General features: G+C 40.2%; 4 protein-coding genes and 2 pseudogenes across 4 annotated transcripts; all 6 read right to left on the bottom strand.

Moving 5' to 3' along the window:
• Positions 1–3,307: 3,307 nt before the first annotated feature.
• Positions 3,308–4,830, bottom strand: lratd2a (LRAT domain containing 2a). The gene has a single exon (XM_034161312.1). It carries the CDS (start codon positions 4,452–4,454, stop codon positions 3,642–3,644), a length of 813 nt encoding a protein of 270 aa, XP_034017203.1. The 5' UTR covers positions 4,455–4,830; the 3' UTR covers positions 3,308–3,641.
• Positions 4,831–17,031: 12,201 nt separating this feature from the next.
• On the bottom strand, positions 17,032–48,503 carry LOC117501866 (protein FAM91A1-like). The gene is given in 22 exon segments (XM_034160830.1): positions 17,032–17,848; positions 19,061–19,130; positions 19,236–19,359; positions 20,192–20,293; positions 21,642–21,788; positions 27,127–27,199; positions 27,387–27,500; positions 31,307–31,441; positions 32,041–32,189; positions 32,470–32,599; positions 32,838–32,924; positions 33,106–33,218; positions 33,558–33,667; positions 34,138–34,250; positions 37,725–37,748; positions 37,751–37,765; positions 37,869–37,974; positions 38,774–38,849; positions 42,164–42,254; positions 42,859–42,972; positions 44,449–44,516; positions 48,356–48,503. Coding segments are annotated over 22 exon segments (2,280 nt in total). The 5' UTR covers positions 48,489–48,503; the 3' UTR covers positions 17,032–17,662.
• Positions 48,504–52,344: 3,841 nt separating this feature from the next.
• LOC117501777 (protein FAM91A1-like) lies at positions 52,345–104,778 on the bottom strand. The gene is given in 27 exon segments (XM_034160734.1): positions 52,345–53,104; positions 53,107–53,155; positions 54,364–54,433; positions 54,539–54,662; positions 55,490–55,591; positions 56,935–57,081; positions 62,413–62,485; positions 62,670–62,705; positions 62,707–62,763; positions 62,765–62,785; positions 66,589–66,723; positions 67,323–67,471; positions 67,746–67,875; positions 68,115–68,201; positions 68,384–68,496; positions 68,837–68,946; positions 69,416–69,528; positions 73,007–73,045; positions 73,149–73,255; positions 74,089–74,151; positions 77,479–77,569; positions 78,180–78,293; positions 79,777–79,844; positions 83,692–83,749; positions 92,371–92,522; positions 95,320–95,404; positions 104,475–104,778. Coding segments are annotated over 27 exon segments (2,496 nt in total). The 5' UTR covers positions 104,547–104,778; the 3' UTR covers positions 52,345–52,973.
• Positions 104,779–108,641: 3,863 nt separating this feature from the next.
• LOC117502081 (arylamine N-acetyltransferase, pineal gland isozyme NAT-10-like) lies at positions 108,642–109,534 on the bottom strand. Its single transcript, XM_034161093.1, has one exon. The coding sequence runs from the start codon at positions 109,512–109,514 to the stop codon at positions 108,642–108,644; it is 873 nt and encodes a 290-aa protein (XP_034016984.1). The 5' UTR covers positions 109,515–109,534.
• Positions 109,535–110,451: 917 nt separating this feature from the next.
• On the bottom strand, positions 110,452–111,480 carry LOC117502026 (annotated as a pseudogene).
• A 9,294-nt stretch (positions 111,481–120,774) lies between these two features.
• On the bottom strand, positions 120,775–121,986 carry LOC117501508 (annotated as a pseudogene).
• Between the last annotated feature and the right edge of the window lie 13,429 nt (positions 121,987–135,415).

Genomic DNA, 135,415 nt, shown 5'->3' with positions numbered 1-135,415 from the left:
TTCAAGCTAAACTGTGTCGAATAAAGAGCTGTGTAAAAGTTTTAAGCAACCAAATATTTTTGGAATAATGTAGATGTACATCAATAGATTACATAGCACATTAATATTTTACTTAATTAATAGATAACAGAATACTTACTTTGCAATATTCCAGCAAATCAATATTCCAAAATCAATAAAAGTCAGATTTTGTTCTATGTGATTAAAGAAACTAATTAAGTTTCAAATATCTATTAAAATAAAATTTTTAATAAATTATTTAAAAGTCGTGCTACTTTACAACACAAAGATGCTATCAATCACTCAGTAATATGCTTGTAAAAACCTGCATAAACACAATTTGACGTTCTTGTGAATTGCATAAGACTTACTAAAAGGAAATTTTGTAGTTTTAGTATCTTAAATAGAAAAACTGCATTGTTTCAATGGTAGCACTGATTTATGAATTTAACAGTTTGAGCTTCACTATACAACAGGATCACAACAATTACTTCAACTGTCCTGTAATATGTCCACTTCTTATTGTTATTATCGTTAGTTGATCGATCATTTCTAATCTTTTACGAGTAAAAGGTTAAATAAGGGAAAAAAGTAGAAAACATTGATATAAATTTCCCACAATCCACACCAGCATCTTCAGATTACTTGACTGTTTAAACATAATTTATGAGAAATATTAAAAACTAAATCCTCAAATTTCAGAAGGTGCATCCATTCAAAGTTTTGTTTTTCCTTCATAAATGACTTAAGACATTTCATTATTAGGACAGGTGATCATTTTCCTGGTGAGCAAACATTTGAATAATCTATTTGTTTCATCACCAGTAAAGGCACATTAAAAAAAAGACAAATTATGAACTTTAAGCCTACACAACGTGTCTTTGAGAACAATAAAAATTCATTTTCAGTGTTTTTGGCAAGGGAAAAATCCAAATCAGAGATATTAAATACAGATATTACAGTAACTAAGAACCATTTTGGTGTTAAATAATGACAGGACTAACCCTTCAAATACACACTTCATCTTATTACTGGGTCAACATAATCAGACAGATTGGGCATTTTACACTGGACTCCCACAATAATGACAAAAATTACAGCGCATGATTCAGAAGATACAAGGAGTTATGTATTATACTTCAACTGTGGGTGCAGGTAAAACAAATTCTGAGCAGCGAAACACAGACGAGCTCCAATATATATATATATATATATATATATATATATATATATATATATATATATATATATATATATATATATATATATATATATATATATATATATATATTTTTTTTTTTTTTATGTTCTCCAAATGTGCTGGTGTCAGAATTCCCCTTAATAAAAGCAGCAAGCAGCTCAGGCACTTTGCCGTCTGGCTGAGTTGAGGGATGAAGTGAAAATCACACAAGGATCAAGAAACAAGACACACTATGAATTAAAAAACAGCGCCTGTACGTCACAGTCCTGACAGTTTAAGACTCTTAAAGCTTTCAGAAAAACACCGCCTTCTGCTGAGAGGAGGAGGCCTTGACTTGAGCTTGACATCCATTTTTTTCTGATCATTTATACAGAAATACTTAAGGCAATCAGCACTGGAGCCTGATGAGTGGCTTTAAGGCATGGGTCTCAAACTGGCAGCCTGAGGGCCAAATAAGGCCCACGAGTGAGTTCATTGAAGCCCGTGACACACGCATAATTATTCCTTATGCACGTGAAACTAGAAAAAGTCTGCGCTGATATACAGAACAGTAAAATATTTTCTTCCGGCACATTTAGCAAACATTATGGTAAAACAATGCATCCTGTGCAGCTAACTGCCCTTTATTTACAGATCTAGTTTTGAACGGTGTTTTTCAGCTGCTCATCAGAATGGTTGACTAAAATTCAAAAGCAAAAATATGGGGAAAACAAAGTTTCTTCATTTTTGTAAACAAAAAGTCTGTGATATCAGCTAAGACTTGTAGCATAACTTGTAGCTTTTTTTTTTTAAATATATAGTGTACTGTACTAAAAGTGTTACACAGTAAATTTTGTAAATCAACTCTTTCATAGTATAAATTAGTTCTAATACAGTTTGTCAACTTAATTTAACACTATGTAACAGAGCCAATTTAACACTGAAGTGGGACCAAATGTACTCCCTGCAGACTCAGTTTTACTCTGCAAACTTTACTGCACAACACTTCAGTATAGCACATTAGATAGCTAAATGTGAATATAATGCAATGCTAAACTATCCTCGGCCGTTTGAGCATTGTGTTCTTTATAATTTGCAGCTGTTTAATTAAGATCCGACTGTCTTACGTACAATTTGTACATGTTCAATAAAGCCCCTCTATAAATCAATCAATCAAAAACAATATTACATTTTAATGGCATCTGCAGGAGGCCTTGCCTGTGCGTGTACATGAGCTTTTGACAAGAGTACAAGTTGTGCAAATCAAGGAATATTTGTAGATCACCCACTGTGCATATGCAGGTATTAATGAGACAAATTTAACGCCATACGAAGTTAGCTTTGATTTGGCAGAAGTTGGCGTGCATGCTGACGTCCGCAAAATGTCTTATAAATCACTCCAGAGGTGCTATTAGGTTCCAAAAACAGAATTTTCAGTTTAAGAAATGCTTATTTCTCACTTTTACATAATATATGAGAAAGGTGAAAGGTGTCATTTCTAGCCAAAAACAAAGCAAAGAGAGAGAGAGTACAAGCTGCTACACATAGATATTAGGTATCACAGGAGAAAGCAAGGAAGCTTGAATCCCTGTTAGTGCAGCAGATAAAGGAACATTCACATGGTGATGTGAGCACCAAATTTGGCACAAATACAACTTAGACATTACTCTTTTGAAAAAGCAGAGCGACCACTTGGATTTTCAATAGACAGCCAGGTAGGGCTCAACTGAAGAATTACACAGGGATAAAAATTTAAAAATGCCCAAATCATATTGAAAAGTATTCCATATTATTTGTCTGATCATAGAGATTTCAAAAAGGTATAGTTTGGGCCATCTATGACTGAATTCTATGGAGTTATGGGGCAAAAAATAGCAAAAATGGTGAGAAAGGTAGATTAAAGTTTGTATGGAGTCAAAGTTAAGGTTACTCCAATTTTGGTAAAAAGTGATGCAAATTGGTTGAGCAATTAGAGTATTAAAAAGGAATAGTTTGCACCATCTGTCACGCTTAGTTATCATAACATATTACAGGGTGACATATGTTACATACCATTAAATGTCGACAATTTGATCTTTACTGTGGACACCAAACATTCAACACGGTCAAAACTATTCCATTATTTTTCCAATTATCTGCTGCACTACATTGCCTTCAAATGAAAATGTGGAAAAAAAATCACGACAGATGACAGTATAATGCAATGTGCAAACTCACCACTAGATAACACTAAAACTGACACACTGCAGCTTTATGAGTAAAAGATACAAAAGTAGGAAGTTTAAATACTTGCAACATGAAACAATAATGAAATTCATGTTTACATTTTGAAATGTAACTGATATTTTTATTCTTTGATCATTGCTGACCCCAAGTTTGAGACCTCTGCTTTTCAAGAGGCAAAAAAGGGGGGAGGGGGCATAAAGGGAGAGGAAAATGATGTCATAAAGGCTTCTCTCCATCACTCCGCGCTCGGATGGCTGTTACTGTGAAAATGCGAAGCCCACTCGCGCACCACGGCTGTCCTGCCCTGTTGGTCGTTCCTCCTCTTCTCCATGATCGCGTCCTCCAAACTCTGGAACTCCAGCACGTACGAGTTCTTGTCACTCAGACAGACTTTGAGCCTGTAGGGCTGTTTGCCTATCCGTATCTCCCCGCCCATTTTCAGCTCCCTCTTACCGAAGCGGCACCAGGCTGCAAAGCACTCGGAGTTCCTCCAGCTCAGCTCCCGGTCCTTCAGGCCCACCTGCTCCATCGCGTTCTGCACCACCGTGTCCGGACCGAGCGCTTTGAACCTGTACAAGTCATTCACCACCCTGCACCTCCTCCCCTGACTGGCGTCGGTCAAGAAGCTGTTTTTCACCTCCGCCCGGTGCAGGTGCACCACCTGGAAGTCTCCCACGTACACGGCCCAGTGAGGCAACTGACCCGTGGACACGAACTCCACAAGATCACCCGCTTTGCATTTCTTCAGCAGGTTCTCCGGACAGCACACGTCCAAGTGCGCGGACCCGACGCGCTTCTCGAACACGCACTCGTCCCGGTGGTAGACGGCGCACTCCACCTCGTCGCGCGGGTCGTATGGTTTCTCTTCCTGGTTCGGGTCTTTGTTCGATCCGTCCGGAGCACAGCCGTCCTCCAGCTCGTCGTCGTCGTTGGAGAAGATGTACGACACGCCGATCCGCGGAGCGTCCTCCGCGTCCACGCCGTTCGGGTCCACCGTGGGAACTTCTGCGTAACTTAAATGCGACAGCTTGTCCATCTGGTTGCCCATGCCGCCGCTCACCTGGCAACACGATCGGATGAGGTTACCTTGGTCCTGGCGGGCGACGCACGATCCGCGTCACAGCGCCCTCGCCCTGTCGTCGGACGGGACTTTTATCCAAATTACGCATAAAGAATATCCCGCCTGCGCGTCAGTGCGCCATCAACAAGTGGGCTTGTGCCGAGAGCGCGCGCACTGCTGTGGCGGCCAGAGATGACAAATGTCCGCAGGTTGCAGAGGTGCACACTCACGCGCTGATCCTCTGCGTAAAGTTCAGCCGTCACGCAAGAGCGCGATGTTTCTCTGCGCCGTAGATGAACTGGACTATTGTGGTGCGCGCACACAGCGCACCGCGCGGCTCTTCTCAGTCTCCAAGGTGCTTTTAAAGCGGAAGCGTGTGTGTTTGCACTCGCCACATCTTCGATGCCGAGAGAGAGAGAGAGAGAGAGAGAGAGAGAGAGAGAGAGGGAAAAGTTAAAAAAAAAAAGTTAAGTTTTGTCAAATAGCTTTTATATGATTGTTTATATTATGAATATAAACTTAAAATCATGATGCACTCAGCACTTCATGCCTTTAACCACCTTCATGGGATGAATTCCTGCTGCACCTCTTTCACACAGGTGTGTATGACATCATTCATTCAATGTTCTTATAAGAAGCACATGCGCGCGCGCACACGCACACACACACACATACACCGCCCCCCGTCTTTTTAATCCCTGTGCAGGGGCGCAGCCAGCAATCTTGGGCCCCATGAAAAGAAATCTTAATGAGCCCCCCATAATATTTTGTCAGTATTATATTGAGACCTCTCTCGGCCCGTCAATCACGGGCCCCTAGAATCCTTCTCCTTATTCTCCCCTTTTTGGCACCCCTGCCCTGTGGGAGCAGTGTAGGATTTATGCAGAAATCATGTAAATGAGTGGGTGAGTAAGTCAGTGAGTCTATCCCAGCCAGCTTGTGCAGACAATAGAATATATATATATATATATATATATATATATATATATATATATATATACACACACACACACACACACACACCAAAATAAAGTCACACTGAACACCGACACCTGTTGGATGATTTACAAGGAGCATCCATATCATTTTCTATAACCACTTACTCTAATTCAGGGTCACTGGAGTCTATCCCAGCAGTCACAGGGCGTGAGGCGGGGTACTATACAGGATGCGAGTCTGTCACAGGGCCGTATCAAATAATAAATTTCATATTTTGCTATCTGCACTTTAGTCTGGGTTGGGTGACTTTAAACTTATTTTAAATTCTAATCCAATTACATTTTTTTACGCAAAGCTGGTTAATCGTGTGAGATTTCAGACCATAAAATATCACGTAAACTGTGGCAAAATGTTAAAACCGTTTCACATTTGTGTTACTCCGTGTCCTGTCTGCACGCATTGCTACGCAGATGTCAATAATGGCGCTGTCAACTGAGAGCGAGAGGTTACCAATCGCCATTAAACACGAAGAAGAAGAAAAAACTGGCAGAGCAACGACGCCGAAATGGATTAATTTAAGATACCATATGAAAGTAGTGATGTGGATTCTGCTCACAGAATTTCCAATTTGGCATGAAGACGCTGGTGCCATGGTAAACTTCGATGAGTCGTCCACACCCTTTGTCTGCGTAACACTTTAACCGAACTATATTATTATGTGGATTGAGATGTAGCCTTCAGTGGTGGACACGGATCCGTGCAAATGTTGGAATTGGATTAGAATGGGAATAACCCCCTTGTGTCTGATGATTTGCGGACGTTCATGCTGGATTATGGTCGTAAATAGCTGTTTTACTAAAACGTAAAACTCAATTTGCGACTGTAAAATCCAGCATTAACATCCGCATCATCAGACACAGGGTTATTCCCTAAATGATAAGAATAGCAGAAATAAAGAACCACATCAAAAGAGAACAGCGATGCCACAGACACATTTCAAAGTATTAACGTTGCAGATAAAATCTTATACAGTAAGTGTTGTAGCCAGCCTTTTGGCTGCCTCCCCCCGTGTGTTGTTTGTCTGTTTTCCCTCCAGGTGGCACACTGCAGAGTGGGAGCGGGTTACTTAAACCCCGGCTTTGAGCTCAGTCATGGCCGGATTCTACACGCTGACTCTCCGTCTAATCTCAGAGTGAAGTCTGAACTTTCCACAGCTCATCTCAAGGTAACCTGGCCGCCTCTAATTTCCATATTGGCTCTCGTTGAACTTTTGGTGGTTCCAGACACCCTCCTGCGTGGCTTCCATGCTGCAGTCTCTGCACGATGCCCCTTTGGAACTCATCTGCTCTCTGCCTCAGAGCGCACAGCTCTGCCACGTTCAGTTAAGTTCCTGCATGTCTCTGAAATCCTGTTCTCACCTTGGTTCTGTTAGTGACTGTGCATGACCAAGAACTGTATGAACGCTGATAATGAACCACTAAGAACTTTCCAAGCAGTTTCTAAAGTCAATTCCAGCTTAACTGGACCTGCGGCACAAGACGCGCAGCACCTGACCTCTGAAGATGTGAACGATTTCTGAACAGTGAACCTCATTTCCTCAACAGTGAACTTTATTTCCAGAACTGTGAACATCCCTGTTTTAAGCCTATACTGAACTGTTTGTTGTTGAAGACTTCAGTGTTACGAGTGCAGTCACTTACCTCTGTTCTCCTCCGTTCTCCTATTGTTCCTCGGCTCTTCGCGTCCCACCTGGCTCCGGCTCCAGTCCCATATACTCACTTTTCTTACAAGACTGGCACGGGAATCTGCAGCTTCCTAATTTCCACCACGACAAGCGGGCTGACTCTCCACTCTGCAGGCACCCCAGCACAGCATTATTATTTATTTATTGTAAATAAATCTCTTTTCATTCACAACCAGTTCTGTTCCTTGCTCCCAGCATTTGAGTTCATCACCTGTAACAGTTCGGTCCCGTCCGGACCGTTAACCATAACAATAAGGGGTTTAAGTGCAGCAACAATATCACATCTCAAGTCATATCCATGAATTTCAGTATTCCTATATATTAACATAAGGCCAGAAATTTAACTTTGACCTCATCTATTGACAGACTGTAATCACCTTTTCCCATCCAAACACACAATGCACCTACTAAGTTTGATCAAAGTCGGATAAGATGTTTTAAACTCATCTTGATGACCTGCATGCAAACTGTCTAAGCAATCACACATATGACATGTTGAAACATTTGGCACGTTCTATCAGCATACCACATCATTTTCACCCCTCTTGTGTTCCAACAAAAAAAAAGTGTGATTTTTACATCAGAAAATACACTACTGTTGGGTATTTTCTCCTCCAAACATTTTTAAAACCTTTAACAAGACAAACAGAGTCAAGAAACACCAGTGAGACAGAAAGTCAAATATTACGCGCGGAGTGCGGCCAGGCTGTACACCAAGGCTACACTAAAGTCTGGCCTGCTTTTCCGCTCTTTTTATTAAGAGATGCACTCATCACATAAACAAAAAACTTGTCCTAAGGGTGGGGGTGATGACGCAAGACAAGTTTCTTCCCATAACATAAACGCATACGTCAATAAGTGCAGCTGTAAGGAAGAACACTTTCAGGTCAGCACATCTCGTTCCTGTTGCAGGTATCAGCTGTTCTGCATCTGCCTGAAGTGTCCTGTCTTTCACACTCCTTCACACTAAACACCACATCACAATAGTCAAAACGTTCTCTTACTCCCAGTCGTTAGAGGCTGCGAAAACAAAGTTATATTATAATAATAAGTACATCCAGCCCTTCATTCCCAGCTCAGATTGACCCCAGAGTGCTAAAACAAAATTGAATTCTCAGGATTGCATTAAGACAGGTGCAAAACAGCACAACACCGTTCTCATGAGAAAGAAGACAAAGCTAAAACAAGGTTGAATAACACGTACATTCTCAGGGTGAAGTGCAAAACAGCACAACACCGTTCTCATGAGAAAGAAGACAAATGTACAAATGTTTAACAGTGATAACATATATACAAAATCCTTAACATTCCCCTCCTGTTTATCGCCTGTTAAACATACAGTAGGCATCACTCAGCTTAGCACTTCTTTTTGAGATTTTCACTAAGAGGTTCATCATGGTATGTTCTCTCTAGGCTTACACCCCAGAGGTGATGTCGTCATTGTCACCATCATCGGTGTCTGGGTCATCATACTTCCATTGGTCTGGGTACAGGTCAGGAGAGCCATCGTCCTCCTCGTTGTCGTCTGTCCCCAGAAGTGGATATGATGCCGGACCCCCTCCTGGTCCTGGACTTATTGCTGTGGTTATCATTCTATTTACAAGGCCTCGGAGACATGGAATACAACAACATCCACACAATGTTAGAATTGCAGCAAATACTGCTATAGACACTAATAGTGAAGAAATCAAAGACCTCCATTTTCCCATCCCTTCCAGCCACCAATCCCAGCCTTCGGTGTTTACTCCACTGTGCTCTTTCATCTTCCTGTTCAACGTCCTCAGCCCGTCAATGGCTTGAGTGAGACTGCCGTCTGCAGCCGTGTTGTTGGGAATGAATGTGCAGCATTGTTCTCCGAACATGGCACAAACACCTCCTTTCTCTGCCAACAACATATCCAGAGCAATACGATTCTGGAAGGCCATAAGGGACGTGGCTTCTAACTGTGAATGGACAGCCTTAAATCCTTCCTCAGTCCAATTTCCTAATTTCTGTACATTGTAGTGGATGTAGTTTATTCTGTCCACGTTTTTATTAATTGAACACCACCAACAGATGGAAGATTTGAATCCAGCTGCTATTTGATTAACCAGTTTATACTCGTCAGGCACTCCCCTGGGGACTCCTATTGCGTCAATATATGTTGGATTTCCCACTCCTTTCCAATCTCTTTTTACTCTATGTCTGGCTATGCCTTTCTGCCAATCTTCAGGAATAAGAGAGGCTGCATATGACGTAACGTCTTCAGGGGTCATGGGTATGGCTTCAACTGGTAACAATAATGATATTAATGCACAATAACCTGACACATTTCGTGGCAGTCTGTCAAAGATTCTGTTATCCCCACACCACCACCATACGTCACTCCTCCCGACAGGTTTGAATGTGGGAGTACTATGGACCACATTCTTACACCAGGCGGTGTGGTTTAAGCTACCCAAAGTCTTACTTGTCCCTGTCAAGTGTACACATGTATGGTTAGCATGCCCAACTTTGCTTGAGAATAAAGGTTTAATCTTAGTCAATTTGGTCACTGGATAGATCTTGTCCCACTTAGAACATTTGTTGTTTGCCGCAATGTATGTCTGTGTCATAGCAGTCAGTAGACAGTCTTTGGGTAATGCTGCCGGTATTACCTGTAATATAGGTCTGGGTCCCATACATACAACACAGTCCTTCTTTGCTGCTAGTCCTGCTTGTTCTGCCATTAAAAGCCAATTGTTATTTTGTCCACTAATTCCAGTAGTTACTAGGAACCAGTCATCTGCCTTCATGTCTTTTGTGCCTTGTACAGACACCCCCTTTGCTTGTATGGACACCCCCTTTGACGTACTTAATTCGGTCAATATTGGTTGCTGTACTCTATCTGTTTCACAGAGGAAGAAATGGAAATACAGATCTTTTTCTTGTTTGTATACCCAAAGGAGGAACAACCAACAGTCTCCCTCTATATCAGGTGGGAATATGGTTCCTTTTTCTGTGGTATTCACCACTATAGACAGCTTATCATCTGTTTGATACATTTTGAGACTTTGACTCTGGTACTTAGCCCACTCGGTTTGTGCCCATCTTGGTGTCCATCTACTCCATTCATCGGCTACCAACGTTTCCCATCTCCTATCTTGTTGATCGTTGGTCATATACCATGAGAAACTATTTCCGTAATTAGTCCCTCTGTCACCATCCGGCATTCCATGGGTAAGAGCACTATATGGTACAGAGATGATCACAGAAGTATTTCTAGGAATGCAGGCTTGTACACCAAATCGGTATGCATTATTCCCATCACAGCTATGTACTGTGGCATTAATTATCGGACTGGGGTCTTTGTTACTTCTTTTTGGTCTCTGCAATCTGCGGATGAGATCCTTATTATCATGTCCCGTGCTCATGGCTTTTAATAATAATCCCAATTCAAAAAAGAAAAGTAGCATAACAAGGACTGTCCGTGGGGTCCAGAAACCCTCGTTCTTTTTATTTTTTTCTTTCGCCATTTCTGCACACTACAGCACACCTATGTTCAGAACAGTGGCTTCTTAATGTCTTCTGCTAGCTTTCGTGTCTAACCTGGATCTTAACACCAAGCTCACACACTATTACTAGTCTTGTCCTACTGTTCTTACTGTTTGTCTGTGTCTGCAGAAATGACTTTCTTACAGTGAGTTAAATGAATCCATGTACTTCTTTCCCCAATTTTCAAAGCTGTGGGTGTTGTGAGTAGTACTTGATAGGGCCCAGCTCAGATTGACCCCAGAGTGCTAAAACAAAATTGAATTCTCAGGATTGCATTAAGACAGGTGCAAAACAGCACAACACCGTTCTCATGAGAAAGAAGACAAATGTACAAATGTTTAACAGTGATAACATATATACAAAATCCTTAACAACTACTATACCGAACTACTGCAGAACTTTGAAGGCTCTAAAATCAGATATTTACCATGTCCTCAAGTGACCTGGGAGCTGTGCTCAGTCTCATGGTGGGACTGTAATGTCTGTATCAGCCGTGGTGGCTTTGTCCTGTCTGTGGGCTATTTTGTCTCACCGCTGTGAACATGCTCAGTGTGGTCCAACAGCAGCTCATGTGCAAAACATCAGTTCTCCACACGAGCAAAGCTGACAGATGTAAGTGCAGCTGACAGGCTATAAAGGGAAATGTGCAGATACAGATGGAGGATGGAGCGGCGCTGACGGAGGAGCCCGACCCCTGTAATGAGGTGGGTACCCAAAGGAGGGACCGATTACAAACCGACTCCAAGTTATCAAATGAGCGCTTCAGGACATGTCTGAACAGATAGAATCCATTCTCTCTTACTTATTTGTCTACTCAGGTTTGTGCAGGAAGTGCAGTTCCAAGTTGCAGCAGTTTAATCAGCAGATTAGGAAGAAGGTCGTCGAAGACTTTGGGCAATGCTCCTTTATAGGACCATCAGGTTAATTAAGAGACTGAATTTTCCTAAAGCTGCAGGGGGACACAGTTCCCAATACAATTTCTTCTGTTAAAAAGTCAAGGTGACTCAGAGTTCACTTTTCTTTTTTTTTTTTTTTTACTCACATTTCCAGGCCAATACCATGTCCATGATAAATAGCTCTTTTGAGCATTTTTTTTTTTTTTTTTTTCACTTTCAGGATCAGGATGTTTGATACATCCAGAAGTAACCAACCAGCCTTTACGAACTGAGCAGTTCGATGGAATCAGAGGTTTTGTGCTGCCACATTTCTGACAAAAAAAACAAAAAGGTGAAATAAGTTTTGTGCCACTACATGTCATAATAGCTACATTTTTCACAGCCAAAACAAAGCTTCCCTCCTCAACAAACTATCTTTTGATCAAGCAGAATGAACTCTTTAACAGATCTAATAACTCTCCATGAGGAAAAAGTCAGATGAATGTCGATTCTTGTTCAACCACATTCTTGGTAGAGGGATTGTTTTAGCTTTTGAATGTTGGTTTAATTCAGTAACTCAGCTAACGCCACCTTGACACTTGTACAAATTTGATTCCAGCACTGGCATGCACTCTTGCTCATTATAAACAGTGCATGAACTGTGCGAGGCTGCGTGCCAGTGCACAAAGAAAATTTTGAAATGTTCAAAATTTCTGGCACGTATAAATTTTGTGCCACTTGCGTGAACCAGTCGTGAACATTGCGCAACCTATTTGCAAACACTGTGTGTCACTGCGCCCAGAGCATCTGAACCTGACATTGGATTATGAAGAAATATTACATCAATAAACATAACTTTACAGATACATTATCTAACTCATAAGAAGAAATGAAAATGCAGCTGTTTTACCAATCCATTACTCATATATATATATATATATATATATATATATATATATATATATATATATATATATATATATATATATATATATATATATATATATATATATATACACACACACACAGTAGTGTTCAGAATAATAGTAGTGCTATGTGACTAAAAGATTAATCCAGGTTTTGAGTATATTTCTTATTGTTACATGGGGAAACAAGGTACCAGTAGATTCTCACAAATCCAACAAGACCAATCATTCATGATATGCACACTCTTAAAGCTATGAAACTGGGCTATTAGTAAAAAAAAGTAGAAAAGGGGGTGTTCACAATAATAGTAGCATCTGCTGTTGATGCTACAAACTCAAAACTATTATGTTCAAACTGCTTTTTTAGCAATCTTGTGAATCACTAAACTAGTATTTAGTTGTATAACCACAGTTTTTCATGATTTCTTCACATCTGCGAGGCATGGAGTCAACCAACTTGTGGCACCTTTCAGCTGTTATTCCACTCCAAGATACTTTAACAACATTCCACAATTCATTCACATTTCTTGGTTTTGCTTCAGAAACATCTTTTTTGATGTCACCCCACAAGTTCTCAATTGGATTTAGGTCCGGGGATTGGGCAGGCCACTCCAAAACATTAATTTTGTTGGTTTGGAACCAAGATTTTGCTCATTTACTAGTGTGCTTGGGGTCATTGTCTTGTTGAAACACCCATTTCAAGGGCATGTCCTCTTCAGCATAAGGCAACATGACCTCTTCAAGTATTTTGACATATCCAAACTGATCCATGATACCTGGTATGTTGTGTGGGCTGCTGAAGAGGAGGTACTGCTGGCCCACCACCAGAGATTTTGCTCGTTTACAAGTGTGCTTGGGGTCACTGTCTCATTGAAACACCCATTTCAAGGGTATGACCTCTTCAAGTATTTTGACATATCCAAACTGATCCATGATACCTGGAATGCGATATATAGGCCCAACACCATAGTAGGAGAAACATGCCCATATCATGATGCTTGCACCACCATGCTTCACTGTCTTCACTGTGAACTGTGGCTTGAATTCAGAGTTTGGGGATCATCTCACAAACTGTCTGTGGCCCTTGGACCCAAAAAGAACAATTTTACTCTCATCAGTCCACAAAATATTCCTCCATTTCTCTTTAGGCCAGTTGATGTGTTCTTTGGCAAATTATAACCTCTACTGCACATCTTTTATTTAACAGCGGGACTTTGCGGGGGATTCTTGCACATAAATTAGCTTCACACGGGCGTCTTCTAACCGTCACAGCACTTACAGGTAACTCCAGACTGTCTTTGATCATCCTGGAGCTGATCAATGGGTGAGCCTTTGCTATTCTGGTTATTCCTCTATCCATTTTGATGGTTATTTTCCATTTTCTTCCACGCGTCGCTGTTTTTTTTGTGTCCATTTTAAAGCATTGGAGATCATTGTAGATGAACAGCCTAGAATTTTTTGCACCTGCGTATAGTTTTCCCCTCTCCAATCAACTTTTTAATCAAACTACGCTGTTCTTCTGAACAATGTCTTGAACGTCCCATTTTCCTCAGGCTTTCAAAGAGAAAAGCATGTTCAACAGGTGCTGGCTTCATCCTTAAATAGGGGACACCTGATTCACACCTGTTTGTTCCACAAAATTGACGAACTCACTGACTGAATGCCACACTACTATTATTGTGAACATCCCTTCTCTACTTTTTTTTACTAATAGCCAATTTCATAGCCTTAAGAGTGTGCATATCATGAATGCTTGGTCTTGTTGGATTTGTGAGAATCTACTGAATCTACTGGTACCTTGTTTCCCATGTAACAATAAGAAATATACTCAAAACCCAGATTAATCTTTTTAGTCACATAGCACTACTATTATTCTGAACACTACTATATATATATATACACGAGTATATATATATATATATATATATATATATATACACAGTAGTGTGCCATTGTGCACCATTTTCGGTCACGCATTGTGCGAGAAGTGCATAATTTGTGCGTTTAACATGACCTCAAGAATGCGCAAACTAGGCTTTATGTTTCAAGCGTACCATCTAATGACATGCATTGGCATGACAAATTGCACGGCCGTGCAGGGATCAAATTCGTGCAAGTGTCACCTGTGTGGTGAGGGGCACCTTCATATACTTGCACAGTGCAGGCCGCGACATTCTTAGACACCTAAAATATGTTTTGTCACTTTGAAAAGCTTCAGATATCAGGTCTTTTTAAATCTATTAAACCAGGTGAGCGTGTGCAGACTTGTGGCAGATGGACAAAGTGCTGCGTCTGACGCACCATCTGTTCCGCCTGCAGCTCACAAAACATCAACAGAGTGCAGCTTAATGTGATGTAACGCGATTGGCTGCCATTTAGAGTCAGCGGGAGCTGAATTCAGTCTCTTTGATCTGTGTCCAAGTCATGTAAAATGGTAAATGAACTGCATTTATATAGCGCTTTTCCATCTGCATCAGATGCTCAAAGCGCTTTTACAAATAATGCCTCACATTCACGCTAATGTCAGGATGCTGCCACACAAGGTGCTCACTACACACCGGGAGCAACTAGGGGATTAAGGACCTTGCCCAAGGGTCCTTAGTGATTTTCCGGTCAGGCTGAGATTTGAACAGACTATATTCTGGTCTCAAGCCCAATGCCTTAACCACTAGACCATCACCACCAAAATAAACATGGGAAAAAAATAAATAACAGTGGAAGACATTTTCATGGGAGAGAAAAATATGTCCTTATTACATATTTATTGATATTTTCATATACTTTTTACATATTTCTCATAACATGTATCTGGAATAGAAGAGGAAATGGAGCCATGACAAAGGAAGGTCCTTTTTTTTTAACCCATATAGGTTTTACTCTGACATTCACAGTCCCATTAAACAAGCTACAACAAATATCTCCTAAAATATAGGCTCACATAGAAAACTAATCTTTGTTTGTCGGGTTTTTTTTTTTTTTTAAACACTGCAGTGTAGTGCAGCAGCTAACAGAATATTTACAGAGGAATCGTGCAAACGGTGACAGAAGCACCAAATTCAGCACAAATACACCTTAGACATTACCCTTTTGAGAAAAAAAACAAAACAAAAAAAAAAAGATTTTCTAGGCAGTCAGGTAGGGGTCAATTGAAGAATTACACAGTGGTCAAAATTAAAAGATGCTCCAATCATTTTATAAATTACACCACATTACTTTTGACCCCTGTACAAACTGAAATTGACCTTTGTTACCATTTTTGCTGTTGTTACCCCATAACATTCAGTCACAGATAGTCGAAACTACACCTTTTTCATTATTCATCATTATGCTTAGACAAATAATGTGGTATAGTTTTCAATATGACTGGCGCATCTTTTAATTTTGACCCCTGTGTAATTCTTCAATTGATTCCTACCTGGCTGTCTATTGAAAATTCAAATGGCCAATCAGTTTTTCAAAAGAGTACTCTCTAAGGAGTATTTGTCTAACATTTGTTGCTTCAATCACCATTTGCAGGATTGTTTCAGTCATCTGCTGCACTAGTAGATGTGTATCTGAGTGAGACCTGCAACGGTCGAGTACTGGAGAGGTACCAAGTAGTAGATTTTGGGATGGGGTTGGGCTCTTATTGTCAAAAGTAGGCGTGCATGAAAACACACCAGCAAGTGAGCACAGACACACACAGAGACAGACAGACAGACAGACACACACACACACAACAGCTTCAACACAGTCGTCATGCTTCAAGAGGACCTCATTTCAGTCTTTTGACATACAGAGATCAGCATCATATTGATATAAACAAGAACCACAAGTGAGTCAAAAAAAAGAAAAGAAAAAAAAAAAAAACAGGAAAATGGGTTGCCTTGTAAACACAATTTTAAAAATAGAAGCACAATGTGTCTGTTCCTGGAGCCACTCTGAAAATTCCAGACGTGTCAGACTCCACTCAGAGGAACATCTTCTCTGTGGACCACAATTTTTCAAAACACTGTGAAGAGAATCTCTGGGAAAGTGAGCAGGACTGTGTAAGAGGGAACGGCGCTGTGCCCTACTCTGGACTGGATCCAGGATCCAGACGGAGACAGGCAGCCGGGTCGGCTCAGAAAACACAGAACTGCATCTAACCGCTCAAAGTATTTCATCCTGTCAAAACTATTTTGTCTCACCAAATATACACACATCGATCATTTAGAATTTAAATGAGGCAAAATAAACTAAAACTCAAAACCTGGTGGTTTGTGATTGGCATATAATAGAGTCAGCAAAACTTAAAAAAAAGTGCAGTCAAAAATTGTAAAGGAAAAAATGGTCTTTGGTGTTTTCTTGTACTTAATAAAAAACACAAAAAGAGAGTTTTGAAGGAAAAGAGTTTCTGATGCCCAAACCTGCCTATGAATCTATGAGTTAACACTTCCTTGTTGTGAATATGACCTGTAAATTTACATGCACACCACTACTTCAATGTTTTTGTTTTTTTTTCAAATGACATTATTCCATCTACAGGTTTACAGAATTGTAAAGTGCAAATAATAAATGCCCTCGTTATCAATTACAAGAGGGATTTTTTTTTCTTTTTCATTTTAACGATATGACTTGTGCGACAGTATCATGCACCAGAGCACTCGACATGAGGCGACACGAGTAGGCATCGGGGTTTATATTTGGACTCTGGGTCGGTCCAAAGTCTTGGTCCTCAAATGCATACGTCACACGACTCTTGAGGAAATGATTCCAACACTTCGTTTAATCTGCTCGCCATTTTTAAAACATCTACGTAATATGAAACACTTTACACGTCCGCTCTGGAGGACCACAAAACATCCACTGGCTGAAGAAAAGGGGAGCCAGTGCTTCTGTTTTAGGTTCTACACTGTTTACCTGCATTTCTACAGTTTACTGAGATTATAGCACCACTCAAACAAACGCTGCCCTGCTACAAAGATGAGGAATCACACGGAGGAGCAGTGTGGTTGTGAGTTTAAGTGTTGGAAAGAGAGTCAGGTTCCTCGCACAGTAGGTAAGTGACAAAATGCTGGGCGGGGCCATTTTTTCCGCCATGAATAGATGTTGATGGAAAAGAGGGCAGGGCTTATGAAGGTGTGCCTTTTAATTTGTGATCAGATGTGGAAATGCAGGGTTGCATTGCAAAACGTATTTCGATCCGCTGAACCAAATATGGAAGTTTTAGGGAGGGGCTTATGTGGGCTGGTCTTTCTGCAGGGATGAGATATCCAGAGGTGGAGGGGCCCGCCCACTCCACTCCTTCAGCTGCCCGTCCTTGAACAGGAGGTTGAGGGCGGGCAGAGGGACACCGGACTCCGCTGGGGGCTGACTGAGAGGGTTTGACACACAGCTGTCCACGTCAGACGGCTGGCTGCTGTCCTGCTGACACATCAAAGAACAACAGCCATTTTTCAAGGCTACACAGTTACTAAAGCTACAACTCTAACCACAAAAGCACATGCAGCCACTTTATTACGTACGCCTGCTCATTCATGCACACGAGTAGTTCTTCCACATACATACGTACGTATAGTCAGGTCCATAAGTAATGAACAGCGGTGATTTTTGTCATTTTACTTCTGTGTACCACCACAGTGCAGCTGAAAGGAAAACAATCAAGATGTGCCTGTAGGCATCACTAAGAAATACAAACAGTGTGTACTGTATGGCAAATCTCTGAAGTAAGTTTTTTTCTCAAAAACTGAGTGACCGTGCAAGCAGACACGTGAGGGAAGCCACCAAAACACCCATTACAACTCTGAAGGAGTTACAGGATTCTGTGGCTGGAGAAACTGTGCGCTGTGCAACTTTTGTCTGTTGCATCACCACTTATGCAGCTTCACGGTGGAATGGCACAGAGAAGCATTATCATGCAAGAAAACAGATCAAATCTCAGGTTCAACTCTCCCACGTGCCTTCCGACAAATTGCAGGTGAAATATCACATTTTCTTTTTAAGGAACTCTTTCATTGTGTTACTTCACCATGAAGCTGTCTAACTAGTAATATAAGGAGGCAAAATTACAAAACGTCCACCTACTTATGGACCTGACCCTGTAACATGGTACTGAAAGGTTTGGTGTTAAATCAGCAAGGTGTGGGACATGAGCCACCTGGACAGACACAGGAGAAGTCAGCCCAATGTGAACCAAGCTTCAGGTGTGAACTGGGCTCAGAGTTGCTGCCCCCAGTGGTGACCAAAAGCGATGAATCATACAGTTCTCCCAAAATATGAAATTCATTTCTCAGGAGTACAGCTTAACTATCTCAGTGTCTTCACAGCACGGCTGTGTGTGGGAGTAAAGTTGTGTGACCAGATCCTTGTACACGTGTGTAATGAGATGAGAGCCACTTGAATTCCCGAATGCTCACTCACATTTCAATCAGTCTACCATTGTGATTTAAAGGTAGTGCCTGATTTTTTTTATTCTTCTTCACCAGCAGGTTTGTCACTTGTGTGTGCTGAAGCTCAGCCTCTTGAGCGGAAATTTGAATGGATAATGACATTAGCAGAGGAGGCCTGTAACTGTGCAGTTTGCAATCTCGACTCATTGTGACAAATTCAATAAAAAAAAAAAATCAATGCGTTTACCTGGAATGACTGAACGAAGCTCAACACTTTCAGAGAAAGCTTTCGGCTCGAGTGAAGCAGTTCCTGGAGACTGAAACGACAAGAAAGCTAAAGTCTGATGCTGTTGTTAAGACGCGTCCTTCTCAGCGTTTGAAACAGCAGTTCGTCAGCACACCCAACGTGTTTTTCTTCTCACCTCTCACTGCTGCACAATTTGTGTGAGGCGATTTTTCGACACACTCTGCGGTTGAGCTCGGAGCTGAAGAGGGGCATGCCGAAGCAAAGCTCGAGTGGGACCCACTCATCCTCGGATGAAAGGGCTGAAAGAGAGATTGTGAGGAAGTGAAAAGTTATGGGGGGGGGGGGGGGGTACAACACCAAGTGGAGCCAAAGTAGGTTCAGTTAAGGCACCTTGACACTTGCATGGATTTAACCCCCACACTGCCACGCAATTCGTCGTGCCAATGTGACCCGCTGTGTCCTGCCGGATGCTGCACAAACTCTCAGAGTTTGTGCTGATGAAACCACCTCTAACTGCATCCAGAATCACAGAGGAATTTTCTTCAGCTGCAGCTGTTTTTGTGCGCTTCATGAGGTGAACGCATTTGGAATCATCTAAAATGTTATTTATTAGAATATATATATAAATATTATATTAATATATTATATATAATGTAATTAATATACATATATATATTATTAAAGGTTATTTATTTATTATTTGTAATATTTATATTGTAACAGATTGGTAAAACAGCTGCATTTTCATTCCTTCTTATGAGTATCTGTAAAATTATGTATATGATAGATTTAACATCTCATCATAATTGTTCAGATGAGCTCCGCTGTGATGCGCTGCGCTGATGCATTGACTTGCACTGACACAATGTTTTTGAATTGTTTGCACAATGTGAAGTTCACATAAATAACATTTCAAAATTTTCTTTGCGCACTCGTAGGAAGTCGTGCACAGTTTGCAAAATGGTTTACAACAAGTTTACTCTCTGGCACGGCAGATTGCATACCAGTGCGCAGATCAAATTCGTGCATATGTCAAGGCACCTTTATGCTCTCTCACTGCCATCTCTTGACCCTTCCACCTCTAAACTATTCAAATTAAATATTCTTAAAACTGAGTGAAAAGAAACGTACTGTCGGGCTTTCCTTTCCCTTCGCCGTTGTTCTCTTCTGTCACCAGCTCAAAAGATTCTGTACTGCCGCTGGTGTCCAGGCCTCCGCCGAGATGAGTGTCTCCTTCAACAGGAACAAAAAAATAAATAAAAAAACTCAAATCTACAATAAAGTACTGACGATGTGCTTTTGGTAATCTCATTACACCTCGATTATAGAGATATACCGGTTTAATATTTGTAAATACTGTCACAGGTTTGATTAGCTGCTTTTCAGTCTCAGCCATTCACAAATAATGCAAAATGTATAAATGTTAGAGCAGTGAAAGCGCTTCTCTGTAGTACTTTACTGAATACTTTTTTTTGTCATTTCCACAAGCTGTGCATTGTGGTCTGAGGGACTGGAAAAATAAAACAAAAAACATCACAGTGGTATGTTTGTATCCCAAGTCAACACATGATTCATTGTTACACGTTTGTTCATTTGGTTTAGATATTTAACACATTGGTTCACTTTAAGTTCTCACCACAAATGAACTACCACAGTCCCCTTGGACCAAGACCAAGTCCCATGTTTTCAAACACACGAAAAGGGGTGACTGAGAAGCTTTGAGCCTGACCCAGAAAAAGCAGGCCATAGTTCTCCATCTTTTCATTCTGAATGTGTGAAAATTTTGACTCACTGGGTGCAATGATGAGAAATGCTGGTTTTTCATTAATTTCTTTCATTCATGTTTCATTCAGATTCAAAACTTCTCAATCGCCCCGTGTGTGTATGTATGTATGCATATAGATTTTTTTTTTAACTTACTAATGGTATACTTTCAGATATTTAAAATATACTTTGCTACAGATTTTTCACCATACCACCTTGACATCAGAGGTCTGATGTCGATGATGATGTCATTTGAGAGATCTATCTAGAAAACTGTTTTTCAATATCTTATCTTTTTTTTTTTTTTTTGATATGGGCATTAATGTACTTTAGGTACTGACCCTGACCATAAACCTATGACTTTGACATGACCTGCGTTGTGAGAAGGCAACTCAGTTTATCCACCAAGTTTGATTAAATCTGCTGTATGATTTTTGAAGATATCATCACGGACAGACAGACAGATATGCCCATTAATTCAATCATTCCTCTTTGCTGATGACATTTCAGGTGTTTTTGTCTCTTAAATCCTGCACAGTTAACGCTCACATCTACAAAATTAAATGAAAATCTGTAATCAGCACAACTAAAAAAAGTCAAAGAAAAGGTTCAGGATGTTTAATCCATAGTCATCAGCAAAAGCTGTAACAATAAAGAACACAATTACACAAACAGCCCAATTAAACCGGATTGCAAGCAATCCGATCCAACTGACACCATCAGTATCAAAGAAGACCAGAAACTTTGTTACTAATTCAGTAATTTGTCTCTCAGGAGCTTAAACACAGCAGCAGTGAGGACTGAGTGTATATCCTACCCCTGCATTCGCCGCTGTCGCTGGCTCTGCGGCGGTGCCTGTTGTTTGAGTTGAGCATGGTGATGTAGCCACACTGATGCTCCAGATCCACGTGATCCTTTAGCTTCCTGAGCGCCTTGTGCACACACATGTTGGAGTAGGAAAACTCTAAACAAGAAAGAAACCATGATGAGGAAGGATGTCATAACCTCATGTATATGAAAGGTAAAAAAAAAAAAATGCACTCCTCTTGAGGACGTAATTTTAAATGTGTTAGAACGAGGGATCGGACTAAGAATCTGGAAAGAGGAGTTCAACTCAGATAAATGTAAGTTCCTTTTCTGTTGTTTGTAAATTAATATAATATAAAATGACAAGGATCTATTTTAGCTGTTATATAAAACAAATAATGAATGTTTTTACATTCTTTCAATGGAACGAATATTTAATTTGGTGAAATCTGTTCCAGCTTTCACCTCATAAAATATTCGTACCATTGAACGCAAACATTCATTATTTGTATTTTATCTATGTGAAATAATAACAAAAATAAGTATTCTGAAAGTAACAAGTGAGTGATGAAGGCACTTCCATTTAATACATGCATCTAAGAGCAGAGTGGTACTACATGAGTCCTGGACTCGGACGAGGTTTTAGATGAGGGCCTTTATTTTTTTAAGAGCCGAAATCTGTAACTTTCAAATGGGTGGTGATATATCATGTTTCAGTAGGCCACTGAAGTTTTTTTTTAGGGGAAGATGTATTGTCCAAATGGACAAAAATTACGTTTTTTATCCAAAAATCCCTTCGGGAGGAAAATTACAGCCCTTTGTAGGGTAGGTGTTAAAGGGACCAAAACAGTGACATAGTCAAAATGTGGATTTTGACCTTTGAATATATTTTTGCCCCCTCGGTAAGCCTCACTGATCTTATAGTATATGAATGTATGGATGGAGTTCTCCAATTTAGCAAGGCTAACTGAGGGCGCCGCCTATAGGTGGTGCTTCAAGTCACAACTTTTGGCATTTTGGGCTACATTTGGGACCCTCATATCTCAGTGCGCCCCCTATGGATTTCAGTGAAACTTGTTTTATTATGTTCCTCTATATCTCTGCTATTCAGGATAAAGATATCAGGAAGGCTTTTTGCCTCGAGGGTTAATGAGGCAAGGTGGTATGGTATACATTCATATACCATAAGATCAATGAGGCTTACTGAGGGCGCACAAAGATATTCAAAGGTCAAAATCCACATTTTGACTATGTCACTGTTTTGGCCCCTTTAACCACCATCCTAAAAAGGGCCGTAATTTTCCGACCAAAGGGATCTTTGGATTAAAAAAAAACAATGTAATTTTTGTCTGTTTGGACAATATATCTCCCCCTAAAAAAAACTTCAGTGGCCTACTGAAATATTATATATCACCCCCTTCTATAAACCATTCCACATTTATAGACTATATGGCTCTTAAACAGTCCCAAATAATTTGGCATAAGATATTAATCGGGCACGTTCGCAATAAGATGCAGCAGGCGGGGGCAACACGGCAGAATGCAGCATAATTATTCACAGTTTGCTTAAGTACAGTCATCTTAAATAAATTTAATAAATCACAGATTTATTTATTTATTTATTTTTACTATTCAGAATGTCAAAGTAATTCATATTGATCCCATCTAAGCAGCATGTGTGCTACTGCACATTTAAAAAGACAACAGCTGTGTCATTTCTGTTAGAAAAAACTGGGGCCTTTCTAGAACTCGACTCATACATTGTTTTGAGGACTGTGATTCAGGTACTGGAGACTCGACTCAGATTCTTCTTTAGTGACTTGGATTCCTAAACTGGAGATTTAAGACTTGACTAAGGTTTGGAGACCTGACTCAGATGCTTTTTTAGTGATTTGGACTCAAGATTCACCTCTTATTCAGGTTTTGGAGACATGACTCTGACTCTTCTGACTTGGACCTAAACAGTGGGGACTTGAGATTTGACTCGTAATGTAACCACTGCTGAATAATCAGAAAGCAACAGTTTACGTCTGATTTAGTATGTTTCTGTGAGGTGATAGTGTCTCTCACTGACAACCACACCTGCTCCTAATCCATCATCACTATCATCCACAAATCATGTAGTAAGTGGCAGACACATCAATGGGATGTTACATAGGCAAATCAAAGCTTCTTTTTGGACTGATCTGGTGTAGGGGTTGACCGATATGAATTTTATGGGTAGATACCGATACCGACTATCGGTAAGGTTTGGAGGGTGATACAGATATTTGAGGTCGATATTTGCTTGCAGTAAAAAGTGCCAAAAAGGTGTTAAAATTTAGTATAACACACTCAACACAAAACTTTCTTTAAATATTTTGCAGTATATGTTTAATTGACAGAACCTTTCAACCTTTCAACATTCAATGTTTTAATTAAACAGTTGGATTCCCCTGGTCGCACCAGTTCTAAGTCAGCTGCTAGGCGCTAGCCGAGGCCAAAGTTCTCCAGATTCTCTGAATCTTCTGATTATATTATAGACTGTAGATCATAGGTGTCAAACTGATTCCAGAAAGGGCCAAGAGGGTGCAGATTTTCTTTGTAGCCACCAACTCCAGCAGGTAATTTCACTGATAATCACTTTGAGCAGATGGGAAGAGTTCATCAGTGAAATCACCTCGTGGAGTTGGTGGCTACAAAGAAAACCTGCACCCTCTTGGCCCTTTCTGTAATCAGTTTGACACCTATGCTGTAGATGATGGAATCCCTAAATTGCAGTTCTTCACAAAGTGGTGATCACCCGCTCTTTGCTTGTGAACGGCTGAGTCATTTGGGGATGCTCCTTTTATACCCAATCATGACACTCACCTGTTTCCAATTAACCTGTTCACCTGTGGAATGTTGCAAACAGGTGTTCTTTGAGCATTCATCAACTTTCCCAGGCTTTTGTTGCCACTGTCCCAGCTTTTTTGAAATGTGCTGCAGGCATGCATTTCTAAATGAGCAAATATTTGCACAAAAACAATAAAGTTTATCAGTTTGAACATTAAATATCTTGTCTTTGTGGTGTATTCAATTGAATATAGGTTGAAGAGGATTTGCAAATCATTGTATTCTGTTTTTATTTACATTTTACACAACGTCCCAACTTTATTGGAATTGGGGTTGTATTTCCTCACTCCAACAGTTCTGTTGCATCACCTCGCTGAGAGCAAGAGACAAAGAGAGAGAAAGAGAGCACGCTGTCTATTTCTTCCAGACAGTGAGCTGCACTTACTGTGTCAGTCGTTTCTCCGCTTGCTGGATTTTTGACCAATCAAAATGCCAGAATAAACAGGTGGACAACAGCAGGAAAAATAAATGACATGCAGAGGACCAAACGGCACAAAAAGGCAGAAGCAGTGACAAAGTTTTCCGCCTGATATCCGCTTAAAGGTTTGAACACGCCAAAACTTTCAGACAGATGTGGTTGACATCAGCTGACAAGGTACACATTATGCAGATGGGAAAACTACTTTCGTTAGACAAAAACAAACACGAACATATAAAATCAGTTTCTCATACATTTCCTTAGTGTGACGGGGGCCGAACAAAGCAAGCACGGTTGTGGGCGGGACTTTGCTACAAACCAGCAGCGACTTATATTTTAAGAGAGTGGTCAGGCTAATGGCCCCTCAGTGCCTGAAGTAAATAATTTGCTCTGTATGATCGGTACTTCTCAGACATCAATTGGTCTATGTGAAGCAAAATAACTTAAAGTAAGATTTCTAATGTTTTGTAATCCACTGTAAGAGCCACAACCTGAGGCAATTTAACTTAAATGATGCAAATGTCCTTATTTCTGTTATTTCATGTCATTTTATGTTATGCGTAGGTCATAAATAAGAGTTAAAAGGTTAAAACCATATTAATATTTGATGGGCATGGCATTTGCTCTCTTCTTCAAAACTATCTCGCGGTGTTAAATTGTCTGATAGCGATCTCTGCCTCACTGAATAAAAGCTACCATGACAGAGTGCAAATGTAAATTCACAAAAGGTACTTTAATCCAGTCAGGCAGAGTTTTTCCTGTCAACTTGACAGCTTTTATTCTTTCAACATTTTTGAGTGTGATTGCATTACTTTAAAAAAAATAAATAATTGTCTGATTTGAACATGGACTAATAATTTCATTATGCTAAACCTGCTTTTTAAAGAATAAAACCTGAATGAAAACTTTCTGAATCACAGATTTTTACTAAGTGAGACTATGAACTGAAGATGATCATTCATGATCGTTAAGTTGCGCCGCTGCTCTAGTGAGTGTGTAGAAGCCGCTATAATCCACTGTTCACACAAATGATCACGTGAATGTCTGTCAACAGTAAGCAGTTTATACAGTTTAAACATGTTCCATGAAAACTATTAGCTTTTGTTTATATGCAAAAAATGAGTCCAACTCCCCCCACCACCCCCACCACCCCCCCCCCACCCCCGCTGTCGCTCACATGCTTCCCCCTCCTCAGTCCCCTCTACTCTCACCCCTCCCCTCCCCTCGATTCAAACACCGTCTCTGTGTTTTCCCCTGTTGAGGAAACGCAGAGCTTTTTGGAAACACGAAGCTTTTAATGTGTAAAATAAACCATTAATTTCTGAATGTAACACCAGCTGTGGACACAGCAGGAGCCGTGGATTATTTAATGAAGGATTTTGATGAAGTTTTGTCCTTTACTCAGATGGCGAGAGACACTGCTTGCAACACACAGCTGCAAGCAGTCTCTCTGTCTCTCTGCAGTGCACAGTGCTTGAAAGAAGAACTTGGCAACCAGTGAGTCGCTATATGCAGTAATGCAAAAAAAAAAAAAAACAACTCATATCAGCCTGTATAAATGGCCGATACCGATATCCGCATAAATGCTGAATATCGGTCAACCCCTAATATGGTGCATCAAATTAACCAAATTTTAATAAGTTTATCCTCATTATTTGCCCATTTAATTTTGCAAGATACGCAATGGTAATTATTTTTTCGTAAAAATCCTGTAAAGGATGGACTCATCTATATGTGTATCAACTCACTGTACTTTACAGGGTATATGAATTAGTGCAAGATGTCAAAAAGTAAGTCCCTTTGGCTGCTTCCCTGTTTGCACTTGGGGTCGCCACAGCAAATCTGAGGTGGATCTGCATCTTGGCACAAATTTTACGCTGGATGCCCTTTCTGACGCAACTCCACATTACATGGAGAATGTGGCATGGGTGGGGTTTGAACCGGGATCCTTGCGGACTGAAACCAGGTGCACCAACCATTTGGTCACCACCCAAGATATCACAAATTGTTAAATCAATTTAATCTGTTATTACGATTAAAAAATGAGTAATTCCCTTGTAACTAATGTGGAAAAAAGATCAAAAGGATGTCGACAGAATTACACAAAATTTTTAAACATATGTTACATGAGTCACACTGAAAACTAAAGACTTACTCGATAATAACAGTGACAACAAATACTGAACATAGATTTTCAGCTCACCTCCCTTGAGATCCTCCTCATCGAAGGGGAATGGGATGTGAACCGTTTCTCCATGCCCGTGCATCCCATGACCCTATGTGTCACACACACGCACACACACAATGAGATTTTCTGTGCTTTTTGAAAATGCAAAGTGAACACAGCTGTGGCTCATGTTCACAGACTTTTACAGTATTGTTCATTATAAAGCTGAGCCAAACAGATGAGAAAGCACACTGTCGCAAACCGAGCACGACAAGCTGGTGTGTGTGAGCGTGTACCTGAATGAGTACAGCAGAGTGTGTGAGGGCATCGTTGAGCATGGCCAGCACATTAGAGGTAGGGACGACTCCAGGGTCATGACCCCAGGAAGTGATCAACAACCTGTCATATACCTGAAACACAATCATTTTTCCATAATCGCCAACTCATGTCAGGACTGTGCCGTGCACCACAGGCGTTCGCCTTAATAATACCTGTGATGTTTACATTACAGAATTATTCAATTTAGGTTACGAATGGAAGAACTGTCACCCTGGTCTTTATTTTTTTTTTACATGCTATGACTTTCGCACAGATCTCCCACTCCGACATTCTGCATAAACTATTATCCACTTCCAGTTTGTTGCATGTTAGGTTCAAGTGTGAAAAGTGATATAGAATAAGTAGTCTTTTTAAAGATATTTAGACCCAGAAAATGTGAATAAAACTTTGAAAACAAGTAGGACAATGCATGCTGTGAATTGACCCATTTACATAATATTGTGATATTTATTACCCGTCTCCCTCTGAGAATTAACTGCATCAAATTCTTTGCATACTTTCTCCAAATCAAATTCCCAGGATATCTTAGAAATCCCAAGACTAACAGGAAGCCTTGGAGGAGGAAAATGTAAAAAGTTTAATGCGCTGATTTTGATATACAGCACATATTCCAGATTATAAATCTCAAATTATTTTTACTAGTTTCACTAGTCCTGCTATTGATATCATGAAACAATTCACGGTGCATCTGGAAAGTATTCACAGCGCTTCATTTTCCCATTTTGTTATGTTACAGTCTTATTCCAAAATGTATGAAATTCTATTTTTTTCCATCAAAATTCTACACACAATATCCCATAATAACAATATGAAAAAAGAAGGGGTTTTTTTTTGCTTTGTTTTAGATTTTTGCAAATGTATTGAGGAAAAAAAAAAAACATAAAATCACACGTACATAAGTATTCACAGCCTTTGCCATGAAGCTCAAAAGTGAGCTCAGGTGCATCCTGTTTCCACTGATCATCCTTGAGATGTTTCTACAGCTTAAATGGAGTCCACCTGGGGTAAATTCAGTTGGTTGGACATGATTTGGAAAGACACACACCTGTCTACATATAAGGTCCAACAGCTGACAGTGCATGTCAGAGCACAAACCAAGCATGAAGTCTAAGGAACTGTCTGTAGACTTCAGAGACAGGATCATCATAGGCCACAAATCTGAGGAAGGATACAGAAACATTCTGCTGTTTTGAAGGTCCAATGAGCACAGTGGCCTCCATCATCTGTAAATGGAAGACATTCGGATCCACTAGGACTCTTCCTAGAGCTGACCGCCTGTTTAAACTGAGCGATCAGGTGAGAAGGGCCTTAGTCAGGGAGGTGACCCCGATGGTCACTCTGTCAGAGCTCCAGCATTTTTCTGTGGAGAGAGAAGAACCTTCCAGAAAGACAACCATCTCTGCAGCAATCCACCAATCAGGTCTGTATGGTAGAGTGGCCAGATGGAAGACAATCCTTAGTAAAAGGTACATGGCAGCCCACCTGGAGTTTGACAAAAGGCACCTGAAGGACTCTCAGACCATGAGAAACAAAATCTGATGGGACAAAGATTGAACTCTTTGGTGTGAATGCCAGGCGTCATGTTTGGAGGAAACCAGGCACCATCCCTACAGGGAAGCATGGTGGTGGCAGCATCATGCTGTGAGGATGTTTAGTCAGGATTGAGGGAAAGATGAATGCACAATGTACAGAGATATCCTGGATGAAAACCTGCTCCAGAGCACCCTTGACCTGAGACTGGGGTGACGGTTCATCTTTCATCAGGACAACGACCCTAAACACACAGAAAGGATATCACAGGAGTGGCTTCAGGACAACTCTGTGAATGTCCTAGAGTGGTCCAGCCAGAGTCCAGTCCTCAATCCGATTAAACATCTCTGGAGAGATCTGAAAATGGCTGCGCACTGATGCTCCCCATCCAACCTGATGGAGCTTGAGAGGTGCTGCAAAGAGGAATGGGCAAAACTGCCCAAAGATAGGTGCACCAAGCTTGTGGCATCATATTCAAGAAGACATGAGTTTGTAATTACTGCTAAAGGTGCATCAACAGTAAGCAAAGGGTGTGAATACTTATGTACATGTGGTTTATTAGTTTTTTATTTTTAATAAATTTGCAAAAAATTTCAAATAAAACTTTTTTAATCTTGTTGTTATGGGGTGTTGTGAGGAAAATTTTGAGGGGGAAAAAAATAATTTACTCCATTTTGAAATAAGGCTGTAACATTACAAAATGTGGAAAAAGTGAAGCGCTGTGAATGTTTTCCAGATGCACTGTACATATGAAAAAATACTGCATTATTTTCTATGACCACAAGATGGCACAGTCTACTCACAAGATGACACTGTTGCTGATCTGGAAGATACTGTCATTCACACTCTGGTGCAGAAGGGGCCAATAATGCACCAATAAGCTAGATGCCAGTCACCATAAAACAAGAAAAATAAGATCTGAATGAAAAGAAAATGCTGTGTTTTGAACAACAAGTGAAATTAATAAATCATGCTCTCAAGCCGAAAGATAAACAGAATATAACCTTCAGTGTACTAGGCACTCCACTTGTTTGGAATGCGTGATGGCCAGAACAGCAGTGAGGAGGCCAGCTAGGCTAAAGTAAGGTCAACTATAATGTTTTAAAAGTGTATAAGAATTTTAAAATGTTTAATTACATTTACAGAGGTTAATGTACATAGGTTTAGCTCTGACCATGTGTTTTTGTCTGTTCAGTCATGAAAAGAACCAGTTTACTCTTGAGTTCTTTGTGCCTCATACTGTAACATTAATTATACTGTTAGCGTCTGTTAAAGGCCCGGTCCCACTCGTGTTTAGGAAGATTTGCATATGAATTGCGCACAAAATTGGTTTATGAAACATACTTGTATGAGTCGGCCGACATCCGCACACGTCAGCAATTATCCGCAGAGACACGTTTTTCCCGTTGCCAGGATTTTTGAGCTGGACAAAATTTTGGTTGTGGATGACATCCGCCTTACATATGCAATACATACTTAATTTATGCGCTGTATATTCGCTGATATCCGCAACTGACGGAGTATTGCGACTTGGCAGCAGACTGGGACAGTGTGTAAAACGGATATATCGCGTGCCTATCATGTCCACATCACGAACTAAAATAAGTTGTAGCGACTGCATACAGACTGGCCACGAATAAAGCGTTTGTATTACGTCTGCTTTGAGGACAAGTTGCGAATTCATAAACACTTCACGTAAACCCAAAGCACTATATAAATGTGGCAGAAATCGACATACTTGCGAGTCATTGCCAGTCCAGCTGTGGAGACGTACAGATGTAGTTATGGATCCCCAAAGACGTAGTGTGATAGTTGATGCCATCCAACAACATACCAATCAACGTGTTCAAGTCCAGCAACTGGTCCAGAGGCTGTGGTGTTGGTGTGAATAGTGATGCCGAAAGGCCCGAGTGCGCTTCTTTTATGACCGCAATGCAGATGCCGCGCATGCGCAATACAACTGCTGTTTCCGCAACAGGTGTGCAATTCATTCTCAATACTTCCGTAATATGTCCATGATAATCGCAATGCGTCCAATCCGTTTCCTCAATACATGCGTCATACATCCATGACTGTTCGTCATACATTATTAATATATCCATAATTCATACTGAGGAATTTGTCATTTTTGGCCAATTTTGTTGCGGACGGGAACGAACGCCTGAAATTTGTATACTCAATTCTTGCGCAATTAATCCTCTCCCCAGTGGGACCGGGCCTTTACACACAAAAGTTTGGTGATAGTCTTCGTGCATTTGACTTTTCTTTCCTGCCATGAAAGAGGTTCATGTTTTTAGATCTTTATCTGCAACCTGCATTATTTTGTTAAGTATTAGACTGGACTAACCTGAAATATGTCCGGCAGTTTGCGGAGCCGGCTGCCTTTGGAGAGCAGTAGAGACGGCGGGCCTTGGCCGGTCACATGGTACATGTACAGTTTGAACCAGATGGAGCTCACTTCAGGGATAGCTGGGCCAATGTGCTGCAGTGAGAAACACAAAAATCACACACAGGAACACATGAACATGTGTACAGGAGTGGATCTAAAGGATATGCAGGTTCACATCCCAATAAAGACATTTTTGCCCATGTCATTTCACAATATGTAAATGTTTCTTCTTTTTTCTCCCCTATCTAAGATTTTGGGGCCTACACGCTGTGTTGTTCTTCTGTCTGACAAACAGAAGAAAACAAAGAAACCAATTCATTAAATTCCACTTCACTCAGCTCCAGTGGTGTGAGAATAAACACCAGCGTGATTGACACAAGAACTCAACTTTTTGCCTTTTTGTATGTGTTCAGCTAAAAAGCTGGAGTGTTGCCACAACAGTGACAACCGACCCCCCCCTTTCTGTAATCCTGTTGATAGGGGCAACTGCAGGCTCAGAAAGCAAACACATGCAGCCACAAATCACTCTGGGCACACAAGCGCACACATCGTGAAAGGTCAAAGCAAACAGAAAACATGCACACCAACAGCCCGCGTTAGGTTGGGGAGGGGGCAGGTCTCAAATTCACAGGACATTCCAGTGTGCCGCCCAGATCACCTGTCCTCCCCCCCTCCAGCCTAACAGCTCATACCTGTGGCGTGCAGCTGCTGATTGGCCTGATTTCGTTACTAAGTGGCGCCATCGACACCAGCAGCTTGTAATTCTTGTTGAGGACACGGCTGCAGGTGGCCTGATCCAAACCCAGAAGGCTCTCACACCGCAGCATGTCCAAGGGGAAACCTACAGAGTGATTAAAAATGTGCAAGCAAGCAAAAAAAAAAAAAAAAAAAAAAAAAAAAAGAAACATTAAACAGCAGGCTAGGAATTAAATATAACTGATGATGAGGCATTTTGCATTTTTCTCTTCAGTTTTCAAAGCAAATCTGAAACATTTTTTAAAGTTTTGTCAACATCGGGGACATAGTGATGACTATCACCAGCTAATGACCAGTAAATACAGAAACCAAACTGGACCAGCCAGCTCCCTAACAGAACGAGTGTAGATATGTTCAGGAGTTACCTATATTAGGAATATCAGGTCCCTGGTCCTGAGTGAGTTCTTTATTGTAGCGCAGAAAGAGGATGGTGTTTTTCAGGGTCAGAGCGTGGTCAAAGTAACGCTGCGCCTCGCCCTCTGCAGTACTCTCCACCTGCGAGGTGCAGAAATGAGGACATAGATTAAAGCACCACGTGTGACTGCAGCGACACAGTGGAGTTAGTAAACGAGCTATAAATCACAAGATGGTCAAATATTTGGGGATAATACAGTATTCAGGTTTGTCCAGCGTAAAACCTGTACTGAATCCTCACTTGGATTACTACCAGATACGCGATGGCAACCTCTACAAAAAATAAAGGTGCAAGCTGAAGGCAAAAAGCTAATCTCACCTTCTCCAACTCAGCCAGGAAGCTGTCCAACGTCTCATCAGACAGCTTTCCCACCTCAAACATGGTCACTGCGTGACTCTTCAGGTTCTGCCATGAAAATTAAAAACACAGAAGTCAATTATGCCTCATTTACGTCGGAAAGCTTCTTTAGTCTTCTTCTCGTCTTCTACCACATAACACAAATTATTCTTAGACCCTGCAATCTGACCAAAAATCCTGAAGGTAAATTTAAATTTAAAGTTTGTTTTTTTATGTTGCTATTACTAACCGGAGACAGGTTGCCCATCATGAGGAAGGCAGTAAGAGTGGAGTCAAAGAGGAAGGCGATCCTCTTTGTGGGTGCAGCCGGGATGCTCAGGCTGCTAACGCTGCCTGTGTCTGCTGCAGAACAACACACAAAACAGCCGCATTAATAATTCTGTGTAGTAACAGGTATTATGATAGTTTGGTTGAAATATCCTTCACCCACTGAAAAAAACCCCTCAAGAATTATGTAAATAATATTCAAGCTGAATATCCAATAAGCCTGTGAATGTCTGAAACACTGGGTCATCTTCTCAAATACTTGAATTTTAAATGTGAATACACTCAACTTTGTCAGACACTTAACAGAATGACAATGACAGCTTTATTTCTACACATACTCGTATAGTCCATACAGAATGTGCATTATTTGCATAATTGCAGCCTGTGTTTGTGTATCAAGCTTGATGAGAACACCTTGGTCTTCCAGACTGGTAGTGTCTGTGTCTGTAGCTGAGGAGCCGCCTTCCATGACAGGACTACCCTGCTCCCAAGACAACAGCATCTTCTGGGGGTCCATAGTGCTCCTAAAAGCACAACACAGACTATAAATTGCCGCAACAACTAATAGAAGGACAATAACATCACCACTCAACTTTGTAAAACAGTGACAGGTTTTAAAGATAATGTACCTCCTTGCAGAGGATTTTATCAGTACTGAAGAAGAAACTGAGATTTCATTTAAAAATGGATGATGGATTCTCAGAGTTGAATTGGATGAAAGATTTTATTTTTTGTCATTGCAAATAAAATGCACGCCAGTTTTACTCAAGTAACTTTAGCACTGAAAAGAACATTTCATAAAACTCTGTATTTCTAGCTCAAGTAATCATAGAAACAGGCATCAAATATTACTAAATGTAGCTTATATTATCAGTTACTGGGCTGCCATGGTTTAACAGATGGCGCTGTGCAGCTACAGCATGCTGTTGTTCCTCCGTGAATACAATGTATGAATAGAAGCTATCAAATAGCTGAAGAGCTACGTGGCACATACTTGAGTCTGTTGACAGATGGAGCATTCTTCCAGGTTGGATGGAGCTGGTCTGAGCTAAACACCTGACCTTTCTTTACAGCGAAGCCAAGGCGACAGTACATGGACACAGCGTTCTGATAAACAGCAGAAACATGGTGAAATGATTTCCCAGAAAAAACAACACATTTGACATCATTACACAGAAGACGATATAATTTCTATATTGGCCATCAGGCCCATTGGTTGCCAGTGCTTATTCCTGGATATCCATCACTGATGGGGAAAGACTCCATCATCACAGTCAAATTCTGAGGAATGTTAGTTACGTATTGGACCATGAACATATTGACATGACCACAATAATCACTGGGAATAATCAGGTAATGGTAATACTCATTTGTTGTTTACTTGCACTTTTGTAATGCAATAACAACAACAAGTTTGCATGATTCTGTCAGCAAGACTTTACTAAATATTCAGTCAAAATGTTAATTAAATAAATTGAGTTTTATTGTCATTTTGGGCTTTAATTTAAAAATTATAAAAAAATAATAATAATTGAAATTAAGAGAAACCACCGCCAGCTTACAAAAAAGCATTTGATGCATGTATATAAAAAAAAGAAAAGAAAGATAATTCTATTACAAACGTTACAGTATTGTAAATCATGTTTCACTGCAACGTTTAAGCCAAATACTTGAATACTGATGCCCTGTAGCCTTTACCAAAAGCTTCAAGTCTGCTGACTGCAGGGTAACCGAAAGGTTTACAAAGGTATTCAAGGTAACCCTTATTTACTTTCTATACCTACATGTCCAGATCACCTGTTGTCTTGCTTGGTTTTGTTTTCCCCCCATTGAATTTATGTATTTATCAACTGTTATATTCAGATTTGTGAGGGAGCTCGGTCCAATACAGTGGCCTTGATTACATTCACACCCTTAATGCCTGTCAGGTGGAACCTGAGGTCAATGCTCAGCCATCCACTTACATCAAAAGAAGCAAAATTTTTACCCCTCAAGTGACTCAGAGAGGTGATAATTACAACAGAAAAAGTTTAATGTGAGAGGATGGGGAGAGGAAAAAAAAAAAAAAAAAAAAGAAGTTCTGCACAGAGAAACCTCTCAGACATCTCAAGTTGTTGATGCTGCTGCCCTCAGCCACTTCTCTTAAGTACTGATTTTCAGCAGCAGTGAAGCCATGAGACTGAAAGACAGGAAAGTTCATGCTGGAGGTCGAAGCACTCAAAGGAAGTTTGGATCTGCATTTGAACATAGAGTTGAATAGAGGAAACTAGGTCAAATTCAAGCATCTATTCAGTGGGAATGATCCTGTTCAGCTCTGTGGTAGTATCACTGAGCATGCTGGATATAATCTGAAACAAAGGGGTTTTTGTGTGTACACAACACCATCGTGCAGGACTGTCCATGTTTCCCAAAGAAACAGACAAATAAATACTGTACAGCAATATTACTTACTAGGCTGCATAATATGCCAAGTTTCTTGCATCGCTTTGGACATAATTTCATTTGAACTGGCTATGATCACAGACTATACATACTAAGACTCCAACAATAAAGACAACCGTGCCAAAACACGACTGTAATTAAAACATGATAATATGAATATCTTACAAAGATATACACATTTAATACTGATATTACTTTGGAAAACAATGTACCTACTACAACCCTGGCAAAAATTATGGAATCACCGGCCTCGGAGGATGTTCGTTCAGTTGTTTAATTTTGTAGAAAAAAAGCAGATCACAGACATGACACAAAACTAAAGTAATTTCAAATGGCAACTTTCTGGCTTTAAGAAACACTATAAGAAATCAGGAAAAAAAAATTGTGGCAGTCAGTAATGGTTACTTTTTTAGACCAAGCAGAGGGGAAAAAAAAAGGAATCACTCAATTCTGAGGAAAAAATTATGGAATCATGAAAAACAAAAGAGCATTTTGTTGCACCACCTCTGGCTTTTATAACAGCTTGCAGTCTCTGAGGCATGGACTTAATGAGTGACAAACAGTACTCTTCCTCAATCTGGCTCCAACTTTCTCTGATTGCTGTTGCCAGATCAGCTTTGCAGGTTGGAGCCTTGTCATGGACCATTTTCCTTCAATTTCCACCAAAGATTTCAATTGGATTAAGATCCGGACTATTTGCAGGCCATGACATTGACCCTATGTGTCTTTTTGCAAGGAATGTTTTCACAGTTTTTGCTCTATGGCAAGATGCATTATCATCTTGAAAAATGATTTCATCATCCCAAACATCCTTTCTAAATGATGGGATAAGAAAAGTGTCCAAAATATCAACGGAAATTTGTGCATTTATTGATGTGTAATGACAGCCATCTCCCCAGTGCCTTTACCTGACATTGCAGCCCCATATTCATCAATGACTGTGGAAATTACATGTTTCTCTTCAGGCAGTCATCTTTATAAATCTCATTGGAACGGCACCAAACAAAAGTTCCGCATCATCACCTTGCCCAATGCAGATTCGAGATTTCATCACTGAATATGACTTTCATCCAGTCATCCACAGTCCACGATTGCTTTTCCTTAGCCCATTGTAACCTTGTTTTTTTTCTGTTTAGGTGTTAATAATGGCTTTTGTTTAGATTTTCTGTATGTAAATCCCATTTCCTTTAGGCGGTTTCTTACAGTTCGGTCACAGACGTTGACTCCATTTTCCTCCCATCGTTCCTCATTTGTTTTGTTGTGCATTTTCGATTTTTGAGACATATTGCTTTAAGTCTTCTGTCTTGACGCTTTGATGTCTTCCTTGGTCTACCAGTATGTTTGCCTTTAACAACCTTGCATGTTGTTGTACTTTGGTCCAGAGTTTAGACACAGCTGACTGTGAACAACCAACATCTTTTGCAACATTGTGTGCTGATTTACCCTCTTTTAAGAGTTGATAATCCTCTCCTTGTTTCAATTGACATCTCTCGTGTGGAGCCATGATCATGTCAGTCCACTTGGTGCAAAGCTCTCCAAGGTGTGATCACTCCTTTTTTAAATGCAGACTAACGAGCAGATCTGATTTGATGCAGGTATTAGTTTTGGGGATGAAAATTTACAGGGTGATTCCATAATTTATTTCCTCAGAATTGAGTGAGTCCATATTATTTTTCCCCTCTGCTTGGTCTAAAAAATTAACCGTTACTGACTGCCACAATTATTTTTCCTGATTTCTTATAGTGTTTCTAAAGCCAGAAAGTTGCCATTTGAAATGACTTTAGTTTTGTGTCATGTCTGTGATCTGCTTTTTTTCTACAAAATTAAACAAGTGAATGAACATCCTCCAAGGCCTGTGATTCCATAATTATTGCCAGGGGTTGTATAATGTAATAACCTGGCTGTGATATCTCTGATTTAATGTGAAATGATCAGCATAAAAAAAACCAAAAATACAACCCGCACATGCTAAATTGTCTGTCTTCAATCATAGAGACACAAAGCACATCACAGTTTCTTTCAACAAACAAGAGGCATGAAGCAAAGTGCCTTTTCATTTTGAAAATCTTTATGACCAAGGTCTTGTTTCACAGATGTGCTATTTTTGTAATCCTCTGGTAAAAGCTCAAGCTTTCTCACCTTCACCAAGTCCAAGTCAATCTCCCCAACACATTTGCCAGCTGAGAGTTACATGAGGAAAAAGAAATAGGACTCAGGATAAACACAGTAATATTACTTTGGAGAAGCATAGCAGACAAATACAGTGAGATTTCAGAAGACTACCTCTGCTACATTTGTCTGTTCGTCAATGGAAACAAAGATTTTGTAGAGAAGTGTCTCAAGTAATCGCCCTGGACCACGGTTCATGACAAAGCCTTCCGCGGGGGCACTGAAAACACAATCAGTGAAGGAAAAAACTGTTTTGCTACTTTAATTTTTTATTCAGCATACATGCTTACAATGGCTCCATAATGCTTCATTCAATGTGGGCTGTATGTGGCAGACTGTAAACTGGATGATACATTGTTTTCAAGGAAAGGATCATCAAACATTCTGCCATCGCTGGTGGTGAGAGCGATAATGGCATAACACGATGACACTTGCCGTCAAAAGTTAAGGATTGTCACCTTTTACCACTTGCCTTAGTAACAAGGACAAAACAGATGTTTCATCTTTAATGATGAAAAAAGATGGGCAGCAAAAGATGGACTATTTAAGTGCAGAGAATCACACGCTTTCATATCAGGTAAAGCTGTATAATTTGTATGAATTATAGACAAAAATAAGATGGAGCATCACAAAAAGTTGACTTTTTAAGCAAAAGCAGAACCAGAGCTTCCTGTTTGAATAAATACTATAACTCTGCCATAGCTTTTATGTACGTGAATTATTGTCCTTTCGTTAATGAAAAACAACTGCATCCCACGTCGTCACCTTCTGTCTGCTGCTCCACACAATAGTAATGATACCGTAAGGACCAGTATGACAGTTTTACTACCGTCAACATGTGAAAGCAGCATAAGGATTTATTATTAATTTATGCACTGCAAGAAATCTGTCTGAACGTAACCTGGTATTATCAGTTAATATTTACATACAGCATTTGATCAAGCTAATTTTTAGAAAAACAACACCATGAACAACCCACACCCACCCACACACACACACCCACCCACACACACACACACACACACGCTGTACCTGATATGCAGCTATCATCAGATATGGGCACGTCCAAGTAGATGAAGCCTCGGTTGTATAAGCCTGAAAAAAGAAAAAAAATTACAAACCATGAATACAGTCCATTTACCGTCTTTGCTGCAACTGTCAGTGTTAGACAAAAAACAAAGGTTGTCTCTTTTTATTTATTTGATGTGGACATGCCATTTGGTCAACAGCCCAACATAAAGATGTCTTATTTGCCTTTTTATTTGGTGCAAACAGTGAACTCCAACTGACCTTTACTGAAGCCTTTTTCACATAGACAATATTCCTGCATTTACTTTGGGTAACGCACATAACCGCAAGTTGTGTGTCGCAGGTAACGGTCTACATCACAACAATGTGGCAACAGAGAAGCAGATACTACATTATTAAAATGCCTATCCACCTCAAGAAGCTTCTTTAAAAATTGTGTTGTCATGATTTTTACCAGCCTCAATTCTTAAAGTAACAGCACCCGTTTTACAGTGTGTGATGCCTGACGATGTTACTCCACTATCTAACACTAGACTGGTTGATCACTATTTTAGTGTTCTTACATTTGTGTGATAACTTTTTATTAACTCCATAGAAAGTACTTAAGATTATTTGCTATATATTTGAACACTGTGTTGTTTAATGAAAGCGCAGCAAGTGCAACTCTCTAGTTTTTCTTTGCTGTGAGGAGACCTTACTACCAGTTTCTGCTTTGTTGCGTGTCCTGAAATGTAGCCAGAACTTTAATTAGTCAGGTGCCTTACAGTGCACGCTGCATGGGATTTTCCTCTTCTGAGCTTTTTCAATCAACAAGGACCCCATCGTCTTAAGACAAATTACTGCCTCAGCCTTTAATTTCCAGCAACATTCAGAAAAACTCATTTGAATCCAAACTATGCAGATATTGAACTTGTTTAAAGTATAAGAGAAAACTGAACAGCAAAGTGTCAAGAAAATTACAAGCCAGTCAATTCTCATTTAAACATCTACTTGTGTTGAAATTGCCCTGCATCTCATATATTTACGGTAATAGCATTTGATCCTCTTCAGTCACCACTTCTCCAGCTGCAGACGTTTATTATCATCAAACTGTTCTCTAATTAGCACTTAAAACTTTACAGAGTCCTCAGTCCCATCACTTGTTTCAACTCCAGCACAGCATGCTGATTAAAGTTTTCATTATTAATTACAGCAGACTCCAGTGTGTTTTATCCATAACACTTAAAAACTCTGCATTTGAACAACTGAAAGGCTGCGTATGACTTCACCATATGAATTTTGTGTGGCTTCATTATGAAGTCATTCATAACAATCAACCACATTTTGCTGATCAATATACTGTTTACATCATCGATCTAGGCTCCTTGGTTGTTGAGATATACAAAAAAAGGTATTTTTCAGACCATGTTTTCCTTGACCTTTGACCAAACTATTTTGAAATCTAAATCTCCTCTTGATATCTATCAAAGCAGTATTTTAGCGAGTTTAAAGGAAATCTGTCAAGCAGTTCTTGAGTATTCACATGCCAGTGAAAGCAATACCCTGCTTTGCCGGTAAGCAGCGGTGAAATATATGTATCTTTATTGCACATAACCGATAACTATTAGTATTGATTTGGATGCAGCCACATCAGATTACACTGTCAAGCTTCTGATAAACCAGTTTCACTTTAAACACCGCAAGGGCTGCTGGGTAAATTCAAGGATCACAAACACAAAGAACAAATGAAAAATGAATACATAAAAACTAAAACCCCAAACACTGCCATCATCTTTCAAAAGCAGTAAAACACAGTATTAGAAGTCACAGTTTATCTCGGTATTAGAGACACCGTCATTTACAAACTAAAAGCTGCCACTTTTTTCGCATGCTTTGAACCCTGCGGCTTAAACAACAGAAATACATCCATTAATGCATTGATTGGCACGGTAAAATACACGTAGTAAATATAAATTCTTATCTGTTAGTTTCAGTGGGATTCATCTGAATAAATAATCCACATAAAGCGTCCTTTTTTAAAATCCAAAACAGTGTCTAAATGTGAAGAAAAGTACCTCCCTCTGTACACACAACTGCACCGTGAGAGCTCCTCTCCCCCTCCAAGTCTTGGCAATTAAATTACAGCCACAAAGAAATAAAATAAAATAATGTTAAAATTAGTCTGTTTTGTTTTTATGTCAAGTGGACAAGTCACTGTAATGTCCAAAGTGAACCTGAACTACACTACCCACAATGCTCCCTGTGTCGACCGGCCAATAACGTTTTGCGCTTAATGATGCTGTCATCAGAAAGTGACAGGCAGCCAGTCTGCTCAGTGGCTACAAACACACACCAAACGGACTAAAATGTTGATTTTAGGAATTACAATCGTTTTTGACCATTAAACTTTACCAGCAAAGAAAGTGCTATCGGATTGAAAGTTATCAGAACTAAATTTATCGGAAGATAATTGGTCTGATGATGGTTTTAAAACTCATCTAAAAAGCTAATCTGATAGCAAAAACATTAGCTTCGCTAATTATCTGCTATCGTATTAGCTGAACTGTGCCCACCACTGGTCAGGTCAGATGTGGGCGCATGAGCATCGCCACATACACCCCAACACAGAACCACCTTGGGTCCTGGATGGAAATCACCTAGGCATGTAACTCATCTACATACACCAAGTCCAGGTTTCACTGACAATCTGGATTACAGTTTTGATGCAGGACAACTGTGATTCCTCACTCAGCTTCCCAAGTACTGCAATCAGGGTGTCCACTGATTCTGCAAAAATCACAGCATCATCCATGAAGGAAGGGTGAGTAAACCTTTTCTCACCAACAAAGACCCTACAACACTGGAATTCACAACCCTACCCAAGACCCACCGTGGGAGCCGGAACACACCATAATTAACTGGGAAAAGTTCCACAATTTGTATTCACTGGAAGTGATAGTCTAGTGATTAAGCATTGGGCTTAAGACCAGAGATCCTCAGTTCAAACTCCAGCCTGACTGAAAAATCACTGGGCAAGGTCCTTAATCCCCTAGTTCAGGGTGCCCAAGTTCGGTCCTAGAGATCTACCTGAAAGACTCTTTCATCGGATTCAGGTGTGTTGGAGCAGGGAGACAACTAAGAGTGTCAGGAAGGTAGATCTCGAGGACTGAACTTGGGCACCCCTGTCCTAGTTGCCCCCGGTGTGTAGTGAGCACCTTGCATGGCAGCACCCTGACATCAGTGTGTGAGTGTGTTTGTGTGAATGTGAGGCATCACTGTAAAGCACTGTCAGCATCTGACACAGATGGAAAAGCACTATAAGAATGCAGTCCATTTACCGTTCATATTTAGATTACACTTTAATGTGGTGTGTAAATGGGGAGAAAATACTTAATACTCACTTAACACCACATTGTACTCCATTGAGCCAGCCAGCTGAGGACCAGAATCAATCATCTTATCAATTGCTTTCTTTTCTGCTGAAGAACAGATCTGCAAGTACACACAAAAACCAGACAACATTAACATGTATGAGTTTACCATTTGGATGTGTGCCACAATAAATAAATAAATACAAAACACCTGAAGTCAACCAGAATAGGAGTGAAGCCTTTGGGAAGATGAATAAATTTACATTTTATAAGTCTGTGGACTCTCAGAGTACTTCTGAAATATTTGTTTGTTTGTTTTTTTTATGGAAAGAAACATTTTCAGAACTTGGTTGTTTTTATTTTTTGTCAGGTGAGATCTAAACGTGCAGCCTCATGGGATCAAACAGTGGAGCCTCAGATATTGTTTATGAATTTCAATGAAAGCTCAGGGTAAAATCATGCCTACACATCTCTCTCTAAATTTGTAAATTATTAATAAATGTATACTAAAAGGGAAGAAAGATTAAAAGAATAAATTAGTTCTTCCACACTCGCTTCAATACAACTTTAACATCAAAATAGCAAATAAGATTTGCTAAAATAACTACTGAAAAATGGCAAACATTTCAATGCAACATTTAAGAAAGAGACTCCTGCAGAGTTTAAAATTTACACACATATATTAAGAGAAATCAGAACAAGAAAAGAATGAACTTCATTTGCACCCTGATGTCGTCCTCAGTGATGTATCCTGTCTGTGCCACCCACCACGGCTCCACAGAGATTTCTACCGGTTTGGCTGGCAGCAGGTCCCGCGCAGATTTCCTACGGAAGAATTTCTGAGACACATCAGGATGCACGTGAGATGAGCTGCAGTCATCAAAATCTATTCAAAAGCACTGTGCAGAGTTAGCATTTTAATCACGGGGAAGGTGCTGCAGACTGGAGGCGTAACCATATATTAAGTAGTGAAAATTTGCTCATATTTACTGTGAAACTGAGAAATGCTTTACAATATTAAGTAACTTCAACTGAGTGAAAACATTTTGACAACAAGCAAACTGCCAGCTGTGTCATACGTGGTGCCCAGACACTAGGCTTTGGAAATTAAAGGATCTGACAAATGAGCCTCAAAACTACACATATATGTTAAGAGAGAAGGAAGAAGTGTCTGCTTCGGCTACTGTCAACAAAATCATTTCCACACCTTTGTGTGGAGTGTTGACAGGATTATACAAAAACTACTGAACAGATTTTCTTGAAACTTGGCGTAAAGGTGAACTATGGGCCACGAAGGAAATCATTACTGTTTGGAGCAGAACTGATTAAGAGGGTGGGTCGTGGAATTTTTTTTTCCACTGTTTGAACATTGTGAGATAAGTCTATTTTGCAGATTTCCTTCAATTTCTCAGAAATTGGTATGAGACATTTTGTGAATGTATTTAATTTGGTGCAGGTCCTTACGAAGATGCAGATTCCATGGATCAAAATATAAATTTTAAGTGAATGCAAGTTAAGAAATTGGGCTAAAAACTTGCAACAATATTTTTTCACATACTCTGTGAGCATATAAACATAGCATTTAGTTCTGATGTTCTGAACACAACAACATGATTCAAAGTTGAAGATACAAAGTTTAACCATTCATGTGCCTTTTAGACTAAAAAGCCCCTTTCCCACTGGCCGGTGTCGAGTTGACAACGCCAAGTTGATGCAGCCTAACACAACAGTGCCGTGCGGGACCAAAGAGTGACGCGGAACAGATGCAAAAAATTAAACGTTTAATTTTTTTGAAAAAATTAAACATGTTTAATTAGTCCCAGTTCCCAAGTTATTTCCCAGGTTATGGGAAATTAAACATGTTTAATTTTTTTTCTGTTGAGCACAGGACGCAGACAGGAAGTTTTCTCGCAAGTTGAGGCAACTTAATGGTGACTGGATGCCACACCCACACAATATAAGTTGCCCAACGCCAATTTATGATTCCTGCTGTGCTCCATTGCTGCCAAGCTATAAATCACGCAAGATTGTTGTGGAACTTTTTATACCGTGTACACAATGCAGTAAAACTATACTGCTCCAACAGCACATGTGAACAATTACAAGAAAAAAAATGCTCATTACAGCCTGGCTGCAGCTCCTCTGCGCTCTCACCTCCTCAAGCCCCCGCTGCACGCAACTGATGCAGACATTCCTGCATTATTAGATATACAGCATACGCAACTCGAAGCAGGCCTGGTGTGAAAGGGGCTTAAATGTCAACATATCCATTCTGCAATAATAAAAAGAAAGACAGTTTTAGAAAAACATCTCACTTTAGAAGACCTGCACTGGTTCATCAGGTCAATGTACTGGTTTCTCCCAATCCCAAGCAGCCTCAGACCTGCAACAAAGCAGGAAAATAGAAACAAATATGACTCTACTTGAGAAATTATCCAAACTTGTTGAAATCTGCACCACAGTGAGACTATTGCAAGAGGATGTGACAGCAGAGTAGCTCGAAAAGAGAGAATTAATAAGCAGCTAAATTTATGCAATGATCTCCAGGATGTTTCCAATTTTATGTCAGAGTTTCGGCAGTGAATAAAGACGCTTCACAATGAGTAAATGTGACTCATCACAACTACGGCAAGGGAGTACATCCACAAAAATACCCGCACCTTTCTCAGAAATACACATTAAAGCACAGCTATTCCTTCTCACATGCAGGGAGGGATCTGCAAGGGCAATGAAAGAGTGTGCGAGTATTTTTATCTGAAAAGAAGTTAACAGATATACTTTGTATGCAGGGTATGTGAGGAATCATGCAAAGCCAAACACTAACGAAGTTATGATCAGTCTAGTTCAGAAATATGTGCATTTTGTCTCGAATTCCTATCTTGTGGCTCAACAGTGCCCCTCCTGCAGCCAGCACAGCACAGGAGGAGGCAGAGCAAAATGTGCTGGGATGGCTGCCAAGGCAAACATGGATGAGTGAGGGATGTTGTCCTCTCAGCCTCCCAACCTGGTAGAATCCCCCCCACCACACACACACACACACACACACACACACACACACACACACACACACACACACACACACACACACACACACACAGCCTGCTCTACAGAGACAAATATGACACAAACATCCTCCCACGTAAAACTTTCGCTCACATTCTCTGCCCCACTCTGGATACACTCCTGCATGATAAGCTTCCAACTCTCCTCCCGGGAGGTTAGAAGAGAGCCGACCCCTCTGAGCACAGCTCTCTGGCAGCCTGCTGGCAGCCGTCTGTCTCCGCAGCATGAAGGTCCTGTGCCGCCAGAACGCAGTCACCACAGGCCAATGCCAAACCCCGTTTCACCTGACAGCAGAAAGTCACTGAGCACTACAACTGTGCAAATGTTTGACATTCTGTTTTCAAAGTAACTTCTCAGGGATAAACAGAATTCTGTGATGCAATAACTCAGTAGACATGTTTCCTACCAATCATAATAAAAACCAGTACTGCTCCCTAAAAACCAGAAGTAACTAGATTAGAGACGATATCTGCCATTTGTACTCGCACGCAAGGTTTGGGTACATAGGAATTCTTGTGCAGAGCTCTCAAGTAAAGAAATATAAAAAAAGTCTAAAATTATAAAAGTATAAAAAGGAAAAAATTCTTACCCAGTGCTCTGAATAAATATATATTACAAAGTGCCAGGTTAATAGAGCTTGTGAACAGCAGTTACTGCACACTTTGTATTCCAAACAGAGTGGATAGTGCACAGATAATAAGGTGCATATTTCACATGTAGATCAAACCGAGGGGGGGATGATGAATCAATGCTCAAAAAAAAAAAACCTGTCTCATCAAACATTATATAATGGTTGAGTGGATCCTTGTCATTTGACTGGTGGTTTGTATGTCATATGATATGGATTATTCGTACCATTTGCCATTGTGTTTCATTGACCGTGCAATATTTCTTTTTAGCATGCATTTTTGGTGCTATGTGAAATGTGCTATGGCACAACCCCGACCACCGCGCATGCTCACACGTTTAGCTAAACATGGCAGAGTTTGTTTTGCTAGCGGACGACGATTTGAAGGAGCTAATTGACGCTGCTAATTCTTCTAACACACACACACACAAAAAAATTCCACCATACCGTAAGCCATCTGGAGGTATGAAGAGCTGTTAGGATGAAAAGCTGGACAAACATCTGACACGATTATTCTCTAGAGTGAGGAAGGCAGATGGCAGTTTGTACACGAAGTCAGTAGACGGCATCACAGACTACTGAGCCAATTTTGGACTCCTATTTAACGTTTGTGTTGGACTGTCAAGCACCAGTGATGAACACCAAAATGTAAGTCCCTTTTCTGTGTTTATAAATTAATAAAAACAAATGAACAAATGACAAGGATCTATTTTCATCGTTATATAAAACAAATAATGAATGTTTTTCCTTTCTTTCAATGAAGAACACACTGAACTCAAACATTCATCATTTTTATACTATACTACAACCCCTGGCAAAAATTATGGAATCACCGGCCTCGGATGATGTTCATTCAGTTGTTTAATTTTGTAGAAAAAAAGCAGATCACAGACATGACACAAAACTAAAGTCATTTCAAATGGCAACTTTCTGGCTTTAAGAAACACTATAAGAAATCAAGTAAAAAAGATTGTGACAGTCAGTAACGGTTACTTTTTTAGACCAAGCAGAGGAAAAAAATATGGAATCACTCAATTCTGAGGAATAAATTATGGAATCACCCTGTAAATTTTCATCCCTCAAACTAACACCTGCATCAAATCAGATCTGCTCGTTGACATTGACCCTATGTCATGACATTGACCCTATGTGTCTTTTTGCAAGGAATGTTTTCACAGTTTTTGCTCTATGGCAAGATGCATTATCATCTTGAAAAATGATTTCATCATCCCAAACATCCTTTCAATTGTCCAAAATATCAACGTAAACTTGTGCATTTATTGATGATGTAATGACAGCCATCTCCCCACTGCCTTTACCTGACATGCAGCCCCATATCATCAATGACTGTGGAAATTTACATGTTCTCTTCAGGCAGTCATCTTTATAAATCTCATTGGAACGGCACCAAACAAAAGTTCCAGCATCATCACCTTGCCCAATGCAGATTCGAGATTCATCACTGAATATGACTTTCATCCAGTCATCCACAGTCCACGATTGCTTTTCCTTAGCCCATTGTAACCTTTTTTTTTTCTGTTTAGGTGTTAATAATGGCTTTTGTTTAGGTTTTCTGTATGTAAATCCCATTTCCTTTAGGCGGTTTCTTACAGTTCGGTCACAGACATTGACTCCAGTTTTCTCCATTCGTTCGTCATTTGTTTTGTTGTGCATTTTTGATTTTTGAGACATATTGCTTTAAGTTTTCTGTCTTGACGCTTTGACGTCTTCTTTGGTCTACCAGTATGTTTGCCTTTAACAACCTTCCCATGTTGTTTGTATTTGGTCCAAAGTTTAGACACAGCTGACTGTGAACAACCAACATCTTTTGCAACATTGCGTGATGATTTACCCTCTTTTAAGAGTTTGATAATCCTCTCCTTTGTTTCAACTGACATCTCTTGTGTTGGAGCCATGATTCATGTCAGTCCACTTGGTGCAACAGCTCTCCAAGGTGTGATCACTCCTTTTTAGATGCAGACTAACAAGCAGATCTGATTTGATGCAGGTGTTAGTTTTGGGGATGAAAATTTACAGGGTGATTCCATAATTTATTCCTCAGAATTGAGTGATTCCATATTTTTTCCCCTCTGCTTGGTCTAAAAAAGTAACCGTTACTGACTGCCACAATATTTTTCCTGATTTCTCATAGTGTTTCTTAAAGCCAGAAAGTTGCCATTTGAAATTACTTTAGTTTTGTGTCATGTCTGTGATGTGCTTTTTTTTCTCCTCCGAGGCCGGTGATTCCATAATTATTGCCAGGGGTTGTATTTTAGCAAGACTGTGTTATAAAATCAAGTCCAATAACAACTTTGAAAAACTCTTTAAAAGGCTTTGTGTTTCCCCCATTGACCTTATGACACTTATTCAAATCACTGAGCCTCCTGAAATTTTAGTATCCCCTGCCACTCATCCCGCAGTGACTGTTATATCACCCAATGCCATGACTGCCTTCAAAAACAAGAACTGGAGACAGATATAGTAGGAGTGACACAGAGAAGGGGAAACAAACATAAGAAACAAAAACTCACAGTCAGCAGCAGTAAAGTTGGGCAAGGAGTCGTAACTCTTCTCACTGTTCATAATATCCTGTTCAAAAAAAGAAGAAAGAAAGAAGGAGACAGGGAAAAGAAAAATTAGTTTAATTTTTCTTCTCCTCCACATCGTCAGCCTCTGATTAATAACAGGATTAGCAGATCTGGGCAGCCGTGCTAATTTCGACTCACTATTTCATTACGCACTTAAGATGGATTATCAGAATATGACACAGCCTTTGGCAATTTTGTGTCTACAATTAAAGTGCAGTTAAATCTTCTTTAGTAAGCCGAAGAAAGCATCTGAAGCTTTTTATAAGGATGACCTGACAATTAAATGTTTTGCTTTTAATTTAGTGCTCCATTAGTAAAGGGAAAGCACGTCCACCATGCACGGACCGGATTGTGATTTAATGGAACACATATCTAATGATTGCCCTCATTACAAGTTTAAGAAGGCAATCAGGATGGATTAGTTTGGGGGGAAGAGTAACACTGTGTGTAATCTAAGAGAGTATCAGATGTCAGGTAGAATCCAGCGGGCCAAAGTCTGTGACAGACTGGCACGCTGTGAGTGCTCCAGTGTATGGATGTGGCAAAAAAATAGCAGTGAAAGCTAGCTGTCATGCAGAAGAAGGCCAAACTGAAAAAGCAAAAGCCCGTCTCTGGATGAGTCTGTGCTGGGTTTAGTCTTCTTCCTCTCCCTAAAATGATATGTGATGTTTTAGCAGATGATGACTGACACCTAGTGCCACATCTATGACCGTGTAAAAACACTTACAATGTATTTCCATCTAAAACAGCAAAATAGCTAACAAAACAACCACATAAAAAAATACAAAAATAGCAAGACTAGTTTGAGATGATGGAACCTTGATACTTATCAGTCTCCATGTTGCCCCAACAGTCCGGTTAGTATGAAAGCTTTGAAAATGCATATTTAAATGTTAAATTTAACCTTTATTTAACCAGGTTAGTCCCGCTGAGATCGAGATCTCTGTTACAGGGGAGACCCGGACAATTAGAAAGTTTCCAATTCACCTAACCTACATGTCTTTAGATGAGGGAGGAAGCCGGAGCACCCAAAGGGAACCCACACAAACCACAAAAAAAGGCAACAGTGCTAACCACAAAGCCACTGCGCATATTTCTGCCCACCAAATACAAATATAGAATAAAATACAAACAGACACTCTTACAGTATATCAGTATTTCTCAAATTTTTGGTCAGAATATCTAAATTACAATTAACCACTGGTGGGCACAGCTAACCAAAAAGTTAGCTTCGATAACTGCCAACTGAAAAGTTAATTTTTATAACACTAAACCAATAGACCGCTAAAGAATTTAGCGGATGTTACAGCTAACCACTAACTTTTAGTAATGACTCAGTACACTGTTAGCTGATAAGCCAGTTTCACGTTTAGGCACCACCATGACTTCTGAGTAAAATCAAAGGTGACTGAAACCCTAAACAAACAACGAGCAAGAGCTTCTGTCTTTATGCACCCTGCCCGCTGTTGTAAGGATGCGTCACTTACTTTCCACATGCAAAACACAGACGTGTGGAAGGAGACATGAAAAGCAAAGCACTTTTCACTCATGGTTTCATTTATAAACAAAACTAATTCCAGACAGTTTATCGACATTAACGGCAACTCTGTCATTTTTACAAAGTGAATATATCGCACATATCTTTTAAAGTAATGCGCTAATTCTGAGGGTTTGAGCGTTAACCGACATGCACACCAAAAGGCATTATGAGAAATGAGTCTCCCCTCAATCACTGGTTGGTTGTTTTATTTATTTGTAAAAACCAACACACAAGATACTGTAACGTGTGCATTGGTTTTTACAAATAAATGTGTATTTGTAAATATGTCATTTTTTCCATTTGTTAAAAAAGGCATTTACAAAACTGAAAATTCTGTTTGTGAAGTGTGATTCAGCACAACAAATTCACACTCCCATCTAATAGAAGGCAGTGTTCAATGCATTTTGATGGGGGATGGGGGGGGTGATCATATCTGATATCTGAGATGAAACAAGCCATTTTTCTTGACTCACCACAACAGCTTTAATCTGGTCTCTTACTTGTAAATAACTTCCTAATACAAGTAAAGTACAGTTGGAAATGAGTTTTCTCTGCCAATTTCAAGACCTTATCAAGAACTCTTGAGTGAATTTTTACTAGCTGCACTGGCAGATCTTGTACTTGTCTCAAGTTAAAAACACACCTTGTTGTCATGTTGGGGGGGGGGGGGGTCTGCCAATAAAACAAGTGAAAATTCACATACAAATTTCTTGAAATAAGGTCTTAAATTAGTTGGGAAAGATCACAATAAGCTTTATTTTACTAGTGAAAACTAATCTTTGTTTGTCGGGTTTTTTTTTTTTTTTAAACACTGCAGTGTAGTGCAGCAGCTAACAATATTTACAGAGGAATCGTGCAAACGGTGACAGAAGCACCAAATTCAGCACAAACACCTTAGACATTACCCTTTTGAGAAAAAAAACAAAACAAAAAAAAAAGATTTTCTAGGCAGTCAGGTAGGGGTCAATTGAAGAATTACACAGTGGTCAAAATTAAAAGATGCTCCAATCATTTTATAAATTACACCACATTACTTTTGACCCCTGTACAAACTGAAATTGACCTTTGTTACCATTTTTGCTGTTGTTACCCATAACATTCAGTCACAGATAGTCGAAACTACACCTTTTTCATATTCATCATTATGCTTAGACAAATAATGTGGTATAGTTTTCAATATGACTGGCGCATCTTTTAATTTTGACCCCTGTGTAATTCTTCAATTGATTCCTACCTGGCTGTCTATTGAAAATTCAAATGGCCAATCAGTTTTTCAAAAGAGTACTCTCTAAGGAGTATTTGTCTAACATTTGTTGCTTCAATCACCATTTGCAGGATTGTTTCAGTCATCTGCTGCACTAGTAGATGTGTATCTGAGTGAGACCTGCAACGGTCGAGTACTGGAGAGGTACCAAGTAGTAGATTTTGGGATGGGGTTGGGCTCTTATTGTCAAAAGTAGGCGTGCATGAAAACACACCAGCAAGTGAGCACAGACACACACAGAGACAGACAGACAGACAGACAGACACACACACACACACAACAGCTTCAACACAGTCGTCATGCTTCAAGAGGACCTCATTTCAGTCTTTTGACATACAGAGATCAGCATCATATTGATATAAACAAGAACCACAAGTGAGTCAAAAAAGAAAAGAAAAAAAAAAAAAAACAGGAAAATGGGTTGCCTTGTAAACACAATTTTAAAAATAGAAGCACAATGTGTCTGTTCCTGGAGCCACTCTGAAATTCCAGACGTGTCAGACTCCACTCAGAGGAACATCTTCTCTGTGGACCACAATTTTTCAAAACACTGTGAAGAGAATCTCTGGGAAAGTGAGCAGGACTGTGTAAGAGGGAACGGCGCTGTGCCCTACTCTGGACTGGATCCAGGATCCAGACGGAGACAGGCAGCCGGGTCGGCTCAGAAAACACAGAACTGCATCTAACTGCTCAAAGTATTTCATCCTGTCAAAACTATTTTGTCTCACCAAATATACACACATCGATCATTTAGAATTTAAATGAGGCAAAATAAACTAAAACTCAAAACCTGGTGGTTTGTGATTGGCATATAATAGAGTCAGCAAAACTTAAAAAAAAGTGCAGTCAAAAATTGTAAAGGAAAAAATGGTCTTTGGTGTTTTCTTGTACTTAATAAAAAACACAAAAAGAGAGTTTTGAAGGAAAAGAGTTTCTGATGCCCAAACCTGCCTATGAATCTATGAGTTAACACTTCCTTGTTGTGAATATGACCTGTAAATTTACATGCACACCACTACTTCAATGTTTTTGTTTTTTTTTCAAATGACATTATTCCATCTACAGGTTTACAGAATTGTAAAGTGCAAATAATAAATGCCCTCGTTATCAATTACAAGAGGGATTTTTTTTTTCTTTTTCATTTTAACGATATGACTTGTGCGACAGTATCATGCACCAGAGCACTCGACATGAGGCGACACGAGTAGGCATCGGGGTTTATATTTGGACTCTGGGTCGGTCCAAAGTCTTGGTCCTCAAATGCATACGTCACACGACTCTTGAGGAAATGATTCCAACACTTCGTTTAATCTGCTCGCCATTTTTAAAACATCTACGTAATATGAAACACTTTACACGTCCGCTCTGGAGGACCACAAAACATCCACTGGCTGAAGAAAAGGGGAGCCAGTGCTTCTGTTTTAGGTTCTACACTGTTTACCTGCATTTCTACAGTTTACTGAGATTATAGCACCACTCAAACAAACGCTGCCCTGCTACAAAGATGAGGAATCACCGGAGGAGCAGTGTGGTTGTGAGTTTAAGTGTTGGAAAGAGAGTCAGGTTCCTCGCACAGTAGGTAAGTGACAAAATGCTGGGCGGGGCCATTTTTTCCCCATGAATAGATGTTGATGGAAAAGAGGGCAGGGCTTATGAAGGTGTGCCTTTTAATTTGTGATCAGATGTGGAAATGCAGGGTTGCATTGCAAAACGTATTTCGATCCGCTGAACCAAATATGGAAGTTTTAGGGAGGGGCTTATGTGGGCTGGTCTTTCTGCAGGGATGAGATATCCAGAGGTGGAGGGGCCCGCCCACTCCACTCCTTCAGCTGCCCGTCCTTGAACAGGAGGTTGAGGGCGGGCAGAGGGACACCGGACTCCGCTGGGGACTGAGAGGGTTTGACACACAGCTGTCCACGTCAGACGGCTGGCTGCTGTCCTGCTGACACATCAAAGAACAACAGCCATTTTTCAAGGCTACACAGTTACTAAAGCTACAACTCTAACCACAAAAGCACATGCAGCCACTTTATTACGTACGCCTGCTCATTCATGCACACGAGTAGTTCTTCCACATACATACGTACGTATAGTCAGGTCCATAAGTAATGAACAGCGGTGATTTTTGTCATTTTACTTCTGTGTACCACCACAGTGCAGCTGAAAGGAAAACAATCAAGATGTGCCTGTAGGCATCACTAAGAAATACAAACAGTGTGTACTGTATGGCAAATCTCTGAAGTAAGTTTTTTTCTCAAAAACTGAGTGACCGTGCAAGCAGACACGTGAGGGAAGCCACCAAAACACCCATTACAACTCTGAAGGAGTTACAGGATTCTGTGGCTGGAGAAACTGTGCGCTGTGCAACTTTTGTCTGTTGCATCACCACTTATGCAGCTTCACGGTGGAATGGCACAGAGAAGCATTATCATGCAAGAAAACAGATCAAATCTCAGGTTCAACTCTCCCACGTGCCTTCCGACAAATTGCAGGTGAAATATCACATTTTCTTTTTAAGGAACTCTTTCATTGTGTTACTTCACCATGAAGCTGTCTAACTAGTAATAAAGGAGGCAAAATTACAAAACGTCCACCTACTTATGGACCTGACCCTGTAACATGGTACTGAAAGGTTTGGTGTTAAATCAGCAAGGTGTGGGACATGAGCCACCTGGACAGACACAGGAGAAGTCAGCCCAATGTGAACCAAGCTTCAGGTGTGAACTGGGCTCAGAGTTGCTGCCCCCAGTGGTGACCAAAAGCGATGAATCATACAGTTCTCCCAAAATATGAAATTCATTTCTCAGGAGTACAGCTTAACTATCTCAGTGTCTTCACAGCACGGCTGTGTGTGGGAGTAAAGTTGTGTGACCAGATCCTTGTACACGTGTGTAATGAGATGAGAGCCACTTGAATTCCCGAATGCTCACTCACATTTCAATCAGTCTACCATTGTGATTTAAAGGTAGTGCCTGATTTTTTTTTTTTCTTCACCAGCAGGTTTGTCACTTGTGTGTGCTGAAGCTCAGCCTCTTGAGCGGAAATTTGAATGGATAATGACATTAGCAGAGGAGGCCTGTAACTGTGCAGTTTGCAATCTCGACTCATTGTGACAAATTCAATAAAAAAAAAAATCAATGCGTTTACCTGGAATGACTGAACGAAGCTCAACACTTTCAGAGAAAGCTTTCGGCTCGAGTGAAGCAGTTCCTGGAGACTGAAACGACAAGAAAGCTAAAGTCTGATGCTGTTGTTAAGACGCGTCCTTCTCAGCGTTTGAAACAGCAGTTCGTCAGCACACCCAACGTGTTTTTCTTCTCACCTCTCACTGCTGCACAATTTGTGTGAGGCGATTTTTCGACACACTCTGCGGTTGAGCTCGGAGCTGAAGAGGGGCATGCCGAAGCAAAGCTCGAGTGGGACCCACTCATCCTCGGATGAAAGGGCTGAAAGAGAGATTGTGAGGAAGTGAAAAGTTATGGGGGGGGGGGGGGGTACAACACCAAGTGGAGCCAAAGTAGGTTCAGTTAAGGCACCTTGACACTTGCATGGATTTAACCCCCACACTGCCACGCAATTCGTCGTGCCAATGTGACCCGCTGTGTCCTGCCGGATGCTGCACAAACTCTCAGAGTTTGTGCTGATGAAACCACCTCTAACTGCATCCAGAATCACAGAGGAATTTTCTTCAGCTGCAGCTGTTTTTGTGCGCTTCATGAGGTGAACGCATTTGGAATCATCTAAAATGTTATTTATTAGAATATATATATAAATATTATATTAATATATTATATATAATGTAATTAATATACATATATATTATTAAAGGTTATTTATTATTATTTGTAATATTTATTTGTAACAGATTGGTAAAACAGCTGCATTTTCATTCCTTCTTATGAGTATCTGTAAAATTATGTATATGATAGATTTAACATCTCATCATAATTGTTCAGATGAGCTCCGCTGTGATGCGCTGCGCTGATGCATTGACTTGCACTGACACAATGTTTTTGAATTGTTTGCACAATGTGAAGTTCACATAAATAACATTTCAAAATTTTCTTTGCGCACTCGTAGGAAGTCGTGCACAGTTTGCAAAATGGTTTACAACAAGTTTACTCTCTGGCACGGCAGATTGCATACCAGTGCGCAGATCAAATTCGTGCATATGTCAAGGCACCTTTATGCTCTCTCACTGCCATCTCTTGACCCTTCCACCTCTAAACTATTCAAATTAAATATTCTTAAAACTGAGTGAAAAGAAACGTACTGTCGGGCTTTCCTTTCCCTTCGCCGTTGTTCTCTTCTGTCACCAGCTCAAAAGATTCTGTACTGCCGCTGGTGTCCAGGCCTCCGCCGAGATGAGTGTCTCCTTCAACAGGAACAAAAAAAAATAAAAAAACTCAAATCTACAATAAAGTACTGACGATGTGCTTTTGGTAATCTCATTACACCTCGATTATAGAGATATACCGGTTTAATATTTGTAAATACTGTCACAGGTTTGATTAGCTGCTTTTCAGTCTCAGCCATTCACAAATAATGCAAAATGTATAAATGTTAGAGCAGTGAAAGCGCTTCTCTGTAGTACTTTACTGAATACTTTTTTTGTCATTTCCACAAGCTGTGCATTGTGGTCTGAGGGACTGGAAAAATAAAACAAAAAACATCACAGTGGTATGTTTGTATCCCAAGTCAACACATGATTCATTGTTACACGTTTGTTCATTTGGTTTAGATATTTAACACATTGGTTCACTTTAAGTTCTCACCACAAATGAACTACCACAGTCCCCTTGGACCAAGACCAAGTCCCATGTTTTCAAACACACGAAAAGGGGTGACTGAGAAGCTTTGAGCCTGACCCAGAAAAAGCAGGCCATAGTTCTCCATCTTTTCATTCTGAATGTGTGAAAATTTTGACTCACTGGGTGCAATGATGAGAAATGCTGGTTTTTCATTAATTTCTTTCATTCATGTTTCATTCAGATTCAAAACTTCTCAATCGCCCCGTGTGTGTATGTATGTATGCATATAGATTTTTTTTTAACTTACTAATGGTATACTTTCAGATATTTAAATATACTTTGCTACAGATTTTTCACCATACCACCTTGACATCAGAGGTCTGATGTCGATGATGATGTCATTTGAGAGATCTATCTAGAAAACTGTTTTTCAATATCTTATCTTTTTTTTTTTTTTTTGATATGGGCATTAATGTACTTTAGGTACTGACCCTGACCATAAACCTATGACTTTGACATGACCTGCGTTGTGAGAAGGCAACTCAGTTTATCCACCAAGTTTGATTAAATCTGCTGTATGATTTTTGAAGATATCATCACGGACAGACAGACAGATATGCCCATTAATTCAATCATTCCTCTTTGCTGATGACATTTCAGGTGTTTTTGTCTCTTAAATCCTGCACAGTTAACGCTCACATCTACAAAATTAAATGAAAATCTGTAATCAGCACAACTAAAAAAAGTCAAAGAAAAGGTTCAGGATGTTTAATCCATAGTCATCAGCAAAAGCTGTAACAATAAAGAACACAATTACACAAACAGCCCAATTAAACCGGATTGCAAGCAATCCGATCCAACTGACACCATCAGTATCAAAGAAGACCAGAAACTTTGTTACTAATTCAGTAATTTGTCTCTCAGGAGCTTAAACACAGCAGCAGTGAGGACTGAGTGTATATCCTACCCCTGCATTCGCCGCTGTCGCTGGCTCTGCGGCGGTGCCTGTTGTTTGAGTTGAGCATGGTGATGTAGCCACACTGATGCTCCAGATCCACGTGATCCTTTAGCTTCCTGAGCGCCTTGTGCACACACATGTTGGAGTAGGAAAACTCTAAACAAGAAAGAAACCATGATGAGGAAGGATGTCATAACCTCATGTATATGAAAGGTAAAAAAAAAAAATGCACTCCTCTTGAGGACGTAATTTTAAATGTGTTAGAACGAGGGATCGGACTAAGAATCTGGAAAGAGGAGTTCAACTCAGATAAATGTAAGTTCCTTTTCTGTTGTTTGTAATTAATATAATATAAATGACAAGGATCTATTTTAGCTGTATATAAAAAATAAAATGAATGTTTTTACATTCTTTCAATGGAACGAATATTTAATTTGGTGAAATCTGTTCCAGCTTTCACCTCATAAAATATTCGTACCATTGAACGCAAACATTCATTATTTGTATTTTATCTATGTGAAATAATAACAAAAATAAGTATTCTGAAAGTAACAAGTGAGTGATGAAGGCACTTCCATTTAATACATGCATCTAAGAGCAGAGTGGTACTACATGAGTCCTGGACTCGGACGAGGTTTTAGATGAGGGCCTTTATTTTTTTAAGAGCCGAAATCTGTAACTTTCAAATGGGTGGTGATATATCATGTTTCAGTAGGCCACTGAAGTTTTTTTTTAGGGGAAGATGTATTGTCCAAATGGACAAAAATTACGTTTTTTATCCAAAAATCCCTTCGGGAGGAAAATTACAGCCCTTTGTAGGGTAGGTGTTAAAGGGACCAAAACAGTGACATAGTCAAAATGTGGATTTTGACCTTTGAATATATTTTTGCCCCCTCGGTAAGCCTCACTGATCTTATAGTATATGAATGTATGGATGGAGTTCTCCAATTTAGCAAGGCTAACTGAGGGCGCCGCCTATAGGTGGTGCTTCAAGTCACAACTTTTGGCATTTTGGGCTACATTTGGGACCCTCATATCTCAGTGCGCCCCCTATGGATTTCAGTGAAACTTGTTTTATTATGTTCCTCTATATCTCTGCTATTCAGGATAAAGATATCAGGAAGGCTTTTTGCCTCGAGGGTTAATGAGGCAAGGTGGTATGGTATACATTCATATACCATAAGATCAATGAGGCTTACTGAGGGCGCACAAAGATATTCAAAGGTCAAAATCCACATTTTGACTATGTCACTGTTTTGGCCCCTTTAACCACCATCCTAAAAAGGGCCATAATTTTCCGACCAAAGGGATCTTTGGATTAAAAAAAAACAATGTAATTTTTGTCTGTTTGGACAATATATCTCCCCCTAAAAAAAACTTCAGTGGCCTACTGAAAATATTATATATCACCCCCTTCTATAAACCATTCCACATTTATAGACTATATGGCTCTTAAACAGTCCAAATAATTTGGCATAAGATATTAATCGGGCACGTTCGCAATAAGATGCAGCAGGCGGGGCAACACGGCAGAATGCAGCATAATTATCACAGTTTGCTAAGTACAGTCATCTTAAATAAATTTAATAAATCACAGATTTATTTATTTATTTATTTTTACTATTCAGAATGTCAAAGTAATTCATATTGATCCCATCTAAGCAGCATGTGTGCTACTGCACATTTAAAAAGACAACAGCTGTGTCATTTCTGTTAGAAAAAACTGGGGCCTTTCTAGAACTCGACTCATACATTGTTTTGAGGACTGTGATTCAGGTACTGGAGACTCGACTCAGATTCTTCTTTAGTGACCTTGGATTCCTAAACTGGAGATTTAAGACTTGACTAAGGTTTGGAGACCTGACTCAGATGCTTTTTTTAGTGATTTGGACTCAAGATTCACCTCTTATTCAGGTTTTGGAGACATGACTCTGACTCTTCTGACTTGGACCTAAACAGTGGGGACTTGAGATTTGACTCGTAATGTAACCACTGCTGAATAATCAGAAAGCAACAGTTTACGTCTGATTTAGTATGTTTCTGTGAGGTGATAGTGTCTCTCACTGACAACCACACCTGCTCCTAATCCATCATCACTATCATCCACAAATCATGTAGTAAGTGGCAGACACATCAATGGGATGTTACATAGGCAAATCAAAGCTTCTTTTTGGACTGATCTGGTGTAGGGGTTGACCGATATGAATTTATGGGTAGATACCGATACCGACTATCGGTAAGGTTTGGAGGGTGATACAGATATTTGAGGTCGATATTTGCTTGCAGTAAAAAGTGCCAAAAAGGTGTTAAAATTTAGTATAACACACTCAACACAAAACTTTCTTTAAATATTTTGCAGTATATGTTTAATTGACAGAACCTTTCAACCTTTCAACATTCAATGTTTTAATTAAACAGTTGGATTCCCCTGGTCGCACCAGTTCTAAGTCAGCTGCTAGGCGCTAGCCGAGGCCAAAGTTCTCCAGATTCTCTGAATCTTCTGATTATATTATAGACTGTAGATCATAGGTGTCAAACTGATTCCAGAAAGGGCCAAGAGGGTGCAGATTTTCTTTGTAGCCACCAACTCCAGCAGGTAATTTCACTGATAATCACTTGAGCAGATGGGAAGAGTTCATCAGTGAAATCACCTCGTGGAGTTGGTGGCTACAAAGAAAACCTGCACCCTCTTGGCCCTTTCTGTAATCAGTTTGACACCTATGCTGTAGATGATGGAATCCCTAAATTGCAGTTCTTCACAAAGTGGTGATCACACGCTCTTTGCTTGTGAACGGCTGAGTCATTTGGGGATGCTCCTTTTATACCCAATCATGACACTCACCTGTTTCCAATTAACCTGTTCACCTGTGGAATGTTGCAAACAGGTGTTCTTTGAGCATTCATCAACTTTCCCAGGCTTTTGTTGCCACTGTCCCAGCTTTTTTGAAATGTGCTGCAGGCATGCATTTCTAAATGAGCAAATATTTGCACAAAAACAATAAAGTTTATCAGTTTGAACATTAAATATCTTGTCTTTGTGGTGTATTCAATTGAATATAGGTTGAAGAGGATTTGCAAATCATTGTATTCTGTTTTATTTACATTTACACAACGTCCCCAACTTTATTGGAATTGGGGTTGTATTTCCTCACTCCAACAGTTCTGTTGCATCACCTCGCTGAGAGCAAGAGACAAAGAGAGAGAAAGAGAGCACGCTGTCTATTCTTCCAGACAGTGAGCTGCACTTACTGTGTCAGTCGTTTATCTTCCTTCTCCGCTTGCTGGATTTTTGACCAATCAAAATGCCAGAATAAACAGGTGGACAACAGCAGGAAAAATAAATGACATGCAGAGGACCAAACGGCACAAAAGGCAGAAGCAGTGACAAGTTTTCCGCCTGATATCCGCTTAAAGGTTTGAACACGCCAAAACTTTCAGACAGATGTGGTTGACATCAGCTGACAAGGTACACATTATGCAGATGGGAAAACTACTTTCGTTAGACAAAAACAAACACGAACATATAAAATCAGTTTCTCATACATTTCCTTAGTGTGACGGGGGCCCGAACAAAGCAAGCACGGTTGTGGGCGGGACTTTGCTACAAACCAGCAGCGACTTATATTTTAAGAGAGTGGTCAGGCTAATGGCCCCTCAGTGCCTGAAGTAAATAATTTGCTCTGTATGATGGGTACTTCTCAGACATCAATTGGTCTATGTGAAGCAAAATAACTTAAAGTAAGATTTCTAATGTTTTGTAATCCACTGTAAGAGCCACAACCTGAGGCAATTTAACTTAAATGATGCAAATGTCCTATTCTGTTATTTCATGTCCATTTTATGTTATGCGTAGGTCATAAATAAGAGTTAAAAGGTTAAAACCATATTAATATTTGATGGGCATGGCATTTGCTCTCTTCTTCAAAACTATCTCGCGGTGTTTAAATTGTCTGATAGCGATCTCTGCCTCACTGAATAAAAGCTACCATGACAGAAGTGCAAATGTAAATTCACAAAAGGTACTTTAATCCAGTCAGGCAGAGTTTTTCCTGTCAACTTGACAGCTTTTATTCTTTCAACATTTTGAGTGTGATTGCATTACTTTAAAAAAATAAATAATTGTCTGATTTGAACATGGACTAATAATTCATTATGCTAAACCTGCTTTTTAAAGAATAAAACCTGAATGAAAAACTTTCTGAATCACAGATTTTTACTAAGTGAGACTATGAACTGAAGATGATCATTCATGATCGTTAAGGTTGCGCCGCTGCTCTAGTGAGTGTGTAGAAGCCCGCTATATCCACTGTTCACAACAAATGATCACGTGAATGTCTGTCACAGTAAGCGTTTATACAGTTTAAACATGTTCCATGAAAAACTATTAGCTTTTGTTTATATGCAAAAAATGAGTCCAACTCCCCCACCACCCCCACCACCCCCCCCCACCCCCGCTGTCCGCTCACATGCTTCCCCCTCCTCAGTCCCCTCTACTCTCACCCCTCCCCTCCCCTCGATTCAAACACCGTCTCTGTGTTTTCCCCTGTGAGGAAACGCAGAGCTTTTTGGAAACACGAAGCTTTAATGTGTAAATAACCATTAATTTCTGAATGTAACACCAGCTGTGGACACAGCAGGAGCCGTGGATTATTTAATGAAGGATTTTGATGAAGTTTGGTCCTTTACTCAGATGGCGAGAGACACTGCTTGCAACACACAGCTGCAGCAGTCTCTCTGTCTCTCGCAGTGCACAGTACATGAAAGAAGAACTTGGCAACCAGTGAGGTCGCTATAGCAGTAATGCAAAAAAAAAAAAAACAACTCATATCAGCCTGTATAAATGGCCGATACCGATATCCGCATAAATGCTGAATATCGGTCAACCCCTAATATGGTGCATCAAATTAACCAAATTTTAATAAGTTATCCTCATTATTTGCCCATTTAATTTTGCAAGATACGCAATGGTAATTATTTTTTTCGTAAAAATCCTGTAAAGGATGGACTCATCTATATGTGTATCAACTCAACTGTACTTTACAGGGTATATGAATTAGTGCAAGATGTCAAAAAGTAAGTCCCTTTGGCTGCTTCCCTGTTTGCACTTGGGGTCGCCACAGCAAATCTGAGGTGGATCTGCATCTTGGCACAAATTTTACGCTGGATGCCCTTTCTGACGCAACTCCACATTACATGGAGAATGTGGCATGGGTGGGGTTTTGAACCGGGATCCTTGCGGACTGAAACCAGGTGCACCAACCATTTGGGTCACCACCCAAGATATCACAAATTGTTAAATCAATTTAATCTGTTATTACGATTAAAAAATGAGTAATTCCCTTGTAACTAATGTGGAAAAAAGATCAAAAGGATGTCGACAGAATTACACAAAATTTTTAAACATAGGTACATGAGTCACACTGAAAACTAAAGACTTACTCGATAATAACAGTGACAACAAATACTGAACATAGATTTTCAGCTCACCTCCCTTGAGATCCTCCTCATCGAAGGGGAATGGGATGTGAACCGTTTCTCCATGCCCGTGCATCCCATGACCCTATGTGTCACACACACGCACACACACAATGAGATTTTCTGTGCTTTTGAAAATGCAAAGTGAACACAGCTGTGCTCATGTTCACAGACTTTACAGTATTGTTCATTATAAAGCTGAGCCAAACAGATGAGAAAGCACACTGTCGCAAACCGAGCACGACAAGCTGGTGTGTGTGAGCGTGTACCTGAATGAGTACAGCAGAGTGTGTGAGGGCATCGTTTGAGCATGGCCAGCACATTAGAGGTAGGGACGACTCCAGGGTCATGACCCCAGGAAGTGGATCAACAACCTGTCATATACCTGAAACACAATCATTTTTCCATAATCGCCACTCATGTCAGGACTGTGCCGTGCACCACAGGCGTTCGCCTTAATAATACCTGTGATGTTTACATTACAGAATTATTCAATTTAGGTTACGAATGGAAGAACTGTCACCCTGGTCTTTATTTTTTTTTACATGCTATGACTTTCGCACAGATCTCCCACTCCGACATTCTGCATAAACTATTATCCACTTCCAGTTTGTTGCATGTTAGGTTCAAGTGTGAAAAGTGATATAGAATAAGTAGTCTTTTTAAAGATATTTAGACCCAGAAAATGTGAATAAAACTTTGAAAACAAGTAGGACAATGCATGCTGTGAATTGACCCATTTACATAATATTGTGATATTTATTACCCGTCTCCCTCTGAGAATTAACTGCATCAAATTCTTTGCATACTTTCTCCAATCAAATTCCCAGGATATCTTAGAAATCCCAAGACTAACAGGAAGCCTTGGAGGAGGAAATGTAAAAAGTTTAATGCGCTGATTTTGATATACAGCACATATTCCAGATTATAAATCTCAAATTATTTTTACTAGTTTCACTAGTCCTGCTATTGATATCATGAAACAATTCACGGTGCATCTGGAAAGTATTCACAGCGCTTCATTTTCCCCATTTTTGTTATGTTACAGTCTTATTCCAAAATGTATGAAATTCTATTTTTTTCCATCAAAATCTACACACATATCCCATAATAACAATATGAAAAAAGAAGGGGTTTTTTTTTGCTTTGTTTTAGATTTTTGCCAATGTATTGAGGAAAAAAAAAAAAACATAAAATCACACGTACATAAGTATTCCACAGCCTTTGCCATGAAGCTCAAAAGTGAGCTCAGGTGCATCCTGTTTCCACTGATCATCCTTGAGATGTTTCTACAGCCTTAAATGGAGTCCACCTGGGTAAATTCAGTTGGTTGGACATGATTTGAAAGACACACACCTGTCTACATATAAGTCCAACAGCTGACAGTGCATGTCAGAGCACAAACCAAGCATGAAGGTCTAAGGAACTGTCTGTAGACTTCAGAGACAGGATCATCATAGGCCACAAATCTGAGGAAGGATACAGAAACATTCTGCTGTTTTGAAGGTCCAATGAGCACAGTGGCCTCCATCATCTGTAAATGGAAGACATTCGGATCCACTAGGACTCTTCCTAGAGCTGACCGCCTGTTTAAACTGAGCGATCAGGTGAGAAGGGCCTTAGTCAGGGAGGTGACCCCGATGGTCACTCTGTCAGAGCTCCAGCATTTTTCTGTGGAGAGAGAAGAACCTTCCAGAAAGACAACCATCTCTGCAGCAATCCACCAATCAGGTCTGTATGGTAGAGTGGCCAGATGGAAGACAATCCTTAGTAAAAGGTACATGGCAGCCCACCTGGAGTTTGACAAAAGGCACCTGAAGGACTCTCAGACCATGAGAAACAAAATCTGATGGGACAAAGATTGAACTCTTTGGTGTGAATGCCAGGCGTCATGTTTGGAGGAAACCAGGCACCATCCCTACAGGGAAGCATGGTGGTGGCAGCATCATGCTGTGAGGATGTTTAGTCAGGATTGAGGGAAAGATGAATGCACAATGTACAGAGATATCCTGGATGAAAACCTGCTCCAGAGCACCCTTGACCTGAGACTGGGGTGACGGTTCATCTTTCATCAGGACAACGACCCTAAACACACAGAAAGGATATCACAGGAGTGGCTTCAGGACAACTCTGTGAATGTCCTAGAGTGGTCCAGCCAGAGTCCAGTCCTCAATCCGATTAAACATCTCTGGAGAGATCTGAAAATGGCTGCGCACTGATGCTCCCCATCCAACCTGATGGAGCTTGAGAGGTGCTGCAAAGAGGAATGGGCAAAACTGCCCAAAGATAGGTGCACCAAGCTTGTGGCATCATATTCAAGAAGACATGAGTTTGTAATTACTGCTAAAGGTGCATCAACAGTAAGCAAAGGGTGTGAATACTTATGTACATGTGGTTTATTAGTTTTTTATTTTTAATAAATTTGCAAAAAAATTTCAAATAAAACTTTTTTAATCTTGTTGTTATGGGTGTTGTGAGGAAAATTTTGAGGGGGAAAAAAATAATTTACTCCATTTTGAAATAAGGCTGTAACATTACAAAATGTGGAAAAAGTGAAGCGCTGTGAATGTTTTCCAGATGCACTGTACATATGAAAAAATACTGCATTATTTTCTATGACCACAAGATGGCACAGTCTACTCACAAGATGACACTGTTGCTGATCTGGAAGATACTGTCATTCACACTCTGGTGCAGAAGGGGCCAATAATGCACCAATAAGCTAGATGCCAGTCACCATAAAACAAGAAAAATAAGATCTGAATGAAAAGAAAATGCTGTGTTTTGAACAACAAGTGAAATTAATAAATCATGCTCTCAAGCCGAAAGATAAACAGAATATAACCTTCAGTGTACTAGGCACTCCACTTGTTTGGAATGCGTGATGGCCAGAACAGCAGTGAGGAGGCCAGCTAGGCTAAAGTAAGGTCAACTATAATGTTTTAAAAGTGTATAAGAATTTTAAAATGTTTAATTACATTTACAGAGGTTAATGTACATAGGTTTAGCTCTGACCATGTGTTTTTGTCTGTTCAGTCATGAAAAGAACCAGTTTACTCTTGAGTTCTTTGTGCCTCATACTGTAACATTAATTATACTGTTAGCGTCTGTTAAAGGCCCGGTCCCCACTCGTGTTTAGGAAGATTTGCATATGAATTGCGCACAAAATTGGTTTATGAAACATACTTGTATGAGTCGGCCGACATCCGCACACGTCAGCAATTATCCGCAGAGACCGTTTTTCCCGTTGCCAGGATTTTTGAGCTGGACAAAATTTTGGTTGTGGATGACATCCGCCTTACATATGCAATACATACTTAATTTATGCGCTGTATATTCGCTGATATCCGCAACTGACGGAGTATTGCGACTTGGCAGCAGACTGGGACAGTGTGTAAAACGGATATATCGCGTGCCTATCATGTCCACATCACGAACTAAAATAAGTTGTAGCGACTGCATACAGACTGGCCACGAATAAAGCGTTTGTATTACGTCTGCTTTGAGGACAAGTTGCGAATTCATAAACACTTCACGTAAACCCAAAGCACTATATAAATGTGGCAGAAATCGACATACTTGCGAGTCATTGCCAGTCCAGCTGTGGAGACGTACAGATGTAGTTATGGATCCCCAAAGACGTAGTGTGATAGTTGATGCCATCCAACAACATACCAATCAACGTGTTCAAGTCCAGCAACTGGTCCAGAGGCTGTGGTGTTGGTGTGAATAGTGATGCCGAAAGGCCCGAGTGCGCTTCTTTTATGACCGCAATGCAGATGCCGCGCTATGCGCAATACAACTGCTGTTTCCGCAACAGGTGTGCAATTCATTCTCAATACTTCCGTAATATGTCCATGATAATCGCAATGCGTCCAATCCGTTTCCTCAATACATGCGTCATACATCCATGACTGTTCGTCATACATTATTAATATATCCATAATTCATACTGAGGAATTTGTCATTTTTGGCCAATTTGTTGCGGACGGGAACGAACGCCTGAAATTTGTATACTCAATTCTTGCGCAATTAATCTCTCCCCAGTGGGGACCGGGCCTTTACACACAAAAGTTTGGTGATAGTCTTCGTGCATTTGACTTTTCTTTCCTGCCATGAAAGAGGTTCATGTTTTTAGATCTTTATCTGCAACCTGCATTATTTTGTTAAGTATTAGACTGGACTAACCTGAAATATGTCCGGCAGTTTGCGGAGCCGGCTGCCTTTGGAGAGCAGTAGAGACGGCGGGCCTTGGCCGGTCACATGGTACATGTACAGTTTGAACCAGATGGAGCTCACTTCAGGGATAGCTGGGCCAATGTGCTGCAGTGAGAAACACAAAAATCACACACAGGAACACATGAACATGTGTACAGGAGTGGATCTAAAGGATATGCAGGTTCACATCCCAATAAAGACATTTTTGCCCATGTCATTTCACAATATGTAAATGTTTCTTCTTTTTTCTCCCCTATCTAAGATTTTGGGGCCTACACGCTGTGTTGTTCTTCTGTCTGACAAACAGAAGAAAACAAAGAAACCAATTCATTAAATTCCACTTCACTCAGCTCCAGTGGTGTGAGAATAAACACCAGCGTGATTGACACAAGAACTCAACTTTTTGCCTTTTTGTATGTGTTCAGCTAAAAAGCTGGAGTGTTGCCACAACAGTGACAACCGACCCCCCCCTTTCTGTAATCCTGTTGATAGGGGCAACTGCAGGCTCAGAAAGCAAACACATGCAGCCACAAATCACTCTGGGCACACAAGCGCACACATCGTGAAAGGTCAAAGCAAACAGAAAACATGCACACCAACAGCCCGCGTTAGGTTGGGGAGGGGGCAGGTCTCAAATTCACAGGACATTCCAGTGTGCCGCCCAGATCACCTGTCCTCCCCCCCTCCAGCCTAACAGCTCATACCTGTGGCGTGCAGCTGCTGATTGGCCTGATTTCGTTACTAAGTGGCGCCATCGACACCAGCAGCTTGTAATTCTTGTTGAGGACACGGCTGCAGGTGGCCTGATCCAAACCCAGAAGGCTCTCACACCGCAGCATGTCCAAGGGGAAACCTACAGAGTGATTAAAAATGTGCAAGCAAGCAAAAAAAAAAAAAAAAAAAAAAAAAGAAACATTAAACAGCAGGCTAGGAATTAAATATAACTGATGATGAGGCATTTTGCATTTTTCTCTTCAGTTTTCAAAGCAAATCTGAACATTTTTAAAGTTTTGTCAACATCGGGGACATAGTGATGACTATCACCAGCTAATGACCAGTAAATACAGAAACCAAACTGGACCAGCCAGCTCCCTAACAGAACGAGTGTAGATATGTTCAGGAGTTACCTATATTAGGAATATCAGGTCCCTGGTCCTGAGTGAGTTCTTTATTGTAGCGCAGAAAGAGGATGGTGTTTTTCAGGGTCAGAGCGTGGTCAAAGTAACGCTGCGCCTCGCCCTCTGCAGTACTCTCCACCTGCGAGGTGCAGAAATGAGGACATAGATTAAAGCACCACGTGTGACTGCAGCGACACAGTGGAGTTAGTAAACGAGCTATAAATCACAAGATGGTCAAATATTTGGGGATAATACAGTATTCAGGTTTGTCCAGCGTAAAACCTGTACTGAATCCTCACTTGGATTACTACCAGATACGCGATGGCAACCTCTACAAAAAATAAAGGTGCAAGCTGAAGGCAAAAAAGCTAATCTCACCTTCTCCAACTCAGCCAGGAAGCTGTCCAACGTCTCATCAGACAGCTTTCCCACCTCAAACATGGTCACTGCGTGACTCTTCAGGTTCTGCCATGAAAATTAAAAACACAGAAGTCAAATTATGCCTCATTTACGTCGGAAAGCTTCTTTAGTCTTCTTCTCGTCTTCTACCACATAACACAAATTATTCTTAGACCCTGCAATCTGACCAAAAATCCTGAAGGTAAATTTAAATTTAAAGTTTGTTTTTTTATGTTGCTATTACTAACCGGAGACAGGTTGCCCATCATGAGGAAGGCAGTAAGAGTGGAGTCAAAGAGGAAGGCGATCCTCTTTGTGGGTGCAGCCGGGATGCTCAGGCTGCTAACGCTGCCTGTGTCTGCTGCAGAACAACACACAAAACAGCCCGCATTAATAATTCTGTGTAGTAACAGGTATTATGATAGTTTGGTTGAAATATCCTTCACCCACTGAAAAAAACCCCTCAAGAATTATGTAAATAATATTCAAGCTGAATATCCAATAAGCCTGTGAATGTCTGAAACACTGGGTCATCTTCTCAAATACTTGAATTTTAAATGTGAATACACTCAACTTTGTCAGACACTTAACAGAATGACAATGACAGCTTTATTTCTACACATACTCGTATAGTCCATACAGAATGTGCATTATTTGCATAATTGCAGCCTGTGTTTGTGTATCAAGCTTGATGAGAACACCTTGGTCTTCCAGACTGGTAGTGTCTGTGTCTGTAGCTGAGGAGCCGCCTTCCATGACAGGACTACCCTGCTCCCAAGACAACAGCATCTTCTGGGGGTCCATAGTGCTCCTAAAAGCACAACACAGACTATAATTGCCGCAACAACTAATAGAAGGACAATAACATCACCACTCAACTTTGTAAAACAGTGACAGGTTTTAAAGATAATGTACCTCCTTGCAGAGGATTTTATCAGTACTGAAGAAGAAACTGAGATTTCATTTAAAAATGGATGATGGATTCTCAGAGTTGAATTGGATGAAAGATTTTATTTTTTGTCATTGCAAATAAAATGCACGCCAGTTTTACTCAAGTAACTTTAGCACTGAAAAGAACATTTCATAAAACTCTGTATTTCTAGCTCAAGTAATCATAGAAACAGGCATCAAATATTACTAAATGTAGCTTATATTATCAGTTACTGGGCTGCCATGGTTTAACAGATGGCGCTGTGCAGCTACAGCATGCTGTTGTTCCTCCGTGAATACAATGTATGAATAGAAGCTATCAAATAGCTGAAGAGCTACGTGGCACATACTTGAGTCTGTTGACAGATGGAGCATTCTTCCAGGTTGGATGGAGCTGGTCTGAGCTAAACACCTGACCTTTCTTTACAGCGAAGCCAAGGCGACAGTACATGGACACAGCGTTCTGATAAACAGCAGAAACATGGTGAAATGATTTCCCAGAAAAAACAACACATTTGACATCATTACACAGAAGACGATATAATTTCTATATTGGCCATCAGGCCCATTGGTGCCAGTGCTTATTCCTGGATATCCATCACTGATGGGGAAAGACTCCATCATCACAGTCAAATTCTGAGGAATGTTAGTTACGTATTGGACCATGAACATATTGACATGACCACAATAATCACTGGGAATAATCAGGTAATGGTAATACTCATTTGTTGTTTACTTGCACTTTTGAAATGCAATAACAACAACAAGTTTGCATGATTCTGTCAGCAAGACTTTACTAAATATTCAGTCAAAATGTTAATTAAATAAATTGAGTTTTATTGTCATTTTGGGCTTTAATTTAAAAATTATAAAAAAATAATAATAATTGAAATTAAGAGAAACCACCGCCAGCTTACAAAAAAGCATTTGATGCATGTATATAAAAAAAAGAAAAGAAAGATAATTCTATTACAAACGTTACAGTATTGTAAATCATGTTTCACTGCAACGTTTAAGCCAAATACTTGAATACTGATGCCCTGTAGCCTTTACCAAAAGCTTCAAGTCTGCTGACTGCAGGGTAACCGAAAGGTTTACAAAGGTATTCAAGGTAACCCTTATTTACTTTCTATACCTACATGTCCAGATCACCTGTTGTCTTGCTTGGTTTGTTTTCCCCCCATTGAATTTATGTATTTATCAACTGTTATATTCAGATTTGTGAGGGAGCTCGGTCCAATACAGTGGCCTTGATTACATTCAACACCTTAATGCCTGTCAGGTGGAACCTGAGGTCAATGCTCAGCCATCCACTTACATCAAAAGAAGCAAAATTTTTACCCCTCAAGTGACTCAGAGAGGTGATAATTACAACAGAAAAAGTTTAATGTGAGAGGATGGGGAGAGGAAAAAAAAAAAAAAAAAAAAGAAGTTCTGCACAGAGAAAACCTCTCAGACATCTCAAGTTGTTGATGCTGCTGCCCTCAGCCACTTCTCTTAAGTACTGATTTTCAGCAGCAGTGAAGCCATGAGACTGAAAGACAGGAAAGTTCATGCTGGAGGTCGAAGCACTCAAAGGAAGTTTGGATCTGCATTTGACATAGAGTGAATAGAGGAAACTAGGTCAAATTCAAGCATCTATTCAGTGGGAATGATCCTGTTCAGCTCTGTGGTAGTATCACTGAGCATGCTGGATATAATCTGAAACAAAGGGGTTTTTGTGTGTACCACAACACCATCGTGCAGGACTGTCCATGTTTCCCAAAGAAACAGACAAATAAATACTGTACAGCAATATTTACTTACTAGGCTGCATAATATGCCAAGTTTCTTGCATCGCTTTGGACATAATTTCATTTGAACTGGCTATGATCACAGACTATACATACTAAGACTCCAACAATAAAGACAACCGTGCCAAAACACGACTGTAATTAAAACATGATAATATGAATATCTTACAAAGATATACACATTTAATACTGATATTACTTTGGAAAACAATGTACCTACTACAACCCCTGGCAAAAATTATGGAATCACCGGCCTCGGAGGATGTTCGTTCAGTTGTTTAATTTTGTAGAAAAAAAGCAGATCACAGACATGACACAAAACTAAAGTAATTTCAAATGGCAACTTTCTGGCTTTAAGAAACACTATAAGAAATCAGGAAAAAAAAATTGTGGCAGTCAGTAATGGTTACTTTTTTAGACCAAGCAGAGGGGAAAAAAAAGGAATCACTCAATTCTGAGGAAAAAATTATGGAATCATGAAAAACAAAAGAGCATTTTGTTGCACCACCTCTGGCTTTTATAACAGCTTGCAGTCTCTGAGGCATGGACTTAATGAGTGACAAACAGTACTCTTCCTCAATCTGGCTCCAACTTTCTCTGATTGCTGTTGCCAGATCAGCTTTGCAGGTTGGAGCCTTGTCATGGACCATTTTCTTCAATTTCCACCAAAGATTTTCAATTGGATTAAGATCCGGACTATTTGCAGGCCATGACATTGACCCTATGTGTCTTTTTGCAAGGAATGTTTTCACAGTTTTTGCTCTATGGCAAGATGCATTATCATCTTGAAAAATGATTTCATCATCCCAAAACATCCTTTCAAATGATGGGATAAGAAAAGTGTCCAAAATATCAACGTAAATTTGTGCATTTATTGATGATGTAATGACAGCCATCTCCCCAGTGCCTTTACCTGACATGCAGCCCCATATCATCAATGACTGTGGAAATTTACATGTTCTCTTCAGGCAGTCATCTTTATAAATCTCATTGGAACGGCACCAAACAAAAGTTCCAGCATCATCACCTTGCCCAATGCAGATTCGAGATTCATCACTGAATATGACTTTCATCCAGTCATCCACAGTCCACGATTGCTTTTCCTTAGCCCATTGTAACCTTGTTTTTTTTCTGTTTAGGTGTTAATAATGGCTTTTGTTTAGATTTTCTGTATGTAAATCCCATTTCCTTTAGGCGGTTTCTTACAGTTCGGTCACAGACGTTGACTCCAGTTTCCTCCCATTCGTTCCTCATTTGTTTTGTTGTGCATTTTCGATTTTTGAGACATATTGCTTTAAGTCTTCTGTCTTGACGCTTTGATGTCTTCCTTGGTCTACCAGTATGTTTGCCTTTAACAACCTTGCCATGTTGTTTGTATTTGGTCCAGAGTTTAGACACAGCTGACTGTGAACAACCAACATCTTTTGCAACATTGTGTGATGATTTACCCTCTTTTAAGAGTTTGATAATCCTCTCCTTTGTTTCAATTGACATCTCTCGTGTTGGAGCCATGATTCATGTCAGTCCACTTGGTGCAACAGCTCTCCAAGGTGTGATCACTCCTTTTTAAATGCAGACTAACGAGCAGATCTGATTTGATGCAGGTATTAGTTTTGGGGATGAAAATTTACAGGGTGATTCCATAATTTATTCCTCAGAATTGAGTGAGTCCATATTATTTTTCCCCTCTGCTTGGTCTAAAAAATTAACCGTTACTGACTGCCACAATTATTTTTCCTGATTTCTTATAGTGTTTCTTAAAGCCAGAAAGTTGCCATTTGAAATGACTTTAGTTTTGTGTCATGTCTGTGATCTGCTTTTTTTCTACAAAATTAAACAAGTGAATGAACATCCTCCAAGGCCGGTGATTCCATAATTATTGCCAGGGGTTGTATAATGTAATAACCTGGCTGTGATATCTCTGATTTAATGTGAAATGATCAGCATAAAAAAAACAAACATAACAACCTGCACATTGCTAAATTGTCTGTCTTCAATCATAGAGACACAAAGCACATCACAGTTTCTTTCAACAAACAGAGGCATGAAGCAAAGTGCCTTTTCATTTTGAAAATCTTTATGCCAAGGTCTTGTTTCACAGATGTGCTATTTTTGTAATCCTCTGGTAAAAAGCTCAAGCTTTCTCACCTTCACCAAGTCCAAGTCAATCTCCAACACATTTGCCAGCTGAGAGTTACATGAGGAAAAAGAAATAGGACTCAGGATAAACACAGTAATATTACTTTGGAGAAGAATAGCAGACAAATACAGTGAGATTTCAGAAGACTACCTCTGCTACATTTGTCTGTTCGTCAATGGAAACAAAGATTTTGTAGAGAAGTGTCTCAAAGTAATCGCCCTGGACACGGTTCATGACAAAGCCTTCCAGCGGGGGCACTGAAAAACACAATCAGTGAAGGAAAAACTGTTTGCTACTTTATTTTTTATTCAGCATACAGCTACAATGGCTCCATAATGCTTCATTCACATGTTGGCTGTATGTGGCAGACTGTAAACTGGATGATACATTGTTTTCAAGGAAAGGATCATCAAACATTCTGCCATCGCTGGTGGTGAGAGCGATAATGGCATAACACGATGACACTTGCCGTCAAAAGTTAAGGATTGTCACCTTTTACCACTTGCCTTAGTAACAAGGACAAAACAGATGTTTCATCTTTAATGATGAAAAAAGATGGGCAGCAAAAGATGGACTATTTAAGTGCAGAGAATCACACGCTTTCATATCAGGTAAAGCTGTATAATTTGTATGAATTATAGACAAAAATAAGATGGAGCATCACAAAAAGTTGACTTTTTAAGCAAAAGCAGAACCAGAGCTTCCTGTTTGAATAAATACTATAACTCTGCCATAGCTTTTATGTACGTGAATTATTGTCCTTTTCGTTAATGAAAAACAACTGCATCCCACGTCGTCACCTTCTGTCTGCTGCTCCACACAATAGTAATGATACCGTAAGGACCAGTATGACAGTTTTACTACCGTCAACATGTGAAAGCAGCATAAGGATTTATTATTAATTTATGCACTGCAAGAAATCTGTCTGAACGTAACCTGGTATTATCAGTTAATATTTACATACAGCATTTGATCAAGCTAATTTTTAGAAAAACAACACCATGAACAACCCACCCACCCACCCACCCACACACACACCCACCCACCCACCCACCCACACACACACACACACACACACACACAGCTGTACCTGATATGCAGCTATCATCAGATATGGGCACGTCCAAGTAGATGAAGCCTCGGTTGTATAAGCCTGAAAAAAGAAAAAAAATTACAAACCATGAATACAGTCCATTTACCGTCTTTGCTGCAACTGTCAGTGTTAGACAAAAAACAAAGGTTGTCTCTTTTTATTTATATTTGATGTGGACATGCCATTTGGTCAACAGCCCAACATAAAGATGTCTTATTTGCCTTTTTATTTGGTGCAAACAGTGAACTCCAACTGACCTTTACTGAAGCCTTTTTCACATAGACAATATTCCTGCATTTACTTTGGGTAACGCACATAACCGCAAGTTGTGTGTCGCAGGTAACGGTCTACATCACAACAATGTGGCAACAGAGAAGCAGATACTACATTATTAAAATGCCTATCCACCTCAAGAAGCTTCTTTAAAAATTGTGTTGTCATGATTTTTACCAGCCTCAATTCTTAAAGTAACAGCACCCGTTTTACAGTGTGTGTGATGCCTGACGATGTTACTCCACTATCTAACACTAGACTGGTTGATCACTATTTTAGTGTTCTTACATTTGTGTGATAACTTTTTATTAACTCCATAGAAAGTACTTAAGATTATTTGCTATATATTTGAACACTGTGTTGTTTAATGAAAGCGCAGCAAGTGCAACTCTCTAGTTTTTCTTTGCTGTGAGGAGACCTTACTACCAGTTTCTGCTTTGTTGCGTGTCCTGAAATGTAGCCAGAACTTTAATTAGTCAGGTGCCTTACAGTGCACGCTGCATGGGATTTTCCTCTTCTGAGCTTTTTCAATCAACAAGGACCCCATCGTCTTAAGACAAATTACTGCCTCAGCCTTTAATTTCCAGCAACATTCAGAAAAACTCATTTGAATCCAAACTATGCAGATATTGAACTTGTTTAAAGTATAAGAGAAAACTGAACAGCAAAGTGTCAAGAAAATTACAAGCCAGTCAATTCTCATTTAAACATCTACTTGTGTTGAAATTGCCCTGCATCTCATATATTTACGGTAATAGCATTTGATCCTCTTCAGTCACCACTTCTCCAGCTGCAGACGTTTATTATCATCAAACTGTTCTCTAATTAGCACTTAAAACTTTACAGAGTCCTCAGTCCCATCACTTGTTTCAACTCCAGCACAGCATGCTGATTAAATGTTTTCATTATTAATTACAGCAGACTCCAGTGTGTTTTATCCATAACACTTAAAAACTCTGCATTTGAACAACTGAAAGGCTGCGTATGACTTCACCATATGAATTTTGTGTGGCTTCATTATGAAGTCATTCATAACAATCAACCACATTTTGCTGATCAATATACTGTTTACATCATCGATCTAGGCTCCTTGGTTGTTGAGATATACAAAAAAAGGTATTTTTCAGACCATGTTTTCCTTGACCTTTGACCAAACTATTTTGAAATCTAAATCTCCTCTTGATATCTATCAAAGCAGTATTTTTAGCGAGTTTAAAGGAAATCTGTCAAGCAGTTCTTGAGTATTCACATGCCAGTGAAAGCAATACCCTGCTTTGCCGGTAAGCAGCGCGGTGAAATATATGTATCTTTATTGCACATAACCGATAACTATTAGTATTGATTTGGATGCAGCCACATCAGATTACACTGTCAAGCTTCTGATAAACCAGTTTCACTTTAAACACCGCAAGGGCTGCTGGGTAAATTCAAGGATCACAAACACAAAGAACAAATGAAAAATGAATACATAAAAACTAAAACCCCAAACACTGCCATCATCTTTCAAAAGCAGTAAAACACAGTATTAGAAGTCACAGTTTATCTCGGTATTAGAGACACCGTCATTTACAAACTAAAAGCTGCCACTTTTTTCGCATGCTTTGAACCCTGCGGCTTAAACAACAGAAATACATCCATTAATGCATTGATTGGCACGGTAAAATACACGTAGTAAATATAAATTCTTATCTGTTAGTTTCAGTGGGATTCATCTGAATAAATAATCCACATAAAGCGTCCTTTTTTAAAATCCAAAACAGTGTCTAAATGTGAAGAAAAGTACCTCCCTCTGTACACACAACTGCACCGTGAGAGCTCCTCTCCCCCTCCAAGTCTTGGCAATTAAATTACAGCCACAAAGAAATAAAATAAAATAATGTTAAAATTAGTCTGTTTTGTTTTTATGTCAAGTGGACAAGTCACTGTAATGTCCAAAGTGAACCTGAACTACACTACCCACAATGCTCCCTGTGTCGACCGGCCAATAACGTTTTGCGCTTAATGATGCTGTCATCAGAAAGTGACAGGCAGCCAGTCTGCTCAGTGGCTACAAACACACACCAAACGGACTAAAATGTTGATTTTAGGAATTACAATCGTTTTTGACCATTAAACTTTACCAGCAAAGAAAGTGCTATCGGATTGAAAGTTATCAGAACTAAATTTATCGGAAGATAATTGGTCTGATGATGGTTTTAAAACTCATCTAAAAAGCTAATCTGATAGCAAAAACATTAGCTTCGCTAATTATCTGCTATCGTATTAGCTGAACTGTGCCCACCACTGGTCAGGTCAGATGTGGGCGCATGAGCATCGCCACATACACCCCAACACAGAACCACCTTGGGTCCTGGATGGAAATCACCTAGGCATGTAACTCATCTACATACACCAAGTCCAGGTTTCACTGACAATCTGGATTACAGTTTTGATGCAGGACAACTGTGATTCCTCACTCAGCTTCCCAAGTACTGCAATCAGGGTGTCCACTGATTCTGCAAAAATCACAGCATCATCCATGAAGGAAGGGTGAGTAAACCTTTTCTCACCAACAAAGACACCTACAACACTGGAATTCACAACCCTACCCAAGACCCACCGTGGGAGCCGGAACACACCATAATTAACTGGGAAAAGTTCCACAATTTGTATTCACTGGAAGTGATAGTCTAGTGATTAAGCATTGGGCTTAAGACCAGAGAAGATCCTCAGTTCAAACTCCAGCCTGACTGAAAAATCACTGGGCAAGGTCCTTAATCCCCTAGTTCAGGGGTGCCCAAGTTCGGTCCTAGAGATCTACCTGAAAGACTCTTTCATCGGATTCAGGTGTGTTGGAGCAGGGAGACAACTAAGAGTGTCAGGAAGGTAGATCTCGAGGACTGAACTTGGGCACCCCTGTCCTAGTTGCCCCCGGTGTGTAGTGAGCACCTTGCATGGCAGCACCCTGACATCAGTGTGTGAGTGTGTTTGTGTGAATGTGAGGCATCACTGTAAAGCACTGTCAGCATCTGACACAGATGGAAAAGCACTATAAGAATGCAGTCCATTTACCGTTCATATTTAGATTACACTTTAATGTGGTGTGTAAATGGGGAGAAAATACTTAATACTCACTTAACACCACATTGTACTCCATTGAGCCAGCCAGCTGAGGACCAGAATCAATCATCTTATCAATTGCTTTCTTTTCTGCTGAAGAACAGATCTGCAAGTACACACAAAAACCAGACAACATTAACATGTATGAGTTTACCATTTGGATGTGTGCCACAATAAATAAGTAAATAAATACAAAACACCTGAAGTCAACCAGAATAGGAGTGAAGCCTTTGGGAAGATGAATAAATTTACATTTTATAAGTCTGTGGACTCTCAGAGTACTTCTGAAATATTTGTTTGTTTGTTTTTTTATGGAAAGAAACATTTTCAGAACTTGGTTGTTTTTATTTTTTGTCAGGTGAGATCTAAACGTGCAGCCTCATGGGATCAAACAGTGGAGCCTCAGATATTGTTTATGAATTTCAATGAAAGCTCAGGGTAAAAATCATGCCTACACACATCTCTCTCTAAATTTGTAAATTATTAATAAATGTATACTAAAAGGGAAGAAAGATTAAAAGAATAAATTAGTTCTTCCACACTCGCTTCAATACAACTTTAACATCAAAATAGCAAATAAGATTTGCTAAAATAACTACTGAAAAATGGCAAACATTTCAATGCAACATTTAAGAAAGAGACTCCTGCAGAGTTTAAAATTTACACACATATATTAAGAGAAATCAGAACAAGAAAAGAATGAACTTCATTTGCACCCTGATGTCGTCCTCAGTGATGTATCCTGTCTGTGCCACCCACCACGGCTCCACAGAGATTTCTACCGGTTTGGCTGGCAGCAGGTCCCGCGCAGATTTCCTACGGAAGAATTTCTGAGACACATCAGGATGCACGTGAGATGAGCTGCAGTCATCAAAATCTATTCAAAAGCACTGTGCAGAGTTAGCATTTTAATCACGGGGAAGGTGCTGCAGACTGGAGGCGTAACCATATATTAAGTAGTGAAAATTTGCTCATATTTACTGTGAAACTGAGAAATGCTTTACAATATTAAGTAACTTCAACTGAGTGAAAACATTTTGACAACAAGCAAACTGCCAGCTGTGTCATACGTGGTGCCCAGACACTAGGCTTTGGAAATTAAAGGATCTGACAAATGAGCCTCAAAACTACACATATATGTTAAGAGAGAAGGAAGAAGTGTCTGCTTCGGCTACTGTCAACAAAATCATTTCCACACCTTTGTGTGGAGTGTTGACAGGATTATACAAAAACTACTGAACAGATTTTCTTGAAACTTGGCGTAAAGGTGAACTATGGGCCACGAAGGAAATCATTACTGTTTGGAGCAGAACTGATTAAGAGGGTGGGTCGTGGAATTTTTTTTTCCACTGTTTGAACATTGTGAGATAAGTCTATTTTGCAGATTTCCTTCAATTTCTCAGAAATTGGTATGAGACATTTTGTGAATGTATTTAATTTGGTGCAGGTCCTTACGAAGATGCAGATTCCATGGATCAAAATATAAATTTTAAGTGAATGCAAGTTAAGAAATTGGGCTAAAAACTTGCAACAATATTTTTTCACATACTCTGTGAGCATATAAACATAGCATTTAGTTCTGATGTTCTGAACACAACAACATGATTCAAAGTTGAAGATACAAAGTTTAACCATTCATGTGCCTTTTAGACTAAAAAGCCCCTTTCCCACTGGCCGGTGTCGAGTTGACAACGCCAAGTTGATGCAGCCTAACACAACAGTGCCGTGCGGGACCAAAGAGTGACGCGGAACAGATGCAAAAAATTAAACGTTTAATTTTTTTGAAAAAATTAAACATGTTTAATTAGTCCCAGTTCCCAAGTTATTTCCCAGGTTATGGGAAATTAAACATGTTTAATTTTTTTTCTGTTGAGCACAGGACGCAGACAGGAAGTAGTTTTCTCGCAAGTTGAGGCAACTTAATGGTGACTGGATGCCACACCCACACAATATAATGTTGCCCAACGCCAATTTATGATTCCTGCTGTGCTCCATTGCTGCCAAGCTATAAATCACGCAAGATTGTTGTGGAACTTTTTATACCGTGTACACAATGCAGTAAAACTATACTGCTCCAACAGCACATGTGAACAATTACAAGAAAAAATAAATGCTCATTACAGCCTGGCTGCAGCTCCTCTGCGCTCTCACCTCCTCAAGCCCCCCGCTGCACGCAACTGATGCAGACATTCCTGCATTATTAGATATACAGCATACGCAACTCGAAGCAGGCCTGGTGTGAAAGGGGCTTAAATGTCAACATATCCATTCTGCAATAATAAAAAGAAAGACAGTTTTAGAAAAACATCTCACTTTAGAAGACCTGCACTGGTTCATCAGGTCAATGTACTGGTTTCTCCCAATCCCAAGCAGCCTCAGACCTGCAACAAAGCAGGAAAATAGAAACAAATATGACTCTACTTGAGAAATTATCCAAACTTGTTGAAATCTGCACCACAGTGAGACTATTGCAAGAGGATGTGACAGCAGAGTAGCTCGAAAAGAGAGAATTAATAAGCAGCTAAATTTATGCAATGATCTCCAGGATGTTTCCAATTTTATGTCAGAGTTTCGGCAGTGAATAAAGACGCTTCACAATGAGTAAATGTGACTCATCACAACTACGGCAAGGGAGTACATCCACAAAAATACCCGCACCTTTCTCAGAAATACACATTAAAGCACAGCTATTCCTTCTCACATGCAGGGAGGGATCTGCAAGGGCAATGAAAGAGTGTGCGAGTATTTTTATCTGAAAAGAAGTTAACAGATATACTTTGTATGCAGGGTATGTGAGGAATCATGCAAAGCCAAACACTAACGAAGTTATGATCAGTCTAGTTCAGAAATATGTGCATTTTGTCTCGAATTCCTATCTTGTGGCTCAACAGTGCCCCTCCTGCAGCCAGCACAGCACAGGAGGAGGCAGAGCAAAATGTGCTGGGATGGCTGCCAAGGCAAACATGGATGAGTGAGGGATGTTGTCCTCTCAGCCTCCCAACCTGGTAGAATCCCCCCCCACCACACACACACACACACACACACACACACACACACACACACACACACACACACACACACACACACACACACCCTGCTGCTCTACAGAGACAAATATGACACAAACATCCTCCCACGTAAAACTTTCGCTCACATTCTCTGCCCCACTCTGGATACACTCCTGCATGATAAGCTTCCAACTCTCCTCCCGGGAGGTTAGAAGAGAGCCGACCCCTCTGAGCACAGCTCTCTGGCAGCCTGCTGGCAGCCGTCTGTCTCCGCAGCATGAAGGTCCTGTGCCGCCAGAACGCAGTCACCACAGGCCAATGCCAAACCCCGTTTCACCTGACAGCAGAAAGTCACTGAGCACTACAACTGTGCAAATGTTTGACATTCTGTTTTCAAAGTAACTTCTCAGGGATAAACAGAATTCTGTGATGCAATAACTCAGTAGACATGTTTCCTACCAATCATAATAAAAACCAGTACTGCTCCCTAAAAACCAGAAGTAACTAGATTAGAGACGATATCTGCCATTTGTACTCGCACGCAAGGTTTGGGTACATAGGAATTCTTGTGCAGAGCTCTCAAGTAAAGAAATATAAAAAAAGTCTAAAATTATAAAAGTATAAAAAGGAAAAAATTCTTACCCAGTGCTCTGAATAAATATATATTACAAAGTGCCAGGTTAATAGAGCTTGTGAACAGCAGTTACTGCACACTTTGTATTCCAAACAGAGTGGATAGTGCACAGATAATAAGGTGCATATTTCACATGTAGATCAAACCGAGGGGGGGATGATGAATCAATGCTCAAAAAAAAAAAAACCTGTCTCATCAAACATTATATAATGGTTGAGTGGATCCTTGTCATTTGACTGGTGGTTTGTATGTCATATGATATGGATTATTCGTACCATTTGCCATTGTGTTTCATTGACCGTGCAATATTTCTTTTAGCATGCATTTTTGGTGCTATGTGAAATGTGCTATGGCACAACCCCGACCACCGCGCATGCTCACACGTTTAGCTAAACATGGCAGAGTTTGTTTTGCTAGCGGACGACGATTTGAAGGAGCTAATTGACGCTGCTAATTCTTCTAACACACACACACACAAAAAAATTCCACCATACCGTAAGCCATCTGGAGGTATGAAGAGCTGTTAGGATGAAAAGCTGGACAAACATCTGACACGATTATTCTCTAGAGTGAGGAAGGCAGATGGCAGTTTGTACACGAAGTCAGTAGACGGCATCACAGACTACTGAGCCAATTTTGGACTCCTATTTAACGTTTGTGTTGGACTGTCAAGCACCAGTGATGAACACCAAAATGTAAGTCCCTTTTCTGTTGTTTATAAATTAATAAAATAACAAATGAACAAATGACAAGGATCTATTTTCATCGTTATATAAAACAAATAATGAATGTTTTTCCTTTCTTTCAATGAAGAACACACTGAACTCAAACATTCATCATTTTTATACTATACTACAACCCCTGGCAAAAATTATGGAATCACCGGCCTCGGATGATGTTCATTCAGTTGTTTAATTTTGTAGAAAAAAAGCAGATCACAGACATGACACAAAACTAAAGTCATTTCAAATGGCAACTTTCTGGCTTTAAGAAACACTATAAGAAATCAAGTAAAAAAGATTGTGACAGTCAGTAACGGTTACTTTTTTAGACCAAGCAGAGGAAAAAAATATGGAATCACTCAATTCTGAGGAATAAATTATGGAATCACCCTGTAAATTTTCATCCCTCAAACTAACACCTGCATCAAATCAGATCTGCTCGTTGACATTGACCCTATGTCATGACATTGACCCTATGTGTCTTTTTGCAAGGAATGTTTTCACAGTTTTTGCTCTATGGCAAGATGCATTATCATCTTGAAAAATGATTTCATCATCCCCAAACATCCTTTCAATTGTCCAAAATATCAACGTAAACTTGTGCATTTATTGATGATGTAATGACAGCCATCTCCCCACTGCCTTTACCTGACATGCAGCCCCATATCATCAATGACTGTGGAAATTTACATGTTCTCTTCAGGCAGTCATCTTTATAAATCTCATTGGAACGGCACCAAACAAAAGTTCCAGCATCATCACCTTGCCCAATGCAGATTCGAGATTCATCACTGAATATGACTTTCATCCAGTCATCCACAGTCCACGATTGCTTTTCCTTAGCCCATTGTAACCTTCTTTTTTTTCTGTTTAGGTGTTAATAATGGCTTTTGTTTAGGTTTTCTGTATGTAAATCCCATTTCCTTTAGGCGGTTTCTTACAGTTCAGTCACAGACATTGACTCCAGTTTTCTCCCATTCGTTCGTCATTTGTTTTGTTGTGCATTTTTGATTTTTGAGACATATTGCTTTAAGTTTTCTGTCTTGACGCTTTGACGTCTTCTTTGGTCTACCAGTATGTTTGCCTTTAACAACCTTCCCATGTTGTTTGTATTTGGTCCAAAGTTTAGACACAGCTGACTGTGAACAACCAACATCTTTTGCAACATTGCGTGATGATTTACCCTCTTTTAAGAGTTTGATAATCCTCTCCTTTGTTTCAACTGACATCTCTTGTGTTGGAGCCATGATTCATGTCAGTCCACTTGGTGCAACAGCTCTCCAAGGTGTGATCACTCCTTTTTAGATGCAGACTAACAAGCAGATCTGATTTGATGCAGGTGTTAGTTTTGGGGATGAAAATTTACAGGGTGATTCCATAATTTATTCCTCAGAATTGAGTGATTCCATATTTTTTCCCCTCTGCTTGGTCTAAAAAAGTAACCGTTACTGACTGCCACAATAATTTTTCCTGATTTCTCATAGTGTTTCTTAAAGCCAGAAAGTTGCCATTTGAAATTACTTTAGTTTTGTGTCATGTCTGTGATGTGCTTTTTTTTCTCCTCCGAGGCCGGTGATTCCATAATTATTGCCAGGGGTTGTATTTTAGCAAGACTGTGTTATAAAATCAAGTCCAATAACAACTTTGAAAAACTCTTTAAAAGGCTTTGTGTTTCCCCCATTGACCTTATGACACTTATTCAAATCACTGAGCCTCCTGAAATTTTAGTATCCCCCGCCACTCATCTCGCAGTGACTGTTATATCACCCAATGCCATGACTGCCTTCAAAAACAAGAACTGGAGACAGATATAGTAGGAGTGACACAGAGAAGGGGAAACAAAACATAAGAAACAAAAACTCACAGTCAGCAGCAGTAAAGTTGGGCAAGGAGTCGTAACTCTTCTCACTGTTCATAATATCCTGTTCAAAAAAAGAAGAAAGAAAGAAGGAGACAGGGACAGGGAAAAGAAAAATTAGTTTAATTTTTCTTCTCCTCCACATCGTCAGCCTCTGATTAATAACAGGATTAGCAGATCTGGGCAGCCGTGCTAATTTCGACTCACCATTTTCATTACGCACTTAAGATGGATTATCAGAATATGACACAGCCTTTGGCAATTTTGTGTCTACAATTAAAGTGCAGTTAAATCTTCTTTAGTAAGCCGAAGAAAGCATCTGAAGCTTTTTATAAGGATGACCTGACAATTAAATGTTTTGCTTTTAATTTAGTGCTCCATTAGTAAAGGGAAAGCACGTCCACCATGCACGGACCAGATTGTGATTTAATGGAACACATATCTAATGATTGCCCTCATTACAAGTTTAAGAAGGCAATCAGGATGGATTAGTTTGGGGGGAAGAGTAACACTGTGTGTAATCTAAGAGAGTATCAGATGTCAGGTAGAATCCAGCGGGCCAAAGTCTATGACAGACTGGCACGCTGTGAGTGCTCCAGTGTATGGATGTGGCAAAAAAATAGCAGTGAAAGCTAGCTGTCATGCAGAAGAAGGCCAAACTGAAAAAGCAAAAGCCCGTCTCTGGATGAGTCTGTGCTGGGTTTAGTCTTATTCCTCTCCCTAAAATGATATGTGATGTTTTAGCAGATGATGACTGACACCTAGTGCCACATCTATGACCGTGTAAAAACACTTACAATGTATTTCCATCTAAAACAGCAAAATAGCTAACAAAACAACCACATAAAAAAATACAAAAATAGCAAGACTAGTTTGAGATGATGGAACCTTGATACTTATCAGTCTCCATGTTGCCCCAACAGTCCGGTTAGTATGAAAGCTTTGAAAATGCATATTTAAATGTTAAATTTAACCTTTATTTAACCAGGTTAGTCCCGCTGAGATCGAGATCTCTGTTACAGGGGAGACCCGGACAATTAGAAAGTTTCCAATTCACCTAACCTACATGTCTTTAGATGAGGGAGGAAGCCGGAGCACCCAAAGGGAACCCACACAAACCACAAAAAAAGGCAACAGTGCTAACCACAAAGCCACTGCGCATATTTCTGCCCACCAAATACAAATATAGAATAAAATACAAACAGACACTCTTACAGTATATATCAGTATTTCTCAAATTTTTGGTCAGAATATCTAAATTACAATTAACCACTGGTGGGCACAGCTAACCAAAAAGTTAGCTTCAATAACTGCCAACTGAAAAGTTAATTTTTATAACACTAAACCAATAGACCGCTAAAGAATTTAGCGGATGTTACAGCTAACCACTAACTTTTAGTAATGACTCAGTACACTGTTAGCTGATAAGCCAGTTTCACGTTTAGGCACCACCATGACTTCTGAGTAAAATCAAAGGTGACTGAAACCCTAAACAAACAACGAGCAAGAGCTTCTGTCTTTATGCACCCTGCCCGCTGTTGTAAGGATGCGTCACTTACTTTCCACATGCAAAACACAGACGTGTGGAAGGAGACATGAAAAGCAAAGCACTTTTCACTCATGGTTTCATTTATAAACAAAACTAATTCCAGACAGTTTATCGACATTAACGGCAACTCTGTCATTTTTACAAAGTGAATATATCGCACATATCTTTTAAAGTAATGCGCTAATTCTGAGGGTTTGAGCGTTAACCGACATGCACACCAAAAGGCATTATGAGAAATGAGTCTCCCCTCAATCACTGGTTGGTTGTTTTATTTATTTGTAAAAACCAACACACAAGATACTGTAACGTGTGCATTGGTTTTTACAAATAAATGTGTATTTGTAAATATGTCATTTTTTCCATTTGTTAAAAAAGGCATTTACAAAACTGAAAATTCTGTTTGTGAAGTGTGATTCAGCACAACAAATTCACACTCCCATCTAATAGAAGGCAGTGTTCAATGCATTTTGATGGGGGATGGGGGGGGTGATCATATCTGATATCTGAGATGAAACAAGCCATTTTTCTTGACTCACCACAACAGCTTTAATCTGGTCTCTTACTTGTAAATAACTTCCTAATACAAGTAAAGTACAGTTGGAAATGAGTTTTCTCTGCCAATTTCAAGACCTTATATCAAGAACTCTTGAGTGAATTTTTACTAGCTGCACTGGCAGATCTTGTACTTGTCTCAAGTTAAAAACACACCTTGTTGTCATGTTGGGGGGGGGGGGGGGGGGGTCTGCCAATAAAACAAGTGAAAATTCACATACAAATTTCTTGAAATAAGGTCTTAAATTAGTTGGGAAAGATCACAATAAGCTTTATTTTACTAGTATTGGGAAGTGTGGTAAGAACCTTGGCTCTCTGTCCTCCTTCTCTTCACTCAGCAGTTAGAAGTCTGGCTGTTACACTTGACCAGACTCTCAAATTTGACACACACATTACCAGTCTTGTGCAATCTTGCTTCTTCCATTTACCGAATGTTGCTGCCTTAGAAACACTGTGTCTCAGGCTGAGCTGGAACACATTATTCATGCCTTTATTTCTTCACATCTTGATTCCTGTAATTCGGTGTTCCTTAGCCTCAGTAAGTCTTCACTGGACTGCCTACAAACAGTCCAGAATGCAGCTGCAAGGCTCCTTACAAGGTCATCTAAGAGGTCTCATGTAACCGCCATTCTGTCCCTTCTGCACTGGCTCCCAACTCAGTTCAGACTCCTATTTAAAATTTTGGTGATGACTTTTAGAGCTCTGCACGGACAAATTCCGCTCTATGTCAGTGAACTCTTGCACCCATATGTGACAAGCAGGTCTCTGAGGTCCTCGGACCAGAACCTGTTGGCTGTCCCAAGGTCAAGGCTGAAGACCAAAGGAAACTGTGCATTTGAGGTTGCGGCTCCCAAACTATGGATTTCATTGCCACTGCACCTACGTTCTGTGGACTCTGTTGCAACTTTTAAGAAGCTCAAGACCCACTTGTACAGGCGTGCTTTTGCCTAGTTTTATATAACTGCTGTTTTTAGTTTTAGTGTTTTTTATTTCTGTGTTTCTTAAATTACTGAAAGCACTTTGTGATTTTATCTTGAAAGGTGCTATATAAATAAACTTTACTTAAGTATTAAATCTTTTACAAACAACACAGCAGCTAAATAAAAATCATACAGTGATTCAAAAAAAGCTTGCTCCTTCTCAGACTGAGTCAAAACAAGATGTTTCCAAAAGTCAATTAACTATATATTTAAGGTGTATTATCTAAAAACAAGTCCTTATATCTTAATGCTTTTTTATTCAATGAGAGGGTCTAATAATATATGTAGATTAGATATCTTGAACAGAAATTCCATAAATGTACTTGGTAAGATTTTGTATTTTTTGCAGTGTTGAAACTTTTTAGGCTACTGACTTTCAAACTTCTCTTCTCTGTAACTGTGAAGTGGAACCGCACAAAAGGACAGTACTGCAGAAATTTTTCTGCACCAGGTATACAGCACAACAAGCTGTGCATTTTACTAATGAAGATATGGCCTCAGATGCCACATATTGTGTTGACTGCTAAATGCTAACATCACCTTCTTCCTGTAAGTGCCATCCTTGCTTTACAGAAAATTAAATAACTACTTGAAAAACGACAACCATGTTAAAACAAACTACAAATATACAAGGAAAAAGAAACATGCAAATAGCCTCCAACTTGAACACAGTCACTTCGCCCTATCATAATCACTAGTGCCCGTACACCCGCATATTTTGGTTAGATATATTCTAGCCCAACCATATAATATGGCATTTTTCTTAGCCCCAAGTAACAAAGAAGACATTAAACTTTCTTGAAATCAGTGTTTTGCCTGAAACCATCATTCCTGTGAAGGTTTCAATTATGCAAAAATGAAGATGTTATATAACTTGAAATGAGGACAACCTAATTGTTTTCCAAAGTACAGTGGATCCAGAAAGTATTCACAGTGCTTCAATTTCTCCACATTTTGCTATGTTACAGCCTTATTCCAAAACGGATGAAATTCTTTTTTTTTTTTTTCCTCAACAAAATTCTACACACAATACCCCATAATGACAATGTGAAAATAGTTAGAGATTTTTGCAAATTTATTAAAAATTAAAAAAAAAACCCTAAGAAATCACACGTACATAAATATTCACAGCCTTTGCCATGAAGCTCTGAATGGGTGCATTCTGTTTCCATTGATCATCCTTGAGAGGTTTCTACAGCATAATTGGAGTCCACCTGGGGTAAAATCAGTTGATTGGACATGATTTGGAAAGGCACACACCTGTCTACATATAAGGTCCCACAGTTGACAGTTAGAGCACAAACCAAGCATAAAGTCAAAGGAATTGTCTGTAAACAATTGCTGTTTTGCGCTGTTTTGCCGTATTCGACCAAACTTCACACTATGTGTGAAGGGGCCTTTAGTAAAAAGCACATAGCAGCCTGCCTGGAGTTTGCTAAAAGGCACCTGAAGGATTCTCAGACCATCAGAAACAAAATTCTCTGGTCGGTTCAAAGACTGAACTCTTTGGTGTGAATGCCGGTTGTCATGTTTGGAGGAATCCAGGCACCATCCCAACAGTGAAGCATGGTGGTGACAGCATCATGCTGTGGTGATGCTTTTCAGCAGCAGCAAGTGTGACACTAGCCAGAATTGAAGGAAAGATGAATGCGGCAATGTACAGAGACATCCTGGATGAAAACCTGCTCCAGAGCGCTCTTGACCTCAGACTGGCGCGAAGGTTCATCTTTCAGCAGGACAATGACCCTAAGCACACAGCCAAGATATCAAAGGAGTGGCTTCAGGACAACTCTGTGAATGTCCTTGAGTGGCCCAGCCAGAGCCCAGACCTGAATCTGATTGAACATCTCTGGAGAAAACTGAAAATGGCTGTGCACTGACGCTCCCGATCTAACCTGATGGAGACTGAGGTGCTGCAAAGAGTAATGGACAAAACTGCCCAAAGACAGCTGCACCAAGCTTATGGCATCATATTCCAGAAGACATGAGGCCATTTATTGTCAAGCAACTGTGTTTGCTCTTTTTAAAATCATAATGACAACAGAAACTACCCAAATGACCCTGATCAAAAGTTTACATACCCCTGTTCTTAATACCGCATGTTGCCCCCTTTAACATCAATGACAGCTTGGACTGCACAGTGCAAGCTTCGCATTTTGTACAACCACTTATACAACTTCATGATGAAGTGGTATAGAGGAGAATTTTCTTAAAAAGAACACCTGAAAGTTTAGCTACAAATTGCCAGAAGGTACAGCCGAGATGCAAGCCTAGATTTGATCTGGAATATCCTTCTCTGCTCTACTCCGCTATTAACCTAAGAGTGGTGATGCAAAATTGTTTGACAAAAAAAATGGCTTCACCCAACCACTAACCATGAGTGAAAAAAAAAAAAGTTTTGTGTCATCATTCATATTCTCTGAAAAATGGTCAAAAACCCAAAATTCGGCCAGAGTATGTAAACTTTTGAGCACAACTGTATGTACATAGGACTTCTTTTTTTTTTTTTTTAATAAATTTGCAAAAAAAATTTAAAAAAAAATCATGTTATTATGGGGTGTTGTGAGTAGAATTTTGATGGAAAAAATGAATTTACTGCATTTTGGAGTAAGTCTGTAATGTAACAAAATGTGGAAAAAGTGAAGTGCTGTGTATATTTTCCAGATGCACTGTAATTAAAGAGTCTTTGTTACTCCACAATAAAAAATAATAATAATAAAATGCATGGCGACCCCCTTAGAGACGTCCCCCTGGGGGAATGCCCTTTCCCACTGCCAGCACTTTCGGCACATACCCCTTTCAACATGGCAGACTTCACCGTGGATGAAGTAAGAGCGGTAGTTGGAAAAGCACGAGCAGGCTCAGCGCCAGGGTCATCAGGTACCACCTACAAAATCTATAAAAACTGCCCACAGCTTCTGAAGAGGTTAGCAAAGCTCTTAAGGACACTGTGGAAGAAAAAGCAGGAACCTGGGCTCTGGACACTTGCTGAGGGATGCTTCGTGCCCAAAGAGTTAAACTCGGAGAGGCTCGATCAGTTCCGGGAGATTTCTCTGCTGGATGTAGAGGGCAAGATATTTTGGTCCATCATTGCCAAAAGGCTAACAGCATACCTGCTTGCCAACGAGTTTATCGACCCAAGTGTTCAAAAAGGTGGGGTTCCAGGTTACTCCGGCTGCTTGGAACATACAGCAGCGATCAGCCAGCTTATTAAGGAGGCCAAGAGTAATAACAAAACCCTCTCCGTTGTATGGCTGGACCTTGCCAAAGCCTACCCAAGCGTTCCACATCAGTTAATCCAGAAGGCATTGGACCACTACCGTGTACCGGCAGAGGTAGTTGAGCTCACCATGTCACATCTGGAGGCGCTAAGGATGAGGTTCTCTACGAATGATTTCACCACCTCATGGCAAAGGCTTGAGAAAGGCATAATGGCAGGATGCACAATTTCAGTGGCCCTCTTCATAGCTGCAATGAATCTACTGCTTGAGGTTGGAGGGGCACAGTGTAGGGGCCCGAAAGCAGATGATGGCATAAGACACCCTGCCCGGCTGCAGTTTAACCCTGAGAAGTCGAGGAGCCTTACTATCCTGAAAGGGAAGCCGAAAGGAAATACCTTTAGCATTCAAGGTGTGGATATCCCAAGGATTCAGGAGCAGGGAATCAGGTGCCTTGGAAAGGCCTATGATAGTTCCCTTAAGGACGGCGATAACCTCATTAGCACCAAAGTCCAGCTGTGCACATGGCTGAAGGCGGTTGACAATAGCCAACTGCCTGGGAGGTTTAAGGTGTGGTGCTTCCAATATGGGATCATACCACGACTACAGTAGCCCTTTTCTCTCTATGACTTCCCCATGTCCCAAGTAGAGGGGATGGAAATGCTCTGCAGCAAGTTCCTGCGGAGATGGCTGGGCGTCCCTCCATCTTTCAGCTCAGTCAATCTCTATAGCAAGACCTCAAAGCTCTCCCTACCAGTAACACTGGTGGTTGAAGAGTTTAAAGCCGCCAAGGTGAGAGCAGTCAGCACACTCCGCTCATCTGACGAGGGGAAAGTGAGATACGCAAGTAAGAACATCAAGTGTGGCAGAAAGTGGAGGCCTCAGCAGGCAGTTACTGAGGCAGAAGCACACTTGATACATCAGGAGATCGTCGGTGTGGTATGTCAAGGCCGTTTGGGTCTTGGGAACTACGATGGCAAGAGATGGAGTAAAGTTAATGCGAAAGCCAAAAGAGGACTGGTGGTGCAGAGGGTCCGGCAGGCAGCAGAGGAGGATCGCCAGGTGAAGGCAGTAGGGCTAGCCTCCCAAGGCCGGTGGACCCAGTGGGACCAGGCACCGGAGCGTCAACTGTCCTGGAAGGAGCTATGGCAAACTGACCAGGGGAAGCTGTCTTTCCTCCTACGAGCAGTGTCTGATCTGCTGCCAACCCCAAGCAACCTAAAGATCTGGGGTGCAGAGGAGGACCCCTCTTGCAAGCAATGTGGGGCAGCCTATTGTACTCTGAACCACATTTTGACTGGTTGTCCTAAAGCATTAGCAGAAGGACGCTACAGGTGGAGACATGACAGGGTTCTCATGGAGATTGCCAAGTGGGTGGAAAACCAGAGGATTAAGACGAACAACAACCATAGTCCGCCATCCATTGGCGTAAAATTCCTAAGAGAGGGCGGCAAGGTCCCTAAGAGCAGAACAGCAGCCAAAAACCTATCTTGCATCCTGCAGAAGGCTTCCGATTGGGAGTTAAGCGTGGACATGAAGAGGAAACCTGTCTTCCCTCAGGACGTGGTGGTAACTACCCTTCGACCAGATATGGTCCTCCTGTCCAGGAGAACAAAAACCATTATCGTGGCAGAGCTGACTGTGCCTTGGGAGGAGAGGCTAGCCACGTCCCACCATCTAAAAAAGACCAAGTATCAGGACTTGGTGGATGAAGCAGCATTAAAGGGGTGGCATACAACTTTTTTCCCAATTGAAGTAGGCTGCCGTGGATTTCCAGCAAAATCAGTGCGCTACTTCCTCCAGCGAGTGGGTCTGGAGTCGAAACAGTTGAAGCAAGCCATCAGGGAAATAGCCAGCATGGCAGAGTCAAGCTCAAGGTGGCTGTGGCTGATGAGGGCCCAAAGTTGGAACCCTTCTGCAGGCGAAGGGTAGTCAGCCTCCACAGCCCCACTCAGGCGAGGTGTACAGGTTAAAGGGCGAAACACCTGTGACCGTGAGATACCTGCTGATGATGCAGAAGGGTTTTCCAACAGAAGAGGTGAGGCGAGGAACGGGAATAAGGATCCAGCCTACGTAGTCTGTAGTTGTTTGTAGCGTAGCATCTTTTGATGTTTATTCACCTACTGTGCCCCTTTGTATTTACCCATCTTATTATTTTGAAAGAACAGATAAAATCAGCAACATTATTGTCATGCCTTTCACAGGCAAAAAATACACAGCTAGTTTCATTCAGAGGTTTAAGAGAGCATTTGCCAAAAGGCTGCATCCTAAGAATGTGTTTACAGAACAGTGGTTGATCGTGTCCAAGAGGCTTTCCAACATGCAGACACATATGAGAAAAACCATTCTTTCCTGATCGAGTCAGAAATGCAGTGTGAGGTTTTACCTCCATGATTCCAATGTAATATGAGAACGGAGTGACACGCAGCCCTTTAACCATGATGTCAGACAGATGGTAGGGGTACAGCATCAGGTGGTCCCGGCTGTACTTCAGGAGCTCCTCGTAATATTTGCGCTCGTCCTTCCGCACATGGCGCACTGCATATAATACACACAAAGGTATGGACACAGCCAGGGTTGGTTACGCAAACCAAAAGGCTTTCATTCAACTGACAAAAGTCATAAATTTAAGTTAAAATAAATGGCAGTGCAGACGATTTCCTTCAGCCTTAAAGGACTTTCTACACATTTTATGCAAACAGCAAATCTGACACATACTTGTATTTTACATTAAACCTGAACAACAATATTAAAAGTCACAAAGCATACAAATCTAATCTAATCCCCGTCAGCACAACTGCAGCATGCCTGAGGATAGTTGGTCTTCCTGAACATACTAGTGTGTCAAAGGGGGAAACAGTGTAATATTACAATTATGTTGTCAGCTGTCAAGCTGAATTATAATTAGATGGTGACCTGTGCATCTAGTCTTACCAAAATTAGGAACTTAATCCATAATGAAACATATTCTCTCTTTGTATTTTAATTCCCTACATGATCATGATGTATAGCTGGGTACATAAGTATTTGGAAAGTGACAATTTGTCATTTGCATCTCTATACCACAACAGAGTTCAAATACAAAATGTTACAATTTCAGCCTTAACTCAAGGGGTTTAAAAAAAATGTATTAAACATTTAGTAATTACAGCCATTTTCATATAACATAAGATTGCTCACACAGAAACCTTTGGCAGATTCTTAAAAAGAAGGAATGTACAACTCATCTAAGCAACAAGAAAAAGGCCTGAAAGATCACAGAAAACAACCAAAGTGAATAATGGAATAATTATTTCGCTGGTGTAGAAAAACTCTTCACAACATCCACTCAAGTCAAGGACACCCTGCAGTAGGTAGGTGTGTGACTGTCAAAGCCTACATCAAGAGATGCCAAGGGTTTATGACAGCGTACAAACCACTGGTAACACTCAAGAAGAGTAAGAGCTGACTAGATTTTGACAAAAAAAAACATCAGGGAAAAAACTAAATAAATAAATCCTTGCCCAGTTCTGGTACAGGATTCTTGGGAGAGATTAAGCCAAGATAAAGTTGTAGGAGAATGATGGGAAGAGTATGAAGATGTAAAGGAATGGCTAATGATCTGAAGTATAACATCATCTGTCAAAGATGGTGGAGGCATTTTATGACATGGACATGCATGGCTGCCAGTGGACTGGCTCCCTGGTGTTTATTAAAGGTGTGACTGCTGATGGAACAAGTATAATGTATTCTAAAGTGCATCAGTCTATATTATATAACTCCTGAATAGATCCTTATCATTTGATTGGTGGTTTCTATGTCACGTGATATAGATCATTCATCCCATTTGTCATTGTCCTCCACTGACCGTGCAATTTTGGTTCCATTTAGCGTGCAAGTTTGGTTCTGTATGTTTCGTACCATTGCACACTGCAACCACCACCCACATGCACACCAGCGGCAACAGCACTTATCAGCTTTTTGACACTGCTCATTCTTCTAACACAAAAGAAAAAACAAATCCAGTACATCGTAAGCCATCTGGAGACATCTGCAATTTTCACCGGGACGTATCTAGCTAAAGTACAACCACTGTCAGATGAAGAGCTTGACAAATTTCTGTCGCGAATTTACACTGGGCTGAGAAAAGCAGACGGCAGCTGAGTACATGAAAAAGTCCGTGAACAGCATCAGCTATGGACTACATCATCAGGATTGCTTTTGAACTGACTGTTTTTGCAAGCTGACAAAAAAAAAAAAAAAAAAAAATTGGATTGAATTGCTATTTAAAATTGGTGTTGGACTCTTTGGAACCTCCAGCTGTCAAAGGACCAGTGACACAGACCAAAATGTAGGTCACTTTTCTCTTGTTTATAAATTAACAGGTGTTATATAAAAAAAATTAATGAATGTTTTTTCATACATTCAATGGAAAGAATGTTTCATGAGGTGAAAGATGGAATGTTCCATTCAGCCATTCAATGGAACATTCCATCTTTCACCTCAAAATATTACTACTATTGCAATGCATTATTTGTATACTATCTGCTCAGAATCAGCCAAATGCTGAAAAATAGAGACGATGGCTCTTCACAATGAAAATGGATAATGGCCCAAAACATACCTTCAAAGCAACCCAAGAGCCTCTCAAAACACAAAAACACTCTTCAATGGCCAAGTCAGCCAGCTGACCTCAACCCAAAAGAGACTAGGATGAGAAGTACCACTTGCATTGTCAGACAGCGTTAGTTATGACATTCTGGCCATGTGGCCTGTTCCTCTGTGCATGATCCAGCACAAAGGTGCCTAAGTGTCGAGGACCCCAGTAGCTAGGGAAGGTCAAGGGGACCCCCATGTTTCACCTGGCTGTGGCAGACAGTTGGTGAGGTGTTATTTTAGAGATGTGGGAATACACCGGCCGTCTGCCAGGGTGGTTGCCATCCAGGACCTAAGGCGGTTCCATGGTGTTGTGGATGCAACAAAAGGCAGTACTAGCACATGCTCCGAGATGTGACTTGGGTTCCAGATTTCAGGCAGTGAACCGCAAATAATTTTCATCCAAGTACTCACAATGCTGTATTTACTTATGGCCTCTGAAAATGGAAGGACTTTGTGTAAAAATGGCTGCAACTCCTTTAATGGTTAATGGGAAATTTTTGTTAAATCCTCTAACTTAATGCTGAAAGTCTAATCACATCTTGATGTCATCGATTCAACCCCACTGTGGTAGAATACAGACACAAATAACAAAAACTGTCCCAGTCCAAATAATTATGTGTCCAAATGTACGCTGAAGTGTAATGTGCATGTTTATCACGGGAGCAGCCATACAAGGAGGAGGGACAAACCTGCTCACCTAGGTTATTTCGGAATCGCAGCTGGTTGCGGATGCTGTAGAGCAGCACTTGCTTCTCATACTCACGTTGAGAGTTCCCCAAACTCTGCAGAAACACAGCAGAAGTGAGAACAGTACACAGGCACTTCAAACATTGGCTGAAAGCATTGAAGAACCAGTACTCTGGCTCTTCTGTGAACGTGTGATGTCTGCAGACAATTAATGTTGTGAAAACTACTCATACTGCTTACACTGCCAATATGTGTGTTGCACCAAAACATGCTGATAAAGAACTACAGCCACAAAGTTTGAAAGAAAAAAAAAACCTTTGGGTTTTAGTTTTACTTTTTTATTCAAGCTGCAATATACAGCATCTGCCATTTTTATTTTTTCTTCTTCATCAGTGGAAAAATTCGCTTTGAAATGTCTAGACAGCTCGTTACCAACAAATACAGTGCATCCGGAAGGTATTCACAATGCTTCAGTCTTAAATTTAAAGGGCCACTCTCATTTTTCTGTTGTGGATTTACCTACACCACCAAAACTGGACAAGGTTCCAATTCCAATTTTATGCCTGTCTGTCTTCCAGTTATCAGTCGGAAACCAAGTGCCAAAAAGCAATGACAAATTGAGCATAGCAAAGATAACCAATGTCCTGTGAATATTATCTGAAAAAGAATTCAGAAAATGAAAAAGTATAAAACAAAACAACTAAACTTGGATTCAAGTGCATGAACTAAATACATATTTCTGATATTTGATCACATCTAATTTAGCTCATGAAACACCAATTCTAACCAGTGTTGCCACAGTTACTTTGAAAAAGTAATCCAATTACTAATTAATGATTACTCCTTGAAAAAGTAACTTAGTTACTTTACTGAATACTCAGTTTTAAAAGTAACTAAATTAAATTACTAGCTACTTTCAGCAGCTGCTAGCAACACCCCCCACCACCACCTCAACACAAAAATGATAACTCGTTTTGCCAATAGTCAATAGTCTTTGACTTCAGTGAACACAAATACTTGTTTTATACAAGTGTCTCTCTCATATTTAACTGTTGACAGCACTGTAATGGTAAAACTTACAATTTCTAACCTACATTGTTCATCAATGTAACTATTAACATTTTTCTAACATTTAAATTCTTTCTAAACATTTTTGTGTTGAAATCATTATTATTATTATTATTATTATTATTAAGTAGTAGTAGTAATAGTATGGAAAAATGTCTTCAAAAGTGGACCTTTAATCTAGGGCTGTTGTGGGGAGCCGCACCCATTAAACCCACGCCCCCCCCCCCCCCCCCCTTCCCGCATGGATTCGCCCCTGACCTGCTGTTTGAGCAGAAGAATAGATAACGTTTATTGATGCAGAAAACACAACCAGATTGACAGGTAAGAAAGTTGTATCAACATTTTTTTGCATCATGTCATCCTCAGAAAGACACATTAGGTGCATCTGAGTGGACACAAAACAATTAGTATTTGCATGAATCAGCTGTTTTTAACAAGGCCACTCATAGAGCGACACAGAGTTTTAAAGAAAAGAAAAAGCGTAAAAATGTCTTTGTAAAACCATAGCTCTGAGCATGACCGCGTTTTGAGAGACAACTGTTCTTCAACTCAGAACTGCTGCACAGTGGCTCTGTGCAGCAGCTCGCTGAAAGTGAGCGAAGTGGACAGTTCAGCCGAACTTCGACCTCCCCCTGCATCTCGTCGGGATACCTGTTTTAAATCTGCAATCGACCCACAATAGAAAAATAATAGTAACGCACAGTGACTCGGAGAAGTAACTTTAATCTACAACCCCAATTCGATTGAAGTTGGGACGTTGTGTAAAATGTAAATAAAAACAGAATATAACGATTTGTGAATCCTCTTCAACCTATATTCAATTGAATACACCACAGAGACAAGATATTTAATGTTCAAACTGATAAACATTATTGTTTTTGTGCAAATATTTGCTCATTTTGAAATGGGTGCCTGCAACAAGTTTCAAAAAAATCTGGGACGGGGCAACAAAAGACTGGGAAAGTTGATGAATGCTCAAAGAACACCTGTTTGGAACATTCCACAGGTGAACAGGTTAATTGGAAACAGGTGAGTGTCATGACTGGGTATAAAAGGAGCATCCCCAAAAGGCTCAGCTGTTCACAAGCAAAGATGGGGCGAGGACCACCACTTTGTGAACAACTGCGTGAAAAAATAGTCCAACAGTTTAAGAACAATGTTTCTCAACGTTCAGTTGCAGGGAATTTAGGGATTCCATCATCTACACTCCATAATATAATCAGAAGATTCAGAGAATCTGGAGAACTTTCTACACGTAAGCAGCAAGGCCGAAAACCAACATTCAATGCCCATGACCTTCAATCCCTCAGGCGACACTGTATTAAAAACCGACATCATTGTGTAAAGGATCTTACCGCATGGGCTCGGGAACACTTCAGAAAACCACTGTCAGTTACCACAGTTCGTCGCTACATCTAAAAGTGCAAGTTAAAACTCTACCATGCAAAGCGAAAGCCATACACCAACAACATCCAGAAACGCCGCCGCCTTCTCTGGGCCTGAGCTCATTTGAAATGGACAGCCACAAAGTGGAAAAGTGTGCTGTGGTCTGATGAGTCCACATTTCAGATTGTTTGTGGAAATCATGACGTCGTGTCCTCCGGACAAAAGAGCATCCAGACTGTTACCAGCACAAAGTTTAAAAGCCAGCATCTGTGATGGTATGGGGGTGTGTTAGTGCCCATGGCATGGGCAACTTACACATCTGTGATGGCACCATCAATGCTGAAAGGTACATCCAGGTTTGGAGCAACACATGCTGCCATCCAAGCAATGTCTTTTTCAGTGACGTCCCTACTTATTTCAGCAAGACAATGCCAAGCCACCTTCTGCATGTGTTACAACAGTGTGGCTTTGTAGTAAAAGAGTGCGGGTACTAGACTGGCCTGCCTGCAGTCCAGACCTGTCGCCCTTTGAAAATGTGTGGCGCATTATGAAGCACAAAATACAACTACAGAGACGCTGGACTGTTGAACAAATGAAGTCGCTGTTAGAGAAATTGTACATATATGTTATCATTTATAATGTCTTTCTTATATATTGGTTGCGGGTTTTCATTTTCTAGTAAACTACTGATCATATACTGTGGCCTTTTGTTTTCTTTAAGGAGAATGGAATGTCTGAGAAAGTGAGCCAAGCATAGCAGTGTAAGTCTAATTAGGTAACCGTTCTTGAAGAAGAACGGTACGATCCTGTGAAACCAGATGCAGCAGGCTCTGTTTTGACTCTGTCTAAAAACCCATAATAATGTCTTATCTGTATGGAGATAGACAGAAATGATTTATGTCTGCCTTTCAGTCTCTTATGTGTCTGAAGTAAATAAAACAGAAGAGGGAGACACAGGCCTTCAGAGGAGAGAAGGTAGAATGAAGTGTCCTGCTGTCTTTTCCTCTCCTCGCGCAAGAAAGCATTACAGCTTCTCTTGTGGTTATTTTCTGTGTCTAATGTCTGGGTTGTCTCATTTTAGCAGGTTCGACCCTAACATTTTCATGGTCCTTCAGAGCCGGATGTCAAAAAACCTGAGGGACGTCAGCCCGTGAGGGAGGACCCTGTGGAAGTCCGTGGCCGCGACCGGGAGCAGGTCCCGTTAAAGACCCTTTCCGGGGCGGACTCCTCCCTGACGGGTCAGCGTTCATCAGGGTGAAGACATTCGAATTTCAGTGACAGAGATTAACCATTGGTGAGAATTGCTTTTCTTGATACAAGCTTGGTGTGTGACGGGGGGTCACCGCGTAGAAAAACCCCGTAATGTCTTTTGACTGAAAGGTCATAACACTTGTCTTTTGGCTCTAAGTTGTTAGAAAAAGTCCTCTTACGGGTCCGGATCAGCGCGAAAAACATCCTGTACAGTGTTGGGTCGGTAAAACCCTTGGTGGACAGGCCATAAAATTCTGGGATAAACACATTCCCTTAATACTGTTCATAGGAAATATTAAAAAACAGTTGGCGGAGTTAAAACATGGTAAAAGAGGTGTGAATGTGTTTTCTGTGAATGTGTTTTGTATGAATGAGTGTTCACAAATGAATCGCAAGTGGCCAGTCATCTCCCTAACCAAGAGACAAAAACGAAGCCGCTGACTGTGAAGGAGGTTGTGGACATTCTATGTTGTGTCCTGTTTGAAAAACAACAAATCTGAAAATAAGCTCTAGGCAAGGCTCATCCACCTATATGAGGTCGAATTGGTGGCACTTTTCAGGTTGCCCGTTGACCAAACAGTAAAAAGGAAACAACAACCCGTTCGTTTAGATCTCCCTATGAGATAACCCCACGAAAGGCTAAAATGGGAAATTGTTGTTGTTCCTACTGCAAAGATCATACACAGCCACAGTCAAACAATTATAAATATATGGAGGCAAAATATCCTGGTTAAAACCGACATTAATAAACTGGACTTTGACGGAATTCACAAACGCCCTTTTGGTAAAAATCATATGGATTTTAGCGAATTAAACCAATGTGATGGGGAGAATTAAGATTCTGTCTGGTCTCGGGGTCAGGAACCCTAAGGATATTGTGTATTGTGGGGTTTTGGTGTGGATTTGACTACCTCAACGTGATGGACAAAATAGCTACTTATAAGGAAAGACTGTAACACCAGCTCTTTAAGATTCGGTGTTATCACCGAAATTTGAGGACAAGGAAGTTAAAATATTAGCCAGAGAGAAGAAATGGTTTGAGAGAGGGGTCAAGGAGGCATTCTTTGAGAAACGTTTGAAACCCAGCCTTAACCGGGGAGGGGGTCTGAGACACGCTTTATCCCCTGTTTACAATGGGGTACTCAGGTCAAAGCAGTTTCAGTCTTTTGTTCATGGTAATGAGTCATTCACGTCATCAGCAGAGTCGTCAAGGGAGCCATCAGGAGAGAGACAGCTGCCCTGTCATTAGGAGGGTGCTAACTAGAGCACAATAGGTGCTAATTAGAGCTATTGCTTAGTTACCAGCCTATAGCAGTCTGCCTCTCGGTAGGAGGGGTCTGGTTAGGTTTAAAACTCCAGCTTTTGTGACTTCTTGATTATTCTTCTCTACAAGAGTCAAGACAGAAGTCAGACCACCAGAACAAGAATTTTAGCTGAGGAAGCTTCTGCGATTTGAAGCGAAACGTCCTCGCGTCAAGCAACCCAGTCCAGTCGAAGATTCAAGCTTCTCTACTATGGAAACCACCTGGACAACTGAGAGCCTACACAGAAACATCACTGACGACTTTGATAAATGTACCGCAGATGTCTGTTGTTGTCGTATGTGTGTGTGTGTGTGTGTGTGTGTGTGTGTGTGTGTGTGTGTGTGTGTGTGGTGTGTGTGTGTGTGTGTGTGTGTGTGTGTGTGTGTGTGTGTCCAGGATGAAAAGAAAAATTCTTTAAGGGGAAAATTCTGAGATAAACCTGTTAATGAAATAAATTTATTTAACTTGTTAAGATGATAACTCAAAAACAATAAATACTAACACGTTCCTACTTTCCATATTGAATGATCATATAACTTGGATAAAGTGGTTAGAATATGGTTAATTTTTGCACACTGGATAGAATGGAAAAGCTGGTTAGTTTTGCCTGTTTAATATATTTCAAGCAAAAGGTAATCAAGATTACATACTGGTAAAACAATTAATGATAGGATTTATTATTGTGAATATTTTCATGTGGTGTTGGATTGTGTATTTGTCCTCTGTAATATATTTGTAGGATATTGAAATTTGTGTGGGCTGGTTCTTTTCTGTCCGGTAAAGCCCCGGGATAAACTGAAGAGTTCCAGTAATTAAAGAGTTCAGACAGAACTGTTTGAGGGTAAATGCAGAGGGTGGCTGTGGTAGATTTTCTGTAGACTATTTAAAACTGATTGTGAGACTGTGAATTAACACCCAGTTCCCGTCCTCCAGGCCCCAAAAGTCTGGTAGAAGGTTGGCGGGCAAGTCTCCTATCAGGGCACTGTAATTAATAGTTCCTTTGAGTTCTACGTGTATACATTTGTATATAATATGTTGAGTGTAATGAGACACAGGTCATTTTTGGACTTGTGGACTTTTTTTTTTTTTTGTATTTGAGAAAAGTTGGTTTATTTTGCTTATTTGATGTACTTTAAGCAATCGTGAAATTGTTATTTTTAAACTATGGTGTTGGGGAGTAGCATACATGTGCATACGCACAAATGCAGAGGGAAGCTTCAGATTTTCACCCCCAACCCCCTTCTCCTCCTGCTACTCCACACCCCCACAACTGCTTAAGGAAAAAAAAGAAAAACTGCTGCGAAGTGTTATCAGTTTGTTTGGGAACAGAGTGTGATTACCCACTCCAGTCAGAGAGAGACCTACAAAGAGAGCCAACTGAAAGTTGGATTAAGAATGTTGGAGAGTTGGAAGCGCCAGTTTGAGTTGGTGGAGACTGTGCGGTCACATGAGGGTGTGAGTGCCGGTGGACGAAAGTAAAAAAGGGTTACTATGACGGGTAGGTTTGGGGATGAAAAGAAGATGAGGTATGGAGAAAATAAGGTGCTAAACTGAGAGATCATATTTACATGTGACCTTTAGACACACCGATATTAACCAAAAGCTTATTTAAATGAGCACCATGCCTCAACAGGAGGGATGGTTGGACTGGTACAACATTTCACCATGTTTGGGTTCCAGACATATGCAAAAACTTTTGTAGGGCATGTCTAATATGTGCAAACCACAATCCACAAGGTAACGAAAGACCAAAAAGGGGCAAATTCCCACACCGCAATACCCTTTTTAAATAATTCACATGGACTTTATCGAACTAAATCAGTGTAAGGGAAAAAGTATTGCCTCGTCATTATAGATGCATACTCTAAATGGGTAGAAATATTTCCAGTAAAACATGCAGGTGCACTGAGTGTAGCGAAGATTCTCTGTAGAGTCGTACATCAAGCAAGCATGGGAAAGAATTCCACCTACAAAACTTCAACGATTAGTGTCCTCAGTTCTCAAATGCTTATTGAGTGTTGTTAGAAGAAAAGGTGATGTAACACAGTGGTAAACATACCACTGTCCCAGCTTTTTTGAAACGTGTTGCAGGCATCCATTTCAAAATGAGCAAATATTTGCACAAAAGCAATAAAGTTTATCAGTTTGAACATTAAATATCTTGTCTTTGTGGTGTATTCAACTGAATATAGGTTGAAAAGTATTTGCAAATCATTGCATTGTTTTTATTTACATTTTACACACCGTCCCAACTTAATTGGAATTGGGGTTGTAATTACTGATTTGGAAAGATTAACATGCTAGATTACTCGTGACTGAAAAAAGAGGTCAATTTAGAGCAACACGTTACTAAGTAACGCATTACCGGCATCACTGCTTCTAACAGGACTTTGACCTTGAAATTTTTTTCCAAGGTAAAATTTTGTGGAATTGGAAACTAGTGTTAGCGGAGGTTTGCACTCTCGTTGTGCCCTAGTTCAGTATTACAACAGTTAAAATAAGTTGTGTGAAAGTACATTTAAGGTCTTGATTCAAATGTGCTTTGCACAAATGGTAGCTGTGTTTGGGGAGGAAAGCAGCCAAAACAGCAAAGTTTTCCATCAGGAAGTGCCGTCAGGGAGATTGCAGAACGCAATAAAAATGCAACGTTCCAGTCATTCATCAAAAACATTAAAGTGTAGTAGTGTACTGCTCCAGTCGTCATGAAAAGAAAAAAAAAAAAAAACACCCAAATAAATATTTTTCACGTGATTACAAACAGTAAAACGTGCACTGAAAGCAGCTGAACATCTGGCTGAGGGCGCAGTTTACTTTCGTTTTGAGGCAGATTACCAACTCTATACTTTATAAACCAGCCTGTTAGGAGGCAAGCTGGATTAAGTCGTTTCACTTTTTTGGATCGTGGGCGATCATAGTACAACAGTGCCCTGTGAAATAAACTGCGAGAGCCGCTACTCTTACATATTTTGGATAAATAGGCTATTCACTCCCCCCATGCTGACAGTGGAGGTGGGAGCCTACGCTAAAGGCACCTTGACACTTGCATGCATTTAAGGCCCGCACCGCTGTGCAATTTGTCATGCCAATGCGACCCCCTTTGTTCTTTTGGACACTGCATTACATAAAATCATTATTTCGTAGCAGATTAATCATTTGCTCTCAGAACTTGGCTGATTAAACCACCTCTAATCGCTCTCAGAATCACACAGGAATTTTGCACAGCTGCAGCTTTTCTCGTGTGCTTCATGATTTGGACAACGCATTTGGAATCGTCTCAGAGATAATTATTTATAATATTTATATTGCAATGGCTTGGTAACAGTTGTATTTTCATCACTTCTTATGAGTATCTGTAAAATTATGTTATAGATTTAACATCTCATCATAATCGTTCAGATGAGCTGCGCTGTGACTCGAGTAACACACAGTGTTTTTGAATAGGTCGCACAGTGTTCAGGTGTAGTTCACAAAATGAATGCGTGCCAGAGATTTTGAACACGTCAAAATTTTCTTTACGCACTTGCATGCAGCCATGCACAGCTCACACAGTTTACAAGAAGTTTAGTCTCTGGCACGCCAGATTATGTACCAGTGTTGGGATCAAATTTGTGCAAGTGTCAGAGGGCCTTTAGTCACGTGAGATTTACACAGTACTGAGCATGTGCATTGAGAATATACACACACAGACAGACAGACAGATAGATAGATAGATGTTTTAATTTCTTACCGTTTCGAGAAGTACTACTCCAATGAGTGCCATTCTAGTTGTAAGTGCTACATATTTTGGGTTTCAGACTCTTCATCTGACATCTTAAATTTGTGATCTGGAAAAATCTGATGAGTCTTCACCACTTTTTCAAATGTTACAGATCAAACTTGATAACAACATGATAATCACGGAAGCATTATATAATCATACACTTAATTGTGCCCTCGATGACAGCACGTTATGAGTTTTGTCTGCAGATCTGTCATGTGACGTTTAAGTCAGAGAGCTGCGATGGCTGCAGCTGTAATCTAATGATGATGTGAGAAATGGCTTCGGATGAATGAAGCCCTGCACAGGAGGACTGACAGCTGTCCGAACACGGTGACATTGAGAGTTTAACCTCGCCGCACAGCACAGTCAGTCTGCTCTCATATGGGCACACAGTACCTGTCTGACATTAGCTGGTAGTTTGGTCCAAGGATAATTCTGCCTGATGTGAAATTCCACGTCCGTGTTCATCGCTAGCTAGCTAGCTGGCTAAAAGCAGAATCCCTGAAGACGGTCAAAAACGGGCTCCCGGGTAAGTCCACGGTGACTTTACTCCCCCCCCCCGACACCCAACAACCAACTGAAGAAACTCCCAAATTTTAAAATATATCCTGTCCGCTAATTATTTTCATTTACAATAACGCCTCACTTCCTTGTTTTATTTTCGAGCGAAGAGGTCGTCACGCTGTTGGCAAAATACGTCACTTCCTGTCGAGGAATGACCATAAAATTGCTTTTGTTTTTTTAATCATAAAATTATTACAGTTTTTTACTCTCTCTCTCTCTCTCTCTCTCTCTCTCTCTCTCTCTCTCTCTCTCTCTCTCATATATATATATATATATATATATATATATATATATATATATATATATATATATATATATATATATAAACCCGTTTAATTTTCTACCTCTTCTTTTGGGAAAGCAGGGTTATATGTGCAGCATGACTTAATTTAAATTTATCTACACAATATTATAATTGTCGCATATACTGCATTTCAGTTGCATATTTATGGTCATTTTTTTTTTTTAAATCCTCACGATTGAACATGAACATGAACATGTGACATGAATCAGTGAGTCAGTAAGTGAGCGGTTCCACAAAAATATCTGCAAATAACTCCGAAATAATTTTTATAGCTATTGTGTTGTGTCCAAAATTACTACGGAGTTTTAGGTCCACATTGAATTTTTTTTTTTTTTTTTTTTTTTTTTTTTTGACTTCGAGAATAAAGTCGTAATATTACGAGAAAAAGTCGTAATATTACGAGAAAAAAGTTGTAATATTACGAAAATAAAGTCATAATATTACGAGAAAAAGTAACAAGAAAAAAGTCCAAATATTATATTATGACTTTTTTCTTGTAAAATTACGACTTTATTCTCGTAATATTACGACTTTATTCTCGAAGTCTAAAAAAACATTCAATGTGGCGCTAAAACGCTGTCGTACAAAATGTTCCATGTACTGGTAAGAATTAGAATTTAGGGTTTTATACATTCTACTGTAAAGCCAGCACCTTGGACTGCAAGGTGTATGTGAAGATTGTCAATGTGTAGGAGTTAGTGTCATCTAGTCGTGAGGTTGTAGATTTCATTATGATTATGATTTTGTTGTTTGTTTATGTTTTTATTTTTCACTTCTTCAGTGATGGGGGATTCATGCTCCCTTGTGTTCCTTTCTGATAATCAATAATCAATATGTATCAGTCTCCATTTTACAAAAAAATCTCAAACTTTTTAGCCTGAACGAGCAACCAGTCCTATTGAAGAGCAACCACTGATTCCTTCTTTGTTGTTCAGCCTTCTGGCTGCCCTGCAAAATCCGAAAAGAAGAATAAATAAGTATGTCCCTTTTGACCTACTGTGTCAAGATCACGCTGCAACACAGCAGCCTCCACGAGGGCCACCCCCATATGCAGATAACCCCATATGCAGATGATTATACACTAATGAACACATGATTATGAATGTTATATTCCATCTCATCAAATAGATACCCCTGAATCCAACACACTATAGCTTTAAGAGATTGGTATATTGTTTTTCCATTCTAGGAACTTATGTGAAGTGATGTATGGTCATATTAAGTCAAGAAAGAGTCCTGAGTCACCCAGGTGAATACATTGTACAAATGAAGTCTAAATCAGCTTGGCTTCTTGTTTTGGTCTTAAAATATTCTGACACTTGTGCACCTCCAGCTCCATTGAGAGAAGATTTTTCCAGTTTTACATAGATGACTTCTTTTATCAGTCTTCTCACAACATGTTTTTCCCCAAAACATTGATACCATCATCCTCCAAGGGCTGTCCTTTGTGTTTCAGATTAAGTTAAATGCTTGAGTCTTATCTGTCAATGCTGATTGGTTTTTCTATGTAACTACCTGAAAAAAAAAAAATATCTGCAATAATTAGTTTCAGAGAAAAGATTATATCACAATCAAAATCTGATTCTTATTATCTGTAATAATTAGTTTCAGAGGAAAGATTATATTTTCATTTTGTAAACAAAAAAAAAGGAATTTTTTTTTAGCTTAAACAATTTCCGCATTTAGGGGAAACCGGGGCATGGTGAGTCACGGGGCACAGTGAATCAGTAGTTATATCTGCAAAACTAGATACATATATTTGCAGCAGTTATGCCATATTTTTATGCATAAAAACACCCCCCTTATAAAATTTGTGTTTTGTTTTTGGATGCTTTAAGGGTAAAACTAAGTGGCAAGTGAAGTCAGTTTTTTTTTCCTATCAAAGGTAAATTTTGTGGATGTCAGTGTCTTTGTATTTATTTTTCACAACAGAGGAAAGGTGGCCCAAAAATTGTTATTCGTTAGAAGACTACCCCGTCCAATGAGGAGCATGTGTTATGTCTTCTCCAGACTATCAGCTATTTGATAACATGACTCGTGTGTCACATGCACCCGGGGCACAGTGAATCAGGGCACAATGAATCAGTCTAGAAAGTGATTTACCAAGCCCCAGTATCAAGTGGATGACAATTATTACTTGTTGAAGCTTATGCATTTATTTTTCCATGAATTATTTCTATAATTTCTGTATATAAACAACTGTTTTCACGTTTGAACAGAAATTATGACAGTTGTATTTATAATAGTTTCTAAAGGACTTATGTCACTATATAAGACACTCACATTACATAGCTGGTTTGTTGGATTTGTATATGCATGAGCATACATTTAATAATTTTGAAGACATCTTTATAATCGTGTTTTATTATATTCTAAGTTGATTCACTGTGCTTCATGAATTAGTGTCCGGGGCACAGTGAAACAAAAATTAAAAAATTGATTTTAAACACCTGTAAATTACACTGGGGGAGACATAAATAACAGCCTTATAAACAATAACTTGCTGTATTAGATCCACAACAGAATGACCTAAACCTATGCATAATGTGTTTATGCTGCCACAAAACAACATTTCTGATCCACTGTGCCCCAGCTTCCCCTGCAAATGTAATAAATGTCTCAACCCTCTATCATTAAATTAACTTTTTTGATCAGAAGATGGATTTCCACCCCTGTGGAAGCACCTGGGCACGTATTCACAAAGCATCCTATGAAAGCATCTTAGGCCAAGAGAGCTCCTAAGGTGAAAAACTGCTAAGAGGAGGGAGGAGGACTGTTTAGAAGCCTAGTGTCTTAAACAGAAAAGATGGCAGAAAGACAGAGAGGAAGGAGAGATAATCTCCATATGTTGAACAGCAGTGATTCAGTAACACACTATTGGCTTGATCGTGCAGAGATTTCATTTATTTTCCTAAGGTTTTTCATCATTGCTCTGTGGAATTACAAAATATTCAGAATGCAAACTCATTTTGACATTTTAATTTTATGTCATACACTCAATAGCCACTTTATCAGGTAAACCTTGCTATTACTGGGTTGTACTCCCTTGTGACTTCAGAACTGCCTTATTCCTCATGGCATAGATTCAACAATGTGCTGGAAACATTCCTCAGAGATGTTTGTGCCAACCAGTCTCCCCATTCTCCTCTGATCTCTGACATCAACAAGGCATTTTCGTCTACATAACTGCCGTTGACTGGATAGCTTCTCTCTTTTTTTGGATCATTCTCTGTAAACCCTAGAGATGGTTGTGTTTGAAAATCCCAGTAGGTCAGCAGTTTGTGAAAATCTCAGACCAACCCGTCTGGGACCAACAACCATGCCACTTTCAAAGTCACTTAAATCCCCTTGCTTTCCCATTCTTATGTTCTATTTGAACTTCAGCAAGTTGTCTTTACCACGTTTAGGTGCCTAAATGCACTGAGTTGCTGTCATGTGATTGGGTAATTACCTATTTGTGTTAATAAGCAATTGTACCTAATAAAGTAGCTGGTGAGTGTAACATCAGTTAGCATTGAGTTAATGTAAAAATCACACAAAGTAACACATTATGTGAAACCTTCAGACAGGATAAGCAGTGAATGAACTGATTACATTCTTATTACTAGCATTGGTAAGATTTTAGACTTTTTTTTCTCAAAAAAATGGTCAAACATCCAAACGGTTGCATCATCAGTCAAATAGACTTTGGATTTTCAGAGACAATAAAATGATTGATTGTTAATAGGCTGTAATTTCTTTTCCAAATTGATGTTGAACTTCTTCCTCAGAATTTGTTGTACTTCATCATCTGGTATGTTCCTCATGTCAAAGGTATCGACGCCTTCCTCTGGGTTGTAGGTGACCTCGCTGTATGTCCAGCCAAAAAGGGCTCTGAATCCGGTATGCGTCTGCAAAATGCAGATGGATTTATTGGTGAAAAGTGAGGTGGGGTCCATCTGAAGTGCATGGTTTACTTCAGAGAAGTCATTTGGCTCTCTGGGCTCCAAGGTGAAGCAGTGCATCGTCTTTGTTAGCTTCCTGTCCACCAGACTTGACATGGCAAACTCTGGGTTGAGTAACTTGGGTGGTCTGCCAGTTTTCTCGAGCACCCAGACGTCCCCTTTGTTAATAAAACGGAAGACACCTGCTGCCTGAGGTTGGTCCTTTCCAGAGATGAGCTCCAGAGGCTGCCACATTTGGAAAGACACCCCATAGCTCACATCAGTGATGTATGCCTTTCCATCTATGACAACTTTGTTTATGAGGTGGCACTCAGTGGTGCTGAAATCATTGATTGTACTGTTAAACACTCTGGAGCTCAAAGTTGTAGTATCATACCCAAGTTTCCTCAGCACCCAGCCGAACAAGTAGTTGCACTCAACGCACCAACCTCCACGGCGGCTCCTCACTATCTTGTTGAAAGCTACCTCAAGATCCATGATGATAGACTCCCCACAGTGAATGCTGAGGTTTTCAAAAGGAACAGACATGATGTGATGTCTGTGGATCAATTTGAGCGTTGGAAGATCCGGTTTATCGTATGGGCCATAGAAGCCAATTCTTTCAAAGTACTCCTCCAAATTCATATTGCCCGTTTTAAAAACGGAGGAGAAAAAATGTATCCTCATACAATGTGCAACCCACTGATACTGAGCTGGAGTTGTGTAGTTACAAATTCTAACATAACTTGATGGACTTTGTTCACTTTAACATAGATCTAATGTCAATGGCATTATGTCAATAAAGTCTCTGCCAAGACCTAACTGTTCTGTTAATCTGTATGTAAAGGCATGGTCCAAAGTACTAAGAAAAAAATGCTTTGGGGCCACTAAGCACAGCAAAAGTTAATGATAAAGAAATTAGACTCAAAAGCTGCATTGCAAAAGAGATACACAATAAGGACAGCATAGACAACCCATCACTACTTTGACATAAAGTTTGCTAAATAAGCAGTAGAGACCCCTGGACTGATTAAAGAAATGGAGAAAAGTCAGTTTCTTCATTAAGGCGTGGGAATGTGGTGACTCAAGTGTGTGGATGAAAAAAGTCTCCCGATGGAGGAGACGTTTCAGTTCGACTGTCTCTTGTATGTTTGGAGACTTCTTCAGTGGGCGGAACGTCTAATGTGTCTGGGTTTATGTCGCCTGCAGAAAGCACCTGCATGTGGTTGTTCTTATATTGGTCCATTAAACACAGGCTGATGGAGACAGTGTCTGAGTATAAATAACACCAACTACCTAATTGCATCCATCCATTCATTTTCTGAACCTGCATATTGTGGTCAAAGGTCACTGGGGAACTGGAGCCTACCCCAGTGGTCATTGGATGAGATGTGGGGTACATCTTGGTCTATTGCAGGGCCGACACAAGCACATTCACACCTACAACCTACGGTGCATCTGGAAAGTATTCACAGCACTTCACTTTTTCCACATTTTATTATACAACCTTATTCCAAAATGGGCAAATTATACACACACACAATACCCCATAATGACAATGTGAAAAAAATTTTTCACCTTGGCAGAAGTAAAGATTTTATAGAGCATTACATTATCACAAGGTTTACTGCACTTGTTTTAATTCACTGGACTTTATAGTCAAATTAACTGATTACTTTCTTCTTACAAACATTATTAATGATTTGCATCATCATCGCTTCAGAAGATTTAAAATTTTCAGAGCGTTAGACTCGTTTTTTTGTGAATAGGCTGAAATTTTTTTTTGCCAAGTTGATGTTGAACTTCTTCCTCAGAAGTTGCTGAACCTCATCATCTGGTATGTGCCTTATATTGAAGGTATCAACACCTTCTTCAGGTTTGTAGGTGACCTCACTGTATGTCCAGCCGATAAGAGCTCTGAATCCAGTGGGCATCTGCAAAGAGCAGATGGATTTTTTGAGGAATAGTGACATGGAGTCAGTCTGAAGTGCATAGTTTACTTCAGAGAAATCATTTGCCTCTCGGGGCTCCAAGGTGAAGAAGTACATTGGCCTTGTTAGGTTCTTGTCCACCAGACGTGACATGGCGAACTCTTGGTTGAGAATTTTGGGTGGTCTGCCAGTTTTCTCGAGCACCCAGACTCCCCTTTGTTAATAAAACAGAAGACACCTGCTGCCTGAGGTTGGTCCTTTCCAGAGATGAGCTCCAGAGGCTCACAGATTTGGAGAGACAGGCCATAGCTCACATCAGCAATGTATGCCTTTCCATCGATGACAACCTTGTTTATGAGGTGATTGTCAAGGTTGTCAAAGCCATCGATTAGATTGTCTAAAACTCTGCCGCCCAAAGTCGTAGTGTCATACCCAAGTTCCTTCAGCACCCAGCCGAACAATAAGTTGTTCTCAAGGCACCAACCTCCATGGCAGTTTCTCACTATCTTGTTGAAAATCACCTCAAGATCCATGATGTTACGGTCCCCAGAGTGAATACTGAGGTTTTCAAAAGGAACCGACATGATGTGATGTCTGTGGATCAACTTGAGTGTTGGAGGATCCGGTTTATCGTATGGGCCGGAGAACCCAATTCTTTCAAAGTACTCCTGCAAATTCATGTGGCCTGTTTTAAAAACAGAGGGAGAAAAATAATATAAAGCACATGACATGGAATGGTAGTACTTTTCATGAAGAACTTAAGGTTGTATAAACCCAAAATAAGCAAATACGTAGGCACAATTTTTCAATAATACTTTGTTTTTAAGCGAAGGAAAGCATGCCTGATCACCTTGATCGCCCTTTATGTCAACAACATCTCTGAAAGGATTTAGTCTCTCATTGTGGCAAAACATTTTTTAGAAATGTGCTCCCGCCGTGCTGCTTGTCCATGCAGACTTGCCGTAGTTTCATTCTGATTGGCGAAAGTTGAAGTTGGTTCCACTCCTCCAGCCAAAGCAAAGAAGTCGGTATTGGATTATTTGGTCATGTGACTTTTAGTCAGGATTCTGACATTTTGCTGATTGGCTGAGACACGCCGCTCTCTGATTGGCTGCAGCCTTTGTTTACAACGTTTCAAAATCAAAATGGAGGCAATGCAAGGAGGATGGTAAGTTGGTTCCACTCCTCAAACCTCCAAATGTTTTCGGTTGCCGTGCGAATTCCAGACACACAAAGCAAATACCTGGTTTCCATTTTGGTTTGACGGGGTGAGATAAACTCCCACCCCAACATTTGCGACATTTTGCAACTAGTTTGTCTGACTTTTCAAGTCTTTCGGTTTGTTTTTCACATTTTCTGCGGTTATGCCACAGCCAATCACAGAGCGTGGTGTGATAGCCAATAGCGGCCGACGTATCAGATGGACCAATCACAGCCATGTTTTCAAAAACACGCTACCAGTCTCTTTGTACAAGAGACTGTGGTACCAGTGCTAGCGAAAGTTTGAAGCAAAGCTGTTGCCTTTTACTCCTCATTCTTTTCATTTTCCCCACTAAACCCTAAAGAGTAAATGTCTATGAGTAGTACTTAACTTTTTTTTTATCTTAAACTGACCTCTGATGGTCTTCTGAAACAGGTGATAGAAACTTAAAAACGGGAGCGATGCTAACGCGTTAGCCTGTGTTATTTCAATGTTAAATTAGCATTAAGATATTCGCCAGTTAGCTGTAGCATAGTGGCTAATCTAGAATAATCGCAACATGTTTGTGTGTATTTGTCTTCTGTATAATAATTAATAACTCAGCATTTGTTGATGTAAAAGAAAGTCAAATATGATATGTACAGAAATTTCTTCAAAGTAAAGTTCTACAACCCTTGTGTGTAGCTGCTTCTTGTGGAAAAAAAAGTCACTTGTCAGTCAAGTTTTAGCAGAAAGTCATCAGCAGCATTCATTTTTATTTCCACTTACTCCAATTAAAAAAAAACAAAAAAAACAAAATAAGAACTCACACCCCTCAGTGGGAATTAGTCATGAAAAGAGGCCGATCACAGACTCTATAGCAAATATATATATCAAATATATATCAAATAGTCCAGATTATAGCAACAAGCACAAATTCTCATTTTGACACTACTGCAGTGTAAATTAAACTAAATGCATCATTAAAAAACTGCTACTGTTTGATTTCTGTTGGGAAGATTTTTTTTTCCTCCACCAGATGTTTGTTGGAGTGACGTGGCACACGTGCACACTCAGATGAGCATCTGAGCATGACGTATGATCCGAATCAAGTTCGGCATTTATCTATCTGTAACCACGTTTGTTAGAATTTAAGCCTTCACACCTTTAACACATCTTTTTTTTTTTTTAAGCCCACCTCTCCACAGCGTGGAGGCCAAGCGGTGAATGCACTTGTAATATGGAGCTGGGTCAGGAAGGGCATCTGGTGTAAAATTTGTGCCAAATATCAACATGCAGATCCATATGGAATCTGGTGTGGTGACCCCAAGGAAAAAGGGAGAAGTCAAAAGAACTTACTTTTAGTCTTTATAGTCACTGTTTTTTTTATACTTTAAATCAGATTAACCTGTTTATTAACCAGTAGAAGAGCTTTATCTGACTAAGGCATGTGGGAATTTTTTGCATTTGACCAAAAAAAGCAATCTGGGCATGAATAATCCAGTATGAATTATGGCCATCTCACATCAGTAATAAACATGCAGAAAATGTCATAAAAAAATAAAGTACTCTGACTTTGATTATAACTGCTTTCTCATCTTAATGTACCGGAATGATCATTTTCTTACCTTCAGAATTGAAGTCTGCTGTGAGTTACTGAGGCTGTCAGTTAAAGTGTGCAAATATCTGAGGGGGCTGGGTGGTGACACAATAGGTTAGTGCGTTTGTTACCACAGCAGGCAGCGCCCTGCCCATTCTCCATGTAATGTGGAGTTGCGTCAGGCTGTGCATCCAGCGTAACACTTGTGCCAAATCAAAATGTAGATCCATCTTGGTTCTGCTGTGGCAACCCTGAGTGAATAAAGTCTGTTATGGTTAGTGCAATACAGTCTGACTAGAACCCCAAAAATGCGGTCAGTGAGGAGACAAAGGTGGAGTTAAAAAACAATTATTTATTCTTCCAACAAAAAAAAAAAAAAAAAAAGAGAGAGACAGGGAAGTTCCAACAAAAATACAACTGGAATTCAGGAGGTGAGATGAAGAGGTCCACATCAACTCAGATAACTGTACAAGGACTAAAATATAAAAATAAAAAAACAACCAGATACTCATAACTGGCAACACAGAAGACAGAGGTAACACACAACAATGGACCCACAAGGTAAAGAAGACAAGGTTGTAATTTAAGTACAAACACATTAATGCACAGGTGTGGTAATCACGGGTGGCTGGAAACATGTGGTAAAAGAACAAAACACAAGAGGGCAGCAGAGAAGAGACTTACACAAGCAACAAGTGAATAACTAACAAAACATAAGAGGGTGACAAACACCTCAAAACAAACTGCAAAATGACTGTGGTGAGTTAGAGAATATAAACTCATTATGAACTAAACTGAAGACCAAAGCATGAAGGTGATGAAACCGAGAGTCCTAACTTAAGAAATAATAAAAAAAAAAAAATAGACAACACAGACTAAATTGTACACCAATAATTCAAATGCATAAGCACTGGAAAGAGAGACTGTGAAATAAACACTGCAAAACCAAAAACACCAAGACATCATGTGCAACAGACAGGGGAGGATGCAGAGAAGATCAACATACATGACAACTGACAGGACGGACCTGAAGACAAACTGACATACCACATATGGGTAAAGGGCAGAGACAATGTGCACGACACACACACAGCAGGGAGGTGAGTGCACACAAAGGAAACATGACTGACAAACACTAACAACTGAGGCATGACACAAACAATAAACCAAGAGGTAATAATAGATAAATACGATTTGAACCTATACTGAACTTACACAAAAACCCTGGAACAGACAGGAGACACAAACGCTGTCTCTCTCTTAGAGAAGTCTTGTGGAATTAACTCAGTTGAAAGTTGAAAAAACTGAGTTGAAATAACTTTTTAAAAATCTATGCAAATTGTTACATGAGTTTTTCTCGTTGAGACTACATGATGACTACACAGTATGTTGCTGACTTGGTCTTAGAAGGATGTTGGAGAAAGGATTTAAGATTCAAGAGTGTTTCTCACTCAGTCACTTATACGTGGTGAAATTCATGGCACTGGCTGGCTGGCACTTGGGACAGGTGGAAAAAAATTTGATGGGTGGGATTTGGGTCTCTGGTGAGATTATCTCCACAGGAGATGATGTACTGGGCCTGCTGCTGCCTATTACAAACCTGGACATGAAAAGTAGAGGAATAGTGTGGAGTAAGTTTGAGCAAGATTACATGCAAAAGAAAAATAAGTCAGGATGCCATCAGAACTTTGGCTAGTTGCCTTAACCCTATTCAGGACTTTTGGGGGGACCATTGGACCCCATGGTAGTTGCTTTCTCCATATTGTGCTCACTAAAGTCCTGAATAGGGTTAAGTATGGAAAACAATAGTATAATGATCGGAACAATGAACAAACACGTTTTATAGATCAATATGTATACCCAATAAAGAATGACAAAAGAAGAAATTCTTGTAATTTGTGTACTGCATCATGTCATATGTATGCAGATGCTTTATTGTAACGGCAGTTAATCAGTGTTTTATTAGTTTTAACTGTATAATATCAAACTGCTGAAAGGAGAATAAATCATAAACACTGAAAAAAATATGTAAAACATATGAGGTCTGCCCAAAAAGTATCCGACCTTTTTATTTTTTGCAAAAACTATATGGATTTGAATCACGTGTGATTGCATCAGCCAAGCTTGAACCTTCGTGCGCATGCGTGAGTTTTCAGATGGCTTTCAGCGATGATTTTATGGGGATTACACAGATTAAGGAGTGCACCAGCCAGACTAAAGACCACCCACAGCGTCTGAGAGCGTGGCCCGCTCCGAGCGCCAATCGACAGGCTCAAACCCCGCTGAAACAACCAGATAATTTCCAATGTGAAGGCTTTGTTGATCCGGGACGTCGTCTGACTTTCACAAAAAAGGCAGAAGGCGTGGACATCAGCACTTTTTCGGCACATTCTACTGTTACAGGAGTTTTTTCATGGAAAGAGAAGCGGAGGATTGAGCCACAGTGCCGCTCATGGCGCGGGACAAAACCACCTCCGTGTTGGTCTCACAAGACATGTCCTGTGAGGCTTCATCACGGCGCTGCTTTGCGCCATGCGGCTCTGCTGCGACGCACGGAATTCCTCCGCTCCTCTTTCCATGACAAAAACTCCTGTAACACTGGAATGTGCCGTTCATTTCTAAACTGGACGCTGTCTTGATCCGGTATGTCGTCTGACTAGCACAGGAATTGCGGAAGACGTGGACATCGGCACATTGAGACAGATGTGCGGAGGAATTCTGCGCGTTGCGGCGGAGCCGTATGGCACAAAGCAACGCCATGATGAAGCCTCACAGGACATGTTCTGGCATGTCCAGGCTCATCCACAATTTCTCGGATACTCACACAACTGAAAAGCAACCAGAAGCCGTATGAAAGCCACCTGAAAGCCGTCCTGTGAGACCAACACGGAGGTGGTTTTGTCGCGCGCCATGAGCGGCACGGTGGCGCAATTCTCCGCTTCTCTTTCCATGAAAAAAAACTCCTGTAACAGTAGAATGTGCCGAAAAAGTGCTGATCTCCACGCCTTCTGCCTTTTTTGTGAAAGTCAGACGACATCCCGGATCAACAAAGCCTTCACATTGGAAATGATCTGGTTGTTTCAGCGGGGTTTGAGCCTGTCGATCGGCGCTTGGAGCGCGCCGCACTCTCAGACGATGTGGGCGGTCTTTAAACTGGCTGGTGCACTCCTTAATCTGTGTAATCCCCATAAAATCGTCACTGAAAGCCATCTGAATTTTCCAAATGGTGTCCACCTGGAGGTCTCTCACAGTTTCTGGAAAAATTTGATGCAGCAAAGCTCCAAATCGTTCAGACATTTATTCGCAATAAAAATCCGACGAGAGGGGTGGACCACTGCTCACACAAAGCCTGCTCACAGGCGAATGACGCAACCGACAGGCGTGAAAAAACTCACGCATGCGCACGAAGGTTCAAGCTTGGCTGATGCAATCACATGTGATTCAAATCCATATAGTTTTTGCAAAAAATAAAAAGGTCGGATACTTTTTGGACAGACCTCATATGTTTTACATATTTTTTCAGTGCTTATGATTTATTCGCCATTCAGCAGTTTGATATTATACAGTTACAACTAATAAAACACTGATTAACTGCCGTTACAATAAAGCATCTACATACATATGACATGATGCAGTACACAAATTACAAGAATTTCTTCTTTTGTCATTCTTTATTGGGTATACATATTGATCTATAAAATGTGTTTGTTCATTGTTCCGATCATTATACTATTGTTTTCCATACTTAACCCTATTCAGGACTTTAGTGAGCACAATATGGAGAAAGCAACTACCATGGGGTCCAATGGACCCCAAAAGTCCTGAATAGGGTTAAGGCAACTAGCCAAAGTTCTGATTGCATCCAGACTCATTTTTCTTTTGCATGTAATCTTGCTCAAACTTACTCCACACTATTCCTCTACTTTTCATGTCCAGGTTTGTAATAGGCAGCAGCAGGCCCAGTACATCATCTCCTGTGGAGATAATCTCACCAGAGACCCAAATCCCACCCATCAAATTTTTTTCCACCTGTTCCAAGTGCCAGCCAGCCAGTGCCATGAATTTCACCATGTATAAGTGACTGAGTGAGAAACACTCTTGAATCTTAAATCCTTTCTCCAACATCCTTCTAAGACCAAGTCAGCAACATACTGTGTAGTCATCATGTAGTCTCAACGAGAAAAACTCATGTAACAATTTGCATAGATTTTTAAAAAGTTTTTTCAACTCAGTTTTTTCAACTTTCAACTGAGTTAATTCCACAAGACTTCTCTAAGAGAGAGACAGCGTTTGTGTCTCCTGTCTGTTCCAGGGTTTTTGTGTAAGTTCAGTATAGGTTCAAATCGTATTTATCTATTATTACCTCTTGGTTTATTGTTTGTGTCATGCCTCAGTTGTTAGTGTTTGTCAGTCATGTTTCCTTTGTGTGCACTCACCTCCCTGCTGTGTTGTCTGAATGTGTGTGTGTCGTGCACATTGTCTCTGCCCTTTACCCATATGTGGTATGTCAAGTTGTCTTCAGGTCCGTCCTGTCAGTTGTCATGTATGTTGATCTTCTCTGCATCCTCCCCTGTCTGTTGCACATGATGTCTTGGTGTTTTTGGTTTTGCAGTGTTTATTTCACAGTCTCTCTTTCCAGTGCTTATGCATTTGAATTATTGGTGTACAATTTAGTCTCTGTGTTGTCTATTTTTTTTATTATTATTATTATTATTATTATTATTTCTTAGGACTCTCAATTTCATCACCTTCATGCTTTGGTCTTCAGTTTAGTTCATAATGAGTTTATATTCTCTAACTCACCACAGTCATTTTGCAGTTTGTTTTGAGGTGTTTGTCACCCTCTTATGTTTTGTTAGTTATTCACTTGTTGCTTGTGTAAGTCTCTTCTCTGCTGCCCTCTTGTGTTTTGTTCTTTTACCACATGTTTCCAGCCACACCCTTGGCTGATGCAATCACACGTGATTCAAATCCATATTGTTTTTGCAAAAAATAAAAAGGTCCAATACTTTTTGGACAGACCTCATACATATTTGTTATGTTGTTAGATCAATGTCCTTCATGAACAAAGTGAAGTCTGGGTATGTTGGTGCATGCTGACGCTTTAACTCTGCTTACCTTATTTGGGGGATGTCATTATAGGTAGAATAAAATGATCAAAAATTATGAAAATAGCAAATGTATATATTCAAACCACATCCCATTGCAACATCTAACTCACTCTGGAAATTTTCTTTCTCCTTTGTCATGCAACCTACCTGTGGGGCATATGCACTGATGACATTCATTGTCACCCCTTCAGTTTCCAACTTTACAGTCATCACCCTGTAGGGCATTCACTTAACCTCCAACACACTCTTAACATACTCTTCCTTTAAAATTACCCCAACAGTGGCCGGCAATCACCATAATATTTCTTTTGTTTTTCTTGTTGCTTAATTCTGAGGAAATTATATTGTATTCGTTGTCTTTCTGATGCCTCATTCTGTTTTTTTTTTTTTCTCTGTTTGAGGTGCAGCTCCAGCCAGAGATCGGTGTGGTGTCTGTTTCTGTGGCCCTCCTGTCCCGTGCACCAGCAACATTTCCTGTTTATTTGTTTTGTGAATTGTTTGGTAAATCATATTGGTAGCGTGGCCTGCTTGAGGTTTCTTCCTCAAATCATCAGAGGCAGTTTTTCCTTAACAATGTCACCTGTGTGCTTGCTCTGGGGCTTGGTAAGGTTTGACCTTACTTGTGTGAAGCGCCTTGAGGCAACTTTGATGTGATTTGGTGCTATGTAAATGAAAATAAACAAATTGAACACCATTTCTCTTTCTGTCATGATTCTATCAGGCTTGGTGGTCAGAGATGTCTGGACACAAATGCACTTACACAGCTCTGGTTTTTAAGCTCATTTACTGAGTGACTCCGCAGGGTCTGGTACACAAAAAGGCAGTCCAATAATAGCAAACAAGTAAGAAACATCAGGTGATAAGACGTGGTTGAAAAACAGTCAGGTCGTCAACAAACACAACATGGCAAGCAGGACTAGAAAAACAGGTACAGAGCTGGAAACAAAGGCACAAGGTGCAACAATCTGGCAGGGAACTAGTGCAACCAGTGAAGCTTGTATACACCCTGGTAATCACACACTGAAGAACAACCAAACCTAAGCTAAACAGAACAAAACAGAAAAAAAAAACATAATATAATAGTCCAAATTCTGACATCTGCTGATGATCTGCCCACTTACATGCACATCATCGTGATGTGTTCCCAGCTGGGCACCGCGCTTTGTTCCACTTAATGCCTCGCGTTGTGTGCTGGACGCTGCGCTTATAAAATAATTAAAACCCCAATTCCAATGAAGTTGGGATGTTATGTAAAATGTAAATAAAAACAGAATACAATGATTTGCAAATCCTCTTCAATTGAATACACCACAAAGACATGATATTTAATGTTCAAACTGATAAACTTTGTTTTTTAATGTTTTTGTAATTTGTATTGTAATAGCTTGGTAAAACAGTTGCATGTTCTTTCCTTCTTATGAGTACCTGTAAAATTATGTTCATGATAGATTTAACATCTTGTCAGAGCTGCACTCTGATGCGGTGTGCTGACACAATCACTCGCACTTACACAAAGTGTTTTTGACTTGCTTGCGCAATGTTCAACTGAAGTTCACGTAATTAATGCATGACGGAGATTTTGAACATTTCGAAATTTTCTTTGCACACGTGCACAAAGCCGAGCACAGTTTACACCAGTTTACAATGGGTCTGAGATGAGTTTACTCTCCTGCCGGCAGAGTGCATGCAAGTGTGCGGATCAAAGTTGTGCAAGTGTCAAGGGGCCTTAATTTTGTGGTCTTCATCTGTGTATCCGAAGCACATATACACTGACATGTTCACAGCATTCCCATGGCAATGACATGAGATGTGATTCTTCTTCTCATAAACCACTTAATTATGGAATAGGCTTCATTTGTGATGTGATTATTATTATATTTATTGTTGGTATTATTATTAGTATTTATATTATTATTAATATTATGGTTACTATTATAATTATTATTATTACTATGACTTTTATTATTATGATGATTATTGATTTTGTCAATGTACATGTCAATGAGTAGAGAGTTTCCAGGTGCTGGCAATTTTTTTTACATATTTGATAACACACACTCAGGCACACAAAACAAGGTCAGAGTCAAACCACGTCAGCTAGGAATGTGGACGGGGCTCCTGTCCTGTCCATTGAGAACTCACTGCCTGCATCAATCGCTGGATTTCCAAGATTGTAGAGTTCTGGTTCTGCTCGGCTGCCTCCTACATGGACCTCTGCCAGAGCACAGACACTGTGGAGGCAGAGCAGCAGGGAGCAGTGAGCACAATGCTCAGTCCAAAGCAATAGAGCAGTGAGCACGGGCTGAGGTGGCGCACGCGGAAGCTCCGTCACTTGTTGTGTTCTGTGCACGTCAGGTGGCAGGGGCGTCTGCTTGCACAGAACTGGAGCCTACCCCAGTGGTCATTGGATGAGACGTGGGGTACACCTTGGTCAATTGCAGGGCTGACAGACATATTTACACACTCATTCACACCTACAACCCACAGTGCATCAGGAAAGTATTCACAGCACTTCACTTTTTCCACATTTTATTATGCAGCCTTATTCTAAAATGGACTAAATTAATTTTGTTCATCAAAATTATACACACAATACCCACACAATACGGTGGGCGTCTGCAAAGAGCAGATTGATTTTTTTGAGGAATAGTGACATGGGGTCAGTCTGTAATGCATGGTTTACTTCAAAGAAATGATCCACCTCACAGGGCTCCAAGGTGAAGAAGTACATTGGCCTTGTTAGGTTCTTGTCCACCAGATGTGACATGGCGAACTCTTGGTTGAGAATTTTGGGTGGTCTGCCAATTTTCTCGAGCACCCAGACGTCGCCTTTGTTAATAAAACGGAAGACACCTGCTGCCTGAGGTTGGTCCTTTCCAGAGATGACCTCCAGAGGCTCCCAGATTTGGAGAGACAGGCCATAGCTCACATCAGCAATGTATGCTTTTCCATCAATGACAACCTTGTTTATGAGGTGATTGTCAAGGTTGTCAAAACCATCGATTATATTTTCGAAACATCTGCCGCCCAAAGTCGTAGTGTCATACCCAAGTTCCTTCAGCACCCAGCCGAACAAAAAGTTGTTCTCAAGGCACCAACCTCCACGGCAGTTTCTCACTATCTTGTTGAAAATCACTTCAAGATCCATGATGTTACGGTCCCCAGAGTGAATGCTGAGGTTTTCAAAAGGAACCGACATGATGTGATGTCTGTGGATCGACTTGAGTGTTGGAAGATCTGGTTTATCGTATGGGCCGGAGAACCCAATTCTTTCAAAGTACTCCTGCAAATTCATGTGGCCTGTTTTAAAAAACAGAGGGAGAAAAGTAAAATAAAGCACATGACATGGTAGTACTTTTCATGAAGTACTTAAGGTTGTATAAACCCAAAATAAGCAAATACATAGTCACAACTGAAGCCAATAAACTTTTGTTTAAACAGAAAGAGAGAAGTCAAAAGAACTTACTTTTCTCTTTAGAGTCACTGTTTTTATGCCTTAAATCAGATAACCTGTTTATTAATCAGTCAAAGAGCTTTAAAAAAGCAATCTGTGTACCAATAATCCAGTATGAAGTATGAACTATGCCCATCTGACATCAGTAATAAACATGATAAACATGCAGAAAATGTCATCAAAAATATCAAATGCTCTGACTTTGATTATAAATTTTTTCATCTTAAAAGTAGCTGAATGATCATTTTCTTACCTTTAGAGTTAAAGTCTGATATGAGTTATTGAGCTGCTGAGGCTGTCAGTTAAAGTGTTCAACTATCTGTAACACAACTGGTTAGTGTGTTTGTTACCAGAACAGACAACGCCGCCGCCCTGCCCATTCCCCATTAATGTGCACTTGTGCCAAATCTACATGCACATCCATTTTGGTTCTGCTGTGCTGTGGCAACCCCAAGTGAAAAAAAAGGGAGAACTTACTCTGTCTCTCTCTTAACTAAAGTTATTTCAACTTAACTAGAGAAGTCTTACCTCACCTGAAAGTTGAAAAAACTGAGTTGAAATAACTTTAAAAAAATCTTTGAAATTGTTACATCAGTTTTTCTCGTTGAGACAGCAGTTCCTTTTTGAGAGTGTACTGTGCCAACTTGCCCCCAGTTGTTGTACATATAATCAATCAATCAATCAATTTTTTTATATAGCGCCAAATCACAACAAACAGTTGCCCCAAGGCGCTTTATATTGTAAGGCAAGGCCATACAATAATTATGTAAAACCCCAACGGTCAAAACGACCCCCTGTGAGCAAGCACTTGGCTACAGTGGGAAGGAAAAACTCCCTTTTAACAGGAAGAAACCTCCAGCAGAACCAGGCTCAGGGAGGGGCAGTCCTCTGCTGGGACTGGTTGGGGCTGAGGGAGAGAACCAGGAAAAAGACATGCTTTGGAGGGGAGCAGAGATCGATCACTAATGATTAAATGCAGAGTGGTGCATACAGAGCAAAAAGAGAAAGAAACAGTGCATCATGGGAACCCCCCAGCAGTCTACGTCTATAGCAGCATAACTAAGGGATGGTTCAGGGTCACCTGATCCAGTCCTAACTATAAGCTTTAGCAAAAAGGAAAGTTTTAAGCCTAATCTTAAAAGTAGAGAGAGTGTCTGTCTCCCTGATCTGAATTGGGAGCTGGTTCCACAGGAGAGGAGCCTGAAAGCTGAAGGCTCTGCCTCCCATTCTACTCTTACAAACCCTAGGAACTACAAGTAAGCCTGCAATCTGAGAGCGAAGCGCTCTATTGGGGTGATATGGTACTACGAGGTCCCTAAGATAAGATGGGACCTGATTATTCAAAACCTTATAAGTAAGAAGAAGAATTTTAAATTCTATTCTAGAATTAACAGGAAGCCAATGAAGAGAGGCCAATATGGGTGAGATATGCTCTCTCCTTCTAGGTCCCGTCAGTACTCTAGCTGCAGCATTTTGAATTAACTGAAGGCTTTTTAGGGAACTTTTAGGACAACCTGATAATAATGAATTACAATAGTCCAGCCTAGAGGAAATAAATGCATGAATTAGTTTTTTCAGCAATCACTCTGAGACAAGACCTTTCTGATTTTAGAGATATTGCGTAAATGCAGAAAAGCAGTCCTACATATTTGTTTAATATGCGCTTTGAATGACATATCCTGATCAAAAATGACTGCAAGATTTTTCACAGTATTACTAGAGGTCAGGGTAATGCCATCCAGAGTAAGGATCTGGTTAGACACCATGTTTCTAAGATTTGTGGGGCCAAGTACAATAACTTCAGTTTAAGATAGCTGGGTCAAGTGATGGCTTTTTAAGTAATGGTTTAATTACTGCCACCTTAAAGCCTGTGGTACATAGCCAACTAACAAAGATAGATTGATCATATTTAAGATCGAAGCATTAAATAATGGTAGGGCTTCCTTGAGCAGCCTGGTAGGAATGGGGTCTAATAAACATGTTGATGGTTTGGATGAAGTAACTAATGAAAATAACTCAGACAGAACAATCGGAGAGAAAGAGTCTAACCAAATACCGGCATCACTGAAAGCAGCCAAAGATAACGATACGTCTTTGGGATGGTTATGAGTAATTTTTTTTCTAATAGTTAAAATTTTGTTAGCAAAGAAAGTCATGAAGTCATTACTAGTTAAAGTTAATGGAATACTCAGCTCAATAGAGCTCTGACTCTTTGTCAGCCTGGCTACAGTGCTGAAAAGAAACCTGGGGTTGTCTTATTTTCTTCAATTAGTGATGAGTAGAAAGATGTCCTAGCTTTACGGAGGGCTTTTTTATAGAGCAACAGACTCTTTTTCCAGGCTAAGTGAAGATCTTCTAAATTAGTGAGACGCCATTTCCTCTCCAACTTACGGGTTATCTGCTTTAAGCTACGAGTTTGTGAGTTATACCACGGAGTCAGGCACTTCTGATTTAAGCTCTCTTTTTTAGAGGAGCTACAGCATCCCAAAGTTGTCTTCAATGAGGATGTAAAATTATTGATGAGATACTCTATCTCACTTACAGAGTTTAGGTAGCTACTCTGCACTGTGTTGGTATATGGCATTAGAGAACATAAAGAAGGAATCATATCCTTAAACCTAGTTACAGCACTTTCTGAAAGACTTCTAGTGTAATGAAACTTATTCCCCACTGCTGGGTAGTCCATCAGAGTAAATGTAAATGTTATTAAGAAATGATCAGACAGAAGGGAGTTTTCAGGAATACTGTTAAGTCTTCTATTTCCATACCATAAATCAGAACAAGATCTAAGATATGATTAAAGTGGTGGGTGGACTCATTTACTTTTTGAGCAAAGCCAATAGAGTCTAATAATAGATTAAATGCAGTGTTGAGGCTGTCATTCTCAGCATCTGTGTGGATGTTAAAATCGCCCACTATAATTATCTTATCTGAGCTAAGCACTAAGTCAGACAAAAGGTCTGAAAATTCACAGAGAAACTCACAGTAACGACCAGGTGGACGATAGATAATAACAAATAAAAATGGTTTTTGGGACTTCCAATTTGGATGGACAAGACTAAGAGTCAAGCTTTCAAATGAATTAAAGCTCTGTCTGGGTTTTTGATTAATTAATAAGCTGGAATGGAAGATTGCCGCTAATCCTCCGCCTCGGCCCGTGCTACGAGCATTCTGACAGTTAGTGTGACTCGGGGGTGTTGACTCATTTAAACTAACATATTCATCCTGCTGTAACCAGGTTTCTGTAAGGCAGAATAAATCAATATGTTGATCAATTATTATATCATTTACCAACAGGGACTTAGAAGAGAGAGACCTAATGTTTAATAGACCACATTTAACTGTTTTAGTCTGTGGTGCAGTTGAAGGTGCTATATATTTTTTCTTTTGAATTTTTATGCTTAAATAGATTTTTGCTGGTTATTGGTGGTCTGGGAGCAGACACCGTCTCTACGGGGATGGGGTAATGAGGGGATGGCAGGGGGAGAGAACCTGCAGAGAGGTGTGTAAGACTACAACTCTGCTTCCTGGTCCCAACCCTGGATAGTCACGGTTTGGAGGATTTAAGAAAATTGGCCAGATTTCTAGAAATGAGAGCTGCTCCATCCAAAGTGGGATGGATGCCGTCTCTCCTAACAAGACCAGGTTTTCCCCAGAAGCTTTGCCAATTATCTATGAAGCCCACCTCATTTTTTGGACACCACTCAGACAGCCAGCAATTCAAGGAGAACATGCGGCTAAACATGTCACTCCCGGTCTGATTGGGGAGGGGCCCAGAGAAAACTACAGAGTCCGACATTGTTTTTGCAAAGTTACACACCGATTTAATGTTAATTTTAGTGACCTCCGATTGGTGTAACCGGGTGTCATTACTGCCGACGTGAATTACAATCTTACCAAATTTACGCTTAGCCTTAGCCAGCAGTTTCAAATTTCCTTCAATGTTGCCTGCTCTGGCCCCCCGGAAGACAATTGACTATGGTTGCTGGTGTCGCTAACTTCACATTTCGCAAAACAGAGTCGCCAATAACCAGAGTTTGATCCTCGGCGGGTGTGTCGTCGAGTGGGGAAAAATGGTTAGAGATGTGAACGGGTTGGCGGTGTACACGGGGCTTCTGTTTAGGGCTACGCTTCCTCCTCACAGTCACCCAGTCGGCCTGCTTCCCGGCTGCTCGGGATCTGCCAGGGGGTAACTAACGGCGGCTAAGCTATAAACACACAAACCCTTAATAACACTATGATACTGAACAATATCATTTATATTCTGGAGCCTTCAATTTATTTTCATTTATATAGCGCCAAATCACAACAAAGTTGCCTCAAGGCAAGTCACACAAGTGAGGTCCAACCTTACCAACCCCCAGAGCAACAGTGGTATGGAAAAACTCCCTCTGAGAAGAAATCTCAAGCAGACCAGACTCAAAGGGGTGACCCTCTGCTTGGGCCATGCTACAGACACAAATTACAGAACAATTCACAAAACAAACATACAGGAAATGTTGCCGGTGCACAGTATGGCAGCTGAAAGGGAAAATATGCGTCTTAAGTCTGGACTTGAAAGTCTCTACAGAATCTGACTGTTTTATTGACACAGGGAGATCATTCCACAGAACAGGGGCACGATAAGAGAAAGCTCTGTGACCCACAGACTTTTTATTCACCCTGGGGACACAAAGTAGTCCTGCATTCTGAGAACGTAAAGCCTGGGCCGGTACGTAGGGTTTAATTCGGTCAGCTAGGTAGGGAGGTGGCAGTCTGAACAATTTTATCGGCTAGTAGCAGAACCTTAAAATCTGATCTCACTGAGACAAGAAGCCAGTGAAGAGACGCCAGAATGGGTGTAATGTGGTCAAACTTTCGACTTTGTGTCAAAACTCTGGCAGCAGCATTTTGCTTTGAATAAAGTAAATGATGACTACACAGTATGTTGCTGACTTGGTCTTAAGAAGGATGCTGGAGAAAGGATTTAAGATTCAAGAGTGTTTCTCACTCACTCACTTATACACGGTGAAACTCATGGCACTGGCTAGCTGGCACTTGTGACAGGTGAAATAATGGTGGGCTTTGGGTTTCTGGTGAGATTATCTCTACAGAGGATGATGCAATGGGCCTGCTGCTGACTATCAGACTAAAAAAATGAGTCTGGATGCAATCAGAAACTTTGGCTATTGCCTTAAGTATAGAAAACAATAGTATAACGATCTAAACAATGGACAAACACTTTTTATAGATCAACATGTATAGCCAATAAAGCATGACAAAAGAGGAAATACTTGTAATTTGTGTACTGCATTATGTAATATGTATGCAGATGTTTTATTAGTTTTAAGTGTATAATGTGAAACTGTTGAAAGGAGAATAAACCATAAACACTGTCTGAACAAATAAGATGAACAAAGAGAACTCTGGGTGTGTTGGTGCGTGTTGACATTTTAAACACTTTAACTCTGGTGACCCTATTTGGGGGATGTCATTATAGGCAGAATAAAATGATCAAAAATTATGAAAATAGTAGATGTACATGCTCAAAGCACATCACATTGCAACATGGTTGTAAGGTTTGTCCTTAGTTGTGTGAAGAGCCTTGAGGCAACTTTGTGATTTGGTGCTTGAAGATATATTATGGTTATGATCATACTTTTCAGTTCATTGTGTAATGTTTGTGTTACAAGAATGTGCAACTCAGGCGTGGGAGCGTGAATTGTTGGTTTCAGTTAGCAAGGTCAGATAAAATCGCAATTCATGTGAATATCTGTTGAGTGCACAACTTTTTTCTTAAGTAATGCCAGAGTAAGGGGGAAGACAGCGCTTGTCAAGAATACAGATGACTAATCAGACAAGGGCAACATCTAAGATAGTCATGGAATGTCAGTTTAGGGAGGGATCAAGGAGAACTTTTGTTGTTACAATTTGACTCAGCCTGTTCATTAAAACTGTGATGAGGTCAAACTGAGCTTCTCATTAAACGAACACACTGGGGTGGCCGATATAAATTGTTTGATATTTACATGTTGATGTTTTGGGTTCACAGTTGTGTGATACTCCAACATGCTATATAAATGAAAATAAAGTAGAACAAAAAATAAATAAAAACGAGTTGCAAGCTTGTCGATCTGCAGTTATGTGTGGCATCCTTTGATGAAAGTATAAAATAGTGGTTATGGGGTTATTAATAAAAGCAACTAATCATTTAATCAGGATATGCATATGGTATTGTTTATTGGTTTCCAATACTTTAGATAACTAGATTTAGTTGTAACACACCACACCATGCAGTTTGCTATGAGGTGAGTACATTACATGTTTGATTTGAACATAAACCTCTTTGGCCCGGTCACATGGCGATTCCTGAACGAAGGAAAAAATCCACGAAGTCACAAGTTGTTGAGAAAAGGTGAAGGAATGAGCTTTCACTTTTCCCATCACCTAACAGCTTGCAAATCACAAGGGAAGAAACAAAACTGAAGTTAATGTTGACCTCGGCACTTTAAACAAAACGTTCATGATCACATGACAGACAGCAGCTATAAAAGTCGCATGCAGCCTGTTGCATCCTGCTTCCTGCACTGCATTCCAAAACTCGGCACTGGGGCGAGCTCCTCAGCATGTGAGTCCTGGAGAAGCTGCAAAGAGAAGCACGCGATCCGATCCACTGTGGAGATCTTTGCCCATTCGGTGGATCCACCTGCTCTGGTTGCTCTCCATCATCAGAATCCTCACTGTCTGGTTCTGATGCTGATGATGCACTGCGCACTCTGTCTTGCTGCAGTTAAAAAAAAACTGAAGTGCTTACTCAGCATTCTTAAGATGCCTCATTTTTTACAAAACAAACAAACAAAAAAAAAAAAACACTACCACCACACTAACCACACATGCTAAATACGCCACCAAAATAATACACACCCCAAACACGGCAAATATTTCTCAAATCTCTCAAATACCAAAACTCTAATCTCCATCTGCTTTTCTCTCTCCTTGCCAAATCACCCACTATAGCCCTTCAATCATCTACCAAATTACGTGGCTTGGGGATCATTGTTGGCTTATGTAGGTTATTTTCCACCAGTGATAAAGACAAATTCATGTTTAATTTTTTACTTGTGTTGCTTTGGGCAGAGAGGGAAGAAGGAAGGAAAGAAACTCCATTCACACACGTCATGTGCAAAGTGCGCACCCACAAACAAAACTACCTCCATCTTTTATGATGAAATAATGCTGAATTTATGTGGAAATGATTGTTGTACAAAAGTTTCAGATATCTTTCACTGAGACAGATGACTGGAGTGCAGTTTTAAGCAGAAACGAGGTGATAATCAGTGAACCGTGGCTAATGACGCATGCGCAGTGAAAGCAGGGCAGACCAATTTTTCGGGGGTACCGTTTGGTCTGCGACAATGGGACAGTTACCATGAAAAAAAGAAAATAATAATAATAACAATAATAAAAATAATAAACCGGGCAGCCATCAGCCCACCCACTATATTCATGTTTGGGTTTTGTATTGCTTTGTGTTTATGTTCACTGTTTGCTCTTGTCTTGTGTATAGGGTTGGGTTCTGGGTGTGTTTTCCTTCTGTTTGCCAAGCCCAGTTACTTCATGTTCCTTCACATCTGCTGCTTGTTTCCTTCTTTCACCACCCTTCACTATTTAAGCCCTCTGCATTCGTCAAGTCTCTGCTAGTTCGTCATTCCTTAGGGTCCCTTCACGGGTGATTCTTTAACACAACAGTTGTATGACATTGAATACCCCAATTATGTTTTGATTATTTTACTGAGATTTTATTCAGAGATATTTTAAAACATTACAAAAAACGTTTGTTTACTATTCATTTTTATCATTGAAGATCATAAGTCTGGGTGTGGGACAAGCACAAAACGGCAATATTTGCATATAATGATGCTGAAAAAAGGTGAAAAAGTCATCATAGACTACTAGGACAAATTTCTTCAAACACTTTCATTGTAAAGATAACTATAAAAGTGTGAAATTTCCCCTTTTTTCTTTTTTTCATAAAATATGATCAAGGGACATAAAAGTGCCCGTAGTCTAAGAATCACCCATATACATGTGCTCTGATGTTACTGTTTATCTCCATAGAAACTACCCACATAATTTTTCATACAAACTTTTTAAAGGGACATTATTGTTGTGGTGGAAATTACGGCAATAGTGTGGGACAACTACATTTTGTTTAAAAAAATAACAGTTGTATGACATTGAATACCCCAATTATGTTTTGCTTATTTTACTGAGATTTTATTCAGAGATATTTTAAAACATTAGAAAAAACATTTGTTACTATTCATTTTTATCATTGAAGATCATAAGTCTGGGTGTGGGACAAGCACAAAACGGCAATATTTGCATATAATGATGCTGAAAAAAGGTGAAAAAGTCATCATAGACTACTAGGACAAATTTCTTCAAACACTTTCATTGTAAAGATAACTATAAAAGTGTGAAATTTCCCCTTTTCTTTTTTTCATAAAATATGATCAAGGGACATAAAAGTGCCCGTAGTCTAAGAATCACCCTCACACATAGTACAAAGGTGGTCGGAGTGGGCATGAAGCAGGAATCGTATGCAATACATGTAAAATGATAGCTGCTTCCAATACCTCGTACACCTGTTGCTACAACTATTTGCTCACACCAGTGGCTGAAAGACAGAGTGCGCGCTGTGAGAGCCCATCGAATCCTCTCGCGGCAGGTGTCGGCCAAATTCCAGGTGACACGCACGCACATCTAACACCACTTGTTTGGCACTTAGAAAATGTGTGGCCATTCACAATATTTAGCACAACAGTCTGCAGACAATCACTGTCGAGGTGGATGTGAAATTTGTCTAAGTGCCCCCACGACTGCGGAGTTGCCAAGTGCACATGTGGTGTGCCAGAGTGTCGGCTCCCCCCACAACACGTGTGTGTGTGTTTTGCGCTCCCCCGCTCCCCACAACACGTGTGCAAGTGGTTCGCATGCCCCCCAGCTGAAAGGCGAGACACCTCTCATCTGGTCACAGAGTGACATCTTGGTCTGTGCGCTGACAGGACAGGGGGCATGGCTGGCTGCCAACAGCTGTTGAGACATCTCTGGTCCTGGATGTCACAGCAGCAGAACATGTCCCATGTTTTGATGGACATGTGCATGTGTGTGCTTGCTGTCTTTATGTGGAAATATATAAAAACATATATCGCTTTTGCAATGGGCTGGAGAAACGGACTGTCAGTTCATGTGGACATGCTGCAGGCGATCTGAATGTCACATCTGTCTGACAGGACGCGAGTCAGGCCGTGAGGGCTGTGCGCGGCACATCGCGGGACAAGCCAACAGTGTGACAAATACACCACTTTCAGTCATGTATCAGCAGAAATACACCGTAACAAACGCTATTTGGTCAGTTATCACAGCGCTTTTTTCTCTTTTTTAAAAAAATATGTTTATCTGCTTGTTGATTTTAGCCATTTCACACTCCTGTTAAAAGACAGTGATTGTAGTGCAGTGGTAAAGTTTCTGTCTGGTAATGAGCTTATGGGTTCAAATCCCGTGAGTGGCATTTATTTTTTAATTAACCAGGGTTATTTAACCGCAGGGTTTTGTATTGCATCCCCTTTTATTTATATCAACCCAGTGATATTCTCTAATTATACAGCTGATTTTATTTTATTTTCTTTCACATCAGCTGCACCACTGCTCATACTGTGTTCCTGCTTGCACGACACCATCGCGTGTTTACTCCTTCCATGTAATCCTCTGCGGGTATCTTGAATTGCTCCAAGTCTGACACAGGCCATAGCTATGGTGCTTTGCTGCCACCGTTTTTGGTTTGAAGGGCTAGTCCATGGAAAATAAAGTTAAAAACTGTTGGACAACCTCCTTCCTCCAATTTGTTGGAGTCTGCCTTTTTACGGAAGCCAAAGTAATCCCATACAGCCGACTTGGTCCTTTTAGATGGAGGGAAAAGTTCAGTGCAGGCTTCGGTTCCTTCAACCATGATGCAGAGCGAGCTAATGTTAGCTGCCTGTTTGTAAACAAAGACAGAGGTGCATGCCAGGGGGAAGGCAGCAGCAGCTGTCTTCGCTCTGCCTGTCAAGGATTCTCATGACCGTTCATACCATAGGGACAGTATAACGGAAAATTTTAGTGGCTTTGATACCGTGGAATTTTCATACCACTCTATACCATGAAACCAGTTATTGGTCCAGCCAGTGCGCTGTATAGTTGAACGATGCACAGAGACACTATTTGCAGCAAGAACATGTTGTAGGTCTTTGGAGCAGGTCTTTGGGTTGACTATGACTGTTCTCACCATCCTTCGCTTCAGCTTATCTGGGATATTTCTTGGCCTGCCACTTCGGGCCTTAACTAGTACTGTGTCTGCGGACTTCCATTTCCTCACTATGTTCCTCACAGCGGAAACTGACAGCTGAAATCTCTGAGATAGCTTTTTGTATCCTTCCCCTAAACCATGATGTTGAACAATCTTTGTTTTCAGGTGATTTGAGAGTTGTTGGGGAAACATTTGCAAATGGCCACCTTAAATACCCTTTCTCATGATTGGATTCACCTGTGTAAGGAGGTCAAGGGTCAGTGAGCTTACCAAACCAATTTTGTGTTCCAATAATTAGTGCTAAATGTGTTCAAATCAAAAAAATGACAAGGGTGCCCAAATTTATGTGCCTGCCTAATTTAGTTTAAATAATTATTGCACACTTTCTGTAAATACTAGAAACTTAATTTCACTTCTCAAATATCAGTGTACAGTGGGGTAAAAAAGTATTTAGTCAGTCCCTGATTGTGCAAGTTCTCCTACTTAGAAAGACAAGAGAGGTCTGTAATTTTCATCATAGGTACACTTCAACTATCAGAGACAAAATGAGAAAAAAAAAATCCAGGAAATCACATTGTAGGATTTTTTTTACAAGTTTATTTGTAAATTATGGTGTAAAATTAGTATTTGGTCAATAACACAAGTTCAACTCAATACTTTGTTACATAATCTTTGTTGGCAATGACAGAGGTCAAACATTTCCTGTAAGTCTTCACCAGGTTTGCACACACTGTAGCTGGTATTTTGGCCCATTCCTCCATGCAGATCTCCTCTAGAGCAGTGATGTTTTGGGGCTGTCGCTGAGCAACATGGACTTTCAACTCCATCAACAAATTTTCTATGGGGTTGAGGTCTGGAGACTGGCATGCCCACTCCAGGACCTTGAAATGCTTTTTATGGAGCCACTCCTTTGTTACCCGCGCGGTGTGTTTGGGATCATTGTCAAGCCTCTTGCTTGCCTCTACTGGTGGTTGGCTCTCATTGCGGTATTGTATCACTTCCTGTTCCGGAGCACAGTGGTGTTTTTCTGTATCTGTTAGCTGTTTAATCTGCGCAGTTAGATTGATCTAGTTATCTAGATTACGGTTTGTTTCCCAGTGTAATCTTTACGTGCCTTAACTAAAGCACTCCTTCTGCTGAATCACCTCTAAATTATTTACACATTATTCACTTTGCGTGTTTTTAGGAATCCGCTAGCTTAGCGTAGCTACTAGCTCTTAGCCGGTTTAGCATGGCGGCTTCTCCTGTCTCTCCCGCACTTTTCTGCTCTGGGTGTGAAATGTTTAGTTATTCCTCGGCCTCCTTTAGCAGTAACGGTACTTGTAATAAGTGTAGCTTATTCGTAGCTTTGGAGGCCAGGCTGGGCGAATTGGAGACTCGGCTCCGCACCGTGGAAAATTCGACAGCTAGCCAGGCCCCTGTAGTCGGTGCGGACCAAGGTAGCTTAGCCGCCGTTAGTTACCCCCTGGCAGATCCCGAGCAGCCGGGAAAGCAGGCTGACTGGGTGACTGTGAGGAGGAAGCGTAGCCCTAAACAGAAGCCCCGTGTACACCGCCAACCCGTTCACATCTCTAACCGTTTTTCCCCACTCGACGACACACCCGCCGAGGATCAAACTCTGGTTATTGGCGACTCTGTTTTGAGAAATGTGAAGTTAGCGACACCAGCAACCATAGTCAATTGTCTTCCAGGGGCCAGAGCAGGCGACATTGAAGGAAATTTGAAACTGCTGGCTAAGGCTAAGCGTAAATTTGGTAAGATTGTAATTCACGTCGGCAGTAATGACACCCGGTTACGCCAATCGGAGGTCACTAAAATTAACATTAAATCGGTGTGTAACTTTGCAAAAACAATGTCGGACTCTGTAGTTTTCTCTGGGCCCCTCCCCAATCGGACCGGGAGTGACATGTTTAGCCGCATGTTCTCCTTGAATTGCTGGCTGTCTGAGTGGTGTCCAAAAAATGAGGTGGGCTTCATAGATAATTGGCAAAGCTTCTGGGGAAAACCTGGTCTTGTTAGGAGAGACGGCATCCATCCCACTTTGGATGGAGCAGCTCTCATTTCTAGAAATCTGGCCAATTTTCTTAAATCCTCCAAACCGTGACTATCCAGGGTTGGGACCAGGAAGCAGAGTTGTAGTCTTACACACCTCTCTGCAGCTTCTCTCCCCCTGCCATCCCCTCATTACCCCATCCCCGTAGAGACGGTGCCTGCTCCCAGACTACCAATAACCAGCAAAAATCTATTTAAGCATAAAAATTCAAAAAGAAAAAATAATATAGCACCTTCAACTGCACCACAGACTAAAACAGTTAAATGTGGTCTATTAAACATTAGGTCTCTCTCTTCTAAGTCCCTGTTGGTAAATGATATAATAATTGATCAACATATTGATTTATTCTGCCTTACAGAAACCTGGTTACAGCAGGATGAATATGTTAGTTTAAATGAGTCAACACCCCCGAGTCACACTAACTGTCAGAATGCTCGTAGCACGGGCCGGGGCGGAGGATTAGCAGCAATCTTCCATTCCAGCTTATTAATTAATCAAAAACCCAGACAGAGCTTTAATTCATTTGAAAGCTTGACTCTTAGTCTTGTCCATCCAAATTGGAAGTCCCAAAAACCATTTTTATTTGTTATTATCTATCGTCCACCTGGTTGTTACTGTGAGTTTCTCTGTGAATTTTCAGACCTTTTGTCTGACTTAGTGCTTAGCTCAGATAAGATAATTATAGTGGGCGATTTTAACATCCACACAGATGCTGAGAATGACAGCCTCAACACTGCATTTAATCTATTACTAGACTCTGTTGGCTTTGCTCAAAAAGTAAATGAGTCCACCCACCACTTTAATCATATCTTAGATCTTGTTCTGACTTATGGTATGGAAATTGAAGACTTAACAGTATTCCCTGAAAACTCCCTTCTGTCTGATCATTT

This window comes from Thalassophryne amazonica, chromosome 20 (genome assembly GCF_902500255.1).
Source record: "Thalassophryne amazonica chromosome 20, fThaAma1.1, whole genome shotgun sequence".
Taxonomy (NCBI): Eukaryota; Metazoa; Chordata; class Actinopteri; order Batrachoidiformes; family Batrachoididae; genus Thalassophryne; species Thalassophryne amazonica.
The sequence above is the reverse complement of the archived record's forward strand: the minus strand, read 5'-3'. Positions and strand labels throughout refer to the sequence as shown.

Coding starts and splice junctions, on each gene's coding strand:
- lratd2a (XM_034161312.1), bottom strand. CDS start 4,454: ATGGGCAACCAGATGGACAAGCTGTCGCATTTAAGTTACGCAGAAGTT.
- LOC117502081 (XM_034161093.1), bottom strand. CDS start 109,514: ATGAATTTGGAGGAGTACTTTGAAAGAATTGGCTTCTATGGCCCATAC.